The following is a 121,896-nucleotide window of genomic DNA, read 5'->3' on the forward strand; positions in this document are numbered from 1 at the left end:
CCGGCTAATTTACTTCGGTACTGGCATGAAAATACGGATTGTTTGTGCTATTAAAATTTGCTGTTACAAAATGATAGAAATTATTATAAATTAAGGAATGTATCTCCCTCATGCAAAGCTCTGATTCCTTTCACGGATTTGGCTACACTTTTTGGACCTTTTGGATTATAATTTTTTTTTATTCATGAAATGCACATTTATACCCCTGGGGGTTGAAGGCATATACAAACAATACAATACAATATACACAATGAAAAAATGAACATATTAAACATCATATTATATAAATGATAAAACAGTAATATTTATGCAGGCGTTGTGTCCACTCCCCTCAGTGCAAATGACTTTTTAATGAACGGAACAGTAAGCTGCATAATATCAAATGAAGATAGAATTAATTGTAATCTATCTGTTTCAGACAATGTAAAGTATTCAGGACATATATTATTTATATCTTTTTCAAGCTGATTACGTAAAGATTTATTAATTTTACATTTTAAGAAAAAGTGGGTTTCATCTTCAACCGCATTTATATTACAATGTTTACATATTCTATTTTCTCTTTGAATTCTTTTATATCTACCCCTCTCTATTTCCAAGAAATGGTCACTTACTCGCATTTTACATAATAATTTTCTATTTTCAAAACTATTTTTAGAAATGTATTTGTCTATTTCATATTTTGTTTTTATTTTACTGTACAAGAATATTTAACTTGTTTCATTAGTTAATTTTAATTTTTCAAAGAAAATATTTTCAAAGCTATCTTTTAGTTCTTTTTTAATATTTTTTGAGAATGAACTCTTGTTTATAGTTTATATCCTGTATTTTATTTATGTCTAATTTATTTACATTGGCTATATTTTCTACATATGAGAACCATGAAAATATACCGTTAGTGCTAAGCCATTTAGATAAACAGAAAGCTTCATATAATAAAGGGTTATTTTCATCACTAGAAATTCTTGCTAAGTACTTCAATGATTGTACTTTAATAAAGACATCTATGGGATACTGAGCTAGTTCTGCTCTTGCAGCTATATTGACAGATTGTTTACTAAGCCCCAGTACATATTTGCAAAATTTTAAATGTGTCTTCTCCACTTGGCTACTATCAATCATTGCTAGAATATCAAATTTACTCATGTCTTTAATTTGTGCTCGTCTTTCAGCTCTTATTATTTTTTCATAAAAATCCATATACCAAATTTCAGAGTTATACATGAGAATAGGTTTAACTAGTGATTCAAACAATTTTTTGTATAGTTTTATAGACACATTTTCTAAAGGAGAAAGATACTTAAAAATAGAAAACAAAACTTTAGTACCTTTCTTAGCCAATTCAGTGTGTGATGAAGTCAATTTCCCAGATGCTTCAATTATATTTCCAAGATATTTATATTTTAAAACTTTTTCTAGTTTGTCACCATTTAAGTAAAAATCATATTTATTATATAAAATATTTTTCTGTTGAAAGACCATTATTTTAGTTTTTTGTGTATTTATTGTGAGCTGCCACTTATTACAATAAGAATTTAGTTTATTTATAGAGTTCTGTAAACCTTCAGGAGTTTCAGATAATAACAAAATGTCATCTGCAAACATAAGGCAGTTCATTGACATATGTTGCAGAGTCACTGGTTTACAACTTTCATCAAATATTTCTGGTAGATCATTTATGTAAACATTAAATAAGTTTGGACTCATATTATCCCCTTGTTTCACTCCTCTAACAATAGAGACCTTTTCAGATATATTCTCCTTTGATTTCACTGAAGCTTCAGTATTCTTATACATATTTTGTATCAAATTGTAAAATTTAACACCAATATTCTCATTTTTTGTTATTTTGTACAAAAGACCTAACCTCCACACTGAATCGAATGCCTTTTTTAGGTCTACAAAACAACCATAAATCTTTTTTTTTTTATAATTTATATATTTATTAAACAGAGTCTTTACAATAAAGATACCATCTGAAGTCCTACTATTCTTCTTAAAGCCTAGTTGATGGTGACATATATTATTTTCAAATAAAGTAAGTAACCTACAATTTATAACCATATTAAATAATTTACTCAGACAGCTCATCAGAGAAATTCTATAGCTCTTCATCTTTTATATAAGCTTTGGATTTCAAATATTTTGGCTACGAGCATCACTGAAGAGACATGGATTGTCGAAATGCGCATCTGGTGCAAGAAAATTGGTACCATTAATTTTATTTCATAACCATTTACACGTAGTTTACATTTTGTTACAAAACGTCAAAATCGTTTGTGGGGACATTGTATCTGACATTATCATTTTAGATTAGATCTATGATAATTTCATATCAAAATAGAGATATTTGTTTTTGTACTTTCAGCCCTGATGGGTTTTTTCATTTAGCGAATAACACTGCATTAAATAAATATCATGAAAAAATGGAAAAACGTAACCCTACGTCAAAATGTCGGACATTGCTATTCAACTGAATTTAAAAAAAAAATCTAAATCCTTGATTATTGCATGAGGGGAAAGCGAGACCTTTGTACAAAATACTATTATAAAAATTATTTACTTACGACATGGCGATTGCTTTGGTATTCACTTTTTTCATAATAAATTACAGAAATGACATCGTTTTCGTGCATAGGACACATAATTTGTATCAGCTTGATCCCTTTTTTCGTAAATCCGTCTGTCCGTGAAAAAAAAACGGCCATAACGTCATTGACCAATTGACAAATTTTTGTATCGTTTGGCGAATTTTTTGGTGTGCTCACAAAACTTTTAGTGTAACGCGGGACAAGTAAATAATTAAAAAAAATGAGGGTTTTATTGTTATTTACATAATAAAATCAGCCTGAAACATATACAAAATTGCGATATTCGGAAAGAAAAATTAATAAGCTCTAACATGATGTATATATATATATAACACTTTAGAATATCAAATTAAAATTTAATGTATATAAATTAATGACATGAATACGTCTTGTCCGAGATTTCACCAAAGTAACACCAGTATCGTGCGACGTTTTTTACAAAGAATATTAGCAAATTGTTAGAAAAGACAGTTCAAGAAACAGTGCACTTTTAATCTCTCGGTGTTAGTAGAAATTCTTTAACACTAAATTTGCTCCTTTCTTGACAAGTACGTAAACAGTTTTATTTTTAACACTGTGCACAACATTTACAGGAAGGACGCCGACAGAGTTGCAAATCGCATTCTTCGCATTTCTTTGTATCTGTTGTGTCTTCTTTGAAGTTGTCTATGGTCAATGAATTTACAATTGACGTCTGATGCAAGTGCTTGTGTTTTTTATGATATTGTTTATACATTTGCCGGTGGTTTAAAGCAACAAAGTAAAGTTATCACATAAAATAAAAATGAATCCATCTCTGCCATCCCTAGCGCATCTGCCAGCTTCTTGCCAAAAGGACATCCAATATGAATAACACGGTCTATGTCTCTGATGTCCAGTCCCATATATACCTAATGCGACAACAGCAATTAATAATCGGATTCTGCTGTCTCTTCGTTTAAACTATTTCAGGATGCGTTCCATGGAGTCTTCAGATGTACTCCTTAACATTTTCACAACCAGGTTACTTGCCTTTTCCTCCTGATTTGCATATGCATGTAATTCAAGGTTGTCTTTCAAACACAAAATAAATCGAATACCCTATCAATTGACCTACAGTAAACTACGATTTTCTTTCAATTTTCTCCGTTTTCCCTGATATAATCAATGAGCCATTTTAGTGAAATTTTAAAATCAGTACTGTCCCTTTTCCTTATTTCCTTGAAGATGTTTGGTCTATCCGGCGACTTGAATATAATATCTGTGTCAGCATCTGTCACTTGCAACGTTTCAATGATGTCTTCCTTCTTCCTGTGTGGAGGTTGCTGTCAATGCCATTACGGGTGCACCGAAAAAGCTTCTCAGTTCATGCAATGGTTTATAGTCTGTTCGATAATCCCCCCTCATTCAGAAATACAGTGTGCTTCGTCCACACACATCATACACATAAAAGACTGCCAAATACTTCCAACTTTGTTAGTAAACCGCTGTTCAAAACTCATAAATCGTTTAAGGAAAAAAACAAATGCGGGCTACAAACTAAAACTGAGGGAAACGCATCAAATATAAGAATAGCATACAAATCCACAGGTGGGGGTTTTACAGCCAAAGTAGATGCTTTCACCTTTGAGCTTTTTCTCAATTCTTGTGAGATATACTACTCTCAATCAACACAAACCTTCAGTGATGTTAAAAAGGATGTATCTGTCGATGAATTTGGAAATAAAATGCAATAAAACTTTTGAGAGTTTATTGCATACGTACAGAAATGTTTCCTTTCTTCAGGCCACTTAAAGAGTTGTTTCGAAGATGCTAACGGTCTAGAGAGCGTGTCAAATTCATAACACGAGTCAGTTATCTGACCGGACGTGGTTGAGTACTTGTACAGCCCCCGTATGCAAGAGTTTTGCAGTCGATCAGAAGTAGACAGAAGAAACCATAGTTCTGTTCCCTATGTGAGAATTTTGAAAATGTCTGGACTGGTACTAATTCTAAAGACTAATGAAAACTAATATTTTTGTACCAAAAAAGTTATTATACTATTAATGCTACATAAAAGAAATAAGCAGTACTGTGACATGAATATTTCACTAGCAAAATTCTTCTACTAAAAGTCAAATGATCACAAAAATTATTATATTTGATCATGATTTACTGTTTTTGTCATAACTTAATTCATTATATAAACATTATGTAACTTTATTTGAATAAAATTAACCGTTCTTAATATCTAGTGTTGTGTACACTGAATCGTGACAAATCCTTCATTGACTATTGATTACTTGTAGGCAAACCCTAATACATGTAAACATTCTTGATCTCAATATGAACACGACCCGAGTGCTTAGGAGGTCTTGGGTCCAAACAGGTTCACAATTTAATCTTACTCGTCAGTATGCAGGCAGAACAAATTTGATACTATTACTAGTAAGTGTCTTCGTGTAATGATGATATTGAAATTATATCCAAATTAAGAGACAAAGATGTGTTTACTGTCAAGCCAGAAGAGACGATTGTATGACAGTCGTATAAAATTCCATGATATTGACAACGGTGGTTCATAAAATACATGAAAAAAGATACAATATATAACCAATATAGATGATGTTGTCCATGTGTGTCCCTATAAGCTTTATAATGGTTCCTACTAGCACTAGGTGCAAGAAATCTAGTTGGTGCAATGAGAGTTCCACCCTTGAAGATCAAAGATGCATAAGTCATAATACTTTCTATACAACAAAGTGTGTGAACATTATACGACAAAAAGGGTGTTCCTACCCATCAAGAAAGATGATGTAAAGAAAAATGTATTAATTTTTGTCACAGGCGCTTGGGTATAAATTATGCTACAGATATTTATTTTTTTATTTTTTGTTGTTGATTATAATATTTAATATCTATCACTTCTCTTCATGTCTCACCTAGTTTCGAGTGATTTAAACGACTCAGAGATATATACATATGTACAATACGGGGGACATTAAAACTCTGTTCTTTTATTTATTTTAGTTCAACGTACGCGCGAGCTGCTGATACAGAAATCACAGTGAAGGTCTTTACTTTGACACCTTCCCTTACAGGACACCTGTTTAAAATCCTGCCAAAAGAAAACGGTCAGTGGCAGATCCTGTAGATAAACCAGCTACGCTAGATACGCCCGTTACTCTAAAATTCAAGGGAACTCACACAACGGAAATATTTTTCAAATAATAACAGGCTTATGTTTAATCCGCCAGACGCGCGTTTTGTCCACATAATAGAAGACTCATCAGTGAAACTCAGATTAAAATAGTTATAAAGCCAAACAAGTACAAAGTTGAAGAGCATTGATGACCCCAAATTCCGAAAAGTTATGTCAAATACGACTATGGTAATCTGCCTATGAAAAGAAAATCCTTAGTATTTCAAAATATTTATACTTTGTAAACGAGAAACTTATAAAAATGACCATATAATTGATACTCATGTCAACAACGACGTGCTGACTACTGGGCTGGTGATACCCTCGGGGACGTTTAAGCATTTTAATTTCACTAGTTTATATTAATGGAAATAAATGTAAATAAATTCATCATACATGTATATACCAGAATTAAAATTTTATATATAATGAGACAAAACTAAACAGATATTTTAATAGACTATTTACCGGATTTGTTATAACATATGCAACACGACGGGTGCCACATTGTGGAGCAGGATCTGCTTACCCTCCCGGAGCATCTGAGATCACCCCTAGTTTTTGGTTGGGTTCATGTTGCTTATTCTTTAGTTGTCTTATGTTGTGTCATGTGTACTATTGTTTGTCTGTTTGTCCTTTTCATTTTTGCCATGGCGTTGTCAGTTTATTTTCGATTGATGAGTTTGACTGTCCCTCTGGTATCTTTCTTTCCTCTTTTAATATGTAAGGTGGCAGAAACCAGTTATTTTACAATAAATCTTTAGAATTTCATGGATTTATGATTTTATTTTCTTGAAAATTCATTCAAGCTTATATACAAATAAAATGTGTGGTTTCAAGGAACTAGGATGTGTGAGTGTTTATGTAAATATATAGAAAACCTTTAAAATTTGGGTGTCTGTCCAGCATGGAGATTTTAAAATATATAAATGCATTGCAAATAAGGCAAAAAATGTGATGCTCTGATACCAATCTAATTCTCACCTGCAGAATCCTGCTCAAAGCCAACAAGAATTTTAGGCAAAATTCAAGAGATAAAGGATATTTAGTGAATTAGAGCCTTGTCCGAACCTAGTATCCTTACCATCAAAATCTCAAGATATTTTTGTTTACAGAAAAATGATTTTTTCCCCCCACTTTGATTGGATTGACATCTAATTGGACCCAAATGCGAAGGAAATCCCCAACCTATGTATGCAACTACTTACTTGTGTAGTACACTAGCCTAGAATTTACATTCATTTATTTTTTCAGTCCACATACAATTATATACCTCAATGCTTAACTATAACAAAATTTCTGAGTGGGACACATGTTCTGGTACACCAAAACTGGTACCTGTCACTTCAGCTTTTGCTGTGAAGCCTTCAAGACTGATCAAAACGTATTTTCTACAACAAATGAGGAACTACCCTAGCCTGTAGATGAGTGGTACGAAACATATTGCTAACATTGAATTTATGTAAGACAGTTGTTTAACATAAATATCACTAATTCAGTGATAAGTATTTACTATTTATAAGCTGAAAACTGATTAATGAGGGTAGTTGTATAACGGTTTCTTGTTTTTAGTTATAAATATATATGGGTAATATAATCATGTGAAATGGCGGTTTTAAAAGGTGGGGTTCCATAATATTATATAAAGATAATTTGTAAGTGTCATATCATCGAAAGTGCTCACAATTACTACGACAGCCAGTTCACAGTTTATCGTCCCATAATAATGTATGATTACAATATCAAGTTTGATTTTAGTTCATTGAAATGTATTGGACAATTGTGTTTGTACTTTGAATAATATTGTTTTAATTTGTTGGTTTATAATGTATTTCAACATTGCTTGCTACAAAAGAGAAAAGTAACTGTGAGCAACCAAACCTATACCTAGAGTTTTGTTTTATTTATTATACCAAGGAAGTAAAGAAATGTTTTAAATTCGACGAGCTTTGCGAGGTAGAATTTAAGATAGCAATGTAAAATACCTTCAAACAGAATTGAAAGCCAAAAATACAAAATTGAAGAACTGCATTACAAATTTGACTACGTTCATAATAAAAGAAGTAAAGTCGAAAAAATTGAAATAAGAAAATAAAGAATTTACGGAGGAAAACGATTACTTTTGCAATTTACTAATTGACAATGAACTTTTTTATGAAACGTCCAACTGATATACCAAGCTAAAATTTGAAAAATTGTACCTGGAAGATAATCCAAAACTTGTTCAAGAAGATACAGATCCATACACCTTTAACAATGAGTATGGAGCAATACGCCTGTTAAGAACTTCCCGTAAGGCATTAAGTAGAGGAGTGGCGTTTATAGGTAATTCCAAACAACAGAATTGAAAGCCAAAAATACAAAATTGAAGAACTACATTACAAAATTTGACTGTTCATAATACAAAAAGTAAAGTCGAAAAAATTGAAATCAGAAAATAAAAAATTTACGGAGGAAAACGATTACTTTTGCAAGTTACTAAGTGACAATGAACTTTTAGAACATGAAACGTCCAACTGATATACCAAGCTAAAATTTGAAATCTTGAAGATGATCCAAAACCTGTTCAGGAAGATACAGATTCATACACCTTTAACAATGATTGTGGATCAATACGCCTGTTAAGAACTTCCAGTAAGGCTTTAAGTAGAGGAGTGGGCGAGAAGAGTGGCGTTTATTGTGGATCAATACGCCTGTTAAGAACTTCCAGTAAGGCTTTAAGTAGAGGAGTGGGCGAGAATAGTGGCGTTTATAGGTCATTTTAAACATATTTACAAAACAGGGTTGACAGTTAATTTGTACGTATCACTCACAATCGTTTTAAACATTTTGTTCTTATAATTTTAATCTTCGATAATAATACTCATTTTTTTAGAATTTATTCATGGATGCACTAACATGATTCTAACTTCAGTTTTGAATGACATTTCTGCTCCATTACTTAATGCTGGGTGCCGATCCCTTTTAAATTATATCTAAAAAAAAACTTCACAGCATTATTATGGAGAGATATTGGAAACAAGTCTCACATTTGTTTTATATATGAATGACAAATTATCAGTTGCTGGTTGTTGTTACGTAAGAAAACACCTGTACCCAGTCAGGAATGTGACAGATGTACATTCGTTCGATGTGTTTGAGCTCTTGATTTTGACATTTGGTTAATGACTCTCTGTTTTGAATGTTCCTCGGAGTCTAGTATTTATGTGATTTTTGTTTTTTTGTTGTTTTTGTATAGAATACCACTGAAGCAGAAAATGATACAATTAACAACTTCCAATACTTCCTTCAAAAGAAGCCCATATCAGTAACATGAATAGCCTGACTCGAAAACCCCGAAACGTTCCAATTTATGTAGTTCACTCTATCTTGTGTATAATTGAACACTAAACACAATTGTATTAGTTAAATAGTATAAATTTCATGATTTATTCCTTTTGGGTTTTCCACCAGTGGCGGATCCAGAGGATTTTGTATAAGTTGGTTTGATTCTTATCATTTTCATAACCAGAACAACTCTTACCTTATACTTGAAGAGCAATGAAATGACATTAAATTCAGATTGCTTATTTGCTATAAAATGATGTATTGTGTGTTCAGTTTAAGGAGCTTTTTCAAATTTCATTTTTTATTAAAATTGATGCATTTTTCGACTCACAAGTTTTGAAAATGGTGAGTAAGACACTTGTTAATGAGTCCAGGACTCGTGGACCCGCCTTAGTGAGAACCCTGTTAACGCATATCTTCATTCAGTTGAAAAAAATACGTTTATACTTGTTTTTTATGAAGGTTAACTAGAAAGTATTATCTATGGGAGGATAAATTCGCACAAAGGGTATCTGGAATGTTGTTGCATCTCTTAAATTTGAAAATCAGACAATTATGTTGGTGCATTTAAAGTACCTTTAAGTATATTAAGGATGTTTTAGAATTTTTGACAGATATATGGTTTTACCCATACAGTGCTGTTACCAATCAAGAATGTGTCTCCAATACACGGATGCCCCATCATTTTCTATGTTCAGTGGACCGTGAAAATGGGTGGGAAATTTCTGATTTGGCATTAAAATTAGAAAGATCATATCATAGGAAACATGTGTACAAAGTTTCAAGTTGTTTGGACCTTCAACTTCATCGAAAACTACCTCGACCAAACACTTTAACCTGAAGCGGAACAGACGAATGAACTCACAGACCAAATAACACATTGCCCATAAACGGGGCATAAAAAAATTTAAAATCACCAAAATACTGAACTCCGTGAAAAATTCAAAACGGAAATTCCCTATTCAAATGGCAAAATCAAAAGTTCATCAAACGAGTGAATAACAACTGTCATATTCCTGACCAGGTACAGGCATTTTTTACTCAGAAAATGGTAAATTAAACCTAGTTTTTTAGCTAGCTAACCCTCTCACTTGTATGACAGTCGCATCAAATTTCATTATATTGACATCGATGCGTGAACAAAACAAACAGACATAAAAATGTCAAAAATTAAAAACCAATTGTTCAAAGAACAATTGAAGGTCTTTCCACCAATAAGGATCTATTTTGATATGAAAATATTAAAATTCAGTTGAAAATGTCAGTTCCTTTGGCTAAATGATATATAAATATGAATTTCAAGCAAAGGTCAAAATCTAGAACGTCCAATTAACCTATGACCTTGACCTCAATTTCAAGGTCATAAACCAAGGATCCCAAATTAAAAGACCCTAGGTCTGTATTATGTATGGTTCATGAGTAATATCACTTTACGCATAATTCTAAATATCACAGGGGCAAAAATCCCATTTATTCTCTTCGCACCCTTCCAATCAAAATTTATAAGTTACGACATGTCGCAACTAACAATTTAGTAAAATTAATTTGTTGAAATCTTATAAGGTTAATGAAAGAGTGAAAATAAGCAAAAATCAAAATTTAGAATTTGACCTTGACCCTTGACCTTGACCTAATTTTCATTTTTTTGGACCAAGGATCTTAAATCAAAAGACCCTAAGACTTTACTTTATAATGATAATGAGTTATATTACCATACAACTAATATAAGATATAAAAGGGGGAAAAGTCGCATCAAATGTTTACGTACCCTTTTAACTAAAATTTACGCATTTTGTGAAAATATTTTGTCGATATCTTATAGGATTTCTGAAAACAAGAGATAACAAGCCAAAATCATATTTTTGAACATTACCTTGACCTCATTTCCATTTTTTTGCACCAAGGACCTCAAATCAAAAGACCCTAGGCCTCTATCACTAATGGTTTTCCAGTAACAAATTTATTTCATTACAAAAGGGGAAATAACTCTCATATGGAGTCTTCGTAAAGCTTCGGTGAAAATAAAACGTAACATCTTGAGGATATAACGAGCAATTTGGAAAAATAAATTTGTCGCTTTCTTTTACGGTTGCGGAGGAGATCTGATAACAAGAAAAACAGTGTTCTCTTACAAAGAAAAGTGTTCGGTTAAACAGGGTCAGTTTCAAAAGCGTATAGACTGAATGATATCATATACAAAAAAACTAAGCGACATCTTTTGAAACATTTTTACACCGCAAGAAAAAAATTAGGCGGAAGAAAAAAAAAATAATCAGAACAAATACAATAGGTCTTTCCACAAGAAAGGTGGAAAGACCTAAATACAGCAGCCAACATTGTGTTATAATCTTAATCACTAAAACTAGAAGCTCTAATGAGCCTTTGTCGCTCACCTTGGTCTATGTGCATATTAAACAAAGGACATAGATGGATTCATGACAAAATTGTGTTTTGGTGATGGTGATGTGTTTGTAGATCTTACTGGACATTCTTGCTACTTACCATTTTCTCTATCTTTAATAAACTTGGCCCTTTAGATACAAAGGAAAATATTTTATAAAAATTTACAAAATTTATGAAAATTGTTTAAAATTGACTCTAAAGGGCAATAACTCCTTCAGGGGTCAACTGACCATTTTGTTCATGTTGACTTGCATTAAGATCTTACTTTGCTAAACATTATTGCTGTTTACAGCTCATTTTGTTCATGTTGACTTGCATTAAGATCTTACTTTGCTGAACATTATTGCTGTTTAAAGCTCATCTCTAACTATAGGAGTATTAAAGATAATAACCAAAAACGGCAAAATTTCTTTAAAATTTACCAATTTGGGGACAGCAACCCAACAACCCGTGTTGTCCAAATCATCTGAAAATTCAGGGCAGATAGATATTGACTTGATAAACAATTTTAACACAATTTCAGATTTGCTCTAAATGCTTTGGTTTCAGAGTTATAAGCCAAAATCTACATTTTACCCCTGTGTTCTATTTTTATCCATGGCCGCCATCTTAGTTGGTTGCCCTAGTCACCGGACACATGTTTTAAACTAGATACCCTAGTGATGATTGTGGCCAAGTTTGGTTAAATTTGACCCAGTAGTTTCAGAGGAGAAGATTTTAGTAAAAGATTACAAAAATTGGTAAAAAAATGACTATAAAGGCAATAACTCCTTAAGGGGTCATGTTTGACTTATTGGTAGATCTTACTTTGCTGAACATTATTGCTGTTTACAGTTTACCTCTATCTATAATAATATTTAAGATAATAACCAAAAACGGCAAAATTACCTTAAAATTATTAATTCAGGGGCAGCAACCCAACAACAAGTTGTCCGATTCATCTGAAAATTTCAGGGCAGATAGATCTTGACCTGATTAACAATGGTACCCCATGTCTCTAAATGCTTTGGTTACAGAGTTATAAGCCAAAATCTACATTTTACCCCGGTGTTCTATTTTTAGCCATAGCGGCCATCTTGGTTGGTTGGACGGGTCACCGGACACAATTTTAAAACTAGATACCCTAGTAATGATTGTGGCCAAGTTTGCCTAAATTTGGCCCAGTAGTTTAAGAGAAGACGATTTTTGTAAAAGTTAACGACGACGGACGCCACTGATGGGAGAAACTCACTTGGTTCTTTTGGCCAGGTGAGCTAAAAACCACTATAAAAAGTACGGAATTGCATACAGACCAAGCATATTGGCATAAATTAAAGACGAGAATACACAAATTTACCATATAACAAAAACACAATGACGGGATGTATAAGTACAAAGCCACGTCATATATTTAAGAAAAAAAAAACAGGCATAAAGACAGAACACATATAAAAAATGTAAGACAAGCACTACACAAGTTTTACAAAGCACAATAAGGGGATGTATATGTACAGAGCCACGCTATGTGTATCATCAAAAGGCACATAGACTAAGCAAATTACCAAAAATGAAAGACAAGAATACGAGAATAAAGTACTTGGACCGAATGGCCAGATCACCATTCATTACGTAACATCGCGAGTTTGACGTCAGAATGTAAAAAGTAAAATCACAAAAATACTGAACTTAGAGAAAAATCAATAGTCAAATGGCAAAATCAAATAACAAAACGCATCAAAAACGAATGGACAAGAACTGCCATATTCCTAACTTGGTACAGGCATTTTCAATAAACGTCTCACAGGTAAAGATATTAAATAATTCGTCGTTCAAAGTATGAAAATAATATAGTTTAAAGTTCTTTATGTATATCCTCTGAAAAATGCAAATACCAAATTTCCCCACTAGCCCGTACTTTTCTTTTCATAACTTAATTGCATGTACTGAGTTTAAGAAGTCTTTTTTAAAAATGCTATGAAATCCTTGTTTATTTAATTCTTTTTCATTAGTTTTGGAAGAATAAAGGTTTGAATGATGTTAAATGTATGAAAAGTCTAGAAAAGATTATCTTCCGCAAAATTTGCATTGTTATGGCTTATGTCTCGAAAACAAGCACACGGACTCTTCATTTTTTCTGCTTTATTTAGTTCCTTTATTTATATACTATTTATTACTAACAATCTTTTAAAAGGCTTCTTATTTTGAATCCGATCGAGTAGCGAACATCCTTGATATTTTAAATGTGTACTAGGATTACATTTGGGCAGGAATATCTTACAGAGAGAGATTACACCTTTGTGTTTTCAATGGAATAGTGAAAATTAGAAAATCATAATGAATAATTTTATTCCATTTAGGCAGCACCGTTAACCTGATGGTTACAGATGTTACCAAGCAAGTTGTATAATTTTTTATGCAAACCTAATCAAAAAGATCATAAACAAATACATAGTCAGGTTGCATTCAGCCAAGAGATGTTGCTATCTTATCTAGATTCCTTTAGTAGATAGCCCAATTTGACAATACATTCAAAATTATTTGGTGTGTATCTATTTGTTTTCTTTCTTGTTATTCTTCTAATCAATGAGCATTTGATGTATAGATTAGACTAGACATCATCTTTTTAAAAATGAGATTTAAAAAATGTTTGTCAATCTTATTGTATACTTGTACCAGTCTGTCAAACTGTATTAGGGTTAGTCTGACAGAAAAAGAAAATTTAAACTTTTTAACTATACGTTCAACTACAAAATCATAAAAGTTCTGTTTACCTAAATGATTTTTTGTCTCAAATTTTGTCGGTCAGACATTTTGCGATACACTGTGGATGTGCTGAATGGGCAGATTTTTGTTGACCGATTTAAACAAAAAAAATGTGTTGTCCTAGTGGTCCCTTAATTTCAATGTTGGCATCCTTTTCTGTACAACTCAATATGTAATGAACAGTTCACATCAGCTCAGGGTCAAATTACAGATTGTGAGAATACATCTAAGGTTGAAATACATAAATTGACTTGCAAAACATTAATACATTAGATTTTTTTGTGTGCGTATTTCGACAAATTATAACCAGACTTATTTTTTAAACTCGACAAAACGTTTTACAAAGCTTAATCGAAATTCAAAAGTCCTCTATGTGGATGTTGCTTAAAATGTATACTGATTACACTATATACAGCAACTGTTGCTTACTAAACTGGATCGAAACCTACCAAATCAATTTGCTATCATTTAGAAGGTAATATCAAGCTATATATTTGCTAGACTTCATAGGTGTCTGATCATTTAAAATAAATAATTCTTCAAACAACATGAAAATCGTTTTAAACTTTACTACACAAATATTCCGCCACGTGGAGGGTTGGTTTTGCAATTGTGCTAGCATAGTTTTGGTTTTTAAGACAAAACTATCAGTGCTTGGAATATCACTATGTCAAACAGTACCAAAAAATAATTGGAAGAGAATGGAATCTTAAAATAATGTTATTAAACACCAGCATCGTCTCCTGATCTGAATCCAATTGAATTTGCTCACATTAAAAATCTCCATACGTTGTCAAGCTAAAAACAAGTTAATTTCTCTTTTCAGAATTTCATGCATAATTGGTAATATTCTTTGGTTAACGCTATGACTACATTTTGAATTTAAAGCCACGGAGTTGTAAAATTGATCTTGTTAGATTTAAAAAAAAATATGGATGATAATGAAATAATGGTGACTGCTGAGCAAGAGCTAAAATTTGAAGCACCACTATCGGTACTAGACAACCCAGATCATTTCCCATTGGTGATCACGAAAGATGATAAACCGGGGGCATCATCAAAGAAAATGGCCACGTATGATGAAGGTTCCTGATTTGCAGTTTTGGTTATGCTGTCTTGATATATCAGTTGCGGGACTCAATAAAATTCACTACTGGCTTCAACAGTACAAAACATACTGCCAGTGTGGGCGACGTCAACCCCTTGTTTGACCCAGACTACCCGAACTATACAAAAAAATTCAGCAGTTGTCAACGACATCAGTACTAACTGACGAAAAAGTAGAGAAATTTCCAACTTTAAAACCTCATCTCTTCCCTGTTTACGACTGGACAAAATTAGAAAATGCAACAGACGAAATACATATATTTCTCAGGTCTCTTAAATCCTCTAAATTTTATAAATATTTTGAAATAGTGGCGACAAATACAGAAATAGACCTGAGCTTCAAAACTATAAGTCGTTAATGTTAAAAAAATCATGTTGGCTGTTACGAAACTCTAGATTCCTCTTTATTTACCTGTAACTCCGCTTGAACATCATATAACGTAACTCCGCTTGAACATGATATAACTTGACTCCGTTGATTGTTAAATGACTAGTACTGCTTCAATTGTATATTTTCTAATCTTATTTAATCATTATAAAATCGTGCAACGGAGTGAACGGAGATATAGTTTGTATATAAACACGAACATTTATTTTGATGATGAGATGTCAACAGATACTGTATTAAATGATGTAGCATAATACAAATACAATATTTAAGGATAGATTTTTCAATTGTGTTTGTGTTTCAATTTTAATATTAGTGAAATGAATCACTTCACAACATTAAATGGTACCGGAACCCAACAAATTAACAAAGAAAGTGAATTGAAACAAGCAAGATGACTTCTGTTGTTAGCTAATTGAAAGGTGTCAGAACAAGATTCCGAAATAGTCTTAAAACCAAAATGCAAGTAAAACATGATGTTCTTAATTTGGAATTTCCTCCTTTTCAACCAGAAGTTATGTGTTAAAATTATCAAGATGCATTGAAAAATTGGAGGTATATGAATTCAAAGTGCGAAAGTTGCATGTTCGTTTGAAGATGAACGAACAGTTTTAGTAGAAAATATTGTTCAAAAGGATTGCCAGCTATGGTCTGCTGTTACGGATTATTACTTGGAACTTGCACAGTAGAAAGAAACTTTAGTGAATATTATTAAAAGTCACAGTAGTGAAAATTATGAAAAGATTAATCCTAAGCAAATTATCTAACTTCAACAAACTAGAGGCTCTCAAGAGCCTGTATCGCTCACCTGATTCTACTTGGGTTTTTGAAATCATATAAAAAATATAAAATTTGGCTACAAGTGACAACACAACCTCATTTATAAGGAAAGGAACATGTTTAATTTCATTCAAAAGTCCCCCACTGGCGGCCATCTTGGATGACGGATCGGCTACAAAGTAACAACACTTGGTCAGCACCTCATAAGGAACATTCATGCCATGTTTGGTTTTATTCCATTCAGTGGTTCTCTAAAAGAAGTCATTTGTATGCATTTCCCATAGGGTCCTATGTTAAACTAAGTCTCCTGCTGGCGGCCATCTTGGATGATGGATCGGCTACAAAGTAACAACACTTGGTCAGCACCTCATAAGGAACATTCATGCTATGTTTGGTTTTATTCCATTCAGTAGTTCTCTAAAAGAAGTCATTTGTATGCATTTCCCATAGGGTCCTATGTTAAATTAAGTCCCCGCTGGCGGCCATCTTGGATAATGGATCGGCTACAAAGTAACAACACTTGGTCAGCACTCCATAAGGAACATTCATGCTATGTTTGGTTTCATTCCATTCAGTGGTTCTCTAAAAGAAGTCATTTGTATGCATTTCCCATAGGGTCCTATGTTAAACTAAGTCCCCTGCTGGCGGCCATCTTTGATGATGGATCGGCTACAAAGTAACAACACTTGGTCAGCACCACATAAGGATCATTCATGCCATGTTTGGTTTCATTCCATTCAGTGGTTCACTAGAAGAAGTCATTTGTATGCATTTCCAATAGGGTCCTATGTTAAACTAAGTCCCCGCTGGCAGCCATCTTGGATAATGGATCGGCTACAAAGTAACAACACTTGGTCAGCACTCCATAAGGAACATTCATGCTATGTTTGGTTTCATCCCATTTAGTGGTTCTCTAGAAGAAGTCATTTGTATGCATTTCCCATAGGGTCCTATGTTAAACTAAGTCCCCGGCTGGCGGCCATCTTGGATGATGGATCGGCTACAAAGTAACAACACTTGGTCAGCACCCCATAAGGATAATTCATGCTATGTTTGGTTTTATTCCATTCAGTGGTTCTCTAAAAGAAGTCATTTGTATGCATTTCCCATAGGGTCCTATGTTAAACTAAGTCCCCGGCTGGCGGCCATCTTGGATGATGGATCGGCTACAAAGTAACAACACTTGGTCAGCACCTCATAAGGAACATTCATGCCATGTTTGGTTCCATTCCATTCAGGGGTTCTCTAGAAGAAGTTCAAAATGTAAATTGTTAACGACGACGACGACGGACGACGACGGACGACGGACGCCAAGTGGTGAGAAAAGCTCACTTGGCCCTTCGGGCCAGGTGAGCTAAAAATGAAAGAAATTGTCGTGACCCAACTGAAACAACAAAAAGAAATGTTTGAAAGTCAATGTAAGAAAGAAAAATACGAATCTTGTGTTAAATTACCAAAAATCGATATTATTTTATTCAATGATGATAAAACAAAATGGAACGAATTTTGGGATTCGTTTGAAAGCACAATTGAAAAGAACAAACAACTTTCAAAAATATAGAAATCCAATTATTTTAAGAGTAAATTAAGTGGAGATGCTAAACATGCCATATCTTTATCAAATGGAAATTATGAAGTAGTAGTAGGAATTCTTCAAGATAGATTTGGCAATGTTAAAGATGTGGTCGATTTACACAAAAAATTGTTATGGATTATAAGACATAGTAGTTCTGTAATGTTAACAGCAATAGCTAAATTTTTTAACTTTATATTATCTACCTCTCTTTATCCTGAAAATTGGAATAAATCATTTATAGTTCCTATATTTAAAAGTGGGGATCATCTTAAGCCTACAAACTACAGAGGAATGTCTCTGATGAGCTGTCTGAGTAAATTATTTAATATGGATATATAAATTGTAGGTTACTTACTTTATTTGAAAATAATATATGTGACCATCAACTAGTGTTCAAGAACAGTAGGACTTCAAATGTGTCTTAATTGTAAAAACTCTGTTTAATAAATATATAAATTATGAAAAAAAAATAGATTGATGGTTGTTTTGTCTACATAAAAAAAGGCATGTGATTGAGTGTGGAGGTTAGGTCTTTTGTACAAAATTTTTAAAAATGAGGATATTGGTGTAAAATTTTATAATTTGATAAAAAAAAATATGTATAAGAAATACTGAAACTTCAGTGAAATCAAAGGAGAATATATCTCTATTGATAGAGGAGTGAAACAAGGGGATAATATCAGTCCAAACTTATTTAATGTTTACATAAATGATCTACCATTTGATAAAAGTTGTAAACCAGTGACTGAAAAATATGTCACTGTCATATGTGAACTGCTTTATGTTTGGAGATGACATAGACAATAACTGTTTAGTGTCTTTAAATGTATCAGCTGTATTTGTACGAGGCTAGGAAACAAGGTGTATGCGAGCTTTTAGCGAGCTACTACAGCTGTTTCGAGCCGAGTACAAATACAGCTGATATTTAAAGACACTAAACAGTTATTGTCTTTATCCTGCAATTGATTCTGTATATTGTTTGTGTTTTGAAAGACACAAAACAAACATATTGAGCATTGATTTTCGATTTGTAATCCCTTGAGGCCCGTGTAGGAATATCAAAGTCACACATTACGCTGAAGACGGGTTTAGCAAAAAAAGAATCTCGAATGGTCATCAATAATACATCGCTCAATGTGAATAATTATCTATTTTAACATAACAACTAATTTCAACAGTAAAAATAAATAACAAAACATTGTCAAATTTGAAACAGAAGTGTACGAGTTGTCCTACGCTTCAGACTTGACTTCCACTAAACATGCATGCTGAAATCGACATGGTTGATTTTGTAACACAATCATACACATTCAAGTTTTGAAATCGACAATTGTCATCGTCATTAGAGTACAACTGGAATACACAAGGTCACACAGGTTCAAACAATACTCATTCTGTCAGTGGGCGGAGCTTTAAAGCGATATCTGTATAGTATATATACAGATACAGCATAGCGATATCTGTAGGGCTGTATCTGTATATAGTAGGACACCCAATTGCAGGATAAATGTTTTTTTATTATCTGAATCTTTTGAAGGTTTACAGAACTCTATAAATAAACTAAATTCTTATTGATATAAATGGCAGCTCACAATAAATACACAAAAAACTAAAATTATATGGCCTTTTAATAGAAACATATTTTATATAATAAATATGATTTTTACTTAAATTGTGACAAACTGGGAAAAGTTTATCAATATAAATATGTTGGAAATATAATTGAATCATCTTGCAAATTAACTTCATCGCATATTGAATTTACTAAGAAAGGTACTAAAGTTTTGTTTTCTATTTTTAAGTATCGGTCTCCTTTATAGAAAATGTGTCTATTAAACTATACAAAAAAATGTTCGAATCACTAGTTAAACCTATTCTCATGTATAACTCTGAAAGTTGGTATATGGATTTTTATGAAAAAGTAAATAATAAGTAGATCTAGGAAGATGTGGTGTGAGTACCAATGAGACAACTCTCCATCCAAATAACAATTTATAAAAGTAAACCATAGCTGATAGACGAGCTCAAATTAAAGACATGAGTAAATTTGATCTTCTAGCAATGATTGATAGTAGCCAAGTGGAGAAGACACATTTAGTTGCTTCCACAGTCTGCAACGTAATAGAGCCGGATGGAAAGGCACCGGGGATAGTATACGTGGATGCATTGTAATCTTTCCTATAAAAGAAGGCTGTTTTGCAGGCATCTGTTGGCAATCTAGTTGTCCCACTTTGTGAGATGCACATTTTCTTGGCAGATCTGGTCCTACTTTCGGTCTTTCTTTTTGTTTCAAAATCATGTTGTTCCCTAACACATGGACATATCTTTCATGGACCCGGAGCACTCTTCCAAAGAAAGTCTCTACTTCTCCTTATAACTCCTGTCCCGCCTTCCTCAATAACTCTTCTTCTGAGCCTTCAACACTTGTTTATATCGTTCCTGCAATTAATGTTCAGCCATTTCAAATAAAGTTTTCATTTCATTTGCTTCCTCAAAACATTGCAGTACTCTGGCATATTTGGTTTCTTAAACTTTTTTGTCTGAGACAAGTTCAGTGAGCAAAAAATCCTTATAGTCACTTTTCAGTTTCGATATCTGCGATCGAATACTTCGATCTTTGAAGTATGACGGTTCCGTGGCGATTTCCTCTTCATATTCAAAAGCCAGCATGATGTTCCATCGAAAGTCCCTCTCTTTCTTTGCCCAATCAATTAGCTTTATTTTACTGTCAAATTGACACCGTTGACAATGGCGTGATCTATGGAATGTCGACGTCTTGGTAAAAGTCCTTGCTTCATTTTATGGCTATAAAAATTCCTAACCAAGCAGATCCTCACTTTTAAAAAACTTTCTGATCAATTTTCATCCAAAGCTGCCTGTATTGGTCTGTTCCGTATTTGTAATTTCCTACTGAACATCTTTTGCAATCCGGAGCTCGTTGTTTCCAATTGGTGTAATACAAGATGAAATTTCTGTAATTGGATCAGTGAAGTATTCTGTTACGGGACGGCAACTTATTCTTGAATAACATGATAGAGCTGTTTCTGTAAATAGTTGGTGATTTATGAGATTGCTGAGATCTGTTACGGGACGGCATCTTATCCTGAATAACATGATGGAGCTGTTTCTGTAAATAGTTGGTTATTTTTGAGATTGCTGGGATATGAGAATTGCTGAATTGGATGGTTGAGAATTGTAATGGGTTGACTTGGATGCAATTGTGATGAGTAATATGAAGTTGAATTGTGTTAAACTCTCCTAATTAATTGCGGAAGAAGACTTGGTGTTCCTGGACAGAGTGGAGTTCTGTCTTCTGGTATTGGTGTTGGAGAAGACAAAGAAGACCTTGTTCCTGGACAGAGCGGAGTTCTGTCTTCTGGTATTGGTGTTGGTGAAGACAAAGAAGACATTGGATAAGCTGAGGAGATACTGATCGTCCTCTGAATGGTGGTGAAACTGCTGAAGTGGTTAGAATCGACAATTTAGTTGAGTTGAGAAAAACTGTTAATTCTGACAATACTGGTGTCTCCTGACTGCACATAAGTTGGTGTTTGGACAATTAAGATATATATATTTTCTGACTGTAGATACTCAACAAGTGATGGGTTGTCTGTTGCTTCAAGTTGCAGTAACTGTTGTTTTTATTTACTTTTGTAAGGTGTTGCAGAAGCTTCAATATCCGTGTAGAGTTTTTTAGAATTACTTATGTTTGTAATATTATTATTTAGAGTTGTAAATTCTTTTGTAGGTGTTTTTTTCTCTTCGTCTTCTTCAGTTGTACAACAAAACATCAGGATACTGAAGATTACTTGTCGTTGAGCATGAGTGGTAAACTTGATTTTTTCTGGTAAATGACAAAGAAAAAATATATACAAAAATTTATTGTCTTGATTAAATCATTTGACACGAACACCTTGTGTTATGTGTGCTCTGAAACTATCAACTGTGGTTGACTGTACTGTGGCCACAGGTAACATGTTCCATTTTATGATGGTGTGTTTGAAAAATAACCATTTATATGTTTCCTTTGTGGTTCGTATGTGTTTATCAGTATTAGGATGATTTTTTTTCTTGTTCTACTGTATGTTGGTATAAAAGTTTCAGATGGTATGGCAATAAGGTCGTGAATAACTTTATAAAAATATAATAAGACGTGTTTTAAGGCGGCTTTCTGCGCTCGTGTAGGTACTTTTGGTATTATTCGTCATATTTGTAACGCTACTGATGTTGTGGCAATTGTTACAAAATATACCTAGTTGCTCTGGCAATTGTTACAAAATATACCTAGTTGCTCTTCTTTGAAACATTTCTATTTTTGGGTAGCATCATTGGTGTGAGAGTCCCATAAACTACAGCTGTATTCTATTTTAGGCCTGACTATTGCTGGTTATGCTCTTGATTTAATGTCTGTGTGTTTGATATTTTTTTACTTTTTGTAAGGAATCCTTCAGATTTATTTCTGTTTGAGAATTATAATTATAATTTTGTGAATCCTGTTTTGCTCATATATTTGTGGCATTTCAAGTTTTATAGGTTCACGCATTTTGTCATCCGAGTTGACGATGATGACATCCATAGTATTGAGCCTTGTAGCTTTTACTAGTCTATGATTACTTAAACGTTTTATTCTGTCTTTTTGGTCGTTTACATTGTATTAAGTCTTTCACAAAAACGGAGTCTGTTGAGGATCAGCTACTCCACTTGGATCACCATCACCATACAAAACTTCCATCAAACGACCATTTAGCCCCTGAAAAAACTATTTATATCTTTAATTTAATGATTATTTGATTGACAAGGGGTTGCATGAGACCACAGTTATCTTAATAGTTATTTGAATATTGATGTTGAGTTTACTAGTAACATTGATCTTGTAGATAAAGCTCGCGTCATTTCTTTGAGGTTTGGCAACCATTATTAAAGGGATCATAAATATCTGTAAAAAATGTACTTTGCGACTAAATTCCATAATTTTTAATAACCCTAATTGTGTAAGTGTTTTTTTTTAAACAAGGTGTTTTTGGTCTTAAAATTGCAATTAGCTGACCGACAATCTGTGTTTACATCACGATATAAACGTTAAGCATTGTGAATGCAGTATTTTACTTTTTTTTAATAGTTGCAGTATTCGTGTTTAAAATAATTTGTGTTTCAGAGGTTCCTTGTGGATTCAATATCATTTCGTTAAATTTTCTGCTTCAAAGATATGACTTGGTTGCACTTTGTAAATACAGCTGTTTCTCAAACCATGCTTCTTTTTGGGAGACATATAATATTCATAGATATGTTAACTTGTTCCTTTTATGATCTCTGTGTTTTATCTCATCTAAACATCACTTGGAAATGTAACCAGTATAGAAAAACATGGTAGCGTCTAAATTTCAATTCTTAGGAGGTCCAAACATGAAGGTAAGGGTAGTATAGAACTTTAGTTCCTATGGGTATTTCAAATATTTAAAGAATTGCAACCTCTAGTTTGGATCTTACACATCTCAAAACGTTAATGACAAAAAAACTCGTTGGCTTATGTAATAATTAGTAGAACAGACAGCTGATCAGATTATTGCAAAATATTAGTAAAAACATGGATTGAACTTTTTCAAATTGCAATAGTTGTGTTGACCATAGGGTCTCACCTTATACCAACACAAGTTAATAAATTGGGGTCCTACATCAAAAGGTCATTAGAACTGAGGACAGGGGACACTGGAATATTGACTGTAAATAAATGAGGATATATACGAGTCTAAATTGAAAACTACGTTCAAACCTATGATTGCATTGGGTAAAAACCGCAATTTTTATACGTGTGCATGTAAAACAAATTTCGTTGTAGAAGGGTCTAAAAACAGCACAAACAACATTTTCCAAAAGACCAAAAAAGTGGAAAAGTATATTTAAACAAAACGCATTTGACTAACAGGTCGAACAACTGATGTTCTTTAACCCTGCCGACTGCCATTAGCGATTGTCAAATGAAATTGATCACAAGATGTAACAAAATGGATCTTAATATAAATTTAATACTAAACAGAAAACAATTAACTTGTGGCCACGATGTTATGCCACAAACATACGGTGTCAATGTTTTTTCAGTACACCAGATCCGGATTTCGACAATAAATGTCTCTTCAGTGATGTTAGGGATCGAAACGGTATTTGGAAGGCCATATGAAAAGTACCCTCATTTTTAGATAGACTCTTGAATTTTAAGAGTCAATATAGGAATTGAACGGATCATATAAACCGGAGGGAAAAATATGATACAAGCCCAAACGAAAAAATAAAAACGAGTCTAAATTGAAAGCTACGTTCAAACCTATGATTGCGTTGGATAAAAACCGCAATTTTTATACGTATGCATGTAAAACAAATTTCGTTGTAGAAGGGTCTAAAAATAGCACAAACAACATTTTCCAAAAGACCAAAAAAGTGAAAAGGTATATTTAAACAAAACGCATTTGACTAACAGGTCGAACAACTGATGTTCTTTAACTCTGCTGACTGGCATTGGCGATTGCCAAATAAAATTGATCACAAGATGTAACAAAATGGATCTTAATATAAATTTAATACTAAACAGAAAAACATTAACTTGTGGCCACGATGTTATGCCACAAACATACGGTGTCAATGTGTTTTTAGTACACCAGATCCGGATTTCGACAATAAATGTCTCTTTAGTGATGTTAGGGATCGAAATGGTATTTGGAAGGCCATATGAAAAGTACCCTCATTTTTAGATAGACTCTTGAATTGTAAGTCAATAAAGGATGAACGGATCATATAAACCGGAGGGAAAATATAATACAAGCCCAAACATATATATATATATATGTGTGTGTGAATTATAGTTATATTGTTTAATTATTGTGTATATCACAAACTTAATTTTTAAAGTTTAAATGGCAATACATATTTGAATTTATAAAACTTCACAAATAAATGTCCCTCGATTATATACACAAACCAATGTCTTGTTTATTGGTGGAATTTTTTTTATCATGAAATGTACTTTTCACAAACATTACATGCTTTACCGACACAGTAACACAACCCTGACCTTGTTTTCCTAATTTTGACGTCACCGAGTGGGATGTATCATAATTGTATTTTAATCGACTTTTTTTCTTTTTGACCATGGTTGTTTTTATAGTTATAGTTTGAGTTATATTTTATATTGCACCCTTGTTATCGTATTCCCCTATTTATTTAGGGAAGAATTAGATCCAACCTGATTAACTTTCTGGTTAGTTTCTTGTATCGTTATACTAAATTTCCAGCAACAAATATTTCATGAATATTTAGGAATAACTTGTATAATAAAATATGAAACCCTTATCAATTTATATAGACATTTGATAACTCAAACACATTTTTATAGGTCTAGGAAGAGTCAGAAAAAAACTGAAACTGTTTGCATGCACATTGAACGACAAATTTATGTGACGTATAAAATTTTCTGACATCAGAGACACAAATCAATGAATGTGTTTGTAGATAAATGTTTCTGTGTTCTGTTAAATTGTCCCTTTTAAAATTGTTATACGATGATGACTGATGTACCCAAATTTTGACTATTTATTTATTGTGTCTGTTTAGTTAACGCATCAATGTAAATATAACAGAATTTGATGAGACTGTCATCAAAGTGAGAGGGTTAGCGCTATAAAACCAGGGTTAATCCACCATTTTCTACATTTGAAAATGCCTGTACCAAGTCAGGAATATGACAATTCTTGTCCATTCGTTTTTGATACGTTTTGTTATTTTGAACTTGCCATGTGATTATGGACTTTCCAAATTGATTTTCCTCTAAGTTCAGTAGTTTTGTGATTTTACTTTTTGAAAACAATATATTTTGTTTTATCAAATTTCATTTTTATAACATGAAATAATGTAATTAAGCAGCTTTTTTTATTTTTGCAGTTTTGTCACATTTGAAGTGTTCTTTCTGTTATTGTTGAAAGATACACACTACGCATCATGATTGCTGTTTGTTTTATTGTGGTTGTACTGGTTATGAGTTGTCATGGGCAAAAGAATGTCTCTGGGACATGTTCCCCAAACCTAGGTAAGTTCACGTCAAAATATACCTTTTAGTGAAGAAAAAACTTATTGAAAGTAAAAAATAATTATTTTTTTTGCTCATACATTACATTGTATATCTCTGCTCATAAACATAAATTTGCGTAATTTTCAACTCATATTTTCAATTTCGCAGAGGCAATCAAAATAAGAACTTTAACATACTTATTACGCAATACTGATTTTACATGAGAGGTCTATTATGGTCTTGATCGTGATAAAATTATCACATGGTTTGATAATTATATAAATACTATCTACCTGTATCGACACTTCATATATACCAGTCGATCAGTAATAAGATTTTAATATTCGACAAGTTGGTTGACATGTTAGTCGACATGTTGGTTGTTAAACTGGACAACAAATGCAAAGAACAAGGAAGATACATTTTACCTGATATCATTAGTACTGCTTCTACTTTTGATAAGTTAATTTCAGGTACATGTTTTGAAACAGACGGCAAAATTATACATCCAGAAAATATAACCCGCACCTTAAGGTTCGGGTCTTGATCTAGTCTTATTATTTTCTCCTTGCAAAGTCCTCTCAACACAGATTTGCTAACGGTGGAACGATTATGGAAGTTGTTATTCATTCGTTTGATATGTTTGCGCATTTGATAAGGAACTTTCCGTTTTTATTTTTTCTCGGAGTTCAGTTATTTTTTGTGATTTTACTTTTTCATAAAAACTTCAGTCTATACAAAACATGGCTTCATACTAGTGTCGTCAATGGTTAACTAGCTAGGCGTTGGAAGGACCAAAAATCGAATTGCAAAAATGCCGACCGGTCGATCAGACCTTTTTTTAAGTATTGATAGGGTCATTAATGTTAATTGGATTTACTAATAAGTGTTGTTAAATTTAAATTTTGAGATGCTATTTAATTTGCAGATCAATTTTCCAGTTTATTGATTGCTATTATATACATTAAAAAAGGAAAACAATCAAACTTAATTAGCACAAAGACATCTAGTCTATCTGCTCCGGGTAAGATTTAAAGGAAACACAATTAGAATAAATGAACAGTTGTAAGCAGATTTAAATGTTAAGCTTTACTTCATTTGTTCCCTTTTGATCTAATATTGCGTAGACCTACATGTTCACCTATATCGTCCAATGCTTTGATATACTTCAAACGACATGCAAACTAAAATTGTGAAATTTGGAATTAATATATTCTCTGTAATACGAGTAACATGCTTAATCATCTTAAATAAAAACCATCTACATAATTTTCTGAGAAAATAAGGAAATCGAAACAATCAACGGTTACAGACTTTGTCAATGCGACAAGATCTAGAAGACTTTTATCTTCTCAATTTGAATTTATTGAAACGTAAATATAGAAAAGGCAAAATTAATTATTTACCTTAAGTGAAAACTGTTCAATTAGACATTACTACATACATTAAAGAACGTTGAAAAATACTACATTGAAGACCTGTTGGTGACCTTCTGCTGTTGTCTGCTCTATGGTCGGATTGTTGTCTCTTTGGCACATTCCCCATTTCCATTCTCAATTTTATGTATATTTTCTTGTAATATGGTAACGTGAACAATGCTATGACATAACAATAGTCTATGTTTAATTGAATTTTCTACTTTTCTTGCAAGGAACCAACATTTTTAGTACAGCTCTAGCTGTTTTCGGATAAATATTGTATATCATTTTTTGTAATTGATACATGTACTTTATTTGTTAAACAGAAAATTCTCTTTTCGAAGACCTTCTTGGTATGATGATCAAGATAAAGGGAACTGCGAAAGGTAATGATTTCGGAATTAATCGAAAAAATGTTGTAAGTTGCAGTAAAAAAAACACAAAGAACAGACTAACCAGAAGGACTTATATTAATTTTTATTATCTAACAATATTTGATAACATGAATATCTCTCATTTTTTTTTTTTTTAGCACAGATCATTATTTAAACTTTTACAAGGATTTACGCTAGTTAATTGTTACATTTTACGATATATATGTCAAAATGGTACACGTTTTTGAATACTGTATTTACCAATTGTTTGTGCATTTACATCTTCAATTTGAATATTTGCACTCATATATTAGGTAATTAAAATGCAAGACATGATTGGGTTGTTTTATTTCCCTTGCATTTAAATACTGTTAAATTACTAATTAACGAATCTTTCCTTAATGATCCTGTTATATGACCAATTATTAATGGCCTGAGGCAACGCTAAGTGACGTTACAGCCATTAAGTACTGACCGAAGATATGTACATGTAACAGTGCCTATTAACTAACTCACCAGAGTAAACATTTTTTTAATATTAATATTGTCTGGAATTCAATTTTATTGATATAAACAGGCATTTAATTTTCAACGTTTAAAGACTTAAGGCTATTTCAGGAAACCAAAATTTCTACGAATCAAACTTTAATTTGGCAATATTTTACAGTTTATTTCTATCAGAAAACCATTGTTAAATAATCCAGATTTAACTAAAATCAAAACATTAACAAAGACACAACCCATAAAAGGTTTTATATTATTACAAGGTGTTTTTGCTATGGGTGACATAGATTTGATTTATTTTATGTACTATATCTGCTTTTCTGTAATTTGTTCTTAATTCCATAAGTCATATATATTGATCGAAGGAGAAAATATATTGTTTCTTTACAGCTTAAAATCACCAAGACAAACATTTTCGTCCTTTTCGGCTTCTTTAACTGCTCCAAAAACCTTGGGAGCTGGTGAGATTGTTAAGTTTAACAAAGTTATAACGAATGTTAATAATGATTATGATCAAAGCACAGGGATATACATGGCTCCAAAACCAGGAGTGTTTCTGTTCTCATGCACCGTAATGACACCTAGCGATAAGGCCCTTCATGTTGGTCTATGGAAAAATGATACAAAGATAGTTACTTTCTATCCTGGTCAGACTGGTTATAACATGGGAACTCAAATTACTATATTAGAACTTAAAAAAGACGACCAAGTATACATCAAGCAATGGGGATCAGGAAAAGAAATCTTCAGTGAATCTATTAACAGCTACAGTGTGTTTTCTGGTTATCTTATTCGATGAATAATGCGAATACGAATAAAGATAAAATAAAAAAATATGTATTTTGTTTATTGTTCTTAATGAATGTCTAAGAATTATCTGACGTTTGTTACATCTGAGGCTCATTGCTTACAGTTCGTTCTCATTTATTTTAAGAAATAATTTCAAAATATTTAACGAAGACATTGTGATTTGTTCAGAATGTATTAGAAATTTGTAGTCTATATGGTATAAAATCCTCCTATTTATATTTATATATATGAAACAAATTAAATACAAATGTCATAAAGAATAATAAATTCAATTTGATGCATGTAACAAATTCTTGATACGTTTTACGGTTTACGAATAATGTATTGATCTTTGTATTTACTTAATGTCATTAAGGGGTTTCCCTTTTCTTTATGGACCTTTTTTCTGTTAGCTTTACATTGAGTAAAATGTCGTTTTGGAAAGGCGTTTTTTTTTTATCTTTTTGTAAAGTTGGTAATTTTCTTGAAGTTTTGCACTTACTAAAAGAGTTATGTAAAGTTAGCCCACACAAGGCGCACATTGTCATTCGACTGCGTGTAGCCAAACCCTATTTCAAACTCCATGTGGACATGTATTTTAAACAATTGGAACGCAGTACAGTTTGTTTAGTTCAAGAAATATATTTACACTTACATCACATTTAGTTTATCTCAATTTGAACACGGCCTAATTGTTGAGTTCTTTGTGCAATAAGGTCTTAAATTTCAATCTTATTCACCAGAATATTAATTCAAGCAAAAAAGTTGATACTATAAACAAAAATTAATTGGTAGTTTTATGTGTGTTAATTTGTGTAAACTAGGATACTGACACAATGTTCACCTCGTTGGCGACCTTCTGCTGTTTTCAATTCTATGGTCGGGTTGTTGTCTCTTTGATACATTCCTCATTTCCATTCACAATTTTATTTACCATAGCGGTGACGGTAAAAAAATAAGTGTTCTCAATACAAATCAAAATAAAAAAATTTAAAAAAAATTTAACGTCGTTACGTAACTGGTTCTTTAAAGAGAAAAAAGACGAAAAAGGTAACTCATGAGTATAAACACCCCCTATAAGTATGCTAGCTTATTAATTTCCTTGGTTTATTTTTGAATCGATAACGCTAGTAGTTACCAATGTTTACACAATCAACTCACTGAACAACAAATGCTAATGATAAATTAATTCATTGACCAAAAATATAATAATTATCTATAATTAATTTAAACAAAATCGGACGAGGTAAACAATCAAATGTTAGGATATTGCCTTATTCAAAAAATTCTAGGCACGTTAACACCGGAATTAATTGAACCCCTTTTCCAAGCATTTCCGGACGTAACTAACATGTAGGAGTTAACATGTGAATTTGAAAGTTGGGTAAGAAAGACAGTAGCAATGCTAGATGAAGGAAGCCTCCAGACAGCAATTAAGATAGCTAACAGACTTTTACCCAAATGTTTTCATAATATTACAAGTACTTTTAACTGTCTTTCACATCAGTCTGTTGTGAGAGATTGTTTTCAAGTTTAAGGCGTTTGAAAACCTGTGAACGGGCTACAATTGGTGGTGACAGACTTTGTGGGCTTGCCATGCTCCATGTGCATATGAATAATACAGTTGACAAAGAACGTGTGTTAAAGCTTTTCGATAGTACATGTCACAGGAGAATCGGAACCGAAACTTGTTTTGTTACTTATTAATTACTAGGCTAGCTTATAAAAAACATCATTTCTGTTATATTTTTTTGTTTTTGTTTTTTATTATAAATAATTGACCTCTCCCATAGTAATGCTGAAATAAGATTCTCCCATTTGAGGCACCCGAACCCCACAAAAGGTCTTTTATAGATCACAATGCGGTGTAGGTGTTTGCTAAATGTTGTATGTAGTACGCTGAGAAAACCAACGACTTGATTTATGTTGGTATATCGTCCGTTATGTTTTATCATATTTGTTTTTGTGTTGATTGTACAGATATCAGGTCGTTGGTTTTCTCATTATTTTAAATTTTCTTTTGTCATATTTTTTTAATAATAGCTTGCTGTGTGGTATGTTTTTGTCAATTTTTGTTAAAGGCTATACCCGTCGACCAATAGTTATAAACATCTCCTTCATTTTCTCGTATTGTAAGTAATCTCAGATGAAAAGAACTGATTTCCAAAGGAAGAATATCTTTGACAGCAACCTATATATTCTGATATAAGTATTCCTACTAAGAGAAATGAAATTGAAGATGTTAATTTCTTTTTTTATGTCTGACCCTACGATAGTAGATGGGTATTATGTGTTCTGTTATGTGCGTCTGTTCGTTCGTCCGTCTGTCTGTCCGTTCGTCCGTCTGTCTGTCCCGCTTCAGGTTTTTGGAAAAGGTATTTTTGATGAAGTTGAAGTCCAATTAAACCGGTACACAAAACGAAACCACATCGTTAACATTAGAAGTATTTTCTGATGCCCGCTTGAAAACGTTCGGCTCCGTAGCCTATCTTTGCAACGGGAATGAATCCAAATTGATTATGGCGAAAACAAGAGTAGTTCCTGTTAAAAGTTTAACACTACCGCAGTTAAGAGTTAATGGCAGCTGTAATTGGCGCGAGACTTACACAACATTTTATCCACGTTTACTAACATTACGAACGAAGAATTATGGTCTGACAGTCAAATAGTATTGCATCGGCTGATGTCGAATAAAAACACTTTAACGATTTATTGCGAACAGAGTAGCTGAAATTGAGTTAACAAGACCCTATATATGGCGAAACTGTCCGACATATGAAAATCAAGCAGACATGCTTACACGCGGAATAACGGCCACACAATATACAGAAAGTATACTATGGAGGCATGGTCCGTCATGGATAATAGATACAACAACACGCCCGGTTCATATGATTGAAGATAACTCGGTGCTACCTACATTGACTGATAACATTTATGTCCAGCAAACAACACTTGAGAGAAGAACGACAGGAATTCACGATTTAGTGGAAATTGACAGATTTTCTGCATACAAGAAACTAAAACGAACCACAGCCTATGTATAACGCTTTATTCAAAACTAGATTATCAAAGGAAGACAGAACAGTTGGTCCTTTTATGTGAAAGAAATACAGAAGTCAGCACAATTTTGGATTAGGTCATGCCAAATATTAAACTACGTACCCCGATGAATACGACACGCTAGTAAAAGGAGATCGTGCAAAGAATGTATCAAAGATTCGTCTGTTGAATTTATTTCGGGATCAGAACACCATTATCCGATGTAAAGGCAGGATAGAGAATGCACCGATTCCCGAGTCCGCTAAATTTCCTATGTTGTTACCAATAAACACACAGTTAACTACGTTGATAGTACGAGATGCGCACGAGAAATTACTACACTCAGGAACTGGTAGTACCATATCGCATATACGTCAAAACTTTTGGATACCATGTGTTCGTCTATTTGTTAATAAGATTTTACATAAATGTACTGCATGTCTTAAAGTAAATGGAACTTCGTATAAGGCAACGGATCCGCCACCTTTACCCAAAGCACGCCTTCAAGATGCACCGCCATTTACTTTAACCGGTATTGACTTTACATGAGGAATACATGTAAGGGATGAACACAAAAATATATCTAAAGCATATGTGTGCTTATTTACATGTGCGTCAACAAGAGGAATAAATTGAGAGGTTTTACCGAATTTATCTGCAGAATGTGTTATGCAAGCTTTTCGCCGTTTCACAAGTTGCACCAACAGTTGTCATAACGGACAATGCACTGACCTTTGTTGCAGCTTCAAAAGAAATCAAACAAATAATTGAATCGCTAAATGTACAAAGTAAAATAGCAGATTTAGGTGTACAGTGGAGATTTATTCCGAAACGTGCTCCCTGGTATGGTGGAATTTGGGAGAGACTTAAGCCCCAGTCACACTGTCACGTTTCAAGAGCTACATTTTACTGCGTTTTGAAAGGATAGCGAAACGGGAATACACGTAACGAAACGTAGTTCAAAACGGGACCTGCCCCGTATGTTTTGAAAATTCAACAACAAACGTATCGAAAATTAAAACGAATTAGAAACCTAGGAAATACGTATCAAAACTTAGCGGAACGTAACAAAACGTGCTTACTACGTATCAATGCGTGGTTGAAACGTGGGTCCACACGCACTTATACGTAGCAAATAAAGGCAACAGTAGTATACCGCTGTTCAAAATTCATAAATCTATGGACAAAAAACAAAATCGGGGTAACAAACTAAAACTGAGGGAAACGCATTGAATATTAGAGGAGAACAACGACACAACATTAACATGTAACACACACAGCAACGGACTAAGCATTAGACAACATCCGATGAGAATAACCAATATAACATCAAAACCAAATACATGAATTTGGGATAGAAAAGTACCGTGACATGTCTTATAGTAATGTGAATTCACACTCAAAATTAGGAGAAAACAAACGACACAACGTAAAAATGTTACACACACAGAAACGAACTATGATATAACAATGGCCATTTTCCTGACTTGGTACAGGACATTTTTAAAGAAAAAAATGGTGGGTTGAACCTGGTTTTGTGGCATGCCAAACCTCGCTCTTTGATGGCATTGTTAAATATAACATTAAAATGACAACATAATAATACAGGACTACAATACAAATAAGAACGTATTAGGCATAGAAACACATGAATAATAGATAGATAACAAAAGGCATCAGGTTTAAAATTCATTACGTCAAAAACGCGCCTCGTCCAAACAAGACTTACCAGTGACGCCCAGATATAAAAGTTCGAAAGTCAAAAAAAGGGGGACAAAGTTGTACAGCTCTGAGTATCAAAAGTTAAAAAAGGTTGTGCCAAATACGGCTAGGGTTTTTTGCTTGTGATAAGAACATCCTTATTATATATAACAATTTATGCTATTGCAAACAGTAAATTTTATCAAATGAATATAAAAGATTTACATGATCAAACTGACGTTAACTAATTACAGAAAACAAAACCATAATACATAATGCATTGAAGACCAACACAGAAAATAGACACACCCGACTCAGTGACAAACCAGGCCTGAACGCAAAAAGTCATAACCATGACGTCACATACGAAGTGTTGAAAAGGTACAATGTTACGTCATAACGTGGTAAGAACGTAACGTAAACCAAGTAAAACCTAGCTTTCCAAATAACGGGACATTTTTATTCAAAACGTAGTTGAAATGTGGCATTTTTAAACGTAGTAAAACGTGACAGTGTGACTGGGGCTTAATAGCAGTAACGGAGACTACGTTAAAAAAAATCCTCGGAAAATCATTGGTCGATTTTCAAACCGTGTGCACTATTAATACGGAGGTAGAAAGTGTAATGAACGACAGACCACTTACATACACATCAACGACAGTGAATCACTTACTGCATCGTACCTCTTATGTGGTAAAAGAATAAGATCGTTATCCTATCCACATTCAGAACAAGACACCAGTGAACCCGTATTTATGGACTATTCATCACTAACTAAACAAAATGAACGACAAAGAGAATTTTAAAATGAGACACTTTTGATGGACAAATTACCTTGTAACATCATCGAGGTAATACCACAAAGCATATGGAAATAACAATGAACCAATTAAAGTTGGCGACGTTGTTCATGTGCATGATGAATCACCGAGAGTCAATTGGAAAATGGCCATTGTAACTGAACTTACTAGAGGAAACGGTGGATTTGAGCGTGTCGCTAAAATAAAGATGAAGAATACCGAAACTACAAGGCCGATAGTAATTACATGTAATACAGTAAAAGATGAAACATGTGAACTAAGTACCTCATAAGAAATTCGTCCAAGAAGTCAAGCCTAAAGGCTGGTGAAAAAAATCCGTAATTGGTTGAATCTACCATCACATCGAGATGATCAAGGACAGATGTGAACTGTTAACTATCCCTTTTTATATGAACTATGACTTGTTATTAAGTGTAAAAGTGTCAAATTTTGTACCACTATTCAGAAACAGTAATTACTTTTTATACATAGACTTTAATTCAAGCTTAAATATTTTAATTTGAAATTTCTTATTCACATTTGAGATTGTATTGTATATAGAATTTTATTTTTTTGCGGCCCCCAGAATGTTGTAAATACGACGCAATTACAACGTGGGAACGTCACTTATAAAATTGAGAATGGAAATGGGGAATGTGTCAAAGAGACAACAACCCGACCAAATAAAAAACAACAGCAGAGGGTCACCAACAGGTCTTCAATGTAGCGAGAAATTCCTATTATTGTAACGTAAAGACTTTGTGACGTGTCACTTGTATACATGGGCATTCTATAGATTGATTACATACATTAGAACATGCAACGTTTCTTACTTAATTCACGTATTCTCGACAATTATAAAATGATGTGATACAATTGATAATGTCAAAAATCTCCACCATAGACATAAAAAGTATGAATAAGTATAAAAAATATATAAATGAGATGCATTTATTAATGTGCCCGTTCCAATAAGTAACCTGGTTAGTCTTTGTCTCAGGTCATATCTAATATATTTTGGTTATTTTGAGAATTTGGTGGTGATTTTTTACATCTTTTTTAGACAGGAAGATTTTGAGCCTGAATTGTTGTTGCAACGCCTATTGTATATTGTTGGTTAGATCTCCTTAAAACTTAACCCCTTTCACTGCCAAACAGATTATAAACAAACCCCTTCAGTGCCAAGGCTTTTTTTATTGTCTTTACGTTCACGGAATTAACGTCGACGTCATAGTACAACTTTGATAGCGCCAAAAGATTTCAATTGAAGATTAGTGGGAAATCCGGAGATTATAATATTTCAACAGGTTACCTTCTCTGTTGAAGGACATTCTGGTCCACGTTTGGGTAAGAGCAACCAGATATAATCAAATCAAGCTTACAATTGGTTCAAAAAATGAAATAAATTGTTTTATGTTCTCTATACATGATCAAATATTTGCACCAATTTATAAGCTTGACGTATACTTCTTCTCTCTCTTGAACAGAGACCCGAATGTCCTTCCACAGAGAAAGTCCCATGTTGGAAAATCATTTACTCACGAGTCAAAAGTCGGTTATATAAATAAAGAACGGTTGCAAATGGATTTGCCACTACTCATGTGATTATTCTACATGAATAATTTCATTATATGAGCTTGGGATCATACAACATTCAAGACACATTTATCAAGAATAATATTGTTTTCATCAGCATTACATGAGCTGTGTTTCTTATAACATATTTTATGGAACACCTTTATGACAGAGAACACATATATATATATATCGACCCTCTTCTACCGCCAAGAACATTTCAAACCGAACATACACAAAAATCTGTTTCCTTTCTTTCCGGCAAATTTCTCAAATTTTGATTGTTTATTTCATCATTGAAGACCGCAAGATTTGCAGGATTTCTTGTCATATGTTCTTCGGAAAGGTCATCAATTAACAGTTGAATAAAATGGAGACGAGATTTAGCATTGTCGGAGTTCTGTTGCTATAAAATATATGCGTTTATTACCATCCTGCGTATAGTGTTAAACACGATCTTCTTTCACACATTTGTCGATTTTCGCCCGTCTTCGTAAAAACTAGTGAGCATGTCGTTCCAGTCAACTCCTCCCATATATTTATTGTACTCAGTTATCATTTTAGGTTTTCGGTTTGCAACTAATTCTGCAGTGTACCGGCTAGACAACAATTAGACATATTTTCGCTTTTCTATTTCCTTAAATGCACATACAAAAATGTCCTGCTGTCGCATGAACATACTCTTGGTAGCCCTTAAATTAGCCGATTTGATAAGGTTTGGTAACGGGCGATTACTACGCACAGTACCAGTTGTATATGTGTGTAAGTTTAACAATCGTTTCGGTAAAGCTAAAGAGGTGAAAAACGAGTCGCAAAACACATAGAACCATTTTTCATTAAACCAGCAGCGCGAAGAAATTATATAACAACATATGAACCTTGGGTCTCTCCTGCTGGAGTCGGATCATATCTTTTTCCTTTGTAAACATTAAAGTGAAAACAATATCAAATAATGGCTTCTGTCAACATCCATATTTTGAAGTTTAGCGTGCTTTGTCGGAATGTACTGTCGCAAAACTGTACGCGACTTGATACCGATTAAGAATTCATTAATAGACAGGTTTTGAGGCTGAGAATAATGTGTTTTTGCTTTCAGGTTGACATAGTCAACGATGGGTTTAAATTTTGCAATTGGATCGTAAGGTGGTGAATTTCTAGGCGCTATCTTTCTATTGGGCCATTCCAGTTAATATCTGCTAAAGGGGGTTGGATGGTCCTTTCTGAGGGGTGTAAAATTTATACATCTTAGGGGTGAAAATTTTGTTTTTTTCATCTGATACGTACACTTATACGCAAAAAAATGCTGAGGGTCTTGCAGCAGTAAATAGTTTAAAATAATTACATCTTAGGGGTTACAGAAATGCCTATGTCAGATCTTACGGATGCTTTTTAATGTAGACAGTTATGTATCATGCATTATCTGGTAATGTATTTAAAATTCTGATGGGTACAATCCTTGCAGTAAAAAATTCTGATAGGTCATTTTTTCCCATGAAAGCCCATCCACCCAATATGAACAGAAACTCTACATCTGATAGGTCTTAATTTTTAGATCTGATAGGTAGTTTTTCATGACGTTTTTTCTGATACGTATAAACAAAATTCTCCCCATCCATCCCCACCTGTCAGAAATTAACTGGAATGGCCCATTGTCAACAAGATGCAGGAATTTCACCAACAATTGGGAGCGATTTCTGGTGAAAACTTTCCGGAACCAATGACTTGACTGACTAGAATGTATTCTGTTCCAGTATTCATATATTGTCGCCTTTTTTTTTATTAAGCCCATAGTTAAAATCACAGCAACAAAGGCTTTAAACTCTATTAATGTTAGTTTTCCTTCTTACGTCAATCATGAACCCTGGATTTAATGCTGATATTGTGCTGATTTCTTGTAATATAATTTGTAGCGTACCTGGATATGAAAAATAATGAGTTTTTTTTAATTCTTGTCAACCGTATAATAATATTAACTGTAATTGTAGTTTGAAATTTCACACTTGTTAAAAAATCTAAGGATTATGTCTGTTTTTCCCCTTCTCTTTTCTGTTGTGAGATAAGAAGGGACAAAGTAGTAGATACGTAAACACATGCATGGTTCGATCAAATACCATACTTCATATCATATCATATTTTTGTCTAATTGACTTGTATATATTTGCAGAAAAAAATCTTAAAAATTCATTTTTCAAAATTAATATTTTTTTCCTTGATGTATGTTTATAGTTATATATATATACGAACTCTGGTTATTAATTTCATAATTTTTGGACAATAAATAAAAAAGTTTCCCATTAGGTTTCTATGTTAACTTTATTTTTTGAAGTGTTGATTAACTGATGGAGTATGTATAAGTAGTGTAACGGCCTTCCAACCAAAACAAAAAAATAACATACATGTGCTTTTAATCTTTGTTTATTTGTACCATGTGACTTTACCAATTTAAATATCTAAGGTTATCAATGAAAATAATCATCACTTTGGATTATTGATTTTATATCAATATATAAGTTAACTTACTATTAAGAAGCTTTTCATGCTTATAACATGGTGAGTTGCATAACAAGACAAAGAGCTCTGAAAAGTTTAAATAAAAAAACAAATTAGAGTTTATATTCATTAAGTTATTTATTAATGTGCAAAATGCACATCTAGGAAGTAAACAATTTAGGAATATAAACAAATGTGTTTATAGCTGATAAATCCTGTCAGAACGCATGTTCACTAACATGACATATGAAGGTAAACATATCAAACAATATTCACTTTCATATCCTTTGCCTATAAAGTACTGTATAACTAGTTTATACTATTTCTAATATTTTTTTTTAAAAGAAAATGGAAAATGCAGAATGCTATCATATATAGAACAATTATTACAATTACATTACATGAAATCTAATTGTGTTTGCTTGTCAGTAAAGGTCATCTTAATATTGAAATGTACAAAGTCACATGGTTCAAATAAAGAAACGTAAGAGGCACATTTATATCATTTTTATTTTGGTTGGAAGACCTACACTATATATACTGTTATACTCCATCAGGTTATCAACACTTAAAAAAATAAAATTAACATAGCACCGAATTGGAAACTTTTTTGTTTATTGACTAAAAATTATGAAATTAATAGTCAGAGTTCGTATATATCATACATTAACATACATCAAGGAAAAAATATTAAATTATAAAAATGAATTTTTAAGAATTTTTTTTCTGCAAATATATAGCAGTCAAATGGACAATATAAAGTTACGCTCAATAATCTTTTTGACGATGCAATACTGGACAATGCGTTCTCCTACGATAAATGCAGTATTAATTTCATGATGAAATCGAGTGCATAGCACTGTAACTATAGCTCCGTTCTCTGCGTTTTCCTTTTTTTCTTTACCACATGTATATATCCAACCCTTGATTTCTTATTTCTAATTTACTGTTTGACCTTTTCTAACGTATGCCGCATTGATCTTGAACATTAGAAACAGTAATGTTTTTGTTTTGAATTTATTCCATGCATTGTGTCGTTTTTAAAGGAACAGGGGCTTACATGTACCTGTTTGTTTCTAAGACAAACTTCTTCAACATAAAATATGCAATGGGTCTGGAATTTCTTGGCGGCTTTCTTTTAGGTCCAACATTTTGATCAAATTCTGTGTAATCCCGAATTTCAGGAATTTCAGGAATTTCACTCGAAACCAAGGACTTTTTGGCGTATTATTTGCATTTTATCTAAAGCTTTCATTGTAAAAGTATTTTGTTCTTATTTGATTAATTTTTATATTCTATATCTAATGTATTTACATTTTTACTTGCATTTATATATATAAGTACGTCTGAGCCAGTGACAACTCTACAACAGGTTTATCCATCGGATCACCAGCAGTGATGGTGATACATGGCTGTGTACATTATGTATATACAACTCGTCTAAACATCAACCCAACAATGTTAGATCTGTAATTTTTTTTTGTTCTTCCCTCGCCGGAATTCGAACCCATGCTACTGAGATATCGTGACACCAAATCGACTGCACTGTAGCCGTCCCGCTAGACCCTACGACCACCTGGGCTTCATTAATTTAATTTATTTCATATCGGTTAAGAATAAGCTTCTCTTATTGGATAAAAAGGGACCACATGACATTCATTATTCTTCAGTAATAAATTCCATCGGTCATTAACAGAACAAAACGTAACAGAAAACGGGTCGTTAATGGACTTTTACATGATAATGACCGATGGGGCGTGGTTTCCGTCTGTTAATGACCGTTGGGGCGGGGTTTTCGTCTGTTAATGACCGTTGGGGTGTGGTTTCTCTGTTAATGACCGGTGGGGCGTGGTTTCCCTGTTTTGAAAGATGTCACTTTAATAAAAGATATTCCTGTTTTCAATATTATATTTAAGTTGTTGAATTGCTTACCATATGTTTTCGTAAATAATAAAATTATAGAGAACTTGATTAAGTATTTGTATTCTGAAAATTGCTTTTAAATTAATGGCAGTTTTACTACGACTGGTCTTCAATTTTTCCCATAGAAATCGATCGTTTTCCATAGAAATCGTACAACTCCTCGAGTTTGTTTTGGACCTTTTTAATTTATGAGAATTTCCAAAGACATGGTTCTTCAATGAAATAAACATAATAGTTCTTAAAAACTGGTCATTATTGTGATACATGGACTGCCCGTAGGACAGTGGTATTGACTGTGACTATCTTAGTCAATACCACTGTCCTGTGGGCAGTCCATATATCCCGATAATGACCAGTTTTTCAAGAACTATTATGTAAATATATACGAAAAATTTAAGTAACTCCCTTGATTATAAATTTAGGAACGAAAGCTTAAAATGCAAACCGCAAAAGTGCTGGAAAAAAAAGAGTGAATTTAAGAATCAATACATATAAAACTTACTTCCATAATGTTTAAAAAGAAATTCTAATATTTCATTTTCATAATTTTCAAAACAAAAGCTCGACCTCTGTATTTTTTTAAATAAGAAAAAAAAAAAACGCGCGAAAATTTATAGACGATAGAATAAATAGGCTACTTGCTAATTCCCGTAATTAACCCTGTAATTAGAGATCCTTTTTTAGTTGTCTCCCTTATGAGGGACATTAATTTTTATTTACAATGGAGAGCCAGCAGAAAGAGCAAATTTACATGTGCGTAATGTGAGTAATCTTAAGGTTTTTAAATCTTATAATTACATAAATGTGTTGTTCAGCTAAATACTTTTGACATCAGAAATTATTTTTAAAGAACAATTAGTTAAACCGACGATACTTTACTTTCAGTTCATCATGCTTTGCATTGGAAAATGCCAATTTTGTCCGGTATGGAACCAGTCGACGATGGACAAAAGAATTAATTTGCTTAAAAAGTGTGTAATAACAGAATCAAATCGGTAATTGGCAAAAACAGCGACGTCATAGTACATTATGTATTTTATAACACCATTTGAATTGGGCGATGAATCGGCCCTTTGACACTGAAAGGAGTACGACTTAGGCCCTGTGGCACAGAACTCGTTAAAACTTTACACTATTAATAAAGATTGAATGGTTTTGTCTTTCAAATTGACATTCCATTTTTGCTTTATACGACCCCTTAGTTAAGGAGAAAAGGATGAGTTTTAATCTTTGCTGCATGTTTAGTTTTATTTATTTTGTTTGTTTTATTGTTATTCAAATTCTCTGACCTAACTTCGAACTAATTACGGAGTACGTGCATGCTTTAATGACCAATTTTGATCTCAATATATTTGAAAACTCGTTTATTCGATTTGATCCGTGTTAAACTTGCATAGAAACATTGGTGATTTGTAAACTGAAGACCAATGAAATGAAATAAAGTTTGCTAATCTTTAAACTTTTTCCTTGTGACTATCACTAAATCTGTTTAACATGTCAAAAAGGTTGACAGTAAATCAGAAAACGAAAAGTATAAAATCTACAATACAATCATACTTTAATCTAAGTAACTATCAAGGTACATCACCTTTTAAACTAGAACAGTATACACTATAAGTGTTCAAACTGTCTCATAAATTGAACTTCATCAATGGTAAGATAAATTACTTGCATTAGTACAAAGACACGATGTTTTAATATAAAATAGCCTTATAGGTTGAATACACCAGTTAAATCTTCACAAATCTTTCGTATTTCTGTCGAGAAAATTGTACTGGGAATAAACTGGCATACAGACCATACAATGAAACTAGCGGAACTATTTGCCTATTTCTATTTTTCACTGTTCTTTCGTATGATCATAGATATTATATGACCTTTTTGGTATGATCTTATTTTTACGATTCTTTGCTGCTATCATATAATTAAAAATGTAAGATATAATGTTTCTGAGCATTTACAGCTACATTTGAAGCTAAACCTGCCAGTAATAATACATTTTGTACTTGTTTTAAACAGTTTTCTATAAGGATATATTTAAATAAATGCATCAGTAGTATACCTCTGTTCAATAGTCATATTTATCGCTTTTATTTTCTGACATATCATTGAATAAAAGAACTTAGATTAATATAATACAAAATCATCATTTCGCAAAAACTTATCAGTAGATTTTCTTTAAGGTTGTTAATATTTTTAAAATTTCCTTTAAATTCGTACATAGCCTTTTAAGGATCAGGTATGTGTTCAAGATGATTTGTGCAACTATTACTTGTAAGCTGGGCTTCAAATTTATCGTGAAACTACCTGTTCTAGAGTTCATTAAAACAAGTCAAAGATCTATTAACAGTACATACATTATACATCTCTATTTCTTTGCACTAGTACCAATCATTCTACATTTGACCTTTTACACAAGTATTCATCATTAAAAACTGAAACACAAATTGAAAGAATTAGTCCTGCTTTGTTTCTTAAAAAGAAATAAAAGTATATTGTCTGAGGGAGAGATAAATCATAATTTGTAAAAAGAAACCTACGCTGCTTCAAAGAAAAAAAAAACCTTGGTAACTGACATTATCAAGATACTTGATTTCTTGATTGACAACATATTTATTCCGATTTAAAGACGTATTTTTCAACATCGGCATTCCCATGGAAACGCACTTTCCTCCCCTCCTTGTCGACTTGTTCTTTTATTCATATGTGGCTGACTTCATACAGGATCTATTTATAAAAGATAAAAAGGAGATGACCTATTAATAATGACTTTTCCCTTTTCTTTCCCTTTTTGCTTTAGAGATGATTTCCTCTCTCTAGATAATTCAAAGTTTGGTGACTATGTTGATTGCATCTATCCCACTAGAGAACAAAACTTTACGACAAAGGAGATGATTTTAGCTATCCAATTGTGAGTGTACTTTTCATTTATATGTAGCAACATTCTAGCAGTGCCTGTATATGGAGTATATACGTATCTCCCAGTTGAAACAGTATTCAGATATAACATGTTCTATCATGATATCACACCTCTGTCCTTCCCCCCTAATTTGACCTACCGAAAAAGATTTATCACCGGGTTTGTATAGACCCCACAGGTGCTACATGTAGAGTCTGATTACCACATTCGTAACACCTAAAATCCCCTGCTTTTTAGTGGGATTTGATTTGCTTTGACCTAAACTTCCATTGTTGTGATTTTAATTGGTCTTTTTATGTTCACATTTTATTTATGTTTGGGTGTCCCTCCGGTATCTTTCGCCTCTTTTGCCCCATCGAATAAAAAGACCGATATTTAAAGTTTATTTGCTATAATTCATTTCTGCACAACAGTATTATAAGTAAGAATTAGTAGAAAGAAATTTTAGGAGAAACCCATCAAGTGACAAACACACCCATAATACCCCCTCCCAAACCCTTCAAAAACATAAAAAGACAACACAAGAATCCAGGAGTCATCTAAAGGCAAATAAACGACCCTCAGCAATATTATTGAATATATCAAAATTCAAATTGCCACCATAAAGTCTAGACAAGAAGAAAATATCTTAACAGTGACTATCAAATATCTACTATCGACGCCAAATTTTCAAGTACAGAAATATCAATGATGAAGATCGTTACTTTGGACGGGCATAATACTGTTTAGCACTCTTTTAAAAACATCCTTACAAGCTGTGAATAACGTGACACTGATGGTGTCACATCTTTGATCAACCCAATCTTCAGGACTGTCCTGCTTTGAATTCTACCGTTGTATCTTGGTTTTATTTTCATATTTTTTCTCTTTTAGTCACAAGGTCAATACCTTGTGCTATTTTTTATTCGATTTTTAACTTTTTGAGTTCTGCGTATATTTCCGTACAATCTTTATTTCAAAATATATATAAACGTTCTAAATGTAGAAAGTATTAACTTTTGTACACCATAAAACATGCATGAAATAAAAATTATCTTACTTTCAGTCATGTAACGTTAGTAAATCATGATAAGATTAACCGTATCTTTTTAAAATACAGATTTATGTGACAGATTCGAACTGTAGACATGATCTGTAAAACTGTAGAACAATTTTAGTATAACCCCGTTAGTAAATTGAAAAAAAAAACACTTCACTTCCCGAACGCAAAATCTAACCTTTCTATATTAATATATGTTCGACGTTACACCAGTACAACTTTTATTCCATAAAGACAGTTGATTTCACATTTAGTTTAAAACTAGTTGTGCCATTGGGAAGAAGAACATGGAGTTGTTAAACCATTTCTTGTTGCTGTATATGATCAGAGCTACAATATGTAAGTAAAACCCGCTTTTGGAGATATAGAATTAATGAGTTTCCATTTTATCGTAAGTATCTCCAAGTAATAAGAAAAAAAAAAACGAATGCAATTTCGTTTTTAGATAGGGAAACGTTGGCAGGGTTTCCTTTATGAAAAAATTGCATAATGAACAGTTTTCGAAGTATTAACTTAGGATTATTTGCACCAGGTAAAGATTACCGTATTTGGTAAAACCTTTTGGGGTGCGTAGTGCATGCCACACGCGTCTGACATACACAACTATGGCATTGTACATGTGGTGCTTTTTTAACATGTTTATAGATAAACATAATTGAATGAACTAAATAGGTTTTTGATGGATTTATAGTTCTTAGGGTTGTATAGTTTTTCCAGCAATTAAAATGATTTATTGTACATTGACAAAGTATTTTATTAACCAAAAAATGCAAAGAACAGGACCATATCGGAAGAGGGTTACACACAAAACAGGCAATAGGGAGCTGTATCTCTCTATCTTGGGCAAGCAGCTGTATCTCTCTATCTTGGGCAAGCAAAGACACTGATGACGTAAAATTTGTTAGACAAAAGATGACGTTGTAAAATATAAACATGTAATCAACACCCACCATTGGCATCTGCTTTGAAGCGTAGAATTAGAGGATTGGATGTACTAATCAGAGGGAACCTAAAACTGTTAATTTTGTATACTAGTAAATCTATATTTTAGCCTTTTGTGGTACTGATCCTTCAGGAATCAAAGTAACAACAAAGTCCGCTAAGTCTATTCATGTGGCATGGGATACAACACAAATAAACTGTGGTATAACAATCACTGGATATAGAGTTTATTTCAACAGCTTGTCTCCATTGAAGACTTACAAACAAAAAGATGTTTCAGGTGCAACAACAGACAATGTGGAAATATTTCCAATTATTCCTGGATTTTCCTATACCATTTCAGTAAAGGCACTTACAGTGAACGGACCATTATCAAATTCCACTTTTATCAATTATACACATCCTCGTACAAGCAAGCACTCTGTAAACTGTATTCTATGTTATATAGTTTAAGGAGAAGTTTTTTTCAGATTATTGCATGGCATTTTTCATATCGCATGTATTATCAGTCCAAGGTTCAATATCAGCCCAAGAGCCGCATGGCTTGAGGGCTGATTTTGACCGAGAGCTGATAATACATGCAATATGAAAAAGGACATGTTATGATCTTTTTATCATATGCTTCAACAATTGAGAAAAATAAGGGATTAATATATTGATCCTTTTACTTGGTTTTCAAAAAGAAGTTCAAAGAGTAAAAACTTCACGGACATTGATTGAACTCAAATGTAGTACATTCGATATGATATCATATGTCTCACCAGAGATGCTTATGAGATAACAAATCCGGTAAAAAGTCTTATCGGTAGGTCACATTCATGAAAGGGAAGGGGATTGTAATTACGACGTAAGGAACATATCCGATATCATTTGTGAAACGGTTATACGACAACGGTCAACCAACTCGTGATGGCGTCCGTAAAATTTACGAAGAGATGATTTCAACTTCACCATTTGGAACTCTTGATTTAATAGCTTCCTTGTGAGCAACAACCTTCTATCAAGAAAATCATAATAGGAAATTCAAGCAAGGGAATATCAATTGGGAGATATATACACCGTATGCAGGTCCTGCTGGAATGTTGCTACTTAGAAATGGAAAGTTCACAATTGGAAAGCTGAAATCATCTCTTTTGTCGTAAAAATGCATTTATTTTATCATTTATTTGTTGTTTTGTTTTCGTTTTACACAATATAATTTCCAGTATCCAAATAATTGTTGTGTACCCTTTTTTGTAATGTTTTTCACTGAAAACGTACCATTGGGGTGTATTTTCCGGAATTTGCGAGTATCATCGGAATGCCATGCGATAACGTCACGGAAAGGCATGTGATAAACTTTTCATATCAGCCCGCTAAGCACCAATTCGAAAAATATGAAGTTTACGTAAATTTAATGCTTTTATCATACGGAAAAAGTCATATGTTATTTAGTCTAAGTATATGATAATTAGTTGTAAACCATACAACGATGCATTCAATACCCGAAACTCACTCCCCGATCAAATAAAATGTCGAGGTAGCTCAATGAAAAAGGACAAATTTGAAAAAAATTAAAACAACACGTTATAAGTTTCATGCGTCCAAAGCGCACTTATGGATTTTTCTTTGTCAAGAACTCTCAATGCCAAGGATCAATGTGAGCCGAAAGTCATGTTACAAACTAAAGCAGACTGAGAAGTAAACATCTAGCCAGTACATTGGACTGATTTCATGCTTTTCGATTAAACAAGCCTGATCTATCACAATTATTATACCTATCTGTAATCGAACATTCTTTTCTAATAGTGAAGCACTGGGAAGCTGAAATCATCACTTCGTAAATTTTACGGACGCCATCACGAGTTGGTTGAACGTCATGGAATATCTGTTATATAGATGATATCTAATATGTTCCTTAGGTCGTACCGACAATCCCGTTCCCTTTTCACGAATGTGACCTAACGAATAAGACTTCTTACCTTTTATTTGTGACAGTTTTACCTATTGTGTCTGTTTGTTTTGTTCGCGCATCATTATCAATATTATCAAAGTTGATGCGACTGTCGTACAAGTGATAGGTTTAGCGCTATGATACTAGGTTTAATCCACCATTTTCTACATTTGAATATTCCTCGGAGTTCAGTATTTTTGTGATTTTACTTTTTTCTAAAAACAACATTTGAAAAAAAAAACATGATTTGTTTTGTTTTTTATATAAATGAATCCATAATGGGTTCAGAATGTCTTTCAATGTAAAAATAACACATAAATATGTTTTGTTGCTTTTGGTAATATCTTAATAATATAAAGGCTGAAAAAAAATTTGATAATCCGATATTTGTTAAAATATAGAAAATATGTTTCTTCAGTTGTGCTCGAGGCCAAAAATATTTGAAAATAGAAATCTTATTAAAGCAAGAAGAGCTTGTAAATAAAAAGGACACATAGATAGAACGACGAGTTTTGATAGGCAAAGTTAACATTAGATTAATTTTGCTATATATTTTTCCGTTCATTTTGAATTTATCTCCCAAAAAAATCTGCGTATTTGCAAAAAAACTGACATTCAAGCATTTGAGTCTAAAGGTTATTGATGAGGGTTAACATATGAAATAATCAGTCACGTTAGTTTAATTGACCCGCCATACTGAATTTTTGTAAGAGTTTTTCTCTTCTAATTACGATAATGATTACTGTCTTCAAAGCTACAATATATAGAAAGATATTGTAACCAGCATTAATGACTATCAACGAAAGATCGGCATACAGAACAGACGCCAAAAATGATTGAAACCACCAAATTGACTAATCCAGCAGCTTTATGTTTGAAATAATTGTAATAGACAGACAGAAATTTTAAACTGTAAAGCTATCAGCAAAAACTTTAAAAATACTCATTTAGCTAAAACCAGTATTTGACTTACTCTTAGGATTACTTGTCTTTAACCGATGATTTTTTTCACCAAAAAAGCGTGTTTGCTCTGTATATCGATAATTATTATAAATAGACCGAATTTATAAACATTTAAATTGATCAATAAAACAAGGTCTAAAAAGTGTTTATAAATAAAACCATTCATTTTAACCTTTTGTTTCTATTTAGTAAATTTTAATAGGATTGAGAGATTGGTATCTCCCTCATGCAAAGCTCTGATTCCTATCACGGATTTGGCTATACTTAGGAACGTTTGGATTATAGCTCTTCATCTTTTATATAAGCTTTGGATTTTACATTTTTTTTTGGCCACGAGCATCACTGAAGAGACATGTATTGTCGAAATGCGCATCTGGTGCAAAAAATGGTACTGTTAATGTTATTACTACCACTGGGTCGATGCCTCTGCTGGTGGACTGTTAGTCCTTGAGGGTATCACCAGCCGAGTAGCCAGTACTCCGGTACTGGCATGAAAATACGGATTTTTTTGTTATTAAATTTGCTGTTACAAAATGTAAAAAATATTATAAATTAAGGAATGTATCTCCCTCATACAAAGCTCTGATTCCTTTCACGGATTTGGCTATACTTTTTTGGAACTTATGGATTATAGCTCTTCATCTTTCATATAAGCTTTGGATTTTACATTTTTTTTGGCCACGAGCATCACTGAAGAGACATGTATTGTCGAAATGCGCATATGGTGCAAAAAAAAAAATGGTACTGTTAATGTTATTACTACCACTGGGTCGAAGCCTCTGCTGGTGGACTGTTAGTCCCCGAGGGTATCACCAGCCCCGTAGCCAGTACTGGCATGAAAATACGGATTTTTATGTGTTATTAAATTTGCTATTACAAAATGTTAAAAATTATTATAAAGAAAAGGAATGTATCTCCCTCATGCAAAGCTCTGATTCCTTTCACAGATTTGGCTATACATTTTGGAACTTTTGGATTATAGCTCTTCATCTTTTATATAAGCTTTGGATTTTACATTTTGTTGGCAACGAGCATCACTGAAGAGACATGTATTGTCGAAATGCGCATCTGGTGCAAAAAAAAATGGTACTGTTAATATTATTGGGCTTCTGTAGGGCTCTTATTCCATGTAATATATAATGAATAATCTGTCTGTAATTATTCTTTGGATTATTCTTTTGAAGAAAATAAAATCACTTGTGTGCTGATGTTTTGTGTAATATCTAAGTGAACGTCACCTTGGAATCTAACGATTAGAAGACATGTGAAATGACTGACAAACATCAAAATTATGCCAAATAATTTGGACGGCGTTTTTTAGTTCTATAAATGTGAATTTATAAAGAATTTGTGTCATTTGAAGTAGTCAGAAATCATGACTAATTTGAGTCATTAAGACAAAACAGTACACTATGTTGCTTTAAATTACAAATCTAGTTCAACAGTGCATTTTATAATTTTAATTTTGAATAACATAATTTCTTGATTAATTTCTGCTGAATGTTAATGAGATCTCCAATTTTACGAATAGAATGACAGTTTCACTGCATCACTTGATATTTCTTCTTCTATTGATATTTGGAAAACTTGTTCAAACTAAATACATCCCGCCATTTGTGAAATACTGAATGTATTGTTACGTAGTTTTTGAACGGAACGAATATGTTCTCTGCGCCGGAGATGAGAGTGAACATACATTTTAGCAAGAAGCTCCAATTTCCTAATGGGTTACACATAATACCACTTGACGTTAACTGGTCTGTTTAAGTCCCGAAGCTAAGCTTTTATCGTTGACATGACACACTGAAATAAATTACAAACACGTTATATCTTCATTATATTTTCAATTCTATAAATTGTTTATGAACAGAACCATCAGCTGCGCCGAGTAATATTCATGCATCTTCAAAAGGAATTACATCGTTAACCATAAGCTGGGATGCATTAAACATATTTAACAAGAACGGAGATGTCAGAGGATACAAGTAAGTTTTTTTAATATCTCTTCTTTTCACTACTTTATGCAATAAAGTATAATTTTCGATACTTGTACCTTAAAAATAGTGAAGACGAAACTAGTCTTATAATAACATTTTTCTCTAAAATAGTATTAAAGCATTTTTTATTTCAGAAAAAGCAGAATAAAAAAAGGAAAGAATCATAGTAGCAGTCCTGTTTTTAGTCATTGGCATCTAGTTTGTTGTGCATTAGTGTTTCGTTATTTTGAAGTTCTGGTTTATTTAAAGTCATATGAAACGATGTTTTTCAAATTTTAATGTAATTAAAATCATCGAACAAATGGATGAATATATACTTAATTAAGTCCTGCATGAACGTGTTTTTTTTTTTTTTTTTTTTTTTTATATATTTGTTACACATATGTGAAGTATTATCGACAAATATTATTGCATGCAGTGGTTTTTTATCTTAAAATTATTAACTTTTGAGTTTGTTGCAGATGTTAACCGGATCATGATGTTGATAAAGAATTAAATAAAACCAGAGCACATGGAAAGCGTGGCAGATAAACTTTTTGAAAGAGACCCGATATTTTATTTTATATTTTCCATGTGTTCCTTTTGTTAATTAAACAATTGCCTATCAGTTGTTAATTGATTTGTTGTAATAAAGTTTAGAGCTTGAGACTCTCTCTACACGTGGCAGGCATCGATGGCTGTGAATTAATACTTTTTTCAAAACAAAACCAGGGTTTTACAACCGGTCGGATGACAATTTTGCTATACCTCAGTCACCTTTTGGGTCCTTACGAATTGGCAGTATAAGTATATAATGTCCTGTACCAAGAATTGAAAATGGCAGGTGTTATCTTATAGTTCGTTTTTGTATGTGTTGCATTGTCGTTTGTTTTTTGCAGCACTTCTTTGTTTCTGTTGTTTCGTTTTTTTTTTTTTCCTCTTGTAGTTGATGTGTTTCCCTCGGTTTTAGTTTGAAAACCAGATTTGTTTTCTTTAAATCCATTTATGACTTTCGAACAGCGATATACTACTGTTGCCTTTATTAATGCAACTGTAAATAATAAGTCTCCCTTAACTGATATTTTTATCGCAAATAAATGAACATAAAAATTAAGATACATTCGATTGTATTATGTTATAATTCATAACTTCAAGCGAACATAAATTATTTACAAAAATAAACTCAACACCTTTGTATGGGACAAATACCGGTGTACGTAACTTTTATTAATATATTTTTTTTGCTATCACCGTAGTCAGTGTAATGACAGTTGTCTTCCATTTTCTTGATGTGCCTGAGCTTTTTATTTTGATTTTGCCATTTGATAAAGGACTTTTCGTTTTGAATTATTCTTGGTATTTTTGTTATTTTTCTTAAGTTTTCCACAACAACACTTGGAACGTATTGACAAGAACAACAGAAGCAGTTATATTTCATAAAATTAATCAGCAGACCATATCGGGCTCAATTTGTAGGTTTAGTTAAAGCCATCTTAAAATATGCAGCAAACTTCAAACGGAGAACAGGTTATCCAATTTAAATAGAATAATTCAAAAAGTTGTAAAGCCAATTCTTATCCAATTGTTAACATTCATGTTGTATTTTATCCATGATAGTTTCTTAGAACCAGTTCATACCTGGCTGTTGCGTTTTCATTGAGTTGGTACATTTGTTAATTCTTATTTCTAGGGTTTATTACCGAGGTCAAGGGCTTGCAGGAACGAAAAGTGCAAACGTTATTGGAGAAGCAAATCGTCAATTAACTATATCTGGTCTGAGACCTAATAGTACCTACCAGTTTATTTTACAAGCCATCAATGATGTAGGATCTGGTAAATACAGCGGGTTTATACCTATCTCAACACTCCCATTACGTTAGTATATCATTTAAATAGATAAATGTAAATAGGAATTAAACCTCATTCCGTATTAAATGTGCATGCTCGAATTTAATTTTAAACAAGACTAGGGAACGATTGGATTAAAAAATGGCAATTTTCCTAGCCGAGTATAGAATATTTGCTTTACAGGAGCACTTTTTGATGGAATATTCTGAATTATAACATCTAATACATTTACACAAAGTTTGACCTTTTTAAACGAAAGTATGCATTCGACAAGGAGTCAACTAGATAAGTTATTACAGAAATGGTTATATTTTTTATGTTTGGACTTTTTATTGTAAGTGAAAGATGAACTTTTAAACAAAAATTTTTCAAAATAAAACATCAAGCCAACCGTACCAGTACCGATTCACAACTGTCTACAATGTAGTTATTACCATCCCTCCGAAAAACAAAGGTATTGATTAGTCAAGCCAGGCTACATAACTTCCTTTTCTTTGGTCTCGAATGGAAAGCTGTCATATTTGCAATTATATAATATTAGATTTACATTTCATGTTTTGGTTTTGAATTGACAAAAAAAATGAGTAAATCATAAGAAAATGCCTGTACCAAGTAAGGAATGTGACAGTTGTTATCCATTCGTTTGATATGTTTGAACTTTTGGTTTTGCCATTTGATTGGGGACTTTCCTTTTAGAATTTTCCTCGGAGTTCAGTATTTTTGTGATGTTACTTTTTTTCAGTAAGCTTTATGATTAAAATTCTTTAAACTTTAATTTAATTCATAAGTTTTAACTTGATATATCAGCAACGATTTCAACAACAACAAAACCATTAACTACAACAATAACAACGACGACAACAACAACATCGACAGCAACGCCGACGACAACAAAGAGTGAACTTACACCAACAAAAACAACAACAACGACAACAGCACTAACTTCAAAAATTGAGTCATCTACCCAAATAACAACGAGGTTCAAAAGACCAACAAATCCCAGCTGACACAGTATCATAAAGACTACACTACCTAGGGTGGCTCATACGGCGGTAACATGAAACCAACATTAAGTATGCATTTTATCGTTGTATTGCTAACCAAATATTTTTTAACATTTGAAAATTCTTGTACTAAGTTAGGAATATGACAGTTGTTGTCCATTCGTTTGAGGTGTTTTATCATTTGCTTTTGCCATTTGATTAGGAACTTTCTGTTTTGAATTTTCCTCGGAGTTCAGTATTTTTGTGATTTTAATTTTTTGTAGTCACGATGACAATGTTAATATATGACATTAAAATTAAATTAAAAGTAATGTTAAATAACATGAGTAATAACATTCAAATTGATATAGCTAACGCTGAAAATGCCAGTAATGGACGATTGGGCGGAAGAAACCATAAACAAAAACCAGGGTGTTCCAGAAGGGTAAGCATACCCTACTGTAAAAAAAAGGTTGGACTAGGATAGAATACAAATATTGCACATTTACATCATTAAGATAAATTATCAATTTAAAATATTGTTTTGTATACTTTCTTAACTTGTAATCTATACTTTTCAGAACATGGTAAACTAGATTCTGGTCAAATAGCAGGTATTATTATTTGTTGCGTCTTGACGGTTTGTGTAGTGATTGTATGGTATATACTGTGGTCTTCCGAAAGAACAATGAAATGGATTAGAATCCGCCGTATTCAACCAATAAAACGATAACAATAGTTTGATGACATGATTCAGATCGTTTCACAGGAAATGCACAAATGTGCAGAACTTCGTATGTTGTGTTTTAATTCTACATAATTTTTTTATATATATTCTATTTTATTGATAGGGTCTTGTATGTCTGATGTTTGTCTATTTTAAAACTTTTTAAAACTTATTAATCATATTTTAACTTATTAAAATGCAAAATGTAACTACAAAATATTCATTTTATTCTTTATTCTTTTTCACGCAACTGTTATGTATACGATGATGAAGAGAATTTTTTAATGAAATATTTTCATTTAATCAATGCCTATTATATTTGAGGGACACTTCAGTCTCTAAAATACAGTCTCGTGTAACCGCAATAAGTACATTGTTAAACAATCTTATAACATTAACTGTACCAATTTTCCTGCACCTGCGCATTTCGACAATACATGTCTCTTCAGTGATGCTCGTGTCCAAAATATTTGAAATCCAAAGCTTTTATAAAAGATGAAGAGCTATAATCCAAAAGGTCCAAAAAGTATAGCCAAATCCGTGAAAGGAATCAGAGCTTTGCACGAAGGAGATACATTCCTTAATTTATAATAATTTATAAATTTGTCGGACAAGAGAACAAGTGTTCATATAATATAGGAAATCACTGGAACGGGCCCCTCTTAAGTCAGTCAGCCCCCCTCCCCTTAGAAAAAGTTCTGGATCCGTCACTGATATCAGACATATATACATGTAAGATATATGTACTGTTGTATTTGAGATTAAAAAAAAGTTGGTATAAAAAGTCAACTTGATGGTCTTAAATGATTTATTAGGTGTGAAGGACTTAGAGTTTTTGGAATCGTTCACTTCTAGACGTAGTGAGGTATCCTTGAGGTCTCTCAAATGTCCTATCAATTATCATGACTTGACTTTTCACTGTTTTGCTTCCAGGTAGATTTTGAAGTGTGGTAACACCGAAATAAATCTTTTTCAGTAGATACATATCTCCTTTTTCAGATTTTCTGATGAAAAGTTTAAACTAATATACAAATTAGAAATAAGAAAACCGAGCAACTTGAACCCACAACATATTTATGATCTCAGGTGCTCTGGAAGAGTAAACAGATCCTGCTCCTTCTGTAGTATTAGGAATGAGATGTCTTGTTGCCCTTTTCCTATATGTAATCACATGATTTTGTAAATTATTGAAATTGTGTGCTTTTAGAATTGAGTAAAATGTTTAAAAAGGTATTGAATTCTATTGCAGAAAAATCAGCACACAGATATAGGAATTGTATAATTGTGATTAAACTTTCAATTAGATCCTGTGTCCAAACTTTTTCTTGAAGATTGGTGAAAAAATGACAATGTGGATCAAGTATTAATATCAATGCAACAAAACAGATCGAGACATCCACACATGTATGCCATTTTCAAAGTAGACCTTGGAAGTGATATGGCATTTTGTTAATGCTTTAAATGGTCATATAGCTCTCACAGTGTATTAAGAATTGGATGTACTAGTCATTGGGCATTCCTATTGAATTTTAATCTCAGTATTTGTTTTTTTTATATAAACAAAATAACAAAGACTAAAAATCAAGTGGAAATTATTGATGCATCAGATTTTCATGCCACAGTGGTAGGCAGGCAATATTTGTTGATTGGTACTTTTTAAAATTGACAAGTTGAAACATTTCAGAATAATCTAATTTTGGATGTAACGCGTCTTTTCATTGGCTGACGTTATTTTGTTATCAGCCCATAGACATAATTTAGTCATGTGACCGTGACGTCAACAACCTTTTTTCATTGTTTTCCACGGTTTAAAATGGAATTTAGAATTAAATTATAAGAAATGACTGAAATATTTTTTCTGTCTATTCGAAATAACATAAAAAATGTTGGCACGCGCGTTATTCAGTGTGCACCAAATTATTTTATGTTATTTCTTCATAGACAGAAAAAATATTAAAGTCATTCCTTAATTATTATTTACAGAATCAAAGAATGACTAACCATTACCCAAAACAATGGCTTAAACAAAGATTACATGAGTGGATACACTTTGCAGTTGTGTAGCCTTTTATTCAGACAATAACTTTTGACTAACTGAAATTTTTTGAAAAGTTGGGAAAAAAGGGGAGTACTTCCAGACAACTGAAGTCATTTTTATGGACAAATTCGTTCATAGATTAAACCATTGTGTACTTTGTGAAAATTAGTATCTAGTTATAATAGATACATACATGTTGTGTATTTGTAAAGTCTGGACAGATCAGTTATAACAAAGTTATGAATACCATAGTCACCCGAGGCGAATGCGAGGTTAAACAACAAATCATAAGTGTTACTTGCCTTGATTAGGGGCTTGGCTGAGTGTAAAACAAAGTCAGTTTGGTACATGAAAATTGTCGCAGTTGGATAATCCTGGTAAAAAAAGTTTACTCATCAATTTAATTAAGGCAAGAATGAAAAATTATACAATGTAATGCCAATTTGCAATGTTGTAATTCAAAATCAGTCATGACCCTTATATAACTTTTTAAAGCAACACACAATAGCTCAAGTCTTCATCAAATAGGGACATGAATCAATCTCTTAGTCATCATATGCGAATTCAGTACGCATATTAGCATTACAACACACTTCCTTTTTTTTTAACAAGAACAAGTTCAGCGCAGGACAGATTGGGTTCAAAGCAAACACAGTTTTTGAGTACAAATGCCATTTGGAGCGTAAATACTGTCTTGATTCGGTCAAACTCGTCCGGTATAGTCTTACCTCCACATAGGAAACACAAAAGCCATTGGAGAACAAAGTTACGATCAATGTTCGTGACGCATATTCCCATATGCATATTCATGAAATATCTGCACGGCCAATACCAAATGTAATGGGGCGAATGTTGCTACAGAAACGATTGATTTTGTAATAGCCATACATTTACGAATTTTTGATATCTTTAGGGACAATATACGGTTCAGAAGCGCCTACGTAATATTTTTCATCAATTAACTAACAAATGAACTTAAGAGCCTAAGCTCCGTGTTCAAGACCGTACCGTGACCTATAATAATGGTTTACTTTTATAAATTGTGACTTGGATGTTATGTTGTATCATTGGCACTCATACCACATCTTCCTATATCTATTTAAAAAAATGCGGGCATCTTTTCCATAGAAATACCCAAAACGAGGACATAGCTCATAAGAGCACTGGCGGCAGGGTAAAGTAATTACTCCTCTTTTAATGTACATTGTATCCTTGATATTTTCAGATCCACCTTGGTGTTATTCTGAAAGTCTAAACAAAGAGTTCAATTTCCTGTAGCAGATATGGCATCCCCTATATTGAGTTCAGAGCTAAATTCTATATTTATTATCCCTTGGTTCCACTGTGTCTGAATTGTAGGGTGTCACAATATCTAGTTATTTCTTGAGTTTGGCAGTTTGGTGAGCATCAGAGACAATCTTTGGTAAAAGTGATCGTTATATGTCGAGGAGGTGCTACATGAGAAAGGCTTTTTCTTATGGAAGAACAGATCATCACTAACAATCGTTATGAAGGAACTGACAGCAAGTTCAAATTCTTTTTCAGTCACTGTTTTACTTAATTGCACAGGAGTTGACTGCAATAAGTACTTGGTAATGCATCGATTTAAATCTTACGAAACCAACTGGTCAATTTAATTGTCCCTATTGTCAATGTTTCAATCTGGTTGAATAAAAAGTAAAATCACAAAAATACTGAACTTAGAGTAAAATCAATTTGGAAATTCCATAATCACATGGCAATTTCAAATAACAAAACGCATCAAAAACGAATGGACAAGAACTGTCATATTTCTGACTTGGTACAGGCATTTTCAACTGTAGAAAATGGTGGATTAAACCTGGTTTTATAGCGCTAACCCTCTCACTTTGATGACAGTCTCATCAAATTCCGTTATATTTACATTGATGCATTAACTAAACAGACACAATAAATAAATAGTCAAAATATGGGTACATCAGTCATCACCATATAGGGCCAAAAAATCAAAAGTATGTAAGAATAAATATCAGAAATAGATCTAGACCGAGATTGAAAATAGTCCAAAAGTTATAAAAAGAATTAATAGCTACAAATAAATAAATAATAGCTACAGGTAAACGGCAACACCCAAAGTCAACTCACTGTAACTTTTTTAGTTAAAGTTTGAAAGGTTTCATCTTAGTTTTATGTTGTTGGTTTTTTTTTTTTAAGGAATTCGAGTTTTTAATGATAGGTGGCTGTATTGCAGTGGTTGACGTTTGTTAATGTCTCATATTTGTATTTGTTTATTTTAAGAGGTCATGTGACTTTGTTTTAAATAGATATAGGAAAATGTGGTATGAGTTCCAATGAGACAACTCTCCATCCGAGTAACAATTTATAAAAAATAAAAAATAAACCATTATATGTCAAGGTACGGTCTTCAACCCTTCAATTTCCCTGATAAAATTGAACGAAAATTATACCGATTGAAGATAGCAAGGGAAAAGAACCTATTCAGTTGAAATCAAAGATCAACATTTAATTTTGTCTTAGGGATCTTGTCTTAAGGAGGGATAAAAGTGTCTTGTCTTTAGCTGGTGTCACACATTCACGATTTTTACTGCCGTCCTTGACAGGACCATTCCCGATTAAAATTTGTCAAAAGTCTGATCAAGATCCTGTGAATCGTGGATGAAAATTCAATCTTTAATTAATTTTTTTTTTTTTAAATAATTTAATCACGACAACAATCAGATATTGTCCATGAAGCGTCAATATTCAACCGTTTTCAAGCGAATTTATCCCGATAATCCCGTTCTCAATCCTCTTCTTATCCGATTTGTATCTTTCGCCTGGTAAAATTCGACCAAGTCTGTCACGACTGCGTCTCGATTCTACATAATGTAATCTGACAGAGATCAGACAGTGAACCGACGCTGTCGGAAGTTATCCGTTCGAAAACTGTCGACATAATCGAGATGAGCAGTCTTATTGTATTCTGTAATTGTCGGGACTATGACGTGGGTATTATTGACGAATTTCGTATTAATAACGGGACTGTTAAAACGGTTCGCAATCGACAAGATCTGGACTCAATCGGCAGACAAACAGCAATAAAAATATTTCTCCAGATCATTCCCGTTCCATAGGACACCGTCTAGAATACACAGAACATTGTTAGGATTTTGATCCGACACAGCAGAAACTGTCACGACATAGGCACTTAGACTAAATCGACTGAGTATCCCCGAATGTTACGAGACGCACCTAACTGTCGGGGTGCTTCGCCGAACTCTTCGGACCCTTCCCGACCCGTAGGAATCTGTTACGAACTTAAACGACTGCGTTCAGACAATGATAGGACTCCCAGATAATTGAGGATAGTAATCCGACTTTTTCACTTTTCGTGTCGCATCGCTGTCTGATATCAAACGGGAGCAACAATCGGCAATGTGTGAACCCCGCATTAGGAAGGGATAAATCCTACTTTGTAAAGGATCACGATTCAAACAAAAAATTCTCAGAAACTGGCATTATCAAGATGCTTGATTTCTTGATTGACAACATATTTGTTACGTTTGGAGGACGTGTTTTTCAACAGACTGTCGCCATTCCAATAGGAACAAATTGTGCCTCTTTTCTTGTCGACTTGTTACTTTATTATTATGAGGCTGACTTTATTCAGGAACTTTTTAGGAAGAAAGATGAGAAGTTAGCAATATCCTTTAACTCTACTTTCTGCTATAAAAATGATGTTCTTTCACTAAATAATTCAATATTTGGTGACTATGTGGGGCGCATCTATCCCATCGAACTAAAGATTAAGGATACTACAAATACAGTTAATTCGGCCTCATATCTTTACTTACATCTAGAAATTGACAATGAGGGTCGGTTGAAAACAAAACTTTACGACAAAAGAGATGATTTCAGCTTTCCAATTGTGAACTTTCCATTTCTAAGTAGCAACATTCAAGCAGCACCTGCATACGGTGTATATATCTCCCAATTGATACGATATTCCCGTGCTTGCATTTCCTATCATGATTTTCTTGATAGAGGGTTGCTGCTCACAAGGAAGCTATTAAACCAAGAATTCAAAATGGTGACCGTTATGGAATAACCGTTTCACCTTCACAAATGGTATCGGATATGTTCTTTACGTCGTTACTACAAACCCCTTCCCTTTCATGAATGTGACCTACCGAATTAAGACTATTTACAGGATTAGTTATCACATTAACAACACGATGGGTGCCACATGTGGAGCAGGATCTGCTTACCCTTCCGTAGCACCTGTGATCAACCCTAGTTTTTGGTAGGGTTCGTGTTGTTTGTTCTTTAGTTTTCTATGTTATGTCATGTGTACCATTGTTTGTTTGTCATTTTCAGTTTGAGCCATGGCGTTAATTGTCAGTTTATTTTCGATTTATGAGTTTGACTGTCCCTCTGGTATCTTTCGTCCATCTTTTATGTTCCTTATCAAAGAATTATTTTTGGAAAACACTGGTCTACATGATTACCTGAGTTCCATTTGCTTGTTGTGTGGCAAGGAACGAAACCTATCGGTATTCAGGTCAATAGGTCTGAGAAAGTTTATTAAGCTAAGGTCAGTAGGTTAAATGTCAAGATCGCAGCTTTCAATAGCCGCAGTTATAATGAACTTTAAAACAATGTTGGTTATTAGAGAAATTGTTTAAGTTTGGATTTTATTAAAACAGGAATATGTTAATTGGCCGTAAGAGAACCCGCGCTTGTTCCGTTAACCCTTTTTATTACTGTTTGTCTCATTTGGACACTTATTGGACGCTTAGCTAATAGAAATTGTTGAATTGAAAAAAAAACTAACATATTGTAAAGCTGCAAATGATATTTTTAATTATGTCTCTGACAAATTAGAAACTCGGCGCCCATCAATAAAAGTGTCATGCCACTTTGGAATATTTCTATGGGTAATTGCATTTTAAGCTATCTCCTGTATAAACTGCATGCCAGATTTTTATCAATTTTATGTATAAGGTTTATAACAGCAAAAAAAGAAAAAGCAGTGCCAATCAATTAATTTTCAAAGAATTACATCCCTTAGAAATATTGATAATATGAATAGATGATTAGTACTTGTTCCCAAGCTTACTTTTCTTTTAATTTTTTGTATAGATAAATAGCATTCAAATTTTACATTCATTATTGTCTGTGTCTGTTTTTAATGTCATTAGCATATTACTGTCGATTCATTTGTTCTCGTGGTTATCAATTATCATTGATTCAGGAAAGCTTGCATTTTTGTGGATATTTTTTGTTTGGTTCGCCAAAGTCTGCACAACCTTACAGAAATGTGCTTTTCGTTTTACATTTAAATTCGTGGTTCACTCGTACCAACGTAATCCTGGAAAATTGATATCTAACGTATGATAATGAATCAACAGTAAATGAGAGACCGTCATTTATGATTTTCTGCATATAGAAATAAGTCTACGTTGACATTACCCCTTTTTACTTTGGTTTCTCTCACGGGTTCTTTGTTTATCGAAATATTATAATACTGTATGTCTTTGGACCCGTATGAATTTAGAGAATGCCATGCTCCATCGTACGTAAAAGAAACCCTCTGTAAACACCATAGAAGGTCAAATTTCCTCTATCCACCAATCCTCCCTGCTTCTCGTAGTAATAAAGTTTTTAATCTCCTAATTTACTTTAAAATCTGGAAAATTGACATGCAAATTGACTTCTACATCGACATGAAAAGCATTGAAAATGTGTAGACTGTCGCGGTACAGCGGTACCATCATAGTCAAATCAAATCAAATCAAATTAAGTCAAACTTTTCGTGTCATATAAACCAACTTATACGATTTGCGATGGAGGCATGTAGATAGCGTCACAATGCCTCCATCGGACTTCGGCGTCAAACTATCGCTCCTTCAGTGTAATCATCGCAGTTCAAAGTCATACAAATACTACAAATACATGTATTTTCTTAAATAATAAATTGCATCGAGTAATCATGTTTTTATACAAAGAGAGACAACACATGCCATCGTGGGGTTTGCATTATCTCTCTTCCTCTGACATTACGCTGACGACGTCTGCACAAAATAACTCGTTGGTTTACTCGTTGAAATTGTCTTACGTGTATCATTTCAAGACCTTTTATAGCTCACTATGCAGTGTAGGTTTTTGCTAAATGTTGAATGAAGTACGCTGAGAAAACCAATGAAATGTTTTATGCTGTTATCGTCCGTTATTTTTGATATTTGTTTTGTTGGTTTGTTTTGATTGTACAAATATCAAGTCGTTGGTTCTCTCATTTGAATTATTTTAAATTTTCTTTTGTCATGTTTTTTATAATAGCTTGCTGTGTGGTATATATTTTGTCAATTTCTGTTGAAGGTCATACGTCTACCTGTCATTGTAAACATCTCCATCATTTTTCTCGTATTGTAATTTGTCTCATAGGCAATCATACCTCATCTCCTTATTTTATATAGTTCTCAGATAAGAAGACCTAATTTCTAAAGGAAGATTATCTAAGACAACAAATTATTTATTCTGATATTTTAGTATTCCTACTAAGAACAATGAAATTGAAGATTTTAATTTCTTGTGTTCACCCTTTTATATGCCCCCACTTACGATAGTAGAGGGGTATTATGTGTTCTAGTCTGTGTGTTTGTTCGTTTGTCCCGCTTCAGGTTAAAGTTTTTGGTCGAGGAAGATTTATATGAAGTTGATGTTCCCTATATATATATGATATGATCTTTTCAATTTTAATGCCGAGAGTTTTGAACCAAGTTCAACGGTCCACTTATGATAGAAAATGATAGCGCGAGTGGGGCATCCTTGTACTATGGACACATTCCTATGTGCCTAGTTTTAATCACCCTCACAGCTATGTAAAGGTAAGACAATACTTGGTCATGTTTTATGAACATGTAAAGCCCGAAGCGTACTACATTCATAGCTATCATTTAAATCATTAAAAACAATTCTAGTAATTAAGCTTTAATTCTTTTACAATCATTTAAATGATTAACAAAATTCTTTGTGATTTAGCTATGGTCAATTTAAAGAATTGAGAGAACAGTAGTAAGCCAACTAAACAATTATTTCCAATTCAATAAAACAAAAATGGATGCAAGGTTTCATCACCACATGAAAGTGTGTATATGTTTAAAAACAGTTTGATATGAGAGTTGAATGAAACTTCGCAAGGTGCACTTAAAACATTGAAGAACTGATCACTTCGGTGACAATAGTATGGACCTACCGAATGAACTGAAAGCTTTATTGAAATGGAAATTCACCACCAGTTCTGAACAATTCTCAGTACAGATCGCATTATCAAGACCAAAGGAACCAGACACGTCCTCCAGGAAATACAAGCCGACCCTTGAAAGTACAAACAAGCCATCGTCTACTATACCAGTAAACGCAACTTTATGCATTTTGTAAAGTAGTTGGACATCAAAACGGCCGTTGTTCCCGCTCTTCCATAACATAAAAGCATCAAGGCTACAGTAGTTTACAGCTGAAAGACTGAAGCCAGGGATGCCGTTATTGGTCGAAATATATAGAGGTGAACCATTGGGAGTTATCATCAACACGGATATAGTCACCAGTCCTTATAACCCAAAAAAGCATGCCATCACCTTTATGACTATATCTCATATATATACCACAGAAATAGGCAAACGTAGTAGGATTGATTTCGATGAGGGGTTTGTCATTAACGACCCTGCGCTACTTCGCACAACACCGCATACTTCGCACTTTAAAATAACATTAAACCAACTATAAGAATAGGGAACTTCAAGATAGTCCGCAATATCATAAACGATAGCCACACTCTGAAAACCACACATCAGCAATAGTAAGAAAATGTAAGTGTTGAAGTAAATGGTTCTGTCTGATTTTTTTAAAATAATTTCAAACACGATACTGAATGGGAATTAGAAGATTTGGATTATTTTCAAACACAACAGTTGTTTTTTAGTACCAATAAGGAAAGATTTTCAAATGCAGTTTCAACCACTTTTAAAAGCGTATAATTAATAGGAAACCAACAAAACTAGCAAGTTTTACTAACTGGGGTGTAAATGTTTGCCAAACATGGGCTGAAAACAGAAACTGTAACCATATAACCGCTACTGAAAATTATACATATGTTCCGGTTGATATGAAATCTAGATTTACAGCAGATGATGCTCTGATTGTCAAGATTTATTATGGAATACAGGCGCGAATATAGGTCCCCATATCCATCTCATACCCTCATTAACTGTACGGATGGACTTCGACGTCACCTAAGTGAGAATGGTCGACCAGATTTTTTTTTTAAATAGTTCGACGTTGCAGAAGGCATGGTATATATGAAAGAATTAACTCTGAATTTTGGTGAAAATTGACAATTTTTGAAAGAAAAAAAAACACACGACTTTCTTTTTATTTTCTGAATATATAGAATGTGGTCTTTCAAAATTTGTCAATGACATGTCATGGTATTGTTGGTCTTGGGAGATAAACAGATTTAAAATTTTAAAGTTTTTGAAATTTTTCATTTTCGAATTTTAACACATTTTTAAATGGTTGCTATGGAAACAAACCATTTAGTAAATTCAAAATTTTAACGTTTTTGTATAGTTTGGGGTTGTGTTTGTCAATACTGTAAATATACATATTGTTTGTATTGATTAACTTTATTTCTATGGTTCTTTAAAATCCATTATATTTCAATTTTCAAAGGCTACTTATGGACGTATTTAGGCAAAATTTTGTAAGGATGGTTTCCATGGCAACCAAAGTTGAAAAGAAAAAATTAATACAGAAAACTTATTTTCATACCATACCTTCATCATAAACAAAATATAAAGACATTTGAAGAGGGGTCATGAATCGCCCATCAACAGGAACCTGCATGATTCTTACAAAGACCGGTACTTTAAAAACACAATTAATAATATACGACTTAAGGGCTCTATTTTGAACTATATTATGCTTACTGTAAATAACTTTAATATAGTTAAATAGAGAATGGTGTATTCCAGTTAATTTCCCTTTTCATATGATGACGCTGCTTGTCGTCCGTCGGTCCGTTTGTCGTGATATTTTTTAATATATTATGTTTGCGGAGTCCAATTACTAACAATTGAAATGATATATGATTAGTTTGTCACACACTTTAAAGTTCGTTTTACGCTAAAATAGAGGAAATGTAAAATGTTCTACACGAAGAATACAATATTTCAAATTCAGTTTTCTTGATTTTGATTTTGATTTTTTACTTTTGGTAGTCATTCATAACAAGAGGACAGATCCTGTATCTATGGGTGACAAAATGATTTTATGGGAGAAAGGAATATTTAGCACAAAATACATCAGAAGACCTATAATTGTAAACTCTGTGGTTTCCGCGGCATGGATGACCATCGAGATTTAGACGCTTCGCCATGAAAAATCATTATTGATACGTAATATGAAGAGCAAATGCTGCTTGAAGTTTTTTGATAGGGCATCCAAAAATGTACAGGGGATAATTAATCACCGGATAATTTAACACAAGCAAACTAACCATTGGGAAGACACTTAAAACCCAAAGTCATTGTAAAATTGTTCAGCACGTATCTGAACTATATATTCCAAGTAAAATACCCCCTTAAACAGAAGACCGATCGGGTAAATGGGTTTGAAAAACTAGTGCACTAAATTGTCCGCACAGGTTAATGTTGTGAATAAACATTTTACACACTAAAAAAATAATTGTTTGAACAAGCAGGAATAGATTTCTCAAACGTAACATATCCTACTATTCAGGAAAGGTATCATGTGTACTACGTTATACAATTATAGTGGTTTTGATGATTCTGCAGTATAATCACGCAGTGGTCGTCGAAGTAACGCGGTTGAGACATACAAAAGACAAAGTATAGAAATGAGCAGAAATGAAAGTGACGATTAACAACTCCATCTTCCAGCCATATATGATGACAACAAAAAATTATCAGCAAATATGTTCGCGTCCGACAGACTAAAAAGCACAGTCCACTATGACGAAAACGTTCATGTAGTTTTCATTTGTTGATGTGGTTCATAAGAGTTTCTCGTTTCACGTTTTTTTTTTTTTTATCTAGATTAGACCTTTGGTTTTCTCATTTGAATGGTTTCACACTAGTATTTTGTTGGGGCCCTTTATAGATTGCTGTTGGGTGTGAGACAAGGCTCCGTGTTGGGACAGTATTTTGACATATAATGGTTTACTTTTATAAATTGGGACTTGGCTGAAGAGTTGTGTCATTGGCACTCATACCATATTTTCCTATATCTATGAACATAAGAGCGTAGAACGATTGAAAGTTATCGCCTTCGATGGTAAAGTTATGTCATTTGACATGTAATAACATTAACGGTACCAATTTTCCTGCAACAGATGCGCATTTCGACAATACATGTCTCTTCAGTGATGCTCGTGGCCAAAATACTAATTAACATTTATCAAATTTTATACCATTAATCTATAAGATAATGTGTTCGTAAGACTCATGTTTTCTCCATGGAAAATTCTCTTAGCAATAAATAGTAGAGGATTGAAGTCATTTCATCATTATTATTAGCCTTATAAGCATTACGATTGATAGATGGACTCATTAACGATTCGTTGCAATTTGATCATTAACGATACATTGCAATTTGATCATTAACAATTCATTGCAATTTGATATGATTTTTAAGCATATTCTTTTATCTTGTATTTGAGGGAGTCAATTTTAAATAGAATGTTTTATTAGAAAGTTTAACAGGTTCAGTGGAATAAATGATTTCAGAATGTAAATAAAACATATATTCGATAAATTAGAATCAATTGCAATATCTATACTATAAGACGAAAAGACCTCATTTTGTATGTCCTGCTCTTCCTTCCTCAATAAATTAATCATCATGCCTCTGTGTCCTATAGGTACAATGCATAGTCGCATTTGTCATCCATTCTTATGATTATTCAGATTGAGTAATTTTGGGAGAAAAACGAAAAAAAGGTGTTCGGATATTGTTTTCGACTTTTAGTCATAGATAAGACTTCCGGTTGTAAACTTGGAATATAGTTCCCAATTGTTGTATTGGGTCATGCTTCCTAAGTATTCTGTCTACCGTTTTTTTTTTTTAATGTTTACTAGTTGAAATAAGTAAAATATGTGGAAAAACATTATTGTTGAAAGTGCAAGTAGTGATTTAGCCAAAAGGAAGTAGGGTAGAAATTAGCCTGTCAAATGAAAAAGAACTAATGGATTGTCCTAGAAGCATATTTTATTAGAATAATAATGGTCTATAAGCAGTTACATTTATTTCATGTTTGAAGTGGTTCAATTTTTTAAATTTTAATAATTTGACTTTTACCAAAAATTGCATTGTAGCAAATGGGGAGAATACTTGTAGTCTGAGGCCCGAAACGGAAAAAAAAATGGAATTTAACAGAAAGGAAACAAATAACGGACTTTGGAAAAAGGAAGAGACCTTTGATACCTTTTATGAAATCTCCAAACATACGATCTTTTACAAAAATTCATCCTACAACAGTTTACAAGCTGTCAATGCCCGCGATTTCGCAGGTGTGTTCTAGTAGTGAAATAAATGTTGTTTCTGTTTGGGAATTTTGATTTTTTTTAATGGCTTTAGGGTGAAATAATTGCGTATACATACAAGGCAGCAACCATTTGATTTTCAAAAAATTTTTCCAAAAAAATTCATAACCCCGTCCCCCTCAAATTACTGAAACTTAATAAGAATTCAAATTTCAGAGATAATTGCATGTACAATACAAGGTAAATTATGCATGACGAAATAAAGAACATGGTTTGACCATGTACTATGAAATAAGTAAATTCACAAAAAAGTTAAACAACGAGGTAAATTCAAAACGGAAAGTCCTAATCAAATGGCAAAATCAAAAGCTCAAACTTATCAAACGTTGTTTCAATTCGAGATTTTAGATAAGACAAAGAGGGGTGAGCAGGTTCATATTACTTTTTTTTTTAGGTTTAATCAATGGTAAATCAATCTCATTTACTCAGTTATTTGTATGTTAACAAAAAATGAATATGTAATAGTTTCTCTAATGCATATTATATCGGACACAAAAAGGATACTGAGTAATAATATTTAAATTCCAGTGGTTATATTTAAATTTATGCATTTTCAGGACGAGAACAAATTAAGAATAAACTGACGTAAAACAGGAATGTCCTGTTAGTGGGGTAGGGTGAAATCGGCTGGGACTGCTAATGGAACAAGGTTAAATTCCGCAACACCAAACGGACTACCTATATTAGCAAAGGTTCAGTATATGTAGCGTTACATAGAGGATACCAATTCTGGCTTTTATTCGACGGGAGAGAGCACATATTGACGGTGTGGAAAGCTGTTTGGAAGCTCTTTTTACTGTCATAGCGGGCCCTTTAACAATAATTTATACTAGTTCAGAGTAAATGGGCGTCACACTAGACATGAGATATAAATGAAATGAGCCATAATTAAAAGCACAGATATAGGAAGATGTGGTATGAGTGCCAATGAGACAACTTTCCATCCAAGTAACAATTATAAAAGTAAACCATTATAGGTCAAGGTACGACCTTCAATACGGAGCCTTGGCTTCAACTTTTTTAAATCGAGTGCCACTGATGAGTCTTTTGTAGACGAAACGCGCGTCTGGCGTAAATACAAAATTTAATCCTGGTATCTACCTTGGGTTTATTTACAACCACTCGGTCGATGCCACTGCTGGTGGAGTTTTAATTCCCCGAGGGTATCACCAGACAAGTAGTCAGCACAGAGCTGACATGAATTGTCATTGATATGGTCATATTTATAAATTAACTGTTTACAAAACTGTAGAATTTTTGAAATACTAAGGCTTTTCTACCTCAGGAATAGATAACCTTAGCTGTATTTGGCAAAACGTTTAGCGTCTGGCGTACTAAATTATAATCCTGGTACCTTTGATAACTTTTTACACCACTGGGTCGATGCCACTGCTGGTGGACGTTTCGTCCCCTAGGGTATCACCAGCCCAGTAGTAACACATGAATATCAATAATGTGGTAATTTTTATAAATTTCCTGTTAAAGCTTCGGTCACACCTTACCGGATAGCTCGAACGGACGCCTAACGGATAAAAAAAAAGTTATCCGTTGACAATTTTCTTATCCGTTGGGAGTCCGTTGGTGTACTAACGGACATGTAACGAATGCCTAACGGACACACAACGGACATTGAAACGGATACGTACCGGACAGAACGGACGTCGAACGTACATCCAACGGACGAGTACCGGATAAAACGGACACCTAACGGAAGCGTAACGGATAAAACGGATGAACAAAATTATCTTAAAATTAAAGGCAATAAACCATATAAAAATTAAAGGCAATAAACCTTTTAAAAACTAAAAGCAATAAATCTTTTAAAAACTAAAAGCAATAAACCATCTGAAAGTTATAGGCAATAAACCGTCAGAAAATTACAGGCAATAAACCACATACACGTGACCTTAAAATGATTAAAATGTTTACGTGTGACTGATTTTAGTTTATTCTTCAAAATGCCGCCACGGGGTAGAGGTGGAAGAGGAAGAGGAAAAAAGCACCAGAGGAAAATTCTAATAACGCTGCCTGATAATGATTCGGATGCTGCATCAAATACAGAATATGATGCCAATATTTTAAACACACAAGAAGACATCCCTCCACAGGGACGTCCCTGCCCTCCATTAGAACCGAGAATACAAAATAATGAAATACGTGAGGATCCACCCAGGGCAGAAACACCAATCAACGACGAGGAGAATCGCAGAACTCCAATAGAAGAGACTCCGTCTGATAATGAGGGCAATACTACAGAACAGAAATCAAAGAAACAAAAGAAAAGTTGCAGATTACGAGATGACCAAGAGGAAGCAGAAGTGCTTGAATGGGTTGAAGAGCATCCAATATTGTGGAACAAAAAGCACAAAGAATATAAGAATAAGTCGGTAAAAGATAGAATTTGGCAAGATAAGGCAGATGAAATCGATACTGATGGTATGTTTTATTTGTAGTAAATGAACTTTGAGTGAACTTGTTAGTTGTGTGATATGTCATCATTTTCATTATGTAGAATGTTTCTATGCTCTTTTAGACAGCAAACCGGGAATACAAAAAATGAAAAAAAAAACGATTATCAGCATCCGGACTACGATGCGAAATGTACCCAGCAAAAAATGAGAAAATCATTTTGTTGCATTTCATAATGGACCGCTTTTTCGTGAATCAATTTAGGTTTGTGTTATTCAGTAAAATAAGACAAATACATAGATAAAAACACATTAAAATTTTATTAATGATTTTCATTTTTTTTTAGTCGAAAATTTGAAGAGATGGTACACCGATTTAAGAGACTGGAACACCAAACTTCACTCAAGTCGTTCAGGGGACGGGAGCAAAGATCTGACCGATAGAGAAAAATGGGTGATGGATAGGTTCAAATTCCTTAAGACCAACATTCGTCATCGCAGGGCCCCAGTTAAAAGTGTAAGTTTGCCTAAAAAGTAACTTTAAATAAAATGACAGACAAAAAAGGACAGTCAAAAATATTTTCATTTGATCTGCTGTCAGTCCATCTTTGACACTGTCAAAAATATATTGTTTTGATAGATTATAGGATCCACCAAAGTCCAGTGCGTAAATATACAAATTGTGTGTAATCCCGGTCCGTCTGTCTGTCCGCATTTATTTGTCAGTGTTTCTGTTTTGGAATCTTTTCTCACAGCTACATTTTTTACTCTGAAAAGCTGAACTATACTTTATATTTGATTATAGTCTTGAAATTGTTACGAATTGATTATTGCAGGTACAGGAGGCACTTGCAATAGCACGTGGTGATCTTGACGAGGCTGAGCGTATAGCTGCCGAGGATAGACTAGCAATTATATCGGCAGACGAAAGCATAGAAGAAGGTCAAACAACAGATGCAGGTGTTCATATAACCAAGACCAAGAAGCAAAAAAAAACTATTGAGGATCCAATTATTGGAGAAGTCAGAAAACAGTTTGCTGAGGCACAAGAGGACTTGCGGTCGGTGAAAAGTGCTCTTTCTGTAGCAGAGCCTGTAAGTGAGAGAACAACATTCCTTGATTGGGTTCGCGAAGTATGTAAGAACGTGTCAGACGATCAGTTTTGTGAGTTCCAGACAAGTTTCATACAACTACAAAACAGATGGAAACAACAGAAAAAACAACAAACATCCCCGGTAATAACTAGTAATTCGTTCACCGCTTCCGGCCCTTCAGGAATTCGTAGCAGTTGTTTTCAACCCATGCCAAGTCTGTGGAGAATGCCACCACCGCACCTCCAAGAAGTGTCGCCATGGCAGAGTCAGTCGCCGGAGTATATGCAATCCTATATGCAACAAACTTTCTTAAACCCTACCACAAGTACATCAGATACACCAGATATGATTTCATCAGCGTTGCGCAGTCTTAATGACTCAGAAACGCCTTAACTGGAAACGTCTCATTAACTTCACACACGTCTCGTCGTTATTATTACCCTTTGTTAAAATGTTGGTAACATGTTTTTTTGTATCATATTGAACTGGTTATGAGAAATAAGCCAAAATGTTTTAATTTGTATTATTTTATAAAACGTGTATCACTAAGATGATATGTTGCTATTTGACTGTGATCGTTTAAGATGTAAAATTATATTAGAATTGGACTATCATACTTAGTACTTTATGGAAATGTAAAGGTTCAGAACTGGATGTATGCAACCTACGATCAATAAACATTACGTGAATATACATGTATTGCTCCTATGATTGTATGGTTTTCTTTGATCGATTGTTTGGTAGTTGACTCTTTTTGAAACAGGCTCTATAACTCTTAACCTGAATTTCTATGACAATAAACATTCAAAAACATAATGGAGATGCATTTTTAATTTAATTAATTTTAATTAATTAATTTTCGAGACACTCTGTAAACATGAATATGTTTATATATCTTTTCTAGTGTTACATTATACTTCTAAGTTAAATGCTCAGACCATGTCGTGCTGCCAAGGAACAGAACCAGCTTCAGAATTAATCCAGTGTTTCAAGGTATTGCGTACCTTTTTCCCCTCTTTATTGTCTCTGTTCGGTCCCTGTACAACCTGACAGTCGCGCATCTGACGTCCATTCCGCCATTCTCCTGGGACAATTTCTTGATTTCTACCCTCGTGGTCAACTAGACGGTTCTGTAGTCTTGGGTATCTAGTCCTCATCAGATTATGAAGGACTAGACATGTTGTAACTATCAAACGAATGGTTGATGGATGATGTTGCATTGTACTCATAAGGACCTGGAACCTATTGGAGAGAATGCCGAACGCATTTTCGACCACTCTACGTGCCCTCGAGAGCCTGTAATTGAATATCCTTTCCTCCAACGCTAATGCTCTGTGTCCATACGGTTTCTGCATAAATGTTCTTAAGCCGAACGCGTCATCACCTGTAAATAAAAGGACTAGAAATTGCATATTAAATTTTTAAATATTGCAGTGCACCAGGCGATTGTTGTCATATCAAGAATCCAGAAAGCAAACGTATGTTCGTACTACTGACACTCTCAAAAGCGGAAAGTTCTTTGCTATATCCTTATGTGAAAACATTTATTTTGGGTAGATATTGCGAGATGCTGTGGCTGTTTATTGTTCTTTGCCTTTTGCGAAAACACGGTAAACAGAATTTAACTAACCGTCTGTCCGTCTGTTCGTCCGTCCGAAATTTGATACGAGGATATAACTTGAAAACAACATGCCGGGTTTCACGAAACATACAGATGAATTGTATTTGGTATACTGATAAAACATATTGGTTTTCGGGTCATCAGGTCAAAGGAAGGGTCATGCAAACTTAGTGAAATATATATATATATATATATATATATATATATATCCAAATTTGGTTGTACGACGGGGTACATTAAGCACTGTTCTTGTTTACTCTCAATTTGTAGTTGTTGGTTTTTTTTATTTTGGGTTGTTGTCTCATTAATTCATTTTCCGCTACGTACCATTTTTAGAGTAATACACTTACCAATATAAAAGTACGGTATATCTTCAGTATCATGTGGTAATGGTTCAGCGTCTGGAAGGTCAAGGTCTCCGTCCTCGATTGCAGATTTCAGATCTGATGCATTCCATAGCTGTGCATCAGATGCAGCACCACGACCTCCTATGTCTGCCCAGATAAATTTGTAGTCCGAGTCTACCAGGGCAAGAAGTACTATTGAGTAGAACTTCTTGTAGTTGAAGTAGGTTGACCCAGAGCCAGGCGGACATTTACATGCCACATGTTTACCATCTAAGGCCCCCAATGCATGGGGGAAGTTCCACTTCTCCATAAATCCTTCTGCGATCCGCTTCCAGTCATCCATTGTGCTTGGGAAGGGCATGACTTCATCTACATACTCGTCAATGATTGTCTGGCAAACCTGAAATAATATACATGCAAACAACTAATAAAACCCAACTTGTAAAAAATATTTCCGCACTGTTGTCCCTAGCGACGACATGAGCGCGTCAGATGAACATGGTATCTAGTATATAATATTTGCTTCTGGGAAAGTGTGGTCAGTAGGACAGGTATCAAGGTCACACGTACCAAACAAATAGAACAATTTTTCCGATTTTTTTTTTACGTTTTTACACACGAGGGTCACTTTAGTCAACTGGTTTACTTGATTTTATTTTGTATTGCGTCTTGTTTAGCCTGATATGTGTGTAAATATAGATCTCCTCTGATAAAAAAACAAGGTAGAAGCAGTGTGATTGTTCAGTCTTATAGAGTTCAAGTTGATTTTCTGAATTTGTTTATATTACGTACCTCTGGTATGAAAACGGATATGGTGTTATGCGGAACTCTCCATCCGTACTGCATGCTACGATATTTTGCTCCAGAAGCAAGGTGTCTAAGTGTTATTGCTAATTTGAGCCCTGGTTCCAGCGGATTTCTATAAAAGGTATTCTGCTTGGCTATGCGAGGTCCAACCCGCTGCAATATCTCGTCGAACATCTCTGTAGGCATTCGAAGGAAGTGGACAAAGGACTGCCGATCCTCCCGCCTAAGTTCTGTCATGAGTTGGTCATATAGACCAAAACTGCGTCGTCTTTCAGGACTTAGCCATGGTCGTGTCCACCATCTTCTTTGTCTTCTCCTTCTTCTCCTTTCGACAGCTAGAAGGTTTATATTTGCTACATTTAAGTTGAGTCTGGCCTGAATAATAGCTGCTTGGTAGCGAAGACGTGCTCTTACTCCAAGATCCATCACGAATAATAAATATTCATGACATTCAAGAAAATCTGACATACAAATTATTGGCATTTCTGACGCGAAATTTCAATTGGCATTTGTCCGTTTTACATCCTGTAGGCATCCGTTTTATCCGTTATACTTCCGTTAATGTCCGTTTCACATCCGTTTTATCCGTTAGGCGTCCGTTAGGCGTCCGGTAGACGTCCGTTGGTGAATTGGTCTACCGGATCTCCAACGGATGCCTAACGGACACGTAACGGATACAAAACGGACGAGTACCGTACAAAACGGACGCCTAACGGACGCCTAACGGACGTTCAACGGACATTTTATCCGTTGGACGTCCGTTCAAAGTTTTGAACATGCTCAAAATTTTCCACCGGACAGAACGGACGTCAACGGATAAAACGGACACTTAACGGACGCCTAACGGATATGGACGGACGCCTAACGGATAAGAACGGACGTCTAACGGACATGAACGGATTGAAAAAAAGTTATCCGTTAGGCGTCCGTTCGAGCTATCCGGTAAGGTGTGACCGAGGCTTTACAAAACTTTGAATTTTTCGAAAAACTAAGGATTTTCTTATCCGAGGCATAGATTACCTTAGCCGTATTTGGCGCAACTTTTTGGAATTTTGAATTCGCAATGCTCTTCAACTTTTTACATGTTCGGCTTTATAAATATTTTGATATGAGCGTCACTGATGAGTCTTATGTAGACGAAACACGCGTCTGGCGTACTAAATTATAATCCTGGTACCTTTTGATAACTTTTTTAGGAATATTAGTCCTCAATGCTCTTCAACTTCGTACTTTATTTGGCCTTTTAATGTTTTTTGGGTTCGAGCGTCACTGACGAGTCTTTTGTAGACGAAACGCGCGTCTGGCGTAAATACAAATCTAGTCCTGGTTTCTATGATGAGTTTATTTACAACCACTGGGTCGATGCTGGTGAAGTTTTAATTCGCCGACGGTATCACCAGTCCAGTAGACAGCACTTCTGTGCCGACATTAATTATCATTGATATGGTCATATTTATAAATTAACTGTTTAGTAATACAAAACTTTTGAATTTTTGAAATACTACGGCTTTTTTACCTCAGGAATAGATTACTTTGGCTGTTTTTGTAAAACGTTTTGGAATTTTGGTCTTCAATGCTCTTCAACTTCGTACTTTATTTGACTTTTTTTTTGGATTCGAGCGTCAAGGGTGAGTCTTTTGTAGACAAAATGCTCGTCTGGTGTAAATACGAAATTTAATGCTGGTATTTGGTATTCACAACGAACAAGGGCCCTAAAAATTACTAGTGTAAAACCATTAACACGGGAAAACCAACGGTCTAATCTATATAAAAACGAGAAACACTTATGAACAACATAAACAGACGACAACCACTGAACATTAGATTCCTGCGTAGTACAGGTGCAATTAATTGCAGCGGGATTAAACGTTTCAATTATACCAAACTTTCTCCCTTTTCTAAAAACAATAGTATAACATCAAAACATAGAAAGACACACTATAAAATATCAATTGGAAGGCTTAACTCAAAAAGAAATGTAGTAACACAAATTAGCACACAATGAACGATTAGATTTGACCTGTGATACAAGGCAAATACAAGGCAAATACATAGTTAATAAAAATAATGGATAATTTAGGTCAAAAGTAAATAAATAGGTTTTAACTACGGTTAAAGTATAAAACCGCTGTAAAATGTTTTAATTTTTAGAAAAAACATCAACTTTGAAAAAAACAATTACATTATATTAAACACAGGTAAATGAAAATAATTTTATTGTAAAGTATACGTCTTCTGTTTGTATAATCTTCTATTACCAAGAAATGTCGTGTGTATCAATAAAACTAATCTAAAACTTGGTACATATGGGGTGAATATCATTAATAAAACTATACAATTGATGCTCGATAACACTTCGTGTTATTTACGTACAGGTGCCGGAACATACCATAATAACAAAGAACAGAATTATCTTTTCTTCCAGCTGGTTCCAATGAATTGCAGTCTTTACGAAGAACGAGTCCTAAATTTTTCAGTTTCGGATTGTGTTGTTTCATGTACCTTTGAATTGTTCTTGTTTCAATTGGTAACTATATAGGCTCTTTCAAAGTCTTCAAAACGTTTAGTTATCCTTTTGGTTTTGGTTTCGCTTTACAGGATGTACAGAATTACGATTAGCTGCATAGTTATTCTGGGCAGCTGATTGTCTAGTTCTTGGTCAGTTAAAATCTTTCTTCTCCAGATTTATAGTCCCCTGTAATGAATCTTGCAGCTCTATTTTGGTTTCTTTCTAGTTGTTGTTTGTTATTTGATGTGTATCGCTCCATTGTGGATATTACCAATAAAATTAAAGCTGTTTTCGCAGTCTTTTGGACATACTTGTAGATTTTGTCTGATGAAACAAGTGTTAAACTGACTTTCTTGGCTGCATGTAAGATGTGGGTTGTCTATTTCAAGCCATCTCCTATATGTAGATCCATATTTGGGGTTTTGATTCCCACAGGAGGCTGGAGAATAAACATACGGTCACTGCTAGTTTTCTGCCGACCAGCAGTAAACCCTGGCTAAAGTCGAGGGTCTGTTAAGCTGTGATGTACTATTACGCTGCAACGTCGGGTCAGAATAGGGATGTTAAATCTGATGCCTTGTGTCAAAAGAGTGTCAGGCTATTTGCACGTTTAAAATCAACGCAAATTACTTTTTACAAAATGTTCAGATGTATAAATACTTCAAAAATACGGTAATAACAAAATACTAAATTATTATCAGAAGACTGTAGTCACTGTGGTACCTTGACAAATTTGTAACAGATATTTCTCGTTGATTTGCAGTAATGGGATTATGTCTCAATCCCGATTTATAAATAGCTAAGTATTTACTGAACAGTTTCATATACTAGTATATGAAAAATATAATTTGAGCGAATATAAATTGATTACGCATTTCTGAATTCAAAAGTCATACATAAAGATCTTATATGGAGACACTAATTGTATACATAATTTGAAGGACATCAATTGAAAAATGAAAACAACTGAAGTGAAAAGTGATAAAATTATCTTTATTGCAACTCCCTAACGCAATATGACCTTTAATGGATTTGTTCTATTTTGAACATTTTAACTTCTATGCTCTCAACATTTACATCACGTTGCCTTTTAAATCTTTAGGTTCAAAGTACGTCTCAAAGGACTCGCTTTACGCATATTATTCATACCGTGTTACTTTTTCAATGACTTATGACTATGTGTATTAGTTTATTTGTACAAGTACATTGTGTAAAATCATACTTTGGTCTCTTGTGGATAATTGGTTCATCGGTAATCCTCATTCTTTTTGCATATTGGGTAACAATACTAAACTTTTAAATGAATATTTGAATAAATGTGAATAGATACTGGAGCATAATAGCAAGGCTTCGCTTGATATAACAACTCTTATATAAACCTCATATATATTTCATAGATACTATTTTAGAATATAGTAGTTTATGTCAGGAATTAATGAATAATTAAACTTGAAATGTTCTGGATAATGGTCCATGTCTGGTTTTTATGTGTTCTACAAAATGTGATAAACAAATCATGTCATATATATGTAGGTAAATGTATATTAAAAGATGGATGGGATGTGTTTGTTTTAAATTTTAAATAGACAAATATACAAACATCTGTAATTAACAACCGAAGGAGAAGTACAAATGTTTACATATTTAAATTAGTTAAATAACAAGTTGAGATAAACAAACTCCATAAGATGGTGAATGGGGAATGTCATCTAAAAATAGACAATTAACAATAGGAAATAAAAAAATCTTCTCTTTTATCGCACATTTTGATTTTAAGCTTCCTATAAAGATATAGATATCAAGATCCAGGAAAAGCGGTGTTCATTGTTTGCATTAGCTTTATCTTTAAGTAAATTCAGCAGGATAAATCTCTGTAGTGTACATTCTGAAATTGTCATTATTGAGAGCCAATATGTCTTCCAAATATCTATACAAGTGGTATTAGAATCTCTGTGTTGTACATTCTGAGGTTGTCATTATTTAGAGCCAATATAACATCCAAATATATAAAAGTGTTAATAGATTTTTATATAAGATGTTGTTTCCTTGAGTATTTGCTTATTTGCGTTATACTTATAATTCGTAACAATACAAAAATGGGTCCGCAATAAGTGGTGCACAGTTAGTACACATAAGAATTCCGATAGCTTAACGATATACGGAATCTACATAGCGAACATAAATGTAAAAAAAGTTTTTTACTGAACAGTTTCATATACTAGTATATGAAAAATATAATTTGAGCGAATATAAATTGATTACGCATTTCTGAATTCAAAAGTCATACATAAAGATCTTATATGGAGACACTAATTGTATACATAATTTGAAGGACATCAATTGAAAAATGAAAACAACTGAAGTGAAAAGTGATAAAATTATCTTTATTGCAACTCCCTAACGCAATATGACCTTTGATGGATTTGTTCTATTTCGAACATTTTAACGTTTATGCTCTCAACATTTACATCACGTTGCCTTTTAAATCTTTTGGTTCAAAGTACGTCTCAAAGGACTCGCTTTACGCATATTATTCATACCGTATTACTTTGTCGATGACTTATGACTATGTTTATTAGTTTATTTGTACAAGTACATTGTGTAATATCATACTTTGGTCTCTTGTGGATAATTGGTTCATTGGTAATCCTCATTCTTTGGTCTCTTGTGGATAATTGGTTCATTGGTAATCCTCATTCTTTTTGCATACTGGGTAACAATACTAAACTTTTAAATGAATATTTGAATAAATGTGTATAGATACTGGAGCATAATAGCAAGGCTTCGCTTGATATAACAACTCTTATATAAACCTCATATATATTTCATAGATACTATTTTAGAATATAATAGTTTATGTCAGGAGTTAATGAATAATTAAACTTGAAATGTTCTGAATAATGGTCCATGTCTGGTTTTTATGTGTTCTACAAAATGTGATAAACAAATCATGTCATATATATGTAGGTAAATGTATATTAAAAGATGGATGGGATGTGTTTGTTTTTTTAATTTTAAATAGACAAATATACAAACATCTGTACTTCACAACCGAAGGAGAAGTACAAAATGTTAGCATATTTAAATTAGTTAAATAACAAGTTAGATAAACAAACACCATAAGATGGTGAATGGGGAATGTCACTATCTAAAAATGGATAATTAACAATAGGAAATAAAAAATTCTTCTCTGTTATCGCACATTTTGATTTTAAGCTTCCCGTGAAAGATATAGATATCAAGATCCAGGAAAAGCGGTGTTCATTGTTTGCATTAGCTTTATCTTAAGTGAATTCATAAGGATAAATCTCTGTAGTGTACATTCTGACATTGTCATTATTGAGAGCCAATATGTCATCCAAATATCTAAAAGTGTTATTAGAATATCTGTAGTGTACATTCTGAAGTTGTCATTATTGAGAGCCAAAATAACACCCAAATATCTAAAAGTGTTAATAGATTTTTGTATAAGATGTTGTTTCCTTGAGTATTTGCTTATTTGCGTTATACTTATAATTCGTAACAATACAAAAATGGGTCCGCAATAAGTGGTGCACAGTTAGTACACATAAGACTTCCGATAGCTTAACGATATACGGAATCTACAAAGCGAACATAAATGTAAAATTTCATAAAATCATAAATCATTTTTAACTTATATATTTTCATTCTGACATTTTCAATGACCATTTAATATGGTGTGTGATATTATTTCTTAATGAGATTATGAGGTAAAGTAGTATATAGGGTAGAAAAATCTAACAGATTCGAAATCACCAATATGGGCAGGCATTTTCTAAAGTACTTTCAACGAATTATTGACACCCAAAAAGTAATATATTCCACTATTTTTAAAGAATTATTTTAACAATCAATAACTAGGTATTTGGTTGTTTCAAGTGTAAAGGTAAGTAGAAGTGAAACCATGGCTTGAAGACGAAATATATCTGTGGTTGTTTTGTGCAGCTTCGGGAGCCAGTACATAGTTGGACTCGGTTCTGTTGTAATAGAGAGGAAGTAAACAGTGAATGTTTGTTAAAGATGTCATTTTTCCGAAAATGGAGTCAGATGGAATGTTGGGGAATTCTTGATTTCCTTTTATATACATGTATCATATATAGTTTAAAACATATCTCAAATTGTTTAGAAGATATCTTTTAAGAAATTCTATCAGATATGTTAGAAACAGGCTGTATGTGCCCTACACTTTAGAACTAAATTCATACTTTTTTGTAATTCAGAAATGTCAGTGAATATGTGTTCTACAAGGATCACCAGTCCTTCATCTTTTATCTGATACATCAGTTACTACAATAAATGCTACAGGGATTAAAGTTTACACCTGTGTGTAGACAATATTTGGTTTGAAATATGTACTACTTTCCAGGTTTTTTTTTTTTTTTTGCCCGATTGTTTGTTGTTTTGTATTACAAACTCTTTGCAAATTATGTTTGCAAAATATTTCGCTCAAGCCGGTCAAAGAGCCGTGCTAAACTTGCAGTGAGGTGACAGTTTTTTGCTCCATGTTAAAGGCGTCATTGTGTTTAGGGGTCACCTGAAGACCGCCGTTTGGGTATTTGCACATACAATCCTGTCTTCTAGTTATTTTCAATGTCATATGCCCGAGACAAAGAAAGAATTATTATATGGATCCGTGTTGTATGGAATAGTGTAAAGTGCCTTCGTATTGTTCCTTACTGAATTTGTCACTATATTGGCACTTTCAAAGTTATCGATTTTTTTTCGGTTCAAATTTCCTCTTAGGTTTACTTTAATAAAGAGATTACCAGAAAATCGTCAGGTTAATAGCTGGGACCAAAACCTAAACAACTTTATAATACTACAAGCCGTTGACTTGTTCATCATGTCTATAGATTTTCCAGTTCTAGCTCGGCTAGTATTTTAGTGACAGACCCTCTTCTCTGGACCTGTAATCGCTTGTTATGAATCTAACTGTCTGTCGTTGTATCCTTTCTAGTTGATTTATATCGGATTTAGTATATGGGCCCACATGCCATATTCACTCTGTATATTACCAATATATATGGGTTTTTTGCAATCCTTTGAGCAAAAACTTATATTGTTTTCTTAAGGTAGTTCGCTTCTCAGTTTCAGAGTAATTAACTTTTTAAAACACTCGTTTATATTGGGGGATTAATAAAGGAATCAATAGAGCAAAAAAAATATATAGGTCACCGTGCTGGTTTTCGAGATATTAGCCATTGAAATTTTGGCGGGAAAATATTCTCTCTTGACTTTTCATAGCTTTACTATTGACAAGGTGAAGTTCTCAAAAACTGTTAAAAAGTTATTAAAATTTTATAAGACTTTTACAGATGGCTTATTATTATACATGTTAAAGATTTACAAAAAGAAAAATGGGGGTCACCGGGCAAATTTTTGCAAGGCAATCAAATGGATAAAACCAGAGGATTCCGAAAATCTGACAAACTATCCAAAACGTGACAAGCCAGCTTCCTTAACAAACCAAGTGTGGATAGGCTTTTGTAGCTACTTTTAGATGTGTGGAGACTATTTAAGGTCTTCCGATATCTTCTAGCATATGTTATGGATTATGTTTGACCTGTTGTAGTACATGTCTACCAAGGCTGTACATGTTCTAGCTTTTGTTTTTATAACTCAAAATATAGATAACACGTTTTTGCTTTAAAGCGCATGCCTTAGTCATTGACCCATATCTAAGATTTGGAGGTCTCGCTGTAGGGATGTATGGTAATGGTGTGTATTTATGTATAGAAGGCAAAGACGCTGACCAATGATTTAACTGCATCTGGCAAGTCGTCAATGTGGCAGAGGAAGAGAAGGTGTCTTAGTACATTTCCTTGTGGTACACCTGAGTCAACTCCGATTGCTCTCAATCTACAACAGTTTTCATCTTTTGAATTTTTGAATTTTTTGAAATACTAAGGTTTTTCTACCTCAGGTATAGATTACCTTAGCTGTATTTGGCAAAACTTTTAGGAATTTTGGTCCTCAATGCTCTTCAACTTCGAACTTTATTTGGCCTTAATTTTGTTGGATTCGAGCGTCACTGATGAGTCTCTCTTTTAGTATATACACCAAACGCGCGTTTCGTCTACAAAATATTTCAAATATAAAAACATGAAATTGCGGGTGAGAGTCCAATTTAAAAAAAAAAGAACAAGACGATATTCCTAAAACTCTCTCTCGTACATATTTAGATAAAGATATAAATACACTTTTGATTGAATTAGACCCTGTTAAAGATGATTTAGAGCAAAAAGTAAACAATCCAACAAGGGGGACTATTATACGATCACACGCCAAGCACTGCGAAGGCAATGAAAGAAATTCAAAATATTTCTTATCATTAGACAAATGCAATTATAAAAATAAATGTATTAACAAATTAGTTGTAAACGACATTAAAATTTTGTCACAAGAAAAAATTCTACACGAAGAGAGAAATTTCAACGAAAATTTGTACTCATCTAAAGAAGACCCTGAAAAATATTCAGGTATTCTAACTTGCGTTAAAGTTTTAGAAACATTTAAAAGTAATAAAAGTCCTGGTACAGACGGGCTTACTGCCGAGTTTTACAAATTTTTCTGGATTGATATAAAAAAAATATGTTTTAAAAAACTATGAATATTCCTTCGAGACCAGAACCCTCTCAATAGACCAAAGACGGAGTATTCTGACTCTTATTCCAAAGAAAGATAAAGATAGAACACTCTTGTCGAACTGTCGTCCTCTTTCTCTTTTAAATTATTAGCCAAAGTTATTGCGGAAAGAATGAAATTATTGCTTCCGAAACTTATAGATCCGGACCAGACGGGATAGGTGGCTGGTACACATGTGTAGATACATTGGTGAAAATCTACGACTCATTGCTGATATTATTTTTTTATGGCTTTAAAGAATTATCCAGGGCTTATATTACTAGTCGATTTCGAAAAGGCGTTTGATACGCTAGAATGGAAATTTATTCAAAAAGCATTGGTTTGTTTTAATTTTGGTAGCAAGTTCCGGAAATGGGTCTCAACTTTATACTCAAATATATCTAGTCTTGTCGTAAATAATGGATTTAGTTCGAGTGCATTCGCAATAAGTATTCGTAAGAACAATTAGATACCTGGTATTAAAATAGGAGACACTGAAATAAAATTTCACAGTCAGCTGATGATACCACTTGTTTTTTGGAAGATTTATTTTCCGCGCAAATTTTATTAGATTCTTTTAATGATTTTGAGAAGTGTTCAGGGTTAAAATTCAATTTTTCTAAAACCGAAGCAACATGGATTGGAAGAAATAAATTTAACACAGAAGGTTCCCTTCCTATCAAATGGACAGATGGTTTTAAACCTTAGGTTTAAAATTTAACGATTTAAAGAAATGGTTTGTTCTTATTTAGATACATGCATAGTCAAAATGGAATCAATAATTAAAATGTGGAGGATCAGAAACCTTTCCTTGATCGGTAAAATCGTAATTCTCAAATCACTTGCTATATCGAAGCTTATTTGTGTCATTTCATCTACACATGTACCAAGAGCTTATTAAAATACAACGTGACATTAATAGTTTTTTTTATGGAATAGTGGTACTCCGAAAGTTAAATCGGAAGTTATTCAAAAGTCTCCCAGCGAAGGGGACTGAAAGCCCCAAATTTTAAAGTACAGCTGTTATCCTTTCGTATTATGTGGGTAAAAAGATTTTTGTCAGACTCCAAATGGAAACATGTTTCAAAAGTATTCTTTTTCCTTTTTGATTTAGAGGATTTATTTATGAGCAGATGTGAATTTGAGTTTTTAAATTTAAAAGCACCTCCTTTTGATATAGAAGTATTATCTGCCTGTAAACGTTTTAAGGGTATTTTCATCCCGTTAAATGCATTTCATGTTAGAAAAGAATTTTATTTTGTGCAATCCGTTTATCAAAGTTGACAGAACGAGTATTTTTTACAGATCTTGGTACATGAAAGGCATACGGTTCATCAATGATATTGTAGATGATAAAGGTGAATTTTTGTCTCATGATTCTATTAACAAAAAACTATAAACTGAATGTTACTTTTATAGACATTCTATCAATAAAACTTGCTATACCACGTGACTGGAAAGATTTGTAATTACAACAACACATGTCACCTATACATGCTATAGTCCGGCTGATTTGTGAAATAATTGTGGGTTTGATGATAAAAGCATCAAATTTGGCATGGTAGTAGGGATGGGTATTCTAAAGAATATTAGCTATGGACCCACCTTGAAATTTCAAAATGGCGGCTTTTTCAAGATGGCTGCAATCGAATATCAAAATTAACATATTTGACTAATCCTATGTTACCATATGTTTCCTATGGGTGCAAAATAGTTTAAAAGTAGGAAACATAATTATAATCATGAACAAATGAGATGTATTTTGTTATTTGAGGTATTAATAGTCTTGTAGCTGTATATTTTAAGATATAAACTAATATCGCTATTTTATTTAATTTTTCTTTGATCTTGCTGACTAGAAACTAAGGACAAACATGCCTGTTGTCATGAAATTAACAACGTCGTCATAGGTCAGATAGCAATAAACAGATTTTCATTGGTTAACTCAGCTCGATTGCTTTTCTCACTTTCGCTTCCGGCTCAAGCGAGAAAATCATTCTCGTTGAGATTGTGACCAATAATCTATAAGTATTGTTAGCAATGTCAAAACAGCGTAAAATTGTAGACCCTGATTTACCATAAACATCTTCTATTTCTGCTGACTTTGATTGTAAATAATGGGGTTTGTTTTGCTAAAAACAGACTAAAGAAAGTTTACAGCGTACCGCCAATAGCAAACAATCTGACCTAAAAGAAGGAGCAGGATACAAAACTCTTGAGAAGGTTTTAGAATGTTGTCGGTTAATTGAATGGTTCCCGATTTTAATTAGATAAGAACATTTAACTGACCAAAATTGTTTGGCTTTTAACTTGCAGCTGCAAAATTCAAAGTGGCACAACAAATGTAGAAATAAATTTTCAGAATTAAAGATAGAAAGGCATCACAAACACAAGAGAAAAGGAGAGAGTGGTGACCAGGTTGGGAGTATAAGTAAAATAACACGACAACACGGAAACAATGACAATGACTGAAGATTGTTTTTTTTCTGTGATGAGTCATCATGAGATCTGCACAAAGCATCTACGTTTGAAATAGGCAAACATGTACAAAAATGTGCACTCGACTTACTTCTGGCAAAACTGAGCACAAAAGACATGATTTCCACAAGAAGCAATTTAACATGTCAAATACTTGACCAATTTATGAAATAGAGCTAGACCCCCTAAAGTAAATTAGTAATGAAAGTTCAGACAACCGTATCCATGGTATTGTACTTGCGGAGCAGGTTGTGTAATTAGAAGAATCATGCATATACTCTGATGTCATTTCTGTTTTCAAATTAGCAGACTTAACGAGGAAGTATACCTATCTAGAAGAGTACATTTGATAGATCTAAAACCAAACCGAGTTATTGCAGCTATCCCAGACTTGCAGGCCCTAAACAAGGAAGAGACGTGATTCCCATATTCTGCGATGATGTTGGTGCTGCAATCAAACAGGCATATAAAACAAAGTACGATGATGAGGCAATAATATTCTATTAATACTAGTAGTATAAAGCTGCACAGATAGTGTTAAGCACAGACGACACTGACTATTTCACAGCTACTCAAGTTTAATTCCTCTCTTCGCAGACGGAAAGATTCGTCCAAAGTATTCCTTTCAACCGAACGAAAACCACCTCTATCAATATAGTTCAGCCTTCTGCTGCATGCTGAAACGAGGAAACATGGTTTTATTGATAAAATGTACTGTTTAAGTTTATCATTATACTATGACAGAATTATGTATTAATCTACAGCACTTGGCAACTCATCTGTGAGGCATTTGATAATGAAAATATGGTGGTTACCCCAACACTTCGGAGTGGTGTGTTTACAACTGCAGCCATGGATAATATTGACCATAACCCGAGTTCGACAACTCCTGATAAATCCTTGCATGACACTGCCATTTCACTTTTTCAGCAACCCCGTGTAAGTAATACATTTGAAGACTATTTCAACGACATTTCTATGCCTTACATACATGATCAGTAACGTTTTGTAAGTCGACCTGATGTAGTTGGGGATGAGTACTTCTCGCATTGTTTTGTCTTCTGTACTGTTATTTTTCTGTTTGTCTCTTCATTTTTAGCCATGGTCTTGTCAGTTTATTTTTAATCTATAAGCTTAAACTAAAATTGAGAAAGGAAATGGGGAATGTGTCAAAGCGACAACAACCCGACCATAGAGCAGACAACAGCCGAAGGCTACCAATGGGTCTTCAATGTAGCGAGAAACTCTCGCACCCGTAGGTATCTTTCAGCTGGCCCCTTACAAATATTATACTAGTACAGTGATAATGGACGTCATACTAAACTCCGAATTATACACAAGAAACTAAAATTAAAAATCATACAAGACTAACTAAGACCATCAGCTGTCCCTCTGGTATTTTTGTCCCTCTTTTGAAAGCCTCAACAAGATATAAAAGAACCTCAGGCAAAGGTGTGTCCTTCCAGATTCAAGAGTACTAAGAAACTGGGAGGCGGTTCTAAGGGTCAATGTCTATAAAATGGAGCTGTTCACATACTTAGCTGAACAATTGGTAGCTTCAACAAGAGGGTATGATGAACAGAATCAGATGATAACTACGAAAGGAACTGATGTTCTATGCAGACTATACTAAATGGTATAAATGAATTATCATCGTGCATACACGAAGGAGCATATACTGTTGCAATTTATATTGTCCATGCAATTGAGGTGAATCAGTTTTGGATTGCTTTTGAAGTTTTAGATATTTAGCTGTTTACGACATCACCAAAAGTCTTTCACCTTCAAGGTCAAAGGGACTTTACGTCTTTCATTCCTTTACAAGTTGTGATCAAGTATCGTCATTTGCTTCCAAGGGAAAGAAACTTGCATGGAATACATGGACTTCTTTTGGGGAGATTACACTTGTGATTGCAACATTATGTAGAACAGCATCACCTAATGTTATTTCAACTTTCATGCTATAGATAGAGTAATATGTTATACTGATGTATGATTAAACAAGTGAATTAGGTACGAAGGTGAACGATGCACGGAAAGATATATTCACTAGGGAAAAGGGCAATAGATAACATTCCTTCGTCACTATCTGCTTTACTAGAACACACCAAACGAGCTGTTTAGATGTCAGGCCTTTGTTTGGGGAAATGTCAAGAACCTTCTACCCAAGCAGGTTCACCGACTGAATGAAGATGAAAGAACTACAAAATGCAGATGTGGGTAACCCTATTGGACATACTTGCAACAAGCTTCAGTCTGTTGTAATAAGCTGATAGAGTGTGGCTGTAAAATTGCTAATGGATGTCGTGGATGTTGTTAATGTGTGAATGCCACACTGATATGTAAAGCACTTTGTAAATGTGGTGGGGAATGTGATAGAGACAAGATGGCCAGTCAATTAGTGATATAATTTGCCAACTGAAGAAGTGTAAATAGTTTTGAGTAGAAATGTGTTGGAAGAAAAATTTGATAGAAAAAAAAAGTTGAAGTTTTAAGCAAAGTTTTCGTTTTGTCCATTTCACATGTTTTGGTGGCCATTTTTAAAATGTCCACCATATTGAAAATTATTGGATAGTTGGAAATAGTGATAGAACTTACCAGAAATGATTCCTCGTGTTGTATTTACATTAAACAGATTTTGTTTCAAATTCTTTTGCCTTTTTTTTACAAATTAGTGAAATTCTTAGCACTTGTCCGCCATCTTGAAAAATTCCGCCATTTTGAATTGTTCAGAGTTGTTCCATAGCCTGAATAGACCACAATATACATGTTTAGTCCCTTGTGCAAATTTTCATGCTTTTCTCATCAAACTCTTAATTCTTTAGAAAATATGCACGAATCAGCTGGACTAACAGCAACTCATTTGAATTTGTTTTTGAGCATGAGAATAGAAAAATGTCTCTCAGTAAATTATTCGCTAAAGATGTGTATTCACTTTTTATCGATCGGGGAAGTGTTTCTCCTATTTCACAAAAAAGGTGGGAAGAAAGTTTTAATATAGAAATTAGTGACGAAAAGTGGAAAAATATTTATTCACTATCTTCCAAATATACTATAGAGAGCAAACTTCAAGCTTTTCAATATAAAATACTACACAGAATAGTCTCACATAATTATCTTCTTGAAAAATATAAACTTTCCTTAACTAATGAATGTGCCAGTTGTAAAGAAATAGAAACCATAGAGCATTTTTTTTTTGAATGTACAGAAATAAAACAATTTTGGAGAGAATTTTCTAATTGGTGGTATTTAGTTTTCAGAATAAAAATATTTTAAATAAAGCAAGTGTAATTTTGGGTGTATTGGGTGCATTGAATTCTGACAACTTAGTTTTAAATTATTGTATTCTACAGGCAAAGTATTACATTAACTGTGTTAAGAAGACACAATAAGACAGACTGTTAATATATGTGCAAGCTTTTCTTAAATTTTTGAAAAGACGGCTGGAGATAATAGAATATTTATATCTTTCTAAAGACAAACACGAGTCATTTGTCGACAGAAAAAAAAAGGGGGGGGGGGGGTTATAGAAGTTATTTAATTAAATTTATTTTTGATATGATCATATATATTTAATGTATTCCAAAGTATCCTTAAGATGTATCATATACTGAGTATTCACATCATTTACTTGTAAACTTTTACTATGTCTTATCTTAAAATATCAATAGTATAACAATGCCATAAATATCATGTTATTCACTTATGTATTGTAAAAATGTATGTATGCATGTATGTAGTTTGAACACCAAAACGAACAATAAAAAAAAAAAAAAAAAAAAAAAAAATCTTATTCAGTATTTTGAATGTGTTTTGGCGATTGACGTGACAGTTTCATAACTGCGAACTGAATTGTGCACTGTTATTCTCTTCGTATTTATCATTAATTTTTTGATAGATGCGTTTTGTGCTTTTGTGTAACATATTTGTTTGTTTTGAGATTGTGACACAGTGATGACTGCTGTACCCAGATTTTGACTATTTTACCTATTATGTCTGTTCTGTTTACGCATCGTTGTAAATATATTGAATTTGATGCGACTGTCATACAAGTGAAAGGTTTAGCGTTATAAAAAATTTGTTCATTTCACCATTTTCTACATTTGAAAATGGCTGTACCAAGTCAGGAATATGACAGTTGTCCATTCGTTTGATGTGTTTTATCCCTTGATCTCTTTGATTAGAGACTTTCCGGTTTGAATTTTCCTCGGAGTTTAGTATTTTTGTGATTAACAGTTTTTATGCCCCACCTACGATAGTAGAGGGGCATTATGTTTTCTGGTCTGTGCCTCCGTTCGTCCGTCCGCTTCAGGTTAAAGTTTTTGGTCAAGGTAGTTTTTGAAGAAGTTGAAGTCCAATCAACTTGAAACTTAGTACACTTGTTCCCCATGATATGATCTTTCTAATTTTAATGCCAAATTATAGTTTTGACCCCAATTTCATGGTCCACTGAACATAGAAAATGATAGTGCGAAGTTCAGGTTAAAGTTTTTGGTCAAGGTAGTTTTTGATGAAGTTAAAGTTACATCAACTTGAAACTTAGTACACATGTTCCCTATGATATGACCTTTCTAATTTTTATTCCAAATTAAAGTTTTGACCCCAATTTCACGGTCCACTGAACATAGAAAATGATAGTGCGAGTGGGGCATTCGTGTACTATGGACACATTTTTGTTTTAGTGTATTGTGAAATTTAGAACACGAAATAAGTAAGTTCTGGACATGTTTTTATTGAGCGAAAATGAGATAAGATAACATATGGACATACTCATTATGAAAAAATAAATTTATGTAAATATTTGTCTGCATAACAAGATATGTTTAATGTCATAATAATGTATTTTCTAGAATATTTGGTAGCTAGCATGTAATTTTAGGTGACAATTATTGGATGAGTTGGAACTGATATTTGCAAATGAAAGGTCGGCAAAAACCTCATTTTTGTTAAATGTAAAATTACCACGCGGAATAATTGCCAATGAGACGACTATCCGGCATAGACCAAAGGATGAAAATATAACAACCATGGGCCACTGACCGATATTCACCAATGAGTTAAACCTGTTTTGTACAGTAATGCCGGTTTGAAATATTTATATATTAGTTAATACAATATGTGCAAAATAATGAAGTCGAACTTGATTTATATATGAAGGATAAATAAATGTAAATGAATCCCTGCTATAAATTAATTAAATTATTGTGTTGTGAAGCTCATATTGAAAAAAAAAATGGACCCACGATTTTTAATGCGTACGACAACTGTAAAGTGTGCAATAAGATGTTTTTCTTTTTGAAAATTTTATTCAAACGTAGGGGGTTTATCATTCTTATAAACTGCAAGAATCTGTCTGTTTTTAAAAAAAATAATCGACGAATCCTCAATTATGTAGCTTTAAAATTTTGCGTTGTGTACACATCAACGATCTGCCAATAATTGAGAAAACATGGTTAAGTTTGACACCAAGCAAGGAAATACAAAATCATAACTTTCAGAGTTTTCCGACTCTAATGTTTGTTTCTTTATGACCTCAGCTCTTTTAACCCGGCTATGACCATCATCAGAACGATTGGTATTTGTATACTATACAATAAAATTACATGATTGAATCAGCTTTAATACTCATGAATACTGCTTCATCAGCATTTACAATACTGATCACGTGCCTGTTTTAGTAATACATGTTCCATTACAGAAACAAAACTGTATTGGACCCATCGACAGTGAATGTTACAAATACCTTCGCGTGTGTTTTACGCATGACCAACACTTTGACTTACTATTTTTTGGACGAGGTTCACAAAAACCTCGTCATGGAAAAAATGCATCGCAAGATTGAGAAAAGATGGAGTTATATACATATATATTTATATAAGTTTATGTCACTGTTACCATTGGAAGAGGACTTTTATTTTCCCAAGATATAGCATTTATTTTGCATCTGTTTCTATGTATGCCCATTTCAATTTTTGTAAACATATCAAGTTTCCTGTATTTTGTGTAGCAGAATATTTTTTCATTATGTCTTGTGCAAAGTTTTTAATTATTTTTCTTCAGTTCTTTTTGGTTATTTCAGTTCTTACCAGAACAAGTAACCATTTATATATAAAGGTTAAAAGCAAGAGCTCGGTGCAATACATGCGTGTTATTATAATATACATTGTGTCAATTAGTGTAATTTTTTATAAATATAAAGTATCTATGGAAATGTACAACACATTAGAATATATCAGCAGTTGATACTTCACAGCGTAATGGACGGAATTTGAAAGGCTTCCCTGGTAACATATCCTGAAACGAAAGAAGAAATATGCTAAACATATGTTTTGGTACTGAAATAAATAGAGGAGGAAGATACAAAATGGAGGTCAAACTCATAAGTCGAAAAAAAAAACACCTGACAAAGCCATTTAAATCACAAGATCGAAAACTAAAAAATGAGCTAAACAAACCACATAAAAATCAAGGGTGAACTCAATCAGTGTTGAAGGATTAGCAGAGACTGCTCCAGGTGTGGCGTTTGCATGTCTTGTTGCCCATGCATGTAGTGATTTCACATACAATTAAAATAGTACAGGATTGTGGTAATGATAAATGGAAAACATCAATCGTTATTTATAGAACAGATATTCCTTGATGGTCAATCAACCCTTAAACATTTCGAAGGGACGACTTCAACTTACATTTGTAACCCTCGTTTAAACAGCTCCCTTGTAAGCATCATCCCTCTTTCAAGGGAATCAATATCAGAAGCGCAAGTTCTATTATTTTATTATCAAGTGGGAGATATATAATAATAATTCATCATATGCAGGCGCTGATTGGATGTTTTACATTAAAATAAAAAGTTTGCAGTTGGGAAGCTGAAATGTCTAAAGATGCAAGTAAGACACATTTATGAGACATTGGCATCTTCTTTTAGTATATCCGTCACGCCTATCGATTACGGGAGTTTTGATGCAACCTGTTTCATTAAAAAAAAAATTAAACAAATTTATTTTAAACTCTTTAAATTACGGACGATACATATTCTAAAATAACATACATTAGAAAGACTATATGTTTTATATGAAATTAAAAATATACGAACGCTAAAGACAACTATATCACAAAAATATATATAACAGAATGGGAAATAGTGAATGAAGTCGTTCTTTTTCATGTACACACTGTTGTTTGGTATAAATTGGGATAGAGCAAATTTATTGTTCTCTTAAATTTAAATTACCACTAGGTTATTTATTAAACGGATTAAAAAATCATGATTATGTCTCGTCTGCTTTAACAAGTTTTAACCATTATAGCCAATACATGATAAGTGGTGAATGTTTCGTAACGGCTTTTGGTATTTTTTTGTTGTATAAGTAATGATATTCTTTTAAAACATCATAGCGATTACTTTTGTATGCCTGAGTGCTTTTTCAGAATTTAATTTACAAGACTATGTCTCTAATCAGGAAGTTCCTTTCATGTGCTGATTCTATAGTCTGCGATTAGAAAGAAAAAATCAAATAGGTCTTTTATTGATATGTAAATGTATCGGAGCTTTACTTGACATTTAAAGATAAATGAGCTTTACTGAGATCAAATACATTCAGGGTTGTTTGATTTTTTGTTATATATAAAAGTTAAAATATTGGCTTTCCTTTTTTTTTCCACTTTCTTTGTTCATTTATCCATTCAATAAGTGCAACATTACTAAGATCAAAATCGTTGTCACAGTGATACTTGACATGTTAAGAAATTTCTCATATTTTTTCTTTTAGTTTTATAACTCTTGTTCTTACCAAATCGATTAACATACTTTGATAAAACATGTCATAGAAGCTAAAGGTTTGGGTCCCTTTATAGCTTGCTGTTCGGTGTGAGCTAAGGCTCCGTGTTGAAGGCCGTACCTTAACCTATAATCGTTTACTTTAATAAATTGTTAGGGACAACTTCAAAAGATCAATGTAAGATAAAAAAAACTTAATTCAAATAGTTTGGGGGTGGGGGATTGAACTGCAGCAAGATTTGGTTATCCGACATTGATTTTTACATATATCCATATGGGTCAATCAATTTTTCCCAAATTAAGTTAAGAGGTGGGTGGGGGGGTCAGTGAAAAAACTATGTGAATTAAGTTTTTTATCCTTCATTGAACTTTTGATGTCGTCCCTTACTTGGATGGAGATTTGTCGCATTGGGACTCTTACAACATATTCCTATATCTCTGTATGTGCAGAAGAATTTACCTTGCGGTTACCCCTTCTTACGAACCAATCATCTCTTTCCTTTGGAGGCAGCAGCCGGTGGAACTGAACGAGGAGTTTTACCTCCCTCACGTGACTGTCTTTTAAGTTCACGTCTTTCATTTATCAACTCCAGCTGTCTCCTTTTTTCATTCTTTAGTCTCTCTGTATTTTCAGCCATGTTATTGAGCAGCATGGCTGTTTCAACTCTATGTTGGTGCTGAAACATATTTTAAAAATGTCATTGGGACATTCAAATTCATAAACAGAAGGTAAACTGAAATCGTCATGGCTAGTATGTAGTATATATATTTATGTACTGCCCAATATGAACATAACCTTTACAAATTTGTTGATTGCGAAACGGTATTATGGACTTTGCATCAGCAGTCACGCTAGCGGTAAAACCCAAAATGATGTATAAATTATTTTTAAAATATTTGAGGAGCTATAATATGTCCAATATGGAAAAATTGGGTAAAAAAATAATCAAATGCACGTAATGTCAACTTTGACTGAATGAGAAGGAACCTTACTTTCCTCATAATTTTAACTGATTTTTATCAATTATATTGTCTACATATCGAAGATAATTCATAATTTCCGCAAGCAGTCGTAAATCAAGTCCTTTATTCCGGAACCAATTTGATGAATTTGGAAAATAAATACTATTTTATTAAAATCACTACAATCTATCAATCATTTCATATATTTGTAAAAAGTGTCCGGTCGTAATAAAAAGAACTGATGTTGTCATACGAATAGTTATTTCTAAGTTATATAGAGAGCCATGGTGTAGTGGTTTGTGCATCTAATCGGAATACTAACACAAAGGTTCCTGGTTCAATCCTAGCTCCGGGAGAAAATTTCAGGGACTGAATTTTCTGCTCTCCCTTGACAACATTTGCGAGTATGGTCTTGAGGAAACGACGATAGTTCTTCGGAAGGGGCGATAAATGGCTGATCCGTATTAAGAGAGAGACATATATCTTGCACAAAAAGCAGGTTTATGCCGTTACAAGGCAGCACTCGCACCCGCAAAATAGACAGGGATTAATATAAGTTGCAATAACTTGTTTTTCCAATCCACTGTAAATAAATACGTTCAAACTAACTTATATATAAAAGCATTATGTCCCTTCTATTCCGGACAAAACGTTTACCGGTAACGAAACTCTTGCTAGTTAACAGTCGTGAATATTGTCAGTCGTTTGATTTTCTTTATATATACTGATATATTTATTTATATATATATATATATATAGTAATTGGTTTAATCTATTCACAACATTTCTGTACTCGAGACAATTTAGAGCTTGCAGGACTTTTATAGATAATCGTTTTGTAAAACATTTGTTGACAGTTAAATGTCTTTTGTTTTTTATATTCTTGAAATGCTTTATTATTAACACATACCCTACTTCACCAGTTATTAATATTGCAATTGCAAAGACAAAATCGATTTGAGGTAATAGATGTGCAGGTTCATTGTTGATCTTATTCGATAAAACATAATTGCGCAATTTGAAAATGTGATCTATTACATATAAAATATCCTCCGAACGTTAATCTAAAAATAGTTATCTAATGTCGATACAATTATATGAAATATATAGGAAATGAAAGAAAAAACAACGACAATTTTAAATGTTCCAAACAAATCATATTTTCTATATTTGTTATCAGATCCCTGGCATATCATCTTTGGTTGCCAGGATGTTTCAGTTTTGTGAATAAATAATGACTATTGATTACAATCAGAAGTCCATTGATTTTATAATTTCGCATTGACGTTATTAAACATTTGATAACTTTTAAAAACAATAATGGACACGATTTTTTAGATATGGTGTACCAGTGTAATGGTCTTTCTAAAGAAAAAAAAAACATACACAAAGAATCAATACTGGTTGTTGTTGTTGGGATTGTTAATTGTAACATCTAATTGTTATTATATATAATTGGGATAACGTAACCGGAATTAGCTTGCAAAAATAGCTTTCAAAGTATTTAGATTTGCTCTCAATTAAAGGCTAATAACTGAAAACATGTTTGTACTGACACTAATGCAAAGTTCCATTGACGCTTATTTAAATTGTTTACTCTACTTCCGGTTGCCTAGCAAATTTAATAAGCACTCGCAAACATTTCTTTTTATTTCAATTAAATTAACTTTCATTTCCTGAATTCCAATCACTTTGTTTAAAGAACTCTTCAAATAAGATAATAATCATACAAAATAAGGTACCGTGAAATTACCAAATAAAATAAAATATTAGTTATATAACTGTAGAATTTATGTAAAAGTTTCAAGCTACATAACAGAAATAAACAGATTGTATTGACGAAGTGTCAAAATTACAAAAAAAATCAAACTAAATTCGAAACTTTCAAAAATTACAGAAAATCATCTCTTCTTTACTAAACGAAACAATACGATGTGAATTTTACTGACAAACATACCTCCAATTCTGATATTTCTACATCAATGGGCGTGACGGATGGACTACCTGATGATGACAATGTCTCTGATATGGTATGTAGTCTGTTATGGGCATCAGTTGATGCTGAGTTATTTCGAGTTGAACTTGTAGACGAAACCGTTATAACGTCGGTATCAGTTTCATGGTAAACACCATTCGGCATTTCTGATTTCGGTGACTGACTTTCTTGACCATAAGGTGGTGCCCTCGTAGATGTTATCGAGTCAAGTGACGAAAATGACTGCTTTTTGTCTTTATTTCTTCTGAACTTATCAAATAGTCTAAGTGACTTTTTACTTTTAATGAACAACTTTCTCTTCAATTCTTTTCTTTCATGTGGTGGTAGTTTAATTCGAGACTGCGCATGAGCATAATAAAGTGTAAAATTATTGACGACAATTGGAACAGTAAATGCCACAGTCAGAACACCACATAGCACAGCTGCACAACCAATGATATAACCACCCTCAGTTTTGGGAACTTTATCTCCATATCCGACCGTCGTCATAGTAACGAGTGCCCACCAAAATCCAATTGGAATGTTTTCAAATGTTTCCGATTCAACGTAGAACACAACACTGGCGAAAATTAGAACACCAGTGAATAAAAACACGACCATCAGCAGTAATTCCTTAGTACTAACTTTGATTGTATATACTAATATGTTAAAAGCGCTGTAATGTTTCATCAGTTTAAAAATTCTCAAAATTCGAATGGTTCTTAGCGCTAACATAGATTTAAAAAGTTGACTTGTGCTATCATTCGGATTTATAGTAACAAGAATGATGGCTATAAGATGTGGAATTAGACATAACAAATCTATTATATTCAATGGCTGGCGGAAAAACTGCATTTTTCTTGGAGCGAAAAAGACACGAATTACAAACTCTGTTGTAAAATAAGCTGCACACACATAATCAAGAATAGTCATAACAACATGCGGTTTTGTATCTGAAAACTTGTATGCAGCATCAGTCACTGTTTCTTTAATACAATAATCCTCATTGGGTGCCATAATTAATTCATATTTTGTTTTATTGATAGGTTGAGCGCCATCTATGGGAACACGGAACTTGTGGTATGTCTCTAAACAAAATATAGCTATAGACATAACTACAAAAAACATGGACATAACCGCAAAGGTCTGAAAATAAACCAAACAAGTTACATTACTATTTTTAAGTCCTTTCATGTAAATATAGAGTTTTAGAATGAGTTGACGTAAACTGTTAAAAACTTTCATGATTGATTTTGTTCTTTAATGATCGGTATCTAACCGAGGCGAATGTTTTCTTTAATAAATGGTTTAACATTTTTGTCTTACTGTGGACCTTTTTTAGCTTACTCCGTGTGTACTGCATGGGTTTTGCACATTATTGAAGGTCGAAGGATAACCTGCTTTTGTTTACACCTATATCAATCGGGTTATAATAGCTTGAGACATTGGCAATCATAGTAAATCTCCTTATTTTTATTCAAGTACATACAAAAGCGTAGTTGGAACACATCGTTAAAAACTCATTTGTAAAAGATAAAAAGATCACAGGAATTCAATATTAAATACAATCATTAAAGCGTGGTGACATGTACTATATGACAAAAACTATTAAGCTGCATAGTATTGCTGAGATATTTTATTTCATGATAAATTCTAGCCTATATACGTTATATGATTAGAATCTTATTTTTTTTATTTGAAATCTATGCGGTTGTCAAATACATATACTGAAATCGAAATCGTAAAGAAACAGCCTAAAACACAATAAAGACGATTGGAAGACGTTTTTAAATATTATGTCTGTTTTGCAAATTATGTCTGTTTGCTTTTCTCACACATGGTTGTCAATATGATGGCATTCTTTACTAACGTTATACGAGTGAGAGGTTATGTTAGTTATAAAGCCAGGTTTATTCCACCATATTTTACATAAGGAATAAACTCATCATAGATACCAGGACTAAATTTTGTATATACGCCAGACGCGCGTTTCGTCTACAAAAAACTCACCAGTGACGCTCGAATCCAAAAAAGAAAAAATACCAGTACCTAGTCAGAAATATGACAGCTGTTTTCCATTTGTTTGATATGCATTAAGCTTTTAATTTTATCCATTTGATTATGGATTTTTTTTTTAAATTTTCCTCGGAGTTTAGTATTTTTTGCTATTTTACTATTTGCACAAAGTATCCAGAGAACAGGAAATGACATCATGCTTAAAATTGTTATCTACTGTAAAGACTTTTGTTTCACTCTTTGAAATTGAATTTTCGTGCTATTGATATGTAGCATTTGTGCATATCAAAAGTTTTATTATTAAGGATGTTTCCTCCTCTTGTTTTTGAATTTTTGCTAGATATTCAGAATCCTCTGGTGATATCCATGTAGTGCCATTAAAAAAATTTTGCCCAATAACCCTTACTTTTTTTTCCATAATTTGATTACGTATTATAGTTTAAAATGTCATCTTTGAAAATCTTACAAAATCCTTGTTATTTTTTCATCGTTTTTGAAAGAAAAAAGATGCCAATGTTAATGTATGAAACATCTAGAGAGAATTATTTCCCGCCAAATTTTCAATGGCTTGTATCTCGAAAACAAGCAAACGGACCCTTCAATTTTTCCTGCTATTTTAGTTTTTTAATTTATTATATACTATCAATTAATAACAGTCTTTCAAAATAACTTGTTACTTTGAAACAGAGTAGCGAACATCCTTAATACTTATTATTTCCTTTAATTCAGAAAATTTACAAAATATAAATAATCATTTAAAAAAGATCTCACCTTTGCTCCTCTTGACGAAGAAGGTTCCTCTAAAAATTGCCATGCATGCATTTTGAACTTTGTGAAACTTGACGCATTTTCATCATACAATTCTGGTTCAAACGAAGAAGTGAAATTGTCATCCAACGCGGCCAATGTTTCTTTGTGGTCTTTGTACTTACTGTACGTACCCCAGCAACACGGTTCTATGTCTAATTCTGTCAAACCCCAATATTCGAGTTCCTACAAGGTACAAAATACTTTGAATATTATGTAAATGAACGTACCTGTTTGACGTTTGTAGATACAATTGCATTTTAAGGGCATACGATACAGTTTTGATCCCGTATTTACATTTTGATAATAATTTCCATATAGACTACTTTTTACCTGATTGTATATTTGCTCAAAATTTGGATTTGTGGCCGTATTTTCCATTTCGAAAGAAAGACATAACGTTTTTGTTTTAAAAGATATTAAAATTTATAATTTCTGTATTTTGTAAGTTTCCCTAAAAATATATGCATTTTTTTTTTTCAGAAATAAAACATATTTATCAAATGTTTATGAATTGAGAATAAAAAACAATTTTTGCTGTACATTTATCAAAATTAAAAAAAATTGCACTATTTACGTTTTCGTGGAAATTGGCACACACAATCTTCTTACGTAAACAAACCAAATGCAATTTCAAAAAAGAGGGTCCATGAAATCGTTTTCAAGTTAAATAAGTTTGAACGATAAAAATCAGTCGAAAAACTGAATCTTTTCCCGATAAGTCATAGTTTGACGTCGCAAAAATAACAATCTACGTTAGCAACGTCATTAACTCCGCTGTAATTGTATCGTATGCCCTTAATTTAACTATAATTATGCTTTTTGCTATTTTACTGGGACTTGGAAGCGTTGACCAAAACATATTGTTCACGTTTTATAATGTGCACAAGATCAACGCTTTTACAACCCTATTATACATTAGTAAAATAAGCTCGCAATTCTAATAATAGCATTTGTATGCTACAGGTGTGAAGATTAAGATTTTCATAAAAAAATAAGATGTGGTATGACTGCAAATGAGACAGCTCTCCACAAGAGACCAGATGACACAGAAATTAACAACTATAGGTCATCATACGGTCTTCAATAATGAGCAAAGACAATATCGCGTAGTGCTATAAAAAGGCCCGAAATTACAAATGAAATCAATGGAAATATATGTTTTCTTCTGTGCATTGTCACAGGAAACACATGTTGTCATGAATATAACATTTTAATGGGAAGTAAAATCTTATTTTGTAATACCTCTTTCTCTTTGTCAGCCGATCAAAAGCACTCAGCTGATACTGCTTTTTAACATGCTAGTTCATAAGATAACAATTAACAATGCTAAATCCGCTTTTTAACATGCTAGTTCATAAGATAACAATTAACAATGCTAATCCGCTTTTTAAAATTCTAGTTCACAAGATAACAATTAACAAGTCTGAATCCGCTTTTTAACATGCTAGTTCATTAGATAACAATTAACAATACTGAATCTACTTTTTAACATGCTTGTTCATAAGATAACAATTAACAAGACCGAATCAGCTTTAAAGCATGCTTGTTCATAAGATAATAATCTTGATATTATCGAGATGCTTGATTTCTTGATTGACAACATAGTTGTTACGTTCGGAGGACGTGTTTTCAACAGACTGTAGGCATTCCAATGGAAACAAATTGTGCCCCTCTATTTGCTGACTTGTGCTTTTATCATTTTTAGGCTGACTACATGTAGGAATGCAGGAACTTCTTAAGAAGAAAGATAAGAAGTTAGCGATATCATTTAACTCTACTTTCCGCTATATAGATGATGTTCTTTCACTAAATAATTCAAAATTAATATGTGACTATGTGGAACGCATCTATCCCATCGAACTAGAGATGAGGAATATTACAGATACAGGTAAGTCGGCCTCATACTTACATCTAGAAATTGACAATGAGGGTCGGTTGAAAACAAAACATTACGACAAAAGAGATGATTTCACCTTTCCAATTGTGAACTTTCCATTTCTAAGTAGCAACATTCCAGCAGCACCTGCATACGGGGTATATATCTCCCAATTGATACGATTATTCCGTGCTTGCATTTCCTTTCATGATTTTCTAGATAGAGGGTTGCTGCTCACAAGGAAGTTATTAAACCAAGAGTTCCAAATGGTGAAGTTGAAATCATCCCTTCGTAAATTTTACGGACGCCATCACGAGTTGGTTGACCGTTATGAAATAACTGTTTCACAAATGATATCGGATATGTTCCTTACGTCGTAACTACAATCCCCTTCCCTTTCATAAATGTGACCTACCGAATTAGACTATTTAACGGATTTGTTATTACATAAGCAATACGACGAGTGCGACATGTGGAGCAGGATCTGCTTACCCTTCCGGAGCACCTGAGATCACCCCTAGTTTTTGGTGGGGTTCGTGTTGTTTATTCTTTAGTTTTCTATGTTGTGTCATGTGTACTATTGTTTGTCTGTTTGTCTTTTTCATTTTTAGCCATGGCGTTGTCAGTTTATTTTCGATTTATGAGTTTGACTGTCCCTTTGGTATCTTTCGTCCCTCTTCTTTAAAAAGACTGTATCAGCTTTTGATCATGCTTGTTAACAAAATAACAATTAACAAGACTGAATCAACTTTTAAGCATGCAAGTTCATAAGGTAACAATTAACAAGACTGAATCCGCTGTTTAGCATGCTAGTTCATAACATAACAATTAACAAGGCTGAATCTGGTTTTAAGCATGCTAGTTCATAAGTAAACAATGAAGAATAAAATTGAGAATGGAAATTGGGAATGTGTCAAGAGACAACAACCCGACCATAAAACAGACAAATGCAGAAGGGTCACCAACAGGTCTTCAATGCAGCTAGAAATTCCCGAACCCGGAGGCGTCCTTCAGCTGGCCCCTAATCAAATATATACTAGCTCAGTGATAATAAACGCCCTACCAAACTCCAAAGTGTACGCAAGAAACTAAAGTTAAAAAAATACAAGACTAACAAAGGCCAGAGGCTCCTGACTTGGGACAGGCGCAAAAATGCGGAAGTCTTCTTGTTTATTGTTATCTAATGAACTAGCCTGTTTAAAAGCACAGAATCTGCGTGTCGGTATAGTACAACGCAGGTTTTATATTCCATATCGCATAAATGTATGTTCTTGTCCTGATATGCATGTACAATATTTTTAACTTGCACTTACACAAGTTTTATACAAATTCATCAAAATCATCATCATACATATTTTAGTCGATGTAAAACATACTTAATTGAATAAAGTCAATTTGGTGTCTCTAAACAATCTCGAAATGTTTTCAAGTTGGCGTTAATCAAACAACAATGAATCAATCAGTGTTAAAAAAAAAATCAGCGTTCCCTGTTGAGTTAATAGTGAATGTGCATGTCCCATTATTAGTGTCACAATTGATATTTTATGAAATATTGATATTTTTATAACCTCATCAAACTAATACATGTCAACAGAAGGCAGGTATCGATATAATTACATAACATTGGTTTATAAAAATATACTAATGAAAATTTTAAACAGTATGTTTTTCTCAAAGACATCTTGCTCTTTTCCATATCACGCTGTGGGAATGCAATTTACAGCGAAAGAAACATTAGGCCGTACAAAATATATGCGTTCAATTTGCCGTGTAATATATGCAACAAGGCTGAAATGAAAATCAAACTCAGGTCAAATTCTGAGTTATATTTTAGAGATTGTAAAGTGACATTTTCTTAAACATATAAAGCGTTTTTTCGTGAAAATAGAGAGAAAGTACCTGAGGCAATCAACAAGCATCATTCGAAGAAGAAAAAAAAGAACGAAAAGTGAAATAAATGCGAAGACAATCTACAAAACACTTCGTTGAAAACTAAGATATTCAGCAACACGAACCTCACCAAAAACCGGAAGTGAGGTCAAATGCTCCACACAGCATTGTGTACTTGACATGCCGGTGGTTAAAGCAACATGTACAAAGTTTCTATTGTGTTCAAATCATTAGCGTTTGGCATAGTAATCATAAGCTTTGATTTATAGTTTGTATTTTACTAATTCAGAACAGATTTTCAAATTTCAATCTATGTTTAAATAATCACATCTGAGGAAATATTTTTTACCAAATTGGTGCTGTAATTTCGACTAAGGAATTTTCGTAGGAAAAACTGAAAGATTTTCTTAATGAAGTTGATTTACTGAAGATCTAAACCATTTCATATTTTATTTTATAATAGAAGACAAATATCATCCCACTAAAGTTTTCATATACTCTTGAAATTAGGCGTAGTTTTATTTCACACCCAGATTATTTTTGCTTATTTGATTTTGTTTATTTTGGAATATTCTTGTCAATTACAACTCAGAGAATTTGATAGAAAGCATATTTATTACAGACGTCTATGAACTTAAATTTTGTATTTGGTGCCAGTAGCTCTCATTGCCTAGTATACATAAGTACCTCTAATTTCTAAATGAATAACTGCGATGCACATTAAAATTATTTTCATATATGCAACAAGTAGGTTCAGAAATTGAATACACAAATATAGTCAATATACGTAAAGCAAACAAATGACACAACATTCAAATGATATACTATAAAGTCTATTTAACGGACAATGATTTTTTTTTAAAACGCGGTGTACAAAGTTACAATTACGAACAGGTGGCATGCGTACCATACAGCGTGATTTTTTTTTTTATAAAAGGAACTATGTATTGACAAAGATTAAATTATTCAAAGCCTTGTATTTGAACTTTTTTCGTTTTCCCTATAGATTTACAATTAGGTAACCATTGGATTTTTCCAATTTGTAGTTTACCCGTTTAAATATTTGATATGATACTCAATTGTCAGAAACCGTATCCTGAAATAAAAATGAACAAAGTGCATTGAGTTTAGCGCTTCGTCGGATTTGCAATTAAATTGTAGATCAATCAGATTTAAAAATAAACAATTTCATTTCGAATGAATTTAAAATGCGTTAAAAGAAAATTTGGAATTCCCTTGATGGCAATTCTCAAATAAATCCCATTAACATATTATCAATTTTTATGGTTACTATAGGAACATCCATAAACTATTACCTTTTGGCTAGAATTATATAATATTGGATGTCTGTATCTGAAACTTTCATACCAATTCCATTTGATAAATTACTATGTTAAAGATAAGTCATAGAAGGAAGTATCATTGTTCCTCTCAAAAGAATTAAGTTCCAATATCAAATATTATAAAAGGACAAAAGTGTTTGCTGTCGTTTCTAGGCAATTTTTATTATTGATGGTATATCAAATGAGTAATGTAGCCATAGACACGGGCAATCAAAAGATTTGTATAGTACTTTAAGTTCAACTAGAGCATTTTCTTTTTATCGTTAATTACTTGTTAAGTTCAAATTGGAAAAACAACATCATTCTTCTGGTGTTTAAGTTTTACAGGCAATTGCAGAATGTCGTCCGTGATTTTCATTATAATTTAGTAATTAAAACAAGTTATCTAAGATCACGTACAGCTATTCGAGAAAACAGTTGATTAGTACATTTTTACGTGTATATAACGTTATAAATTTGGCTACATGTACATATATGTTATCATTATTTTTGTCGTTAAATTTTTTGAACAACAGTTAACGAATTTGTTAAATTTAACGACACTCTAACGACACTTTAACGACTGCGTTATCTTAACGACACTTTTGAACAACTGGGCCCAGTCTGTTAGGGAAAAAAGGGCGGAGTTTTTTACCGCTTTAAAACTGTTTAATTAAACATTTTAGCGGGATCCCAAACCTCTTCTGGGACAGTGGTATAACAGTACAGCATAAGAACGAACTAAGAACGAACTTTAAAAATCAGTTGAAAATGGCTAAACTTATCAGATGGACAAAAATACAAGCGGACGTGGCCGGGTACTTGTACATCCCAACAACAAAAAGACACTTATTATATTTCTAGGTACAGATCTGAGAGTACTCGCATTTAACAGCTTGTTCAAAGCCACTAACAACTAATAAAAAAATCATGCATCTAAAGGCATGTATGATGAGCGTCTTACGAGTTTCGCATAGGATCTGTTTGACACTTTATTTATTAATAAATTTTAAAAAGCTGTATATTTTCTATTCTTACATACTTTTTGTAAAAACGTGTTATCAACTTAATATGTAAGTCATGTTACCTTCGCCCACAAGATGTCTTTTAATTATTTCTACTAGACTAAGATATATATTATATTCCATTACTTCAAAAAAAAAACTGTACACGGAAGTTCTTAAATGTTCATCACTTCTAGTTGTGGATTGTTAGTTTCATTCTAAAACACTTGAATTATGTTATTGCTTTTCCATGTCTTATTATGGTAATTTCGCAACAACGACCTTTTACTTGTAAACCCCGAACGTATCAAGCTGTGTCATTATGTTTATGGGGAACGGATTAACATATCTCGGCAATTAAAATGCATAATTTAATATCAAATAAGTTAACAATTGTATAAGCTTGAATAAATGAACACGAGTTCATCGCCACCAGAATGGAAACATACACGTACGGGATGTTCTCATAGAATTAATCTTGCAAGGTCACATTTTCAACACGAAACATATTCATTGAATGTAATTTCTACAACAGCAATGCATAGTGCTAATAATATTTTAGATGTTTGTAGATGTTGTAATAATGTTGTAATAATGTTGGTATAATCTTCAATATGTATTGTTTAGAGTTTTGATTCTTCGAACGATACATTGTAGTAGTACAACATAAGCATTTTGAACTTTTAATAAATCATAGAGAAGACAATTGTACTCTAAAAGTAGCTGGTAATAATACGGTAAAATAAAACACGAAAAAAAAATAAAAATGCTTTGACAAATGAAACTAGGTTATGGTCATCTGGGAAGGATATTTCACCACAGTTCAATCGTTCTATGATGTCGACCGTAAAGTTGGCAGAGAGATGACTTCAATTATATTTTGTTCGGAATTTGTTTTTTGCAGTATTTACTATTACTATATCTAGAAAATCCTAAGAAGTACGTGTCCCGGAAAGTTAATTCATATCTGCTCCACCAGTTACAATCTCTGTGTTATCGTGTTGAAATATAACAGATCAATTAATCTTGGTTTACTCAACAAGGACAATGTCCATCGAACGTTGAAACTCCTCTATAAAATATAACTTGGTGAGAGTTTATTCAAGGTATCGCAAGGAATTTTTTTTAAAAACACAGAAGCAATAATACCATAGAAAACAGAACGATAAAGAAACACGAACCCTTATGATATAAACACACACACACACTCACACACATTGGGAACTCGGGTTATGCTAAAGAATATTCATTTCCTGCATTATTAGCACCCCATGACATTAAACTCTGTCGATAAACTGCAATCAGCAATGTTTAAACGAATGAATGATGACGGAATTTTTACTACGACGAATGGAACTTGTAGGCTCTGACTTTGTGTGCAATGAATATAATCGCTATGGTCATCATTTTTCAAATTAAAACAAGATAAATAAAAATTATGCTATTTTCAATAATATTATGAGAATGTTTATTATATCCAGTTTTCTACTCCTAATATTGTGGTTGTTATTCTTTGCAGATGTGTGTTTACAGACTAGACTACTATACCAACCCTACATGTAAGTTAATATGATCATGTAACTTACACATAAAGTAAATGCCAAGTTTTCGATTCCTTATTATGATCTTTAAATATCTTTCAGGACATTAGACAAATGATCTTTTTTTGCCCACACAGAATTTAAACTTTGTTTCTTTTCATAAGACCAAGTTACAGTAAATGGGTATATAACAGAGTTTTAAGTGTTTTGTGTTGAAATTTGTCAAAATACGTTTACATACTTATATAAAAATCGTTTCAGTTCGATTATTCAAACTTAATATACGCAACATCTAAAAAAAATCCGTTATCAATTCCCCTTTCTTGTCCTTGTTTTAAGACAATCAGAATGAATGAAAATTAAATCAAAATATTTAACTCAGAAATGAAGCATTTTTACCTCTAACTTGAAATATTTATTGATTATTCGTCAGCGCAAAAAAGCTATATCTTGACGAGTAAATTCAAAGATTTAGATTCATAAATTCATGGACTGCTTTTCGCTAAAAACTAGAGATTCATATGTTCATAGTACGTATATATTGTTTTAATATTTCCCGACAGAGTTCTAATAAATAGTCCAAAACTATAGAATCGTCAATACCCCATGTTTCAAAATGTCTTGAAATTGGCATTGCCTGCAATTCAATATTGTTAATACATAATTATAAATCAATACAGATCACTAGAAATATCTTTTACAAGGAAAAAACAAAACAAAGCCTACGTGTCTTTTTGATATGGCAGTTTAGAGAATAAATGTCAATATGTGTGCATTATTAATGTTGATAAAGAGATTGTAACACTCATTTCTTATTTTTGTCCTGTCAAGTGGGTTGAATAGTCGAGAGAAAAGATTACTATTTTGATCCGCCTCCCGGACTGGTATAATTATACCTTACTTCTTAATACTACTGCATGTATAAATGCGAAGAACAATTCAATCTTCTAAGAACGGTTAGTGACCTGCCTTTTTTTCTTAAATTCCTTTCTATAGTTGGTGACAAGTAAATCCCAAATAGTCAACCTATAGAATTGTCGTCTGCTGTGAAATTGTCAAGTCAAAACTTTGTGAGTTGTAATGGAACATGTTTGATAAAATGTCAGTTCACATCTTTGTCGGGTTGTCTGTAAAAGATAGTTGTGTCAATGGCAATTTTGAATTGTAACAGATGTTTTTATTTTTATGTAATTTCGTTCAAAAAACACAATGTGCATCGCCCTCACATCATGATACCGCTCACTTACAAAGACTTCGGTGTTAACCTGACAACTAGAATTAGAAAGCACGACAACAAGACAACCTGACAACTAGACAGCACGTCACAATTCTTTAGGTTGATTTCCTGGGATTTGCAAGTAACCTGATATATAATATCAATGCTTAGAATTTCCAAATGACTGCAGTTGCAATGGCAATCGGTGAATAGATTAACATAGAAACTTTTGGGAAAACACATCAAAAGTTTATTTTACGTGAAATTAAAAACATCTAGAACTTACAATTAATACTATATGTCAGAAAAGCATTAGTCAAGGAACAAAATAAGCAAAATAAAAATAGATAGGTTTTGAAGCGTCTTTTTGTGATACTAAATGTAATTTAAAAATTAAATGTCGTAGGGAAAAAAATAACCAAAGACTCCGACCATCTGAAAAATATTCATAACACCGACTAAAGAACATTCTTTAAGGAAGTTCGCTTCTCATTTTCAAAATAACTAGCTTTTCATAACACTAATATATATTGATAGGGGATTGATAAAGGAACCAAAAGAGCAAAAATACAATATAGGTCAATGTGCTTGTTATCGAGATATTAGCCACTGAAATTTTGGCGGCAAAATGATCTCTCTTGACTTTTCATAGCTTTATCATTGACAAGTTTAAGTTCTCAAAACCTATTAAAAAATAACAAGGATTTTATAAGACTATTACAGATGGCTTATAATTATACGTGTAAAAGATTTATAAAAAGAAAAATGGGGGAAATGGACATTTTTTTTTATTGCATTCAAATGGATAAAACCAGAGGATTCCGAAAATCTGACAAAAAACCGAAAACATGACAAGCGAACTTACTTAAGTTACTGTATCATTTCCTTAAATAAAGAAAGATCCAAAACTAGTTAAACTTGATAGATATGTAAACTGTCATCGAGTCAATGTGTTGTATGTCTCTGAAATTTTCAAAATGGCTATCATTGCCCTAAAGACAGTAAAATGCGATAAGCCAAAAAGTCACTTAACAAAAATGTCACTTGCCATGAGTAGATGTGCCATCTTGCTTTTTTGATTTTTCAAAATTGCTGCAGTTAGCATGGAAACAAATTTTAGTACCCATGACCTGTTCTTTCAAATATCAACTTTCGTTATAATAGTAATTGTTATCTAGATGTTGTTTAATTTCCTTAAAGTTAAATTATTACATGTAGTTTGTTAAAAGTTGTTTTATACTATTACATCAAGTTATTTTTAGAATGAGCTAGATATAAGATAGATAAATATACACATAGCGTCTTAGGTTTTGATATAATTAATGAATTTTCTTTCCGAAATTGCAAGAAACTGACACTGAGTCTAAAATGACATCATCATTACAATAATAATAGTCTAAACTTTGTCTTTATGGGAAATTAAAAAAAATATTCTATATTGTATTATATTATATTGTATTGTATTGTATTGCATTGTATTTAAAATGAATAATTGTTTGTTTGTATTGCTTGACCCTTATTGGTGTAATTTTGCAATAAAGATTACAGTAAACTAAGTAATCACAAATGTATCCGTCTTTGTTGTCAAATGAGTTCTAAAATTGTTTCATTATTTGTTTCCTGAAGTGATTTCTGTTAGTTAACTGGCGTTAACCCTATCAGAATTAAGTCATTGACCCTTGACAGTAAGGAAAGATATCAAATATACTTGCAGGATAAATAGACAATAACTGTTTAGTGTCTTTAAATATCAGCTGTATTTGTACGAGGCTAGGAAACAGGGTGTATGCGAGCTTTTAGCGAGCTACTACACCTGTTTCGAGCCGAGTACAAATACAGCTGATATTTAAAGACACTAAACAGTTATTGTCTTTATCCTGCAATTAATTCTGTATATTGTTTGTGTTTTGAAAGACACAAAAACTAACATATTTAGCATTTATTTTCGATTTTTAACCCCTTTTTGAAGCCCGCGTAGTAATATCAAAATCACACATTACGCTGAAGACGGGTTCGCAAAAAAGAATCTCGAATGGTCAACAATAATACATCGCTCGAGGTGAATAATTATCTAGAATGAAATTCAAAACAGTGTAGCTGTGGCCATTGATTGACACATTAAAATCATCCATTGACTGGGACAATTTACGTGAACGTTTGTCTGTAACGACCACTGTTCACGACGTACCTACGATAGACATTTAAACTGTGGGGTCACCAAAGGTTTCTTAACGCCTTTAATTATAAAATAATTCGAAAAATTAATCAGGAATAACCTTTGTGTTTTGATTTATATAATTGATATAAATCAAAATATCGTGTTATTTCTGATTAATTTTCGAATTACTTTATTTAGGTGTTGAGAACCTTTGGTGACCCCATAGTTTAAGTGTCTTTAAAAAGTACATAGTGAGCATTGGTCGTTACATACAAACGTTCACCTAAATTGTCCCAGTCAATGGATGATTTTAATGTGTCAATCAATGGCCACAGCTACACTGTTTTGAATTTCATTCTATTTTAACATAACAACTAATTTCAACAGTAAAAACAAATAACAAAACATTGTCAAATTTGAAACAGAAGTGTACGAGTTGTCCTACGCTTCAGACTTGACATTCACTAAACATGCATGCTGAAATTGACATGGTTGATTGGTTAACACCGTGTTTTGAAATCGACAATTGTCATCGTCATTGGAATGCAACTGGAATACACATTCTGAGGTCACACAGGTTCAAACAATACTCAGTCCGGCAGTGGGCGGAGCTTTAAAGCGATATCTGTATAGTATACAGATACAGCATAGCGATATCTGTAGGGCTGTATCTGTATAGTAGGACACCCAATTGCAGGATAAACACGCCTATTCGCAGTACTTCAAAGTATTTTTTTTTTCATTTATCAGATCCCCTTCCATATACAATGTATCTTGCTTTTTAACTTTGTGTGACTATTTCGTGTATTTTAATTTTAATTGGTTCTTTTTTTTTTCACTTTAAATACTGCTTTTACAATATCTTCTACTCAATATTTTTTGTATACACACTAATTAGACATTGTTCAAGTATTAAAACCAAATAAAAATAAAACTTAACCAAGATACGACCTAACTTTTGAATTGAAAACAAAGCATATAGGTAGTATGGTATCGTTACATTTGATTGGTTGAAATTATGTAATCCTTTGAAAAGTTACATTGATATCTAACGATCAAAATACCATGCCGTGAAATTAAAATACATGACATTGTTGCAATTAAATTTTTTTTTAAATGTATTTTCCACATGCAACAACAAATGCATTTAGATGTTTTTCATATAATCTTCTCGAATATAGATATGCAATTTAAGCACAGACCCTTGTTATTGACAAGATGTTAAGTATAGAACGTGTACTCGGATGGAATGCTTAAGTAAACTCTGTATAAACTTGTGCACAGTAAAAAAAAGTTGATATTCTTAACCTGCAAGAATTTTAGAAAGTTTTTACTATTAGCCTTTTGAAATATTTAAGACTTTTTTCCTGAATTATAGCACTTTTTTATGTTTAGTCCCCTTTTGTTTGTACGTTTATTGATTAATAATTTAACAAACTTAATATTTAAAAAAAAATCTAGCATGAAATACTTCAATAAAGAATCTCCGTAATATTGTTAATATATTTTGATGTTGTTAATCTTATTTTTCTCCACATATAGTGTACAGCTTCATGTATTGTGGAAGAGTGTTGTGTATATTTTTTGTCTCTTTTGTACATTTTTGTATGTAAATAGAGTAATATCACTCCCTTTTCCATCTTGTTTGTGGCCTTTATCATATTTATAAATCGGTTCAATTTTTAACCTTTCGACAAAACTTTTACAATAAACTTAAATTAAACTTCTAATTATTGGAATTGGGATATAATATCTGACATTGTTTAAGGGAAAATATGTAAAATTTGGTTGTTCTGTTCGCATTAATATTAACCATTAATACTGTTTATTATATTTATTTGTTTTGTCTAGCGGTCAATAAGTTATTTTAATTGTATATCAAATGTATTCAAGTGTAATCATAATACTTTTATTATGGAAATCAGAGGAAATCTATATTTACTAATGGACCAATATTCCCTTGGTAAACAACTGGTCATCAAGTAATGGCTTGTTAATTGAGATTATATTTCACGACAAATTTTAATATCATAATTATTATTATAAAATTGTATTATTAAGATAACTAGTTGACCCAAACCGTTACATAGTTTCGTTTAAACTAAGTTAGATTAACCTTGAACTTGCAACTTAAAGTTATTACAGTTTACCATTAAACATTTTATCATGATCCAGATTCAGAATACAACTATTTGCCACTGGACGTTATTCAGACATTGACCTAAAAAGTCACGAATGACTCGAAGTTATTTTTCTTTTGATATCAAGGTGTCCTCCTCACATTGTTTCTCACTTTTAGAGAAAATTGTTAAGCCATTTCAATTGATACATTATAGTGTGTCTTCTATGTTGTGATGTTACAATAGTGTTTCGGATAAGGGTGAAGGTTTGGTACCATTAAAACGTTTAAACCCGCCTCAATTGTTTGCAACTGTCCTAAGTCAGGAATCTGATGTTCAGTAGTTGTCGTTTGTCCATGTGGTTCATAAGTGTTTATCGTTTTTTATATAGATTAGATCGTTGGTTTCCCGTATGAATGGTTTTACACTAGTATTTCCCGGGCCCTTTATCGCTTGCTGTTCGGTGTGAGCCAAGACTCCGTGTTGAAGACCGTATTTGACCTATTATGGTTTACTTTTATAAATTGCGACTTGAATGGTGAGCTGTCTTATTGGCTTTCATATCACATCTGTTTATATCTATTAACTCCATTATGGATTATAATATCATGTTTCTTAATTAAACTGGGCGCTTGATTATAATACTGCACATAAAAGGGCGCATAATTTTTCAACTTTAAAAGATCTGGACATGTTACAATTCGAAAGAAACGGGATAATATTTGGAAAAATTGCGAACTGAAATTAAAAAGGTACTTTTTGTACTAGACAAAAAGTGTACAGGATCAATTTCGTTTAAGTATATAAGCTTAGTGGGGTTCCACTAATAATTTTATAACGCTGAATACAGAAAAGACCGTTATACTGCTTCGATATACTGTTTGTGGTTGATTTAATGTTTACCGTAATTTTTTGCTAACAACTACCTGTATCAGTTGTTATCTTATTATCTTTAAAAAAATGTATTCATTCTTTTTTTCTTCATACATTTTTCTCAATTGAAATGCCATTTTGTTACATCCCTTCGCATGACACTGAAAAAAACATGGCTAATAAACAAGATATGGACTTTTTGTACAGGTACCATTTTCTATTATTGAAAAATCACTGCGTTTAGACCATGGCAAACAAAAAAGACAGACAATACGCAATTTTAAACAAAACTCGCCCACCATTATTCAAATTAAAGTCATATGCAACGAATGACTGGTGAATAATAGTGTTTACCTAATTCTTGAACCAATGCATTTATATGTTGTGTGCAAGATGTAAGTTTGTACAAATTATAATTTGTACAGGGTTTTTGTACAAGTTATAAGTTTTTTTGACACACACCTTCTTGAACCAGGTGATACAGATTTATCTTCTAATATGTACTAGTTCAATGTTGTAAATTCAAATGTTTTATACTTCAACCTAACATTTAGTGCTGTTACCCTTGTCATCAAAATAGAAATGAGGATACTTTAATTACCTGAATGGATTAAGTTCTAATTTTATTTTTCTCCTGGTACCATATTCATATCCATAAAAAGTCTTTTTATGGTCTAATAATGTTTTTTGTATCAATGCTCGGTATTAGATTGTGCCATGTAGTTGTGAAAATATGACAGAAACTTGCATCATCCATTTATGTTTAGCAGTTCATAAAACACTGATAACTTGTACAAAAAATTTGTACAAATTATAATTTATACAACATTACAACATGTACACAACATATACGTCATAAACTTAGTCTTCTGTGCACGATTTTATCATTTTTTACGCACACATTTCGTATACTAGTAATTGTTAATTTATTTCTCTCTATCTGTTATTGTGTGACAATATGGAAGCTACTTAATTGTCGTGTTTTAAAGCCGTAGTTTACCGATTGTCAACTTAAAGGTAAACAATCACCAAAGAATCACGGATATTGAGGACGTGTATAACATGTCCAATCAGATAATAGTGCATTTCTTTCTAACCAACATTTTGCAAACGTTGTGTGGCGTTTGTTGTTGTTTTTTAAACGCTACAAACGTAGAAACAAATACATCGTAAAATCAGTGTTTACTGACCCTGGTTGAACTTTCAATAATGCATGCACATGTTGTTGGTAAACAGACTTTTTACAAACGTAGAAACAAATACATCGTTTAATCAGGTTGAAGTTGGAAACAAATGTAGTGTTTTTACTAACAAACGATGAACGACAAACTGTAGACGCATTTTTAAAGTTTGTCAAAGTTTATGTAAACCTTGCAAACGTTTGTTAGAAACAAATGATCAAAACATGTGCGCGCTTATGCGTTTGCATCGTTTGTGTTAGTATGAAATGCGCCCTTAAATGACAGATCCATGCGTATTGCGCTCAACGGATTTTAACGAGAAGGGTCACGCTGAGGTCACATGCATACCGAAAATATGTCGGCGAATTGCTTCCCGGAAGCAAGCAATTAAAAAAAAAAGCAAACTTCTTCTAAATGCGGACAAATTAAAGAATTTTCTTCAGAAAAAAAATATATATACATAAGTTTTATCATGGAAACTATCCATTTGGTTATAAAAAACATGTGCATCATTTTTTTTTTTTAATTTGAGGTTTCATATGAATTTAAACATCCTTAGACTGAATTCTGAATCTCACAATTCAACTACATAATTTATATAAAAGCAGGTATCATTTTTGTGTGATAATTAAATTGCCTTCACAAAGTTATCATAAACTTAACTCTTTTTAAGACATGCAAATTAGTATGTGTTGATAATCAGCAAAGGGAGCGGTATTCAATGAAATACCAAAGTCTGTCCGACGGCTCGGTTTCAGAAAAATGCTTTTAATGTACAGTGGCATATATATCTATAATGGATATTTACTTTGTGTTCTAACATATTAAAATTCCATTCTAGTACCAAAGTTTATATTTATTTCACATTAACATGTTCTCGTTACAAACATGGGGAGTGCATTTAAATTGATACTAGACGTTAAACAGCAAATCAATCACATTTTTTGAATGTTTGTTGGACGATACTAAGCCGAGTAGAATAAAAATGTTTACTTTTCATGTTTTCACGAGTCCTTGTTATTATTTTTTTTTTCTAACTCGTCATGCTTTTGCTTAAACTATCCATTTAAGTATGAAGACACTTCTAAAAACAAAGCCCGCATTTCTTGATAATTGCATTAACAGTAGGTAAGGCTTTTATTAGAAACTGCACCAATTCCTGTAGCGTGCATTACATTAATATGGGTTGAACAGTTTTAGGTTCATATATTCCAATGCATTCTATAGGGGGAGGGGGGGGGGGGGTTAGGCCAATATTCAAATGTTTGAATCCAAAAAGAAAAAAAAAACTAGGCAGAGAAACAAAATAAAATAAGGTTATGTGGTATTTTTGACAATAAGACACACATTTAACGGAGTCCAAATGATACTGATTTGAACAACGAAAAGACACTTTATTTTTCTATAGTTGTTTTCTATAAGATGTTTTATACTTATATATAGGACACGACGACATTTATCGTGGCTTCACCTAAGTATGTTCCAATGAACTATTAGTCATTTTTAGTTTTATCTTCAGTGTTTGTACCCGATTGTGTGCTTTCAAATATTTTGGCATCAAGAATCACTGTAGAGACATCAATTGTCAACATGCGCATCTGGTGCAGTAAAATTGGTACCATTTATACATGTGCATGTTTTTTTTTATGAAAATTGTAATTCGGTGGTTGTCGCTGGTTGCTATCTGCCATATTTGTTTTTCATTTATCTATTTTAGCATTCATCCGGGAGTTGATTTACCCTTTTGTATAATTTCAAATTTTGTTGTGCCAGTGCCTTATATAGCCTTATATACGTATGAATTTTGCTAATTGTTGAAGGCCGTGCAACGGTTGACGTTAGTTATGGTGGATATTGGTGTCATAAGAGTCATACAATTTCCTATTATTATGTTGCTACTTTTAATTTCATACAAGAAATAGCTAAACATTTTTTTATAAACATTTTGTAAGAGGGAATAAACTAACAATGAATACAATTGATGGGTTGTGTTAAATGGGACTACCGGGATGAAAGCGGGAAATTAAGACTACATGTACATGTACCAGTGTGGGTATTAGGGGATGTTGGCAAGTGACAAAATTGTTGATAAGTAAAAAGTAATTACGTAGTATTTGTATTACTGGACGTTTTGTCTGGTTGTAAATGTATTAAGTTCATTGTCTTCGAATTGGAACAGATCTTGCAAAATCACCTTGTACAGTATAGCGAGCTTAGTCAAATATATCACCTTATAAATCAATTAAAAAAAACTTGCTCCTTGTGAAATCGACCAAGATAGTTAAAAGGAACAAATTTTAGATATATGTACTAGTATTAAAAAACAATTTAAATGAGGAAGATAGATCCGGAAACGATCATAAACGCACGAAATTATAAATTTAAAATTATTTTCACTCCGTATCTTTTCAGGTCGCGATATTTATTTGTAAATTTGAAACAACATGATAATTAAAGTCGGATATCAAAAATTATTATAGATAAATAAATAACTTAGAATAGAGACACCACTAACAGCTTATTACAAGAGCATTTATTATAGGACGTATAATGTGATTAATTCACAAAATAAAATAATAATGCTTAAGATATGTTTTTATGTGATTTGTTATTACTTAATCGATGACAAGTAACATTTTGTACTTAATAGTTCTGAATATACTTCTGCTAGTTCGCGTAGGTGAAAGGTTACTGAACATTCCTACAATACCCTTTTATGGTAAGTTTAAAGTATCTTTATAACCGAAATATGTCAATGCATTTACTTTTAAAAATACAACTCCAAAAAAAAAATACGAAGATGACTACGCTTGACGTAGATAAATCTTATTTTTCACTTATTTATCGTAGCGGAGATCGCTTGTTCTTTATATTCACTCCTGCTTCTACCAACAATTAGTAGTATTAAACATATTAATGTGGTGGAAATTTATTTACCAAATACAATGTTTAGCATTAAATATGATTTTGCTTTGCAAATATTTGGATTCGAGCACCACTTTGAGTCTCATGTAGACAAACGTGTGGTATACCCAGTTATCCGCATATGCCAGTACAAAAACACCGACTACTAAGTGGATGGTACTCATACGACAGATAGTACACAAGCACAGATACCGACTTCCGACAGCGGTTGCGTCTGTCTTAAAAAGTTTGGTTTGTGTATCTCGGATGGTTTACACTGAATGGATTTCTTGTTATGAGTTTGAGGCGTTTTGATTTAGAAAATACGTTGCGGGTACATGTCCTTCGTTGAAGGCCACAAAGAACACAACCGTTGCAGCGTGAGGAGAAGGATCGTTTAAGCTTATAATTGAGATCATGAGATCACCCCTGGTTTGTCGTTAGGTTTGCGTTGCTCAGTCTTTGTTGTTTATGTCGTGTTGCATTAACTGTTGATGGTCTTTTTTATATTGTGGTTTTGCCATGATGTTTTCTATATCTCGTCGACTTTTGATTTTGATTCTTTCTTTAGTATCTTCTTCACTTTTATAACTCCATGATAGGTTTGGATGGGCTTTTATATCATATTTCATTTCATCTTTCATATAAATCTTAATTTTTGACTACGAAAAAAAAATCTTATTTATATCATTAATCCGCGGCAGTGCAGTGGATATTTGGATATTATGAACAAAATCATATTTTACAAGAAGATTATCCAATGGCAACAGAAATGAAAAAATAGAAATATTGAGAGAGAAAAATGTAACATACCCCTCTTATAATATTTCCACAAATATTTTGATCAATGTGTAACTCATCAGATCTGTAGTAGTGAAGTATTGTGGTAAAAGCACCTGGATGTCTGTCGAAGAAGAATTCCTGTTTTTCCTTGTCCCAAGACTCGTCTGCTTCTTTCAGATGAGCCAACAAGGCTAATCTGGTGCCCTTGATACTCTCAAGAGTACTAGCCCATGTTTCGAAAATAACTCCTCCAACATTAAGTTTAACTTTTGTATCATCTGTTCTTTTTAGTTTTTCCTTTCGTTTTATGTATTCCATTCTTTTACGACTTTTTTGCGGTATTTGAAAATTCTATCACATAGCGTCATATGCGTTAATCCAGATATCATTTTGAATGTCATGCATCACTGATAAAGATAACTTTTTTTTTACTTTATTGTAATTACTAAAAGTATATGAATTTGTCTACTCATACATTAAGTCCCCATAGTGTAATTTTAAATATGTATCGCCTTCTAAATATACTGATAATTAAGAAATGTCACTATATTAAATTATGGATACATACATATATATCATATGTATCAAGCTATTTCCTCTGTCCCATTTGAAAATACCACGCTACTTTAATGAAACTTTACCTCTACCTGCGTCCCAGAACTCTCCAGTTTTATAAATGAAGCATGTATTGTGAAATTGTCAATAAGTTCGCAATCAATAGATAATTGTAAAACTGATAAAATAAGCATCAAACATAATGAATTTTAATTCATTTCGAAGTCTTGAAATATTGATGACTCTTTTCTATAGAATAATATCAGTTTACCTGGGGATTGAAAACAAGGACTCTTTTGATAGACGCCGGTAAATCGACATAAAAGCAAGAAATACAGATAAAACTATCGCACTTTCATTCCGCAATGACATCTCGTAATGGTTCGCTTTTTATTGTTTGTAATATAAACTGTCTCTCAGATTGATTCTGATCCTTTTTATCGACTTTTAATTCCGATCATACATGGTATGGTGATAGATTTTTAAGTTGATTCGCATGTAATATCGATCTATTTTATATGTCCTTATAGAATTACATTCACGGAATCTGTCAGCTTCAATGTTTTATATTTCGTTTTTTCTTCATCGCTTTATTTGATCAAATAAACAGGTATTGAATATGATTTTTTTGTGATTATTCTTCCGTGAAAATGTTGGTTTAAGTCGTCTGCAAGTCGAGAAATTGATCACAGAAACTTATTATGACTGACAAGAAGAAGCTCCATAAGCCACAGTCGTCAATTTATCACCGATCTTCGAACTCCGGTGCTTCTCTCAGGGCTCTCCGGCTTTTTCCACCAATAAAAACTGACCACCACGAAAAAGCATAGAAGTGTTGAAAGTGGCGTTAAAAGCCAATACATCAATCAATTAGTCTTATCGTTGATATATCATTGCATTTTTAAGATATGAGAAAAGTTGTTAAGATAGTTTGAGACTACTCTCCCATTATTAATCGGTCTAGATCATTTTTTTTTTACCGAATTAAGCATAAACAATAATGTTTCATGCCGAAAAGACACCAATTTGTGAGATTCTATTATTGTTATATTATGGCAATTACATTGTATACAAATGCCAAAAAAAACTGAAAATGTTTTTAATTGCTTAAAAAATAAAACTTTGCTTTGTATATATGGATTTGAACTCAGTTTGGTTTTATAAAAGATGTAATTTAATAAAAGGCAAATGTATACTTTATCTTTTGATGTAGCAGGATAACGAATCAGCGACCCAATTGTATTTTATAAATGCATCTTGAAGATTGTATAATGTAGGTCTCGTCGAATTTTTTTCCTCAAAATTCTATCATTTGTTTTTCATGAAGACAGATAACCGATTTTTGTGTCGTGTGTAAATCTTTAAAATATATTCATTTGCCTAATTTGCATTACATAAAGCTTGAAATCATGAATGACCTACTCTTAATTATCTTTTTTAAATGTTTAATGTTTAAACACAAGGTAACGATCTAAAAGAAAAAAATATTATCGTGTATGTGTATTACCCAATACAAATAAAAATAACTCTTTTATAGTTGACTATGCGGTAGTGGTTTTGCTCATTGCCACTTATACCACTTCTTCTTATATCTATATACAACTCTTACGTCATGGTGGTCTCTGGTGGATAGTTGTCCCATTTGCAATCATACTGCATTTTATAATTATATTTTCTCAGATACCTTGCTTTTAAAATTGTAGTCCATGTATGAGTTCTGCTTATTGTTGAAGGCCCTACGGTAAAACAAATCAAAGTCCGTCCATGATAATAAGAGTTGAACGTTAAAAAAAAAACAATCTGATACAAAGTACATCCGAGGAGTTTTAAATGTTGCAATGCCAAAGTATAGAGAAAGAATGAAAAATGTACCGAAATTACCAAAAGAGGAAGAGCCGATTTTGATAAAGATTCAAATGACATCAGAACACTTACCAATAAATCAAGAGAACTGTACTGAAGAAAGAAGAGGGGAAAATTGTATTAATGGTATATTCAGATGTTGCCCATGTTTCTTTATCAATCAGTTATTATATTCAAAACATGGATGTTGAAATAGCAATTATATTACACCTTTTACTTTTTTTATCTACAAAGACAGAAGAAGAATACATAGATACAAGAAGATATGGTTTGAGTGCCAATGAGACAACTCTCCATCTAAGTCACAATTTGTAAAAGTAAACCATTATAGGTCAAAGACAGTGGCGGATCCAGAAATATTCATAAGTTGGGGCCCACTGACTGCATAAGAGGTGGCCGCTCCAGTCGTGATTCAATGATTTCCTATATAACCAATCACATCTTTTAAATGCTTGTTGTCAACAGAGAATGCTGTCTCCTGAAATTTTACATGTAAACTTAGCACAGATAATACTCTACTTGTGATTCCAAATGCACGAATAATCTTATACAGATTCCATCGGACAATGTTGGTGGCGTAGGATACCAGTTGTTAAACTATATTTAAATTATAAAGAAAAGTCATACCAAGGTTCAATCACCATAAAAAGATCGAAGATTGTTTTGGAAGAAATTGCAAAATCGATGAAATAGTGATATTGTCTCGGATGCTATATCAATATGGCACAAAGTTACGAATTGGTTAACATTTTTTTGTAAATAAAAATGTCTTCTATTAAGAAACTGTATTAGAATAAATTAACACTATTATTTTAAGAATCAAGATTATCTTTATATTTATATGTCTACAATGTATTATAGGCCTATATCTATAAAAGATCTAACTTCTATTAAAAAAAAGTGATTGCAATATCAAAATTTGTCTCGACTTCTCTAGTGTGTTATAGCGATAATTAGTGTTAATTATGCATCTTCATTTGCAACTATTTAAATGATAATTTTTCCTAAATCTGATATTTTGGGAATTTCACTGACAAACTGCCCGATCATAAATTGTCATTGTACAATGTACATGTATAATATTGTTATCATTTTATTGAAATAATCTATTTGCAATATGTGTCCATCAAAGTATAAAATCCATTCACATACAACGATTTTTCTGTATAAAGCTTTTTGTGTTATAAGTAACTACTGAGTGTCATTTGTTTCCAGATAATTCTTTTTGTAAATAATAGATGAAGCAAAGCTTTACATAGATCTTACGTTTTCTTATGTAAAAATTATTAATAATTAAGTCTTTCAATTAGCGCTATTCAGCCTAAAACCCAATCGACAGATTTTTGTTATAATATTCTTTCATTAATCCTCTAAGAGCTAATTGTAATTTTTCATTGTCATTCGATAACCTTGTTTCTCTAATTTTTGTGCTATTTTCAGATTTC

The 121,896-nt window shown here is 32.9% G+C and overlaps 2 protein-coding genes and 1 long non-coding RNA gene across 3 annotated transcripts; 2 read left to right on the forward strand and 1 right to left on the reverse strand.

The window, feature by feature from the left end:
* The first annotated feature begins 26,039 nt into the window (after positions 1-26,039).
* LOC143070640 (uncharacterized) lies at positions 26,040-29,252 on the forward strand. The gene is made up of 3 exons (XR_012976614.1): positions 26,040-26,148; positions 27,875-27,934; positions 28,817-29,252. It is a non-coding gene; the product is annotated as an uncharacterized LOC143070640 (long non-coding RNA).
* A 39,983-nt stretch (positions 29,253-69,235) lies between these two features.
* LOC143072291 (uncharacterized) lies at positions 69,236-71,669 on the forward strand. Its single transcript, XM_076247152.1, has 3 exons — positions 69,236-70,151; positions 70,471-70,640; positions 70,960-71,669. The coding sequence occupies exons 1-3, from the start codon at positions 69,674-69,676 to the stop codon at positions 71,608-71,610; spliced, it is 1,299 nt and encodes a 432-aa protein (XP_076103267.1). The 5' UTR covers positions 69,236-69,673; the 3' UTR covers positions 71,611-71,669.
* An 18,667-nt stretch (positions 71,670-90,336) lies between these two features.
* Positions 90,337-119,070, reverse strand: LOC143072292 (potassium voltage-gated channel protein Shaw-like). Its single transcript, XM_076247153.1, has 5 exons — positions 118,064-119,070; positions 99,127-99,348; positions 96,322-97,485; positions 93,862-94,078; positions 90,337-91,918 (listed from the first exon to the last, which is right to left on the reverse strand). The coding sequence occupies exons 1-4, from the start codon at positions 118,349-118,351 to the stop codon at positions 93,890-93,892; spliced, it is 1,863 nt and encodes a 620-aa protein (XP_076103268.1). The 5' UTR covers positions 118,352-119,070; the 3' UTR covers positions 90,337-91,918; positions 93,862-93,889.
* Between the last annotated feature and the right edge of the window lie 2,826 nt (positions 119,071-121,896).

The sequence above is a fragment of the Mytilus galloprovincialis genome, chromosome 4 (assembly GCF_965363235.1).
Source record: "Mytilus galloprovincialis chromosome 4, xbMytGall1.hap1.1, whole genome shotgun sequence".
Lineage (NCBI taxonomy): Eukaryota > Metazoa > Mollusca > Bivalvia > Mytilida > Mytilidae > Mytilus > Mytilus galloprovincialis.

Coding starts and splice junctions, on each gene's coding strand:
- LOC143072291 (XM_076247152.1), top strand. CDS start 69,674: ATGCCGCCACGGGGTAGAGGTGGAAGAGGAAGAGGAAAAAAGCACCAG. Junction 70,152..70,470: donor AGATGAAATCGATACTGATG/GTATGTTTTATT, acceptor ATTTTTTTTTAG/TCGAAAATTTGAAGAGATGG. Junction 70,641..70,959: donor GCAGGGCCCCAGTTAAAAGT/GTAAGTTTGCCT, acceptor TGATTATTGCAG/GTACAGGAGGCACTTGCAAT.
- LOC143072292 (XM_076247153.1), bottom strand. CDS start 118,351: ATGGAATACATAAAACGAAAGGAAAAACTAAAAAGAACAGATGATACA. Junction 97,486..99,126: donor CTTCGTCAAGAGGAGCAAAG/GTGAGATCTTTT, acceptor GTTTATTTTCAG/ACCTTTGCGGTTATGTCCAT. Junction 94,079..96,321: donor TAGAAATATCAGAATTGGAG/GTATGTTTGTCA, acceptor AATATGTTTCAG/CACCAACATAGAGTTGAAAC.